The 115,189-nt window shown below is 43.5% G+C and overlaps 1 protein-coding gene across 4 annotated transcripts; it reads left to right on the forward strand.

Moving 5' to 3' along the window:
- The first annotated feature begins 29,935 nt into the window (after window positions 1-29,935).
- gria1a (glutamate receptor, ionotropic, AMPA 1a) lies at window positions 29,936-96,315 on the forward strand. 4 transcript variants are annotated; one of them, XM_076103820.1, is made up of 17 exons: window positions 29,936-30,023; window positions 30,221-30,355; window positions 46,565-46,804; window positions 50,584-50,768; window positions 54,330-54,383; window positions 56,418-56,576; window positions 57,124-57,291; window positions 58,250-58,354; window positions 58,935-59,045; window positions 62,962-63,168; window positions 64,295-64,587; window positions 64,657-64,734; window positions 85,146-85,344; window positions 85,610-85,857; window positions 89,048-89,162; window positions 94,009-94,143; window positions 96,148-96,315. In XM_076103820.1, exons 1-17 carry the CDS (start codon window positions 29,936-29,938, stop codon window positions 96,313-96,315), a joined length of 2,688 nt encoding a protein of 895 aa, XP_075959935.1. The 4 variants fall into 4 exon arrangements, with proteins under 4 accessions (XP_075959935.1, XP_075959936.1, XP_075959934.1 ...); XM_076103821.1 differs by lacking the exon at window positions 89,048-89,162 and adding an exon at window positions 89,870-89,984; XM_076103819.1 differs by having other exon boundaries at window positions 64,295-64,734.
- The last annotated feature ends 18,874 nt before the right edge of the window (window positions 96,316-115,189 follow it).

The following is a 115,189-nucleotide window of genomic DNA, read 5'->3' on the forward strand; positions in this document are numbered from 1 at the left end:
ATGTCATACTATTGCTGTGTTTTTGTCATGCACCAATCACAAAGAAAACATACATGTCATGTATGTGCATGTGAAGCCCACCGTTACTCTATATGACAAAGTAAATATAATATAAATAGAATTAAAGCACAATATGGCCTGATCGCGTATGATACATCCATCCAGTGTTGCAGAACTATCAATCAAAGCCTCGACATCAGAAAAGTAATCACATTACTGTACACATTCCTAAGTAATGCATTGGTGCCCTACACCGATTGCTTTTCACTTTTTTTGATTTGTTCAACCATTTACATATCTGGAAAATCATCTCCAGCTCTCTTTGCCTTTCACTGCCCTTCCTTCCTGGTATCCTCTGCACTGCCACTTCTATCTCATGGTGTTTGCTATTTTTCTCCTGTAATCAGACACACAAATTCATCTCTGTCGTCCTCAGACACCACCGAAATCAATTTCCCAGCACTCTCCCATCTTGGAAGGCTGCCGTCAGTGTTTGGCACCTTTGCAGCTTGGGACACACCTGCACGTGCACACGCTCGCTTTCTCTTTCATTCACCCACGCAGTCACTAAGGCACACAGACAAGGCACATAAAAAACACACACACACACACACAGGTCCGCACACACACACACACACACACGCGCACACACACACACACACACACACACACCAGTGATTCACCACATCACTGTTCTCTAATGTCTTACTTGCTTTATCTTTGCAACATCCATTTGTCACCGCTGACAGGTCCTGGCAGCAGCATATATCCATCCTACCTTCATCCTCACTCCTACAGCCCACACTCTGCCTCTCTCAGCCCCCCCCCCTCCACAAGCTCGGTCTCTCTCTGAACTTCGGCGGAAGACCTTGGGATGCTAAACAAATGGTAGTCATGTTGATGCAGGGCCATGTCCTCGGGTGGCGCACCGGCTTTGGCACCAGCCAGCGTGTTCAATCCCAACGCGGGGCTTTGGGTTGAGCTGTTTGCCAGCCAGTTAGTCAGCCAGCCGTGATCAGTTGTGTTGAGGAGAGCATGTGATGCATTAGCAAGGAGGACTCAGCTCTCAGGCTGGCATCTTGTGGAGAATTACTTAGACATGGTGCCATGGCTTGTGTGTGTGTGTGTGTGAGTGCAGTTGATATGCGGCTGTTGAGGACAGTACGTTTTCTAAAGAGCCACATTAGAATAGAAAACCCATTTTTTTTAAATTGGGTTTTCCATTCGCTCTGTCAATAAGCTCTAGATTCAAGCTAAGGATGGTTTCATCGGTCCACCACTTTATATATCTATTTATACAGATAATTATGGTCCCCAGAGGATAAATCCTACTGACTTTGGGGATCATCTGGCTTTTCCTCTGGTGCCATCATGGCATTCGGTTGTTGTTTTGAGTGGAATAGGTTGGCAACTATTGGATGGATCACCCTTATGGGCGGAACGGTACGTGTATCCGTCTCAAAACGTTCAGTCCAGGGCGTTGGGCTCGGTATGCGACCTCCGTTTGGTACGCCCTCTGACCCAGACTGTTTTCAGTTTGTGTCAAACTGCGTGCTGATGTTGTCCAGCTAAAGTTGGGTATATCTGTTGATATGCGTAACGCATGCAAATCAGCACACCTTAAACGTAACATGGAAAACAAGATACCTAGTAAACATTCAGCTCAATGCACCGCTGTGCGGTCTAACAAAGCCTCCAGCATGGCTGTGTACTCTTGTCCCTTGGTTGCGTGTACCTCGGTTATGATGTGGTAAACTTGTAGCCACAATTACTGTGAATATAATAACTCAAGTATACTTTATAATTAAGAGAAGAGAAACCCCTGCTGATCGCATTCCATTTTGCAGCACCTTGACGAATAGCTATGCATCTTAATGAGTATGAAAATCATTTTCTTGAAATTACTCTCAATGTTGAGTTCAAATTAATGGAGCCCATGCGTTGTGTAGATTAAAATATTTCTTAATTAATGCATTGTATTACGTGTTGAATTACCTTATTAGCATAGCTGGTTGGGTGTAATATATTATGTCGATTACACCCATACATTAATTGGTTCGAGGCCCCTTGTTAAATGAGGGTAACGGAGGTGCTTGATCCTGGAGTAAATACTCTTAAGCACAGAGGTAATGTGTGACAGGGTCACTTAGAGGGAGAGGAATACCCAAAAAAGGGCAGATAATGACAGATGTGGAGTTATCTACAGTCCTGACCTTTAGTCCCGCTCTGCCAGATCATCCATCTCTTCCTGGTTTCTTTATCGTTTGCCCAACACTGCCACACACTGTGTATGTGTGTGTGTGTGTGTGTGTGTGTGTGTGTGTGTGTGTGTGTGTGTGTTCGTGCAATTCCTTGTCCAAATCAAATATTAATCTGTAAATCAAAGAAGTAGGTGGGGTTACTGCTCCCACTCCATAAGTCAACATCTTGGACAAATTTAGTTTTTTTTCTTATTCTCTTTTTTTTTATGCCCACCAGCAAAGCATTAACTATCCCACAATGCCCTCAAGTCTTAAATCCGTGTCCAGGTTCACTACCACTTATTGGCTTCTGTGTCTTCTCTTTGTTGATGTATCTCTGACGCTGCCCTTACCTAAAGCTCTTTGCGAGGCCGACTTCGGCTGTTTTGTCTGGTACCGTGCCACGGCCCCTTCAGAGTTGATGAATACGTGGATGCAGCGTTGTAGTTATATTTCTGCCTTGGCTTTGAAAAGCTCCGGGCGTGTGACATTAGAAGTCACTTCGCTGAATCCGTGAGTCTTCAGTGCGTGCTGAATGAAATCTGTCTTGGCTCTTCGATTCTGCTCACAGTCATAATGCTTGTCAACACTGGGGCATTTAACAAAGGGGCCTGGCCTCTGCCTGACAGCAGGAGCAACAACAGGATGGTCTCAAGCCTGTCACAACACACAGCTGGCTCTCTATGCAAATGTAATACATCACTTTTTTGGGGGTGGATGCTGCTGCTTTCGAATCACAGGGTCTGGGTTGTTGAATTGTATTGAATTCTATACCGTAAAAAGAAACAAAACGTAGGCTTGATCTGATGAGGGGAAAGCCACATGCAATGCAAAGCGAGGGCCAATGATTGTGCTGACGTTGATAAATCGTGACGTGTTGAGGCATAAAGGATCATAAATCACATGTGACAGCAGTCACGGCGCGTGGCTAGAAGACATGCAAGCATGACGGCATCCTACAACCTGAGACTTCGTTGTTGGCCAACGTTCTCTTCTTTACTCTGTTTTTTGTGCAAAATCGATCCCGCGACCCCCTCGAGCTTCAAGGCACAGTTCTGCTGGAGTCTCAGAAATGCATTTCTTTTTTATCAGGCAGAAGTGATCCAGCCGTTCACATCCTCATGCGCGTTTTGATTTGCCTTCCTGAATTTGTTTTTTTTCTTCTTTTTCTTCCCTGCCGTCCAGAAGGTGCTGTCTGTCTGCCTTCTTCCGTCTCCCTTATTGTGGAAGATGGAAACAAGCTGCAAACACAGCGAGGACTAATTACTCCCCATTAAGTTGATTCAACGAACTCGTTGACCCCTCAAAAATACAAGAAGTAGCCCGACCCGTTGTTATTATGAAGACTGGTTGAGTTAAGCACTAAGTTGAGGTTTAGGTCGAGGTATGGGGAAACTCAAATCAATGAGGGGAAACAGAATTTGACACAACGCTGTGGCAAAACACCAGCTTTAAATCTACTTAACTCCTAACATGAAGATACCACTCGTATTAGCGTCAGCTGAACCTGGGTCTGTTGATTTTGTTCCCCAGGTGTGACAGTGTAGTTGCTTCACGGCCAGGAGGAACATTAACGTGTAAGTAGAAACAGACATTTTTCAATGGTGACCGTGCCCATGTTTGAGAATAAAAAGGCTCCAACTGGAGACAGTTTGTCAGAATCAAATTCAGTTGTATCTCCATGATACAAATCTATCTGTATGTCAGCCAAGCTCTGTGAACCAAAGCGATCCTAGTATCTCCACGCTTGGCTTGCCTCTCTGGCATTTGAAGTAAGCATATATTTGTCCTTGTTGTTTACGTTTTGCAAGGCAGATATTTTTCTCTCGGCGCAGAGTCTCTTGTGTGCCAGAAGGATAGACTTTCATTGTTCTTAATGTAGCGTATTTACCGTAGAACTCGGGCTGCTGATGCGGTCCGTCCCCCCTCCACGTGTGCTTTAAGATAATGAAAAAAAGGCCCAACCAAACTTCATTCCGGCTCGTGATCCTCTCATCCCCTGTAAAGCTGTCCTCCGGAACAGTGATCAAGATAAGTCTGTCAATTTTACACAGCAACACTCCAGGAGAGCCACAGGGAATACATCTGTATACGGTGTCCAATGCTCTCTCCAAGGATTACGAGCTATGGAAGTAAAGAGATCAATGACTTAAAAAAACCTCACCGTTCATTATCAGGAGTGCTGGGCTCAGCAGTTTTGTACTTTTATAACCAAGAACAGGACACAACAGAGGCGCTTTGAGTTACACTGGATTTATTGATGAAGAAGTAAATAATACAACCAACTTTTGTGGTATGACGAGCAACTTTTGGAGCCCCGTTACAAATTTCTAGGGGTGACCTTGGTGTGAGGCTGACGCTCCAGTATCGTGACCAGTGTCTTTTTAAAGGGCTGCAAATGTTTTTTACTGCCTTAACCTGCGACTGGATATTTTGGTAGAAGCTGCCTCTCTATTCTCAGCCTCTCTGTGCGCGGAATGGGCCTCGTGTGCCTCATTGTCGCGCGGGGCGATAGACGTTCACGGGTAATTTCACACGCTCGTAAAAAAGTTAATCTGCAATGATAATACTGCAAATGGAGTTCAATAATTTGATGTGGCCTGGTAAAATACCTTTTGTCTGCTCAGCCTTTCCCTTCCCTCAGTCTGCCTCTGCTCTGTCTGGCTTTTTTACTGCCCGGCACCCAGTGTAAATTCAGCCGCAGAGACCACTGTCGTGCATGAAATTGCATCAGTCATAGCTTTGCCTTCCTGGCTGCAGCCGCATGCTAATGGAGGCTTTTAGGCAGGGTAACTTTCAGACGGCCCGTTCAGGTCACAGGGTCTGTGGGGTGAGGCCCCTCTCTCAGGGGAGAGCCAGCAACAACCACTGCCCAGGTGTCTTCCAACTTCCATCACCATTACGTTTACTCAGGCTGGGCTGTATGCAGGTTAACTAGGGTATAAGCAGGAGGGAGACCAGGGTCAGGTCAGAAATACGGATGATGTATGGTATTACTCACCATGTGTGGATGGTATTGACTCAATGAAAGCATATTGACTGAGATGAATGGAGGGAAAAAAACTGTACTTTCTTGATGTCCATGATTGTAAAAATGATCCATACAGTTCTAATCCAAACCACCTGCTTGTAATCACATGGATTAAGGAAGAATACAATCGTTTCCTGGAGTGTGTGCTGCTGGCCATGCTTCAAAACGGATGTAATCAGCTTTAGTTGCAATAGATTTCCAAATCTACTTGCACCCATTCAGTTTTTAAATCAGTGATTTATGAATATAGTTTACATTTGTAGAACTCTGAGCCCAAGCTGCTGTGACCGTTGTGAGTTCTAGTGGCTGCGGGCTACTGCTATTTCTCACAATACATGTCTCTCGTGATCTAACTACTGCTATATGCATTAGTATTGACTCAATCTCAACCCCAAAAAAACGTATTTTTATGTGAGAATGTGTACATTGCCTGACAGAAATAAAGCATTTCGGACACACCTGATTCTGTGATGGAGTTCCGCTGCCACTGTATAAGCTGGTTTGGACTTAGCTAATGACCTTTTTAGGGCATTGGAGGCACCAAGTTTTGGTCCGTAGATAAATTATGCACAATGAGTTCCCGACGACGGGTTAATAAATAATCCATTAAGGAATTAGTTGTGACTATCAGGCACAGGCACCAAGTGATGAAGTGAACAGCTCCTGTATTGATTTACCTCCTCAGGACAGCTTGATAAAATCTGAGTCACCTAAGAGAATCAGTCCAACCACCACTAGGTATTAGGGAGCACAGTGGTTCATGTTTAGCACAAGAACTGCACAAGGCAGCAACACATTATGCCTCCTAATGGTCATTGAATTGGATCACCAGCCACAGTCATTATCAGTCCTCTGTGTGTGTGTGTGTGTGTGTGTGTGGGGGGGGGGTCAGCGAGACAAACACAGTGCCGGAGGGATGGAGAGTAGAGGAAGATGTCCACACAGAGCACCCAGTTAATATCAGATTGTCTGTGGTCGCTAAGCAGAACAACGGAGTACAACATTCTGTCTTTCGGCAAACTCAGCCCCCGTCTACATTTTTATTTATAACATATGTCTCACTTCAGCATCATCAGTGATAAGCAGAGATTTATTCTGATTACATCTCAGCTATTCATGTAAATCGGAGGGAGACTGCTCTGCTGTCCGTACGTGATAAATGAACACACTGTGCATCCAAAGCTGCCCTCGAGATAACAATGAAAGGATGCATCATGGGTGATTTTGACTGGCACATTAGATCATTGATTCATACTCGGCTTGAGGAATTGTTTGCATTATCTCGCTGAGTTGTTACCAACCTTATATATTCATTATATAAAGGTGCTGTGTGAGGGATTTGATCCAGCGGTGACGTTGCAGATTGAAACCAATGGAAACTGCTCCAGTGTGCCAAGCGTGTAAGAAGAACTACGGTGGCCGACGTGAGAACGTGAATGGCCCTATCTAGAGCCGGTGTTTGGTTTGTCCGTTCTGGGCTACTGTAGAAACACGACGGAATCGGCCCCGTGAAGAAGACCCGCTCCATATGAAGATATAAAAGGTCTAAGTTATTTAATACGTAACGGTTCTTATTTTAAGGTGATTATAGAATAAAGACAACATGCTTATTAATATCATATTCCATTTATGTCTATAGATAATCTTGAACGCAACACAAAGTTCCTTTAAGAAGATTTTTCTTTAAAACTTTAACAGTTTGGTGATTCTGACATTCAGACATGTTTTCTTGTTTGGGATTTGTTCTTAAGTAAGAACAGAACGCATTTTTTATGTTGTTGTATATCCACTACTAATGCTATTAAAGATGACAGTACCTCCACTTCAGAACTATTTAAAAAAAAAAATTTAGATATATTCTGAGTTCAGTTCACCATCCTCTTTAGCCTTTTGTTTGGGCATTCTCGACTTCATTCTCTGATGTTTTCTCTTTTCAATGTCTGTGTGCACACAGTTTTGCAGTCTCATACGCAGGTCACAAGTCACAAATCTGACGTAGACTTTTCTTAGGACCTTCTTCAAGAACAAATTTAAGAACAAACTTAAAGATGTTGGTGAATGAGGCCCAATAATGTGAGACACTGTCGTTCAATTTGATTCCGACTAAAAGAGCCGCTCTCAGGCTTTAGAGTTTCTTTTTTTTAACACCATAGATTAGCTATTCTTAGATTATAGGATTTATCTGCAAGAAATGGACGGGGACAAAACAAATGGATGAAAGTGGACGATTTCATTAGAAGAAAGGTCAGGGGTTCAACAAAATAATCAGAAGCAGTAACTGTAGAGACGGTGTTACATAGAAGGACAGGCCCTGGACATTTTAAGGCCCTCCCACAAAAAAAACTTTTTTAAAAGCTCGACCACAAAGAGTTGGCAGACTTGTCATCTGTACCTTTTCAACGCTCTCTGCTGTATTGAGGGTGAGCCCTCACGTCTGAGAGTGACTGAATTGTAACCCTTTCAACTGGCCAAATATTGTATGACAGATTTAGATTGGCTATGAGTCAGCTTGCTGTCTTTCTTCCTGAGAGGCTTTCATTGTGGTCGCGTAATAAAAGCTTCTCCAGAGCCCCAGTGTTTTTGGCGCCAGCGTGACTTTGAGTCATGGGTGTGTGACACGGCGGTGAGACGAATAACTCTGGGCTTCGAATGGAAATAATTCAACCATATTGTCTTAAGGCAAACCAGGAGAAGAATGGAGAGGAAAGCATTGGAAATGTTACGTTTAGAATGATTGATGAGGGGGAAGGACAATATGAATTTTACCTCCCTTCGGCTAAAAGCCAGCAGCTTGCAGTAGAAAAGCGGAGCAGCAGGGTTAAGGAGGTGAGAAGTCTCCCATCGTGACAGGAGTGCGGCCATTATCACGCAACAGCCATGGGTATTAAATTGAGTTATTTCTGCCACGTCCAGCTGCCAGCTGGAGATAAGCGCTGTTTGGCTGAACCTGCGAACCTACCAGCATCTCTTGGAGCCAGTCCTCGCCACGTTAATTGATGTATGCGCCTTTAGCACTGTTGCCTCACAGTAGCGCAACAAAAATACTGTAGCCGGGATGAGGATGGATTGGCAGAATTTGATTTCGCGTTCGACTGCGTTATTGTGCTGTAGGGCCAATGCATATGATGAAGCACTGAGCACTCACCTAAAGAATACTGATATAAGAGGAGCACCAAGCTTCCTTTTTTTGCTATTCTTAGAATAGAAGAGATATTATTTTTTCTTTTACCTTAAGAAAATGCATGACATATGTATATTTACTAAGGCAGAAATATGACAGGTCCCAGGTAGGAGGACCGTGTACAGATTATGCACCTGCAGAAATAGGATATTTTAAGAAGATTAAAAGGGGAATCTGTGTTTTTAGACGTTATCCATCTGGGATTTCCATCCTCTCAATAAGACGAAGTACACCATCGTTGGCGTATAAGAATAATAGTGTAAGAATTTACTGTAAAATTACACTCCCATTACATTCACATTCCCTTTTCCAGTCAATACATGCCAAGGAAAAAGCTGTGTTCTCCATACACAACATCGAAACTACAGCATCAATGCTTTGCATTGTCAGATTAACAGAGACATCAGATGTTGGATGGCAGATTAATTGGATTTTCTAAAATTTGAATCAAACACCTTTCTAATCCTAATCCTATCGACTAAAACCTAAATTATAAATCTTTAAATGATAAATTACAGTTCAGACAAGTTTTTCCCCAAATTGTTTCTGTCATACATCCCTCTGAAAGCTGAAAATAAAATGCCCCTGCACCCCCACATATCCATTTAACAGCAAGGGGAATAATAAAACAAAACAATAAGGGGGAACAAGTAACAAAATCCGTCCATCTCTAAATCTTGCTAGCATCAGAGCACTCGTTTCTTTATTGTTCCCAAATGAATCAGGCTCCCACCTCTTTTTTCACAGCAGATATTTTTATTAATAGCAATAACATTAACAATGTTTCTATTGCAGCTCCAATGCAATGCAGCAATGTTTAAGTCATTAGTTACACCTGCGTTTAACAAGTTTAAATGTCTTCACACATTTCGCCCCCTGGACATGTGTGCCCCGCTTGGAATTGCACTGTTTCAATCTTTGTTTCCCGCTATATAACAAGCCAATTACAGCCCCACAGGCTCCAACCTTCAACTGGATCCAGTAAATACAGTACATCCTGTTTTGGCCGTGTTTCCTTCCTTTAATTTGGTATTACTGTCATGCCCCCAATTCTCGCAGGGCCAGTGGCCCATAGCGAGCAATTTTGACTGACTCAACCCTGACACTTTACAGACATGGATCCTCTGAAGACTCACCACGCTGAGGTCATATGAGTACTACGGGTTGTTGCTAATGCAGATGACAGGCAGACTACCAATTGGAAGATGGGGAGCTGCAGTAGAATCATTCATTAATATGCATTAAGTATATGAGAATGAGCGTTTTAATTGCAATGACGATAGTGATGATGATGATGATTTAATTTATGCCTATAACATACATATAACATAAATTATCTCATGGTAACACAGTAAAAATCAATTTATTTAAATCAATCATCCCAGCCTCGGATTCTGACCTCCAACTAATGAAAAAGTACCCTGGGGCTCGTATTTCTTCAAAGGATGTGCTGCTTTCTTAAAAATGTAATGAAGTATTTATCCTTTCTGTCCTGATTGGTGTTCCTTGAGTTGTGTTGCACTTGATTTTTAAATAGCTTCTTGTTTAAAGACTACGCTCATTGGGTTTTAACCTTCACTCGCTGTTGTCAGGCTGAGAAGAAACACATCAAAGAAACAGTTTTGTTTTTAATTTCTATCACATTAACCACCCTGTTGATTGGCTCTGTAAAACCAATTACAGCCATGGCCTCAAACGCCATTAACCGTTTCATGCTCAGCTCAAACAAACGGACTGGTGAGGAGTAAATACAGTTGATATGGAAAGTGATTGAGTCTCACACATTGTGTGTTTATATGTATTTGAACTGATTTTTCACCTCAAGATGGAGTTAGGAAGAATGTAAGGGTCTGCCTTATGATAGGTTCTTGTAAAAACAGACTAAGCGAAGTCAAGATTGAGGATTTGCTGAGGAGCAGGCACAGCTACAAGGTCAGCTAGCGAGGCGAGTCCGCTGTAGAACAGGGGGATTAGGAGCTGATGATTTGACCCTAATGATCCCCAGGTCTGTGTGGTAAGAGCTTCAGCGCAAGGACCATTAAACACGCTCATGGCCTGTCATCAAAAACACTACAAGCTTCTCCAATAAAGTCTAGCCCACAGGCCTGTTTCCCCATCTTCCTCTGCATTCGCGTAATATGCTGATAAAAGGCTGTTAGTGTTGCGAAGCACTCTCTTGACCTTGATAAGGCAACCAGCCATGATGAGGGTCTCGGGGGAATTCATACATCGGCTTATCTAAACAGCTGGCTGCCAGTTTACACACAGAGAAAGAAGGAGGTGAAGAGAGAAAGGAAGACAAGATGGGGAAAGATGGAAAAGGAGAGATGGGAAAAAAAGGAAGAACGTAGGGAGACGGCACATGTGTGTGTTGGAAACAGGTGCTCAGCAACTAAACCTGTATCTTTGAAAGAGGCTCCCCTGCCCCTCAGAGAATGATGAGATTCCTGTTCTCTGGATGATTGTACATAACAAATAACTGCCTCTGAGGAATGAACACACTTTGATTTGCCCAAGCCGAATAAACTTCACACCACAGACATTGATCATTACAAGAATAAACAGGGTGTGCCACTGACCTTTTCTCTTCAAGAACAAGACCACAGAACCGACAGAGAAGCGTACGGGAACATCTATTCTCTCCTTCCACCACTTCTGGAAGCCGTCCTTCAAATTCAGAAGGATTACCACCATAGGTGACCATCTAAAAAATCAAAGCCCTCTCCTTGTCATGATCTGAAATGCGTAATGGGCTTTCGTTCTCTGACAACACTCTCTAGTATTGGGGGGGATTGACCAGGACGACCAGTAGCAGCTGACTCTTTGCCCTGGGAGCAGAGATTATGGTAAAGAGCCTTTGAATACTGCTCTGCCTTTTGATGGGGACCACAATGATGCACCTCCATCAGGGAGGTCTGAATGAATGCCAACAGTTAATGTTACCACCAGGACTTCGGGGTCACTCTAATAGCCGATGTGGCTAATGTGCAAAAATACCCGGCAGCACCACAGGATGAGCTGCCAACATCCGATCGCTGAGGTGCATAACAATCAGAGAAGTTAATAAGTTGGATCCCAAATCCTCCTGCTATGTTCTCACAAAGCAACTCAACTTTTTGCCTCAACTTTTTTCTGTGCTCCAGTGAAGCGTGTCACTCGTAGCGAGGACATCAGTCCCTAAGTCTGCAGAATGTGGCTCATTCTTTTAACCTGGCCATGATAAAGAAGGCATTCAGTTGGAAGAAGACAGGCATTACCTCACGGATGCTACAGTGTCTCGAGCACTGTGTTCATACACTTTGACGGCAAGGCACTAGGGAGTAGCCAAACAGTAAATTGCTTTACTCACTGAAAGGTAAAGAGGAGGAGATTTGCTGGGCCTGGGAACCACTGACACATGATAAAAGTGTATCTTTGGAAACCAGTCAGTCAGCTGTGAAATATTTGTGAAAGGCCAGCATTCTGTGGGTCAAATCCAAGTATGCGTCCTGTCTCCTATTTTTTGGGGTACCAGAAAATGAGCAGAATAGTGACTGCTGTTTTCCTCTTATTCCAGTTCAGTAATCAGCAACTTGTCTTTCAAAGAAACTGCACCAACTTCCTCTTGAAAGGACACATGGCGCCCCAGAAAGCAAACTTTGGGAATCCCCGAAAACAGAGTGCCAGGATGCAGACGAACAAGGCTGGAAAGCTCTCATGTTTCCTCCTTCGTCATCAGTCCCAGTGGCTGAGATGAAAACAAAGAGGCTGGAATTAAATGAAGAGCTCCTGTACAGTGTCCCCCTCATGCTAGACTGCCCAAGGGAAGGGAGGGCTGCAAGAATAAGGGATTTGCTTCCGCTTCTATGATGCTCAATTCTTTCAACACTCCCCATGAAGGCATGAATGAAAGGACCTGAGGAACCGAGCCCCCTGGGGGGAGAGCGGAAGTCCCTATGGCTTTCCCCTTTCAAGCCACAACATGCACTGTTCGGGAACTGGTTGTTCATTTGAACAAGGACCGAACGCTCGACTGAACTATCTTCAGACAATGCTTTCACTGAAAATTCCTGCCTTTGATGTGCACTTAATGTACTAAGCCAGCAAAGAAAAATAGTTAGATGATTGCTATTAAGGAATTCATAATCCAGCTAAGTATCGGCCTCATTACTCTCTGTTAACCAACAAACAATTTAGAGAGCCATGCATATTTCATTGGGTCCGAATCTTAAGCCATAGAGCTGCAAAGGCAGGATACAAATACAATTACTGTTTACCCAAAAACCACCAAAGGTCCTTTTCACCTGCTGAGACCACAACCCACTAGGAGACCATAAGAAAAAAATATATCACATAGCGAGACACTACCTTATCATTGCCAATACATTTGGTAATATGTCTACAATAGTGTACAATACTGCAATTTGCCTACCGCCCGGCATTTTACACCACACTAGGCATATTCATTTGAGAAAAAAAAAATGCTTCAGGGCTTTGTGTGGAATTATTATAATTACACTGACATCACTCACCATGAATATATCACTTCGGGAGAAAAATAAGAGTAAGAGTGTACTGTATGCGGCTTACGCAAATGTGGGAAATATTTGACATTCTTGTTGCAAAAACAAGAATAAAAAAAAAATGCTAGTGGAGAATAAATGTTTCTCTTTGTTTTCTTCCCCTGTTTTTTTTTTATCAATCATACCCAAATGACTAAACTTTCATCCGTCACTTTAGGGGGCGGCTGCATAACAACAAATTCTTGTGGCAGAGGAATGAAAGAAACACATAACAGAATGAGCTTGCAGAGAAGCAATAGCACAAGAATCCATAACATCTGCTCTTACAAACCCACTATAATAACACCTCCAGACTATTATCACGTAACGCACAATGAGGCAAAACTGTTTTATTGCGGCGGCACTGTTATTTTGTAGCTTCAAGATATAACCAATGAGAGATTCCTAGAGACACAACTGAAAGTACGTTGCTGTGCTGTACACAAGCAGCTGAACAGAGAAGTCATCTTTTCGTCAGCCAAGGGGGTTCTGCCTCACGACTTGTGTGTGTTCGTATCACACACACACACACACACACACACACACGCACACGTGCAGTATGTTTGTGCACATGCTTGCAAATGCATATTCATTCTTTTTATTCCTGTTTGTTATTGTCTCGTGTGACAGCGAGTTATGCATTCAATACTTCCATGTGTGCGAGATGGAAATGCGTCGCCTTTATCCCACTCTCTGCTCTCATATCTACTCCACGCGTGTTCTCTGAGGCCCAGTGAGCTCATCCCTCTGCAGAGTGCTCATCCAAAACCATACATGTAGCACTATTGCCAACCCCCAAGAGAAAAGGTGAGGAAACATCCCCCCTCAGCAGCTTAAAAGAGAACTGCAGTTTCCATAGGAACAGATCTAAAAGCAATTAGATGTGACGCGCAGAATGAGGCTTGATGAGCCATCATTCAGGAATGGCCCCTCGAAATTCCATCTGAGACGCGCCAAATCCTCTCTACGACTCCCCCCCCCCCTCCCCCCCCCCCCCTCTCATTTCCGTCTCTTCATTGCTTGTGTTCCTTCTGTCTCTCATTTCCTCCTCTTCACCAGATGATAGTTTAAAGCAGGCTCTCTTCAATGAATCTCATCTTTACATCATGAGGGCCCTATTAATCTTCTGATCAGCCAGCGTGTCTGAAGCGGAGATCGATGGCACAGTCTCGCTCTCTGAAAAATAAGAATGGGACGGTGTGAGGATGAGCCGGGGAGGCGAACAGGAGGATGAGTTCAGGGGAGATTGGGAAGTATGGGGAAGGCATTAGGGAGAAAATAAAAAAAAAGAAGATGGGTGGGGGGCCGAGGACACAGACCATTTTCAACAACGAGGAGGACAGAGAAAGAGGTCGGACAGATGGGGAGAGGAAGAGGAGGAAGAGGGAGATGTAGCGATCGGTGACCCTGCCTTGGGGCTGTAGTCCACGCTCCATTAAGGCTAATTTGCATAATGTTCCTCCTAGCCTCATTAAAGATGAGCAGAGGTGCTAGCAACATTCTGCCAGGTGATACATGTGATGGCATCTCCTGCTCCTTTCCCTTAACACCCCCCCCCCCCCTCCTCCCCTCCATTCCATCTCCGCCCTCTCCATCTTTGCTCCTCAGCCCTCCCACCCTCCTCCTGTCCGACCTCTGCCTATCAAAAAAACACATAAGAGAGATAAAGGGAACATCTGACAGTCTGCATCTCACTCCACCTCTCATCCATCATACATAAATGCTTCCCTCCATCGCCGAGCTGCCCCCCCCTCTACTCATTTGTTGGTGTATGTTCTGCCTCCCTTCCTCTCCCCTCCGGCGTATCTCTGCTTGCTCTGGGCTAAAGAATGACTGCACGTCAGCAGCAGTTTAGCAAAGTACACATCGTTCCAGGAAGAAATTAATGGATTTGATCTCTATTTTTGGCTCCTCCTTCTTCCTATTAAAATGAACGTAGAGTGACAACAGCTCTGGTGTAAAAGGCCACTAGCAAATAGATAGCATGTGGGAAAAACTAAATATTGGCCACCAAATGTGAGCACCAAAGCAATACAAATCAATGGACCCCAGGGGGAGAAATTCAAAATCACATCAAATACCATCCATTCCCTTCCTTCATCTGCCTTAGTCTCTTGACTTAGAGAATAATGCCTGCTTGTGGCAATCAATAGATTTCCTCACAACTAATGTCACTCCGTGTTCTGCTCTCTCCCACACACCTACTCACTTGTTGAGAGGCTAGATAGCGCAGCACAGATTTTTTTTCTCATTTTCCGCTCACACACTTCATTTGTTTTTACATCTTTGTACTTCTCTCCAGCTCTGGTCCCTTTTTCACTCCCCCCCCCCCTCCCTCTGTGTCTTTCTGCCTCCCTCTCTGCCTCTGACAGCTGTTGTTGCTTTGCTGTGTTTGCAGCCTACGCCTTATCTGGGCATGAATTCATTTAGCTGCCATTAGATGCCTCTCCACAGACCCTACCCAGAGCTTGTCTAAAGGAGGGAACCCATTTAAACGGCATAATTCATAACACAGAGAGCAGCCGTACAGATGGAGGAGCTATGTGCTTTAATGCTGTCAACAGACAAATAGCATGGTCATTACCATCCATATCAATGCATGGGGGAAAAAAGTAGATGCTCCAGTGTTATCATTTACATAGGATATGTTACAGTAAGCGCTACGTTTTTGACATCAAAGTATTCCCCCAGCAAAACGACACATTCCGTGGGATTTAATGCTGAAATGTAGGGTCTTATTTTGGTCCCACTGCCTACGTATGCAAATTCTGCTCAACTTTTAAACCTTTTATCCAACTTCCCTAGATTTTCTGGCTCTCATGCTTGCCATCAGCATATTTCAGCAGTCACCTATCCAGCTTTGTGTACCATATGTTCTGAAATCGGCATCCCTGTTCTCAGCCTTTTTTCTCCCTATTTTTTCCTTCCTTTCAACATATTACTTGATGCACTGGAGAACTGGGTGGGACTTTCTGGCACAGTGGCAAACTGGTTTGAATTTGTGTCGATGGGTGATTACACGTCAGACTATACACAAATGAATTAGGCCTTGGTTACACTTGGTCTTTTCAATGTGACTTTTGGGATCGGTGCGCCACAACAAAACTCAGCTGTGTCCGTGTGCCAGCACTTGACGCTTCAATGCGACCTGCCTGATCGGATAGTGATCGGATGTATTTAGAGCAGAACGGCTGTAAAATGTTGGATTAACACATTTCATTTCCTATAAATTCTTCACATTAAAAGTCCCCTGATATTTTGTTATTCAAAAGCTTTTATTTTGAAGCAACAATATAAGGAAATGTTAGGGTTTTCATCAGCAGTAACTTAACTGGAGATGTGCTACAGCCCCTCCCCTTTTGCTCTCGCTCGGATGAGGAACTGCCATGTGGGGGGGGGGGGGGGGGTGATGATGCAATATTTTTGATAAATTGTCTAGATTGTGCCCACATGCTGTCTACACCTCACAGAGATGCGAGCCACACCGCGTCGGCATGTGGGTCTAGCTGATCGGATCCCAGTGCAAGAAAGCTCCGATCTCGGAGCGTAAAGACTTGACGGTTAATGTGTCCTGGCATGATCGGAAGACAGAAATTACATTAAAAAGAAAAGTGTAACCACGGCCTTAGTGGAGTTCCCCAAGGCTCCATTCTCGGGCCTCTTCTGTTTAATATACTCCTACTTGCTCAGTTTATGTCTTACACAACACACAGATTTACATACACATCAGTGACTACAGGTCTGTGTAGGTGTACAAATCAGAGATTGGATGTCACATCCAATTCAACAGACAATTGCTCTGTGTAGTCATGAAATAAGATCTAAAATGCAATAGCCCCATTAGGAACATTACAAAATCCACCTACTGCCAAGAACAAATCAAGAAGTAAAGGACTTATAAAGCATTTAGAAAGCCTGTCCATGCGTTTCTTTTCAGCAGGTTCGGCGACTGTAACGCTCTCTTCACAGGTCGATCAGACAGCTGCAGTTCTGAGTCAGAACGCTGCTGCTAAGAGTCCTCACTAGGACCAGGAGAGTGGATCCATCGCTCCAGTTCTCAGGTTTTTACACTGCTTTCCAATTTGTCAAATACTACTAATGGTTTAAAAAACACAGAAAATGATGGCCCAGAGTCAAAAGTCAAACCAGAGACACATTAAGTCTTTTGTGCACCACATATCTGGAACAAACTGGAGGTCTGCTGCAACTCTTTCAATAAAGACTTCAGACTCTTCTGTTTGCCACTACACGTTAGTTTAATTAAGTTTTAGGCTATTTATTCATGTCTCACACTGCATTTTTCTATCATGTCTTAATGCATTTTATGTATGATGTAATCACTTTGAATAGCCTTGTTGATGAAAGGTGCTATACAAATAAACTGGCCTTGCCCCGCCTTGCCTTTGTCCTTGCTCTACTGCATCAGTTGTGCGACCATTAATAGTATGGTCGCTTCCTCTTCAAGCCAAGTCATCAGATAGCTTTGTCACCTCCGCTCAGCTCCGATAATGTGTCTTCATATCATCTCTCTCATACAGGTCCACTCATACATATTAATTGGAAATCAAATTGAAGAAGCTTCTCCATCCCCCTGCTCTTTTGCCGAGGTATTAATGGAAAGTCATTAACCTGTTAACGACCGTACTGTAATGTTCAATTAACTGACATTATACATGCATTTTTTCAATTAGAGTTGCAGGGTTCATACATCACAGCAAAGCACGAAATGAGACGCCTCAAACGTGCAAAAAATGCAGATGATGTTAATGGTACGTTTATAGACTATTCTTTTTTCTTTCTCAGAGTGTTTGTCTGTATGCGAGAGTGTGGGATGTATTAGTCTAGTGCTTCCCCAAACCAAACACTAGACTTTTACTTCCTGCAGGGAGGAAGAAAATGAAGCCATTCTCCGCTGAGATTTGGCCCGAGTTGCAGTTGTCATCGCTTCAAACTGCTAGGTCATTACTGCACCACAAGCAGCTAGGCTTAATGTCTTCTGACTTAACACTAATGACTGTCTCCGCATCTGCCCCAGCGGGGACGTGCGCCGGCCGAGAACACTATGAAAAGTCACTCTAACTGTTATTCGCAACAATTAAGGCGGCAATTCTCATTTCATCAGCTTTGTTAAAGTATTTCCACGAGGATGTTTGGGGTTTTTCATGTGGCCATTAACAAAAGAAATGATGTCCTAATAGAGGAGGGGAGACGAGAGGAGAGGAAAAGTGTGAAAGAAGAAGACGTAAAACGAGAGGAGGAGACGGGACTTCTCTAACTCCTCTCTCCGTTTCCTTCCTTTCTTCCCGGCACCTCCTTCCCACCCTTCCATCTTTATCGCTCCTCTCCCTTTCTCTTTCACCCCCCCTCCCACACAAACACACACACACACACACACACACACACACACACACACACACACACACTCTATGAACTGCGTTGGATAACCCATGCATATTTAACATAGCTGCATCTTCAAAGCTATGAACTTATTCATTAGCATTTAGAGTGCTAATGAAAGCACGCAGAGTGCTAGCACCCTCGCTGTTTCCCTCTCGTCCCGACTCTCATCCAACCACACGCCAACCGCTGCACATCGAGCTCACTACAACACTTCTACCCCCAACCTGTCCGGGCCGCCACGGTCTTCCTATCTCTTCCCCTCTTTTTAGTGTATTGAGCACAAAATTAAATTACAACAACGCATTTAACACTTAAAACAGAGATATGTGCGGGAGAGGCAGCAGAACCCCACAGGGTTTTCTTTCTCTTCACCACTTCCACCCAAGGTTGCTTTATTCATCCTCCTTTTCTTCATTCTTCCTTGTTCTAGCCTGACTGGATGGGGGAAGGTGGGGATGCACCGAGTTCCCAGGGGTCATGAAGGTGTGTTTTTTCATTCCTTCACATGCCCTCATTCTCTCTCTTTGCCTCTTCCTCGCTGCAATCACTCCCTCTTAGCCTCTCGCTACACTCGCACAATAGACAGGAAGCGACTGGATGCTCAGCTAATTGGACAGGAAACAATGTCTTCCTCTCCCATTCAGGAGGTGAACGAAGGGGGAAGAGCGTGCTTCTTTTTCTCGCAGCGTTCCTCTTCCCAGCCTGGGGCCTCAGTTTGGGTCTGTCCCCTCGCAGTCTCTCTCTCGCCCTGCCACCTTTCTGAAGAGAGAAGCTTTTGATGCCGAGGCTACATACGAGCGCTCCAAACGGGGGTGGATCTCTACGCCGTACAGAGCTACAGATCCATCGCTCTCCCACACAAATACGCAGGGGCCCATGCAGGTAGCCTGATTGACAGAGCGCAAGAGAGTGACAGAGAGAAGCAATAAGGGAGAAACTGGAGGGAGGGATGAAGCAGGAAGGGAGAAAGACAGACGCTGGAGATAGTGAGTGTTTTGGAGGAAAGGGGGGGGGGGGGGGGGTCTGGAATGAGAGAGGTAATCTGCAGAGGAACAGATTGGCTTCCCATCCCTCCTTCCCTGTCCTTCAAAGCGAAGCACAAATTCAGCAGTCTGAGACACACATGCTCTCTCTCCCACACACACACACACACACACACACACACACATTGGCATCCACACACAATAGAAAAATAACATCCACATGGTGAACACTTAAGTATGGAGCTCTTGCTGTGAGTGTGCATAGGCGAATTTTACTTTGGACTAACGGCAACCGAAGGTAATCCGATTCCATCACACTCATGAACAGGTAGGCTACACGCTGCTCTACCACCCTCAAAGGCCCATTTGCCGCTTTCCGTGTTTTGCCGCTAAGACACTTGGGGTGACCAGGGAATGGGTTTGGCGACTTGAAAGATATGGGTCAATAAAACACAAGGGACATTTTAGCTCAATGGGAAATTGATTTTCTCGGCAGCCAGAAACGTGCTTTGACCTTCTCAAACCTTCACGGGCCCTTTTCCCGTGACTTTATGAGGAATGAGCTACATCTCATGTCCCTTGCTTGTTCCAAACAAGTCCTCCCTGCTGCCGCCGTGGCCCTTCAGCATTTCACAGCACATTAGTTAATATTATGGACTCATCCCCTCATGGAAGAGCTTGAATGGCTTCACTTAAAACCGTTGGAATCTGTGTGAGAAGCCACAGACTCAGAATATTATACCTGGAGAATGTTTTGTAGGTAACATGTTAGTGTGCTATTTTAGATACTAAATACTTTTATTCATTGTCTTGTCGAGACTTAGATCAACACCCCTCATATATGTCTGTCGAAGTTACAATGCTTAAGATTTTTATGAGCTCAATCCCCTTTTTTGATATTATGAATGACAATTGACCCTTCGCTAAGTACCGCCCCTTGGACACAGACTGGCCTATCATAGCGTAGCCTCAACTAGTGAAGGGTCAATTGCCATTTAGTGTATTCAAATTCAACAATGGCCTCTCTATATAATTGCTTTCATTGTTAGTGGCAGACTCCACCGATCCATGTGCTGGACTTAAATTAACTTCACAAGAAACAATGCAGCATTATTTATGCGTTACTGCAAATGCAAATTAAACATTGAGTTTGGTTGGCTGCACTGTAAACAGGCACAGTTGCTCTTCTGTTGTGCTGCTGATAAAGTAGGAGTGTTTTCTGTTGCATCAAACCACACTTGCTGTTACAAACCAGTAACCATGGATTTTAAGGATGCCTTCTTCATATTCTTGTGTTTCGTCTATTTGCATGTACTTTCGGGCCTTGGCCCCCTGCCGATAGCTGTGGCTGGTTTTCGGTTTGTCCATATGTGTGTCCGTGGGTCCGCCTGCTCTAATCTCATGAGCACGATATCTCAGGGGCGCCTGGAGGAATTTCTTTAAACGTCCACCTGGACTCAAGAATGAACTGATTAGATTTGGGCGGTCAAGATCACTGTGACCTCTAGTTCAAACCGTTCTCGTGATATCTCGGGGAACGCCTTGATGTAATTTCATCAAATTTGGCACCAACGCACCAACTGATTATAGTAGATTATTTTTGGTGGTCAAAGACCAAGTGCTGACCTTTTTGGACAAACATGGATGTAAACTGCAACCACGAGGCGGTCATTCTAGTGGGGCTGTCACGCACATACTTCCTAATCAACGGTGGGCAGTCCATCAGTATTACTCACACTTGTTTGCTCTGCACAGCTCCAGCCGACCCAACCGGCAGACCGCAATATATCAGGCTCACCGCTGAATCATAACTCCATACTAACCGCGGGACACCTGGGGGGATGCTGTTTTGAGAGTTGCTGTAATAAGTTCTGTCGTGTGATCAAAGCAGAGAGATGAGCGCTGCAGAGGAGAGGCTTCACGGACGGGCATCAAGCGTTTGGGATTTTTTTCCATGTTGTTTGACCAGGGGTAACGATGAAGTGTTTACTCTGCTTACTAGCAATGTGTGTTGTGAATGGGCAAGAGTGTTGTTTGAGAGAGTTCCTGCTTAAATGTCTCATGTTCTGCTGCTTTCATTGGCTGCGCCATCTCTCTCTCTCTCTCTCTCTCTCTCTCTCTCTCTCTCTCTCTCTCCTTTTGCCTCTTCTTCCAGAGCTTTTCACTTCTCACTGACCTTTTCCACCTCTGCTTCTCTTCCTCCACTTTCTCTGCAAGTATCGAGTCAGTCAGACTGCATCAGGCGGCGATCGAGGTCATTAGAGCTGCTGATTTAACGAGCTCATAGCATCCCGTGCAGCTGCGGCAGTAAAGGTTTGCGACGCTGACGCACACACACACACACACACACACACATACGTGTCTAAATTGATTGGGCCAGCGCTGATTTCCCTGGGCGAATATGTGATACGTGGTTGCTTTCATGGGAAGGAGCTGTCAACTCCATCGCCTGCAATGTATACTGCAACACATGAGCCATGATATTGGACGTGTGTGTGTGTGTGTGTGTGTGTGTGTGTGTGTGTGTGTGTGTGTATGTGTCGGTGTGTGGGTGTATAAGAAGGAGAGAGGAATAAAGAGGCACAGTGGTTACTCAGACCAGCCTCAGAGGTTTCAGAGGGATTTCATGATTCGAAAATTAATTACTTTGCATCCAAATTTTTTGTCATCCTTTTATTATTTTTTACATGAAGATTTCTGAGGCCACTAATACCTGCTGTGTGTAATAATTAGAGTCCACTGTCTAAAATAATAATGCATTTCAACCCCTTACCTCTGGCTGAAAACTACCATTAACGTACGCAACTCCCACTTTTAGTTTAAAAAGTGTTCTTCTGAATGCACTTCAACAGTTAACTCTGGTCAGTAAGATTGACAGCTCCAGGACCCCTTAAACCGTCCCTGTAAGCGTGTCTGATCTCATTTGGGCTGACCCTGTTCGAGGCGCACTACGTTAATTTGTTTTGATTGATCCTAAATGCTTGTTAGCGGAGGCAGATAATTCACACAGATACGGCCGGGCTTGATATATTCAAAATGATTAGATAGTGAGACAGTTGTCTGACGTATCAATTAACGCCCCACAAAGTTACTGTCGTTTTAGCGCACATTCACCTGAAATGCCATCATTGAGCAGTGTGCAATAAACAAATTTAAAGAAAGTGATTCTGTACTCGAGCAAATAACTTTTCCCCTTATTGTTTACTGCATCCTCTTTACAAAGCAGATGGTGGAGGGACTAAACAGCTTTATGTAAATAGCAAGACGTCTTTATCCTCTTCAGTAAAGCAATTAAGAATACACAAGCGACCTCAGATGTTTGTTGTAATTAAACCAAGTTGTCATAATTACTGCTACCATACAGTAAATGCTTTAATTTCAACTGATGTATGCATAACTTGCAATAGTTGTCATACATAGTCTGTTACAGGGGTCACTTCACCAGGTCAAACTCAGACAATGACGGTCTCTCCTTAATAGTTTGTGACGTGCGCGCCCACTGAAGATTCACAAGTTCCTAATCGGTCTTTTTCACTGAGGACATTTAGACATGTCACAGTAGGAAAAAGCACAGGTGTAAATAATACAATTAGTGAGCTGCTTTCAGTTTCAGGGTCCTTGTGTTGTGCATGCTGGCTGGATGTCACACTGTCATGGCTCACTGGGACACTTGAACAGAACGGAGACATTGTTAATGTTATTAGTAACACCTGTGCTTTTACTGCAATGACAAGTCTAAATGTGTCTCCTTGAAGGATTGTCAGAATAAAAAAAAAAACATTTTGAGGTACTGATATTTTACTTGAGTATTTCCTTTTTTAATGACATTTCCAGTTTGCAGGATTCTCCAGAAATATGTACTCATTGACAGATGTAGTTTTAAAATATCAACTGTGCTTATAGAGTGAAACACCCTCAAGTATATAAAGTTAATGACTTAGCACTTCCTGGATGAGCTACAACATAACAAAAAAAGAATGCTTCCTAATAAATTAATAATTCATCAATGTGAGCAGTTTCAATAAAATCTTAAATAAAGGATCAATGTTAAATTGTGGCATTCACGTTTATGTGAATATTTTTCCCCCACTGTTAAAACAAATGTTTCATAATGTGCCAACAGGTGTTATAACAAAATCTCTCTCTTTTTCCTCCAATTATTTGACCTTATTTGAACTTTAATGAGTTTAATTTCCAGCTGTGAGGGCGTGTGGCTGGTATTGTAACCGCTATGAGTCTATTTGTGCTATTGCGGCAGAATGTTGTCCTAGAGACATACCTACTGTAGCGGGAACTACCACAGAAGAGGTTTTGAGTACTTTGCCAGGTGTTAATATTTCTGTCAGATGTTGTCAACAAGAAGGCATCACAACAAGATGCAGTCGCGAAACTTTACCTGTGGTCGAGATCATAATAAAGGCTGAGTTCGACGATGAGTGTGGTCTGAGCAAAGGCTCCAGAAGTAGAGGGGGTAGGCACTGGTGAAGGAGCCATTGGCCCCCCACACGCCCACTTTACGCCCCTGGCCTGGTTTGGCGTCGCAGCAGACGTGATCCCACCGTAAGAACTAACTATTATTTACAATAGCATGATCTTATGTTACTTCAGACATGATTGCTTATGTTTTCTTCCAGTATAGGGTTTCAAAGGTTTTTGAGTCAACATAAAACATATAAATGAATATTAGTGCCTGTTAACAAAAAGCAACCTTTTAGCAACTCTATTTTTCATCCGAGCTTCTTTACAAGAAAACAAATCCGTATCAGATTAAGTTACTCCCCATATGGGTTCCTGTAGCTTGATTTATTTCACTGTGTTGTTATTGCACAGTCAATGATAAACATCAGGCCAGTGAGCCATATAGCAACAGTAAAATAGCAGCTGTAAACTGATACAGATCCTTTGGTTTTTTTCTACACTGAATCACCACGTCATCAGAGCTCACAGTAAGTTCCTTTCAATCAAGATTTGGAGACGGTCTAATGAATTCACAATCATGTCACAAAAAAAAAAAAAAATGTACATTTGAAATGTGGCTGATTTATCATTTGGTTCCCTGTCACGTGTTGTCAGGCAGCCCAAGCTATGAGTTTCCACTTCGTCGTCCTTCCCCTCGCGTGTGCGCAGCTATACAATGGGTACAAAAGCCCCCCGAGTGCGTTCCTATTGTACGGCTCTATGTCCTCTATGAGTTCACAGGTATTCACAATATTTCCATTTCACTAGAGGGGATTAATCAGGCCATTATAATTTGTTCCCTGAAATTTGTCATGTCTGTGTGCGCCGATGCCCGATGTTCTGGAACCGCACAAGCATCGACTCCATCAATCAGTATTACCACGGTAACGTTGTGAGAGCTTCACTTCCCCCGCCGCCAGTGGAGGGGAAAGGCAATTATGCAGGTAGCATATGAGGGAGAGGGAGGCAGAGCCAGAGAGAGAGAGAGAGAGGGAGGCAGAGCCAGAGAGAGGGAGGCAGAGCGAGAGAGAGAGAGAGAGAGAGAGAGAGAGGGAGAGAGAGAGAGAGAGAACACCTAAATAGCGATAAAGGGATAGACGGGAGGAGAGCGTGTTTATTCCCCACACTACTAATGGTTTTCTTTACTATTACTATGTCTGTTTGATGATTGGCATTATCTGATCGACTGTGCTCTCCGTGCACAAACAGCCTCCTTTGGGTGTATGACGCTGAATGATACAACTATTAATTGTGACCATCTGCAGTGCCTTTCCACAATTTGGTAACTGAAAACTGCCAGTGTTTTTCCATGGTGCAGCTCACTGAGTACAATCCAATACTGCCAACCGTTTTGAACAATTTTACTCGTCCCTCAGGCATCGACTATTTTCATCCTAATTCTCTAGAGTTTAAATATGAAACAAACTAAAAAAAAAAGCAAACACTCTCCATTTTTCCTTTTTTTTGTCTGTCCTCCTGTCTGTAAGTGGATTTATGAAATTAAAATGACAATTAATTACATTAAATTGATTTTTTGTATGTTCAAAATTACTTAGAATCCTCAACTTTTGTCGGTATTTTCAAAAGTCCCAATCTTCTACTTCTAAAAGATACGCACCTCTTTCGGCAGACCTGCTAAATCAATTATAGAGGAGGCTAATGTCACATGTCAATAACTCATCCCAATTAAGGCGCGGAGCAGAAAACAGGCGTGCACTCATAGTCCAGGCATTTCTGCTCCTATCGATTCTGTGCTAATGCCAGGCATTTGTCCAAGGCCGGTGTACGTCCAGTGTCTGTCAGTCAGCCAACAAGTGCTGTAATTAAGTGTGCAGATAAAGCAAGTAACAAGCCCAAACTGTCACAATCCGTTACTGATTTCTACGTGGGGCATGAGATTGATCTCTTCTGCACAACTGGGGGATCACATTAAGAGAGATGGGAGGACAATTCTCACACTGTCTAGCGCTTTATGAATTGGGTTTTGCTGTGCTTATTAGTGAAGGATGGGAAACAATAGCACGCTCAATTGGTGTAGTCTGCCCTTTCTTTTGATACAGTTTAGTGTTCCAGAAGGCAAATGGACTGGAAAGTCTCATAGGATTGGTAACAAATCTTGGTTTATCTTTCTTTCTTTACATCGTGTACGCTGCTAAGAGGTCTGACTAGATCACCAGAATAAAAAAACTCAGGCCTGTTTTATTGTGTTTGCCAAAAAAATTATTTGAAACCAATTTGAAACCAAAAACAACTACTGTTACTGATAAACTAGCCTCACAGTGTCAACAAAGCAGGGATGTGTTACTGTAGTTATCTGTTTTGATAACAAATACAGAACATATTCATTGATTGACTGATTTGCCACATAATGATTAACGGACCTTGTGTAATGTTAGGGTTTCTTCAGACAGTAAATCATTTAAATTACAGTACCTTGATTGCTTTTTGGCCACTGCGGAGCAGACAAAACCCAAAGCAAGCTGAAAAATACACAACCACCACCATACCACTAGCCTGTGACGTTGTTGTGGCTAACACGTTAGCGAACATTTGGCTACTTTTGCATCAGGCAGACACAAAGCAACATTAGCATTAATTTAAAGGCATGTTTGTGGCCACCTGACAACTGTATGTCTTGCTGACCCTTGCTCGGTTTTGCTGCTGGAGAAAACATGCAAAACATACAAAACATGTAGCTCTTTAGCTAACGTTAGCTAAATGTTTATCATGTTCACCAGCCAACTTGCTAATTCTGTGTGCTTGTTTGGTGCTGGGCATGTAGCTTACAGTTGGTTTATGATAACTTGTTTATTGTAATTAGCAGCCTTTTGGGTTTGATGAAAACAGTGAGACTGAAAAATAATGTGGGGACTGTTAAACCACAACAATTAGCTCAACAAAGGCTTTGTAGAGCTACAGTGTTTGGTAATGATACTCTGTTTTAAGCACTGTAAGGTAGAGTGGTTTCATACAAACATATTGATTCATTCAGGTTAAGTAGGTAATGTATCCCACCAAATATGACTAAATTGTTGTGATATGAATATTGGACCATATCCACCACCATCCTATACTGCACCTGTTTTATTCTTAATGTCAATGGTTCCTGTTGTCCCTCGAGAGCTATGGCAGGTTGACATTCTATTTTACTCCACATCTACTTTTCGGCCTGTTTGACATATTTAGTTCCTTTGTCACCTCTGCAACATGTTTTTTGTTTTTTTTAAGTTTTGCCTCCAGGAGTATGATGTACTTAAGTACTTGACAACACAAGTGCGGTGGCTCAATTATAGGAGTAACACGCTGGGGACTTTTTTTTTCTTTTTTTCTCCTCACTCAAACTAGAGTGGAACCAGCACATTTTGATGGATTAACCTCATTATACTCTTCACATAGACTTCTATAAAAAACCCTCAGACAGACACTCATGATCCATGCTGGAGATGTCTTTAGGGACAAAAAGACGGCGTATTTCCGTCTTTCTGTTACATAGTGTCTGATGGTGAGGATACTTTCAACCTGGAACAACAAGCTCTGTGATTGTTATTCCTCTACTTAGCGCCGTAAAATATTTAGCCATCGTTACCAAGCTATTCTAAGCTGTCTTTGCATTCATCAGGAGGTTAAAAAAAGATTGCATGGCACTCATTACAGATGGGGCACTGCAGGCAAACACACACACACAAGGTACGCCCAAACACTCAAGTATGCGATATGAAACAGGCTGGTAAAATATGCGTAAATCAAATGTGGTCTTGCACACAGAGTATAAAATGCAAAAAAAATGAAAAGACTGAAGGGGTTGTAATGAAAGCCAGCCCAACCATTTATGTTTGAGCTAACTCCAAATCATGTTGAACAAAGAAGAAGAAAATTGATCATTCTGCCTGTATTTAGAGGACTTCCATCATTCATAGATTAGATAACCTTTTACTTCTTGCATTTCTCTTGCTCAAGTGTGTAAAGTGCTTCGGCTACAGTCATAGTTTAAAAAAAAGAAATGATCAGAAATGTTTCTTCTTAATTGGAAACACTGGAAATCTAGTTCACCATAAGATTCTAATCTTCTGAATTTCATTTTCAGGAAGAAATGGGGAAATGGAGTTTAACTTAAAACAAAGAATCGCACCTTGGTCTGATAAGTCAGCTAATGCCTAATCCTAATTGTGTCAAAGGCCGGATTTACCACTTCAAATTCTAAACAAGCACCGGGGCATCACATCATGGTGTGGTTTGCAGCCAATCTCATTTGAACATAGCGAGTGTTGATTCGTTGTTCAGTGTGTACAAAAGCACGGGGGCTTGCACCTTTGCTTTAGGAAATAATTGTCTAGCTGTCTGTAAATACATGGTTTAAATCATAACTCTGCTTATCAGCTACTCGCCAGTCCTGCACTGTGTGAGGGAGGGGGAGGGGGGAGGGGGGGGGGGGGGGGGCTGGGGGGGCAGCAAAAGTCCTCTTTTCACATTCAGAATTCTAAAATTTTATTTCAAATCGAGCCAGTTTATAGAGTAAATCCTGGCAATATTAAGCCCATTATCCAGAGTTTACATCCCCATTCTAAAACTTCTAAAAATTGTGCTTCCAGCTCCAGTGATATCAAAGTGCAGTAATCCCTGGTGGAGATGCAGCCATCCATTTGTTGTTGTTTTCTTTGTTTTTAATCCTGTTTAAAAACTGGAAAATCATTGTTGGTCTTTTTTACTACTGACTGCATCATCTGATCTCATCTAAACTACAGTACACAAACATTCAAATGGTGCACAGTAACCTGTCACTCACCAGCAACGTCATTTGGATGTAAATAATTGCAGTAAGTCTCCCTTGATGCTACGCCACATTAAAACAGTTCTATTAATAATGAAAGACATTTTGTGTTTTTATTGACTTGTTGCACATGTTTTTCAATGCAACAGCATGCCAACGATGACTTCAGAGATTAGACTTGGTTCTCTTTGCAGTTGGAGGTAAAAATTGAGGTTCAAAGTTCAGTTCAGTTGGAAACGGCATGTGAAAAAATTATCTCACCAGAAGCTGCCTGGAGCTTTCGGACTTATCACATGAGCTTCATCAGCAGATGGAGATGGACCAGTTGTCATGGAATTGTCTGTGCCAAAAAAAATAAAAAATTCCACTGAGCACTTTAAGAATTTCCCGTCCATTTATAAGTGAGGTTCAAAGTTTGTTCTTGACACTGGAAACATCTAAAAAAAAAAAGATCATAATGGAATGATTTACATTACAACAACTTTTCCCTGCTGCTCTAGTTGTACCACTTGTTTTAGTTACCGGGTTTTAAATGGGTTTGAATCTTGTATTCGTTAAATGTCTATTTTCACCAAATACATGCAGATATTTAAAAACACGTACATTTACCTACATGTGTTCCTTATCCTTGAAATCCCTTCTGGGTAATTGTGTCACTGTTCGGAAAATCAAGATGCAGAATATAAGAAAAAAGTGAGTGTCAAATTGAGTGTCAAAGTGTTATTTTGTGTTTTTTTTCTCTGTAGACGGGAAGACAGACATCCTTCATTAAGGTGAGATAACAACACTTGCTTTTTGTGTTTTTTCGACTCCGTTCTACCTTTGTTGCATTGACACTTATATCCAGACCTTTAGATAAAGAACCGAAATGTCCCCGCAAACAAGAAACAAGTGAACGAAAACACATTGAAATTGTTTTTTTTAGCTCAACACCATGTCAAGGCGGGTATATATTTTTTGCAGTGCGGCTAATGCTGAAGTCATTCTCCGTCTCGTACAACAGCAGCCAAGGACGAGGGAGCATCAGCAGAGAGACGGAGAGAGAGAGAGAGAGAGAGAGAGAGAGAGAGAGAGAGAGAGAGAGAGAGAGAGAGAGAGAGAGAGAGAGAGAGAGAGAGAGAGAGAGAGAGAGAGAGAGAGAGAGAGAGAGAGGTGTGCCTCCTCTCGCCATTGCGATCACTGTCTCGGTGCTGAGTCGATGTCGGTGTGCGCGCTGCTCTTCTAAACAGGGGGCGACAGGAGAAGCGAAGGGTGGGGGGGATTTAACTTCACACACGGACAGACCTATGCTTGGATTTCGGCTCTTTTCGCCTTCGCCAATGCAAAAGGAAATATGCAGCGAAGCCTCAGCATTCTCTACACCAGTTTACTGGGGATGTGCTTGGGATCCAGCTCAAGTTTTCCAAGTAACATCAACATAGGTGAGAATGGCGCACCAGACCTTTTGTCTCGGCACTGACTCCTCTCTGTCAAGTTGATCTCATGTCTCTCTTTTTTATTATATATATATATATATATATATATATATATATATATATATACGTGTGTATTTTTGTTCCTTCCCGATTTGGAGTCCAGTGTGTCCAACATTAACTCTTGCTTCTTTGCTGCTCAACAGGAGGATTGTTCCCAATCGAATCTCACGAATATGAGGTTTTTCGTTTCGCCCTCTCTCACCACCAGGACATCCCCAAACTGGTGCCGCAGGTGGATATGGTCAAGATGGGGAATAGCTTCTCCATGACATATGCCTGTAAGTAGCCTATTTAAATCTCACTGGAAGAAGCAGGTCAGCCTATATATCTGCCGGCGATCTGTTTTCTTTTTCCATCCCCCTCCATCTGTTAATCGACTTCGTAAAGAGCACTGAAGAACTCCACGGGTATAAAAACCCGCGCAGGTTATAACCGCATATAATATCAATATTTTAAAGACTCGCGTGTGTTAGTAGGTTATCTTAGTAAACTGTTGCGTGGGACCAAGAAGGACTTATTGTCTCCGCTTTCCTCTCTGCCTGATTGCAGCGTTATTTTTCGCCTCGGGAGGGTGGGGGTGGGGGGGGGGGTTGAAAACCAAACCTCTGCAGCAGAGATATAACATCAGGTTTTTTTTGCAGCTATGTGAATATGCAAACGTCTGCCGCTGTTCGCTGTGCGCCTTTTTCTTTGCTGTAAAACCGAGATAGAAAACAAAGATCGACGAAGCGAACAAAGAGAGGAGGGAAACACGACTCTAAGTGCATCTCTAAGTAGCGACGTAACGCAATCCGATTATCTTTTTTCCGACAGAGCACACATTAATAAACCCGCCCTCCCCAAAACCGTAACAAAGACATGCGCATACGCACGCTCAATACATAATTGAACTTTTAGGACTTTAGGACTACCTTCCTCACCTCAATGATTGTTATTAATGGAGCCTTTTGTTTTTTTAACCAACAGAGCTGAGAGTATCTTTAATTAGTTTATGTGAGGAAAAAGTGTTGCTTTTTAAATTAAGGTAATAATATGCTGTCAACAAGGAAGTAAAAAAAAAAAAAAAAATCATTACTCTTGAGTCTTTGGTCAGAGCATTCTCCTGTGGGTGATACTCTGTGCCATTACACCAGCCAAAGAATATACCTCCGTGTCTCAGCCAGACAAAAGCAATGCCAGTCTAACTACTTTCTGCTTTGTTAACCCTGCACTTATCCCGTCTTTGTATTCTGACAAGATTTCGTCGCCCTTCAGGCTTTTCAGCCGTGTTTTTCTCATTCCATCCTCGACTCCTCTGAATTTGCCTGTGGCTCACTCACACTCACTGTCGTGAAGTCGCACACTTCCAGCAGATATACCCTTTGACAACTGTGCCTTCCTGACTCTCTGCCAGGTGTGTGCCTCAGTGACAGACATTTGATTACTTCTTTCAGACAATGATTTTTAGCATTTCCACTTTGTAACGTGTCTGGAATACATATATATATATATATATATATATATAAAGGTAATTTACTTCATTTCCACTGGGTTGGATCCAGTCGCAGATATCAGTCGTAGCTCACAGAATGAACAGAGCAGTGGGAAAAAAAACATGATGCAGTTTCATAAAGACCCAAAATACATTCACAAGGACACTCTGACTCAGAGTGAGGGGAAGTCATGGGAACAAACTCTATTACCTTTGCATTTTCCGGTTCGGTACGTCTGTCGTATAGTTACAGACGTCTGGTCGGCGACGAGGCATTAAATAGTTTTCTTCTGTCACAACACCAGTCACCAAACTCCACCTATTGTTATATGCAAAAAAAACAATCAGCAAAGCTTTACGCCAAGACTATTCAACCTTAACAATAAGCAAATCCTCAAAATGGCAAAGTAAACATTATCAGCAGCAAATTAATTGAAAGCTGAATACTTTTATAATCAGCGATTGAAAATATGAAATTTATTATCATTATTTTAACACAAAACATGATGTTTTGTCTCACCTTAACCCAGTAGTCTTGTTGCCTAAATCGAACCATTCGTGTCACAACGTTAACCACGTGGCTTTGTGCGTTTCTGCAAGCGCGATACGAGGCTGATATGAAACAGATTAATGAATTGTGTTTTTTGGTCCAGAAACGTTGACGATCAACGTATCCCGTACAACGTATTATGCCAACAATTTCTGCCGTCTGGGTTGGGACACCCCAGAAAGTGGATTGCTTGAGTTTGGCATTATAGGCGTTGCCGGCCACTCCTCAGGTGGCTGCTGGAGAAACTTGGGCCGGAACGGAAAGTCTTGCAGTGAGTTCCGCGGGGTTGTTCTTTCTATTCATATAGTGCCAATCCTCATGAATCGTCAACTCGGCCGACAGGGCGCCAATACAGGATCACACCTTTCTAGCAGAGCTGCTGCTGGAACCCTAGATCTTCATGCGAGTGCGGTGGTGACAGTGGGGCAGAGCTCATAAGATAACTTGTCTGTTGGATAATGCCGATGCGAGTCGAGTGCGGACTCATAGAAGGCCATGATTGATCCAAAGGTCAGCGCAGGTTGATCTGACATCTGCAGGAAGACGGCTGATGACGGACGGGTTGTTGTTTGCCCGCTGCTGTAGTTTGAAGCCAATGGCCAGGAGATAGCAAAGCTTCACCATCAAGGCTTTGGCCCCCTCTTCTGAACCACAATAAAGAACTTTTCCATCGACTCATAACAATCATCGCCTGATTGGCTGCGGTCTCAGACGTGCATCTTCCGTGCCTATGTCGCACAACATGGCCTGCAGGTTGTCCCAAATTGGACCCTCAGGGGCAGATCCTATAGTCCACTGCAGTGTGCATAGCTGTGGCTTTGGGGCCGGAACCTGTGTCGGGTTTACCTCCGGCTCTGTTGTTGTTCGAACCCTTTAGCTGCTCATCAGCCTTGCTTGCTTGTCTTGAGTTGCTTCATCTTTTGCTCCATTTCTCTAAATGCCTTAAGGACTGCCCTGCTGTTAGACGCAGTTCCATAATCTTTCCCCTCATTTCCTTGCTGCTCCTTTACTTAAAAATATACTACATTTGTATGTGACTATACAAGTCATCTCTGTCGCTGTTCAGCTGTCGTACGGCGTCACGGTGATTCTCATGATGTCAAGACGGTATCCCACTGATCCACCCCTGGGTGGACGGAGGGCTCAAATTTTGGCTGATGGGTTGCGCTGGAAACTGAAGGGTCTTCATTACCTCATTCACAAGCTTCACAGCGCAGAGTGTGTAAGCTGGTGGGTGACAAAGCTATAAACCAGGAATATTCTGCCATAAGTAAATGAGCAAATCTCCATATCTTGGCTGGATATACATTATCAGCAGCAAATTAATCGACAAAGCAAAATTTTGAGATTAAAATATAAGACAGGCTATTAACAGCAATGGAAAATGTGAAATATTAAAATTGAATAAATGCATAATTTGCTCGCTCTAAACAGATCACTATGTTCTTATTTAGGCTGATATACTACTACTGGGAGGAACATTATGCTAAACATTGTTAGCCTTCCAAAAACAGATAATTTAGCATCGAGTTACTAATAGAAAGGTTTAGCCCTTACAAATAGCCGCATGCGCAACAGCAACGCCTAAGAGTCACAGAAATGCTCCAACCTGATTGGTTGACTGATGGGCAGTTATTAAGAGCGACAGAGGCCATGATTATGATTATAAATAAAGCATGTACAACAGCATTCATGCAGATCTATAGATATTCGGTTGTGGCTGCTGCCGAATGTTGAACACTATCACAAAAAGGAATTTTTATCTTGTCTGTCAGATTAAAGGGAAGATACCCCGAGACTTTACACACATTGCACATTATTTCGTACAATTATCCTACATGTTCATAAAAACAGACTTCACGAAGTCCATCCTGTCCAGAGTGGCTTTGTAGTACAGTATGTGTAATTTTGCAGAGATGCATCACGCCTATCACTGCAGTGCATGGGGACGATGGTGGGCTGTGGAACAAGCGTGTCAGAAAGATTCGCAGTGGAGGGAGACGGCAAAAATGAAAGTGACACCTCTTCCTGCTCTGTGTCACTCGTCCTGAAAGAGTTTTCAGATGCGGAGGCTATAGGGACGCGTTTGTAAGGAGAAAAAAAAGAAGGGCTCCGGGGCCTGCTTATAATGAGTCAGATGAGAAAAGCAGCCTATTCCTGGGTTTATATTTAGTGTGTAGGAGTGTATATGTACGTCTGTATATGTGTACCATTATGGCATCTGTGTGGGATGTTCTCGAGTGAGTGACGGTTCGCGTGTGCGAGTGTGGGAACGTGCCCGGGGCTCTCGGGGTCCACAAGCGTGAAAAGCAGCGGGTGAATGGGCCCTTGTGCACGGTGATGAATGGAGCTCCGGATGAGGGTGATGCTCATCAGTTGGCTCTTATGACTAGCCACTTCCTCCAGAAGAAAGCCCTACCAACACACACGCACACACGCACACACTCGCTGGCACCTGCCTAGAGACTAGGAGAACATGGGGCCGGAGGTTGGATGGAGCAGGGCAAAGGTGAACGAGAAAACAAAGATGAGAGAGAGGAAAACATAAAAGAGACATTAAATGTTAATGGCGAAGTGATCCGTTTTATTTCCCGCCTGAGGAGTCATCGGGGGAAGTAATGACGATGGCAACACTGTCGGCATAATGTGAGACAGGATACTGGAGCTAATTTGCATTTCTTCTGTCTCCTTTCTTCCGCTCACATACACAAACCAAGTAAAAAAAAAAAAAAAAAAAGGTAGAACACCTGTATTTTTAGCTTTTTATTATTATGGATCGCGGCTCTTTTTCTACATGTGCCTTTGTGTTCACATTCTGAGTGAAAGTGCTCGCTGGACTGGCTCATTTTACATGTTTCCAGTGGTTAAAAATAACAGCCAGGGATGCTGTGTGTACATGGAGAATATTAGTCACTGTTCCCCTCAGTTAGATATGACATTACCATAATCTGCTATTGACTTGGTTTGTAATAAGGACGTCACTGAAACGCTATAGCTTCATGTCAAATCCCCTGCAGGCTCACGCCTATATGCTCTACTTTTCTTCTTTGATGTCCTCCATGTGTGCGGTGAGATTTAGGCTAAGCTTTGGCTATTTCTGGTTTGAAGTTCTGTGTGCAGGATATTGCACCTGCAAACAAAAATTGAACATTTCAGACTGTGGGATTTTGAAATAGCTCTACATTTAGCTTCATGGGTTACTAACTAGTTTTTTTTTTTTTGGATTTTGTGTCCGGTTCAGCCGTCCTGGTAATAAACCATTCATTAAGATTAATTAGTGGTCATGGAACAGACAATTTGGGTTGTCACTGCGATGTTGGCAGCAGTATTTCTCGGGGTCTCTGAGGGTCGGTTAAAGAGGACTGGAAGAAGATCTATGAGGCAGCCATGATCAATGAACTGAGCACAGCACAGATGCCGGCCCAGCCGATCGATACGGCACAGATGAGGGGGTGTGTGTGTGTTGGGGGGGCTTGCTTCCCTTCGGGCAGACCTAGAGGACAGATATGAATAACTGTTGGGTGATGGGGTGAATCTATGTAACAGAGAGAGTGTACAGGTAGAGGTCAAGTACAGGGATGGTCAAACGTTGATGGTAAATCAAGACTATAATATCAGTGATGTCAGTGATACTCACTGTCTGATAGCTAACTTGTCATGGCACTAGATGGTAAAACTGGATGGCTGCGAGTGTTGCTTTAAGATCCCAAAGAGTTGAGTCTAATACTGCAATGTTCTACACAACTATGGGCACTTGTAGTTTTATCCATTGCTCTTATCAGTAATAATAATATCATTGTATTTACCAGTTTGATTGCTAATTGAATTAAGGAACGCTGCGTCATCCCTAAAGAGAAGTCCGGCATGAGCAGTCAGACAGCCATGCTAGTTTTAAATACACCCCTCGGTTAACAAAACCAATTTAAAAAGAAGAAATGAAGGAACATTGTAAAATTCATTAAAATCAAACAGGCTTTTTGGCCCTTTTTTTTGGCATGTGACCCCTTAAAACAAAGCAGTGTCTGTGATTTATCACTGCTTCTCTCTGTTGGTAGGTTACGACCAGGTCAACCAAAGAGGGATATTTTGTTCTGCTCTATTCAAATTGTGTACAGGCCTGAAGAGCTCAAGTTATCCAGTAAATCAAAGCCAAAATGGAGTTCGTCTACTTTAACATTCACCTGGCTTTTTTAATTTTCCTCATCAGGGTAGTTTCTTGCTCTGACTACTAAATAGAAAAACGTATGCGAGCATGTGAGACTGCTTTGTGAAGTTCTGTGGTCACACACTCGCACACACACAATCGCTAACAAGAGACTGGAGCTGTAGCAGATGCATTTAATGTATTATTCAATGCAGCACATCCAATACTATCGCTTCATGGAGATATACGCATTAATATGTAATAATAACTCAGCAGGGGAGAAGAGACAATTGAGCTGCACTTATTATGTTCTGCACTGTAGTGCTGAACATTTCTCAGCTCTCTATAGGACCTTCCATGAGAACCTAAAAAAAGAAATGTTTGTCTCCTGGAGGCCGTATTTCTTTCACCTCTACGGGGGCAAACAACACCCCAGAAAGGAGAGTCTTAGCTGGGATGGAAGTGTTAAGAAGAAGAGGGCAGGGGGCTGGAGGTTAAGCTGCAATTTCAGAACCGGTGGCTGGTGTCACTGAGGCGCTGGGGTGTTGTATTTATTGTGTAGCTACTGTGTCAGTCAGTGAGGTACAGCTGTGCGGTGACTTGACTTCAACAGTGCTTGCATGTTCGGAGGGATTACCGAGTGTTCAATGCGTTATTGGAAAAGGCGGACGAGAAGCAGATCACCGCTCCCTCCTGACTGTTCGGGACATGACAGTTATTTGTCGAGGAGAAAGTGAAGAGAATGGGGTAGGGGGGAAAAAAAACAAAAGAAACGGATGGTTGTTCTCTTGGGCTAGAGTCTGGCAGGTGCTGGTTTGATGAATGAGAAGGCTTGGACTTTTTTCTTTTTCTTTTTGCTCCGGAGCGCCAGAGATAGAGAATGGCCCGTAGCAATCAATGTAGATCAGCCAAGACTGCTCCCCAAGCAGCTGAGTGATGGAGTGTGGAGCAGAACGGGGCCAGAGATTGTTTTGGTGATGTTGTGTGAGGGAAGGTGCATGGGGTGAGGGGGAGGAGACGAATGGTTGGAAAGGAGAAATCAAGCGACCTGTCATTTAATCTCCTCATCCGCTGAATGACCTCTTTCTGAGAACCGCCCCCAACGGCCATTTAGCGCCCTGAGGTTTGAGAATTCTTTTGTGTTGAAAAGACACCAGTCTTCCTCACACATACGCTTCTAGCTCAGCACATCAACGCACACACACTATACCGACGACTGTATTTCTATTTGTTCTCCTCATTGTCTTCCTAAGCCTGCTCCGAGTCCTTCTCTGTATTCATACCAGCTCACCAAGTATTTAAAACAAATCTGTCGTCTCTGGAGGTAATGGCAGCTGGGACGTGGAGGTCTGAGCTCAGACGTGTGGGGCTGGCAATTAGAAAACAATGTGTTCCGGCGATGACGACGAGGATTTGTGCTGCGGGGTGGAGGGACGAGCGCCGGATGGCGGCAGCTGTCATGTTTCTGCGGCAAAGACAGGAGCGCGTTCCTCTTTTGTCACACGGCACATCTCGGGAGCTTCTGTGTACTTTTAACAAGGAACAAAGCCTACAAGCGTATTAAACGCTGTGACATAGTGTAGCTGCTCTTACGGTGACAGCACAAGGCAGCTCGCCTTGTACTTAACAACGTCCTCGCCATGACACCAGACCTGCAACAGTTGCTGAAAGTTGGGGAATCAAACGCATTATGAGAGCACAACACGACAATGTATACCGTGGGGCAATATGAATTTGTCTACTACCACAGATTTGATAACTGTTTTATGCCCTTATATCTGTTAAACAGTTGAGCCTAATGTTACACATCAGTGAGTTAGACTAATGCAAGATGATATTGGATTTCTGCTGCATATAATTGACCACTCTCTAAGTCCCGCCGCTGGAACACAGACTGGCCAATTATAGAGTCCGTAGAGTCTAATGCAATCGTTTCGGATTTGTTTCATTTCCAGGCTGTTTCATTGTGGATCTGTAGCTCGTCGTGTTTAAACGTTGTCCAATAGTGACACTCGGAGAAGTTAGAAGGGTATAAACGTTTCTAAAATGTTACGTTTCTACATTAAAAACCATGTGGAGCTAACATTAGCAGAGTATGTTAGCACATCATTAGCCAGCTTTTGCACTCCTACTGAAGGTAAGCTGAAGGTATGCACATGCTGCTTTCACTTTTGAATGATCGTAACAGTGAATAAAGGATTTAAATTCATCGTCTTCAGCGCGACCTCCAGGTGAAAAAAAGACAGCACCCTTCAAATGTTTTCGATATTGCACCAGCGACAAGCCCCATGCACATCATCTCAGCACGAGGAGGAATGCAAAGACTGACTGGCCTGGCATGCCTGGTTACAGTTGCTAGGCTGTGATTGTACATTTGCTGTTTGGGGGGGGGGGGGGGGGGGGGAGGGTTTTAGCAAACTGTTACATCACTATGATGAACTACCTTTTGTCAAATGTTTTTTTCACTGTATTAACCAAAATATACTCCTGTCTGGTCGTTGTAGCCTTAAACAGCTTCTCCAGTGATTGACATTGAATTGACAACAATCATCAATTTTTAATTTCAGTCATTTATCAAACAAAAGTGACTGTTAGCGTCTCAAATGAAAGAATGCACCGCCTGTCTTTGAAGACGTCACCTAGGGGAATTGTCTGGGAAATTATCATATACAGTATATCTCTATATTTTGGATTAACTGATTAATCACAGAAGTAATCAACAGATTATCAGCAATCACTGCCTAGTTAGTTGTTATAAAGCCATGAATGCAGCGTTTCTGCTTGTACTCAGATTCTTTTCTTAACACCTCATTTCCCACTGGCTCTGCAGGAATTTGTTGAAGATACTTTTTTTTAATTTATAAAGCAGTTCCTAAGGAATTAGCATGCAGGCTGTGTGTTTGCCTCTTCCTGCTCCACGTATCCACCTTCATCACTTCTGTCAGAGAAGGTGTGTGAGCGGGACCGTCCCTCTGCACCTGTCGACACTGATACGCAGATGGGGAGATAATTGCGAGGGGATGATTGTTAAGGAGATAATTGGAGTTTCCATACCCCCTGACAGGAGTTGGTCTGCGCTATGGGCTTCTGACCCGCTGCCCAGGTAAGCATTTATTCTGCAGGCGGCAGGGCTCTGCAGCAAGCCAGATTGAAAACGTGTCGAGAAACAGCGAGGAGGAGAGACAATGGCCTCGCGTGAAAGGGTTAGAGAGTGAGACACAGGAAGAGAGAGAGAGAGAGAGATGTGTTCGGAGCTGAGGGGAGTGCTCTCACACCCTCGATTACCCATTTAATGAGGCGATGCGCTGCCATTGTTTTATTGCTTAGAGGAAATAGGAGAAATCTAGATTTCGCTGTGTGGCCCCTGTTTCCCCACTGCTAGGCTGGCATCTGTTCCTTTTGTTCGCAGCAGTCCCTCTATCATCTCTTCTCTCACAGACACTAATGCTTCTGTTTCTGGTCCTCTGCGGCTTTGCCTCATGTCCGCCCCTCACCTACATTTTCAAGACACGCTTGCTTTTTGGCTCATCCCTATTAACCTTCCATTACCCCCGTTTCGACTAATGTAATCTCTCAGGAGAATTCGACGCTTCTCGCCATTAATCTAAGATCTGTTTGGCTGGTCAGCCGCTCTGATCACTGCTATTCCCAGCGGTGGAAGCTTTAGAGTATAGAGTCTTCCTGTCTGCCATCTTTCTCTATTTTCTTTTTTTCTGTCTTCAAGTCGACTCCTCATTTTGTCCTTTTCCTCTTTATTCTCTCTTTCTTTCCCCCCCCCCCCCACATGCACCAGTAACAACAGTGACATAAACACTATTTTATTGCTCTTGCACAGGCAGTAAATCTCCCTTAAGCTTGAGGAGTTAATGCTGTTTATACCGGGGAATAGGAGCGCACCTCTCTGGAGCGCAACACTCCATGGGGCATACGGATAATTTGATACTCTCGGGAGGCAGAAAGGCAGTGAGGCAAAGCCCGCCTCCACCTAAAAAAAACCTCTAAAACCCGTTTTGCATGTCTTGACTTGGTATTACAGAGTATGCATGGGTGAATTAATCTCTTTGCAGTCGCCTACATTGACACGTTATCATGGAATGACTCATTTTCAGAATGGATTGCAAGTCGTTTGTAGGAGATCCAGGAGAAAACTGTCCCCGCGGTGAAACCCTCCTACTCAGTCATGTCTGGAGACATTCATGCAGATCCACATCGGTCCTGCGTTTCCTCCGGGTCTCCGTCCTCTGAATAGACACAGATTTATTGCACTGTGTAGGGCTGAGCAATTAATTGCATTGAAATTGACATTGCGATGTTATGGAATGCAATTTAAAAAATGCAAAAAGCTGCGATTAATACAAGAAATATTTTCTTTTTATGCTACACAATCCAACCAACCAGAGGGTCTTAACGCTGCCCTCCGCCACATGTGACATTTTCGAATGAGAGTAGAAGAAAACAACACGCAAGCTTTGATGCAATCCACATGTTTGTATTTGATTGTTATAAGAGTAGCATAGCTCCTTTTGGGAAAAACAGTTCAGCGTGTAGCGAGTGTGTCGTCGAGCGAGAGAGAGAGAGAGAGTGTGAAACTGGCAGTAAATTGGTAGCAAATGTACAGTGTAGGTTTCAGTTTGTCTATGAAGAAAAGCTGCAGCTCCTCGATGCCCAATTAAAGCTTCCCAACACAGTCTCCCCCCCCTGTGCTTCCCGACCACGGTCTGGAAGCTGAAGCTGGAAAAGTTATGTGCCCTTTAGTTTGTGTGATTTGTTACAGTGACTGACTGGAGATCAGTAAGATTCATATATATTTTTCATGTATTATAAAGTCCACAACAGGCCTGTTTGTTGTTATTTTTTCAGATTTTAGTGAAGTAAAGTAAGTTTAAGTACGATATTAAATTGCAATAGCAATATTGGTCTAAAAATAAATTTGATTATCTTCCCATTTCCTGTATGAGTCATTCTGTGTTGGAGGGCTCACGGAGGAGGCCAACCCCACCCGTCACCTGAGGGATTCTTCACAAGCACAAGCTGTGTGAGAGACGCTCTCTTGTCAAAACCAGTGGGGCTTTTTTTCTTTTTTTTTCTGGTTGAGGCGGGTGCAGGTAGCTAATGCATATGTGCCCGCGTGTGAATCGGATATATCCACTTCCTTGGCCCTGTCTCTCATTAACGTAGCTGATTAGCTCTCCGGAAGATGGATGGGACCAGCGGGACCACAACATGCTCTCTGTTTTTATTACACACATCATGTGACAGTTATTAGCCATGGGTGGCTGAGTGGAGGATGATTGTGTGCGTCTTCCAGTGTCTTGTGTCAGATGTGTTTATCTCCCCTCAAAGTGCTCCGTGGTTGATTGAGCGACCATTCACCCTTGTGGAGGTGGTGTCTATTACTGCCTGATGTGACGGCAACCTCCTTGCTCCTGCCTGAACGGATACCTTCAACTAAATATGGAAAAGATCGTAAAGCGTACCTCGTGAATGTGAGTTTTAACCAGCCAAGTAAAAGAACTGTAGGCCAGCCAAACTGAACACCTGTTTTCGTACCTTCACTGTTTTTTAAAAACCGTATATACAATTATTTTGGCGGGGCATGTTATGGCTGTCCTAGAAAGCTAACAGTTCACAGATGACAGGAAATTAGGGCAAATGATATGCAGCAAAGGTGCCCAACCAGACACCTTCTGGTTCACAGTCAGCACCATAACCCTTAAGCCCCAAACCTGCAGTGGTAATATAAGCACCTCTTGTTTGGCAGCACATGGACTTCATGCTGAAATCCTTTTGTGCTACAAGATTTGTGATAAAACGTTCTACGTCACGGTGCACTTCAATCCAATACAATTCATTAACAAAATGATGTTTTCACCTCATGAAACACAGCTGAAACAATTGATTAAATTGATTGAGCATACTAATATCTGCTACTTAGCACTGAGCACAGCTGAGGCTGATGGTAATGCCATTAGTTTTGCACGTATTTGGTCTCTACACAGTGCCATGGCAATGATAGTTGTTGAGATTCAGTGTTGGACCGACCGACAGACCTGCATTGCCATCCCTAGACGTTGTTCGCTAATATGGCGAAACAACTCAATTCTATGAACTCTCTGCTTCTTCCCTCTCAGATGTGAGGATTTGCTTTTATGTCACCGTGATTACATCTCTGGGTTTTGGACTGTTGATCGGAAAATAACAAGACTTTTGAAGCTGTTGCCTTGGGGTGTGGAGATTGTGACATACTGACTAAATATTAATTCAATAATAAAACAATTATTAGTTTATATATGCTGATGATGAAAAATAATAGATACTGTAGTTGCAGCCCTATGATAGAGTGTCCTTGCCCCATTTTGCGAACAGATTTGACCTCCTCGGGCATCAGTCTGAAATCTGTGGCGTAAAGGTGACATTGGATGGAAAACATAAACCCGGGTGTAGTAATAGGATTGGGACTCACTGAATGAAGGTGGTGTGTGACTCAACGAGTCAGTCTGGCAGGGTTATGGTAAGACGGAGGAAAGTTGGGCTGGATTCAGCTGCTCACTCTTCTTTTGTCATCGGTGGGGGCACGTTTTCTTTGTCTTTCACAGTACAAAATAGACAGAATACAGAATGGTATATAGTCGATCTGTAGATAATTAATTGGATTGTCTTATTTTGTAGAGTCCCCTGACATGTCAGTCCTAAGTAGTGAGGCTCTTTTAAAAAAAAAAGAAAAGTACCTTTACGGATGGCTGAACAGGAACCCTCCAATCAGTATGTTCTCTGCAGCTGAACGCAGCTTCCTGCTGTGAGATTCCGTCTGTACTGCTGACCTTAATGTTGCACAGGATAATGGGCATGCAAGTCCCAGGGGGAGGAAATAGCAGAAGCCCTGTGTTCCTTCAGTGTTTGTTTGTGGAGGCGTATAATGTATACAACGTCCTTATCAGAATTTGTGGTTTGCATGCGGTCACCGTGAGTCCAGATTACATGCTTTAACTGAGGCAACGCGCTCCACCGACATTCCTCATATTGATTCTCGCAAACCCGGTTGCGGCTTCCCCTAAAAATGAATTTGAGAAATGGTTTTGCACCCGGTACATTTCAATCCAGCTGTATTGATTTCTTTTGACATATCAAGCAATGCAGAGCTATTGAAAAAAGAACCACACACACACACACACACACACACACACACACACACACACACACACACACACACACACACACACACACACAGACAAAGGAGCTGCTCCTCAATTCCACAGTCCTGTACTGTACACAGGTTAGTGTGTGCAGCTCCAGTCGAGCAGCTGGGAGGCGGGTACCATGCACAAAGGCACCTTGACACCTTTGACTGACGCAATTAGCTGTCAAAAAGGATCCTGTGTTTACATGGTTCCCATTAAAATGGCCTCACTTTGATATCAGGATCATTTATTTACTTATAGATTGGGTCAAATAAGGTTCAGGCTGTAATCTAACCCTTCGTAAGTTAATTAGAATGCATTGTTATTTCAAATACGTATATTTTTGAAGCTCCATTATAAATGCCGCCATCAATTCAAAGTCAGACTTTTATGTTTTAAGAGTGAACCAGCAATGGTCCAGTAGTTCTATGTCAATTTATACTGGGCTATACACATTCACGGGCAGAAGGACGGATGCAGCGTTGCCCGCCACCCTCCCACCCCACCGCCACCCACCCCATCACCCTCCCCTCCATCCACAACTTGAGATGCAGGAACGACTGTCACTAACACGCCCTCTTTGTGCAGCACGTCTGTCATTTGATATTTGGCTCATGCTAAGCAGAGGAACAGCTGCTGGGCACAGGAAACAGAGAACGGGGAAGACAGTGGCTGCGTGAGTTGTTTCTGACAGCTCCTCCTGTTGTGCGAGTATCAGTCCCTCTGGGATTTGAGTTTTTTCCCCTCTTCTCCTCCTGCGGCTCAAAACTCTTTGACCACGGCAAATGCAAATCAACTTATTGTTCATTCATAGGAAAAGTTTAGGATGGGTGAAAATATAACATCAGAAGACAGATCCAGTGAGCTTTCCCTGCATCATCTGTATGCGTATGCTGTAAACTAAACTGTGCTGCTGTGGAAATGTGCTGCAAATCTTCCATTATTTGAGGAAATTATCTGGGAGGGGTTTTGCAAAAAAGCCAAGTCAGTTTTGCAAATTTGCTAATTCCTTGACGGGGGACCTAATTATGACAAAATGTCCAAACACTCACAATCCCTGCCAGAGACACAGACCGTTGCCCGGGCAACCTCAGTTCTGCCGCCATGGCAGCTGTAACTGTGGCGCGGAGACACGGAGTGCCAGGGCGGACAGGTGTTGCCGGGGTCTTCGGGATCACTATCGGGTCTCTCAGCCCTGCCTCCAATGTCGCCGCACATGTGGAGCGCCGCTAACAAGCCGCTCGCAAAGGCAAACGCACTCAGCGCGCCCCGCTCCTCTGTGCTGCTACCAGCACCAGACCCGAGACCGCTGAGTTACACTAATGTTCTGTGTCATGCTCTTGTCGAATTAGACGAGCACATGCTTCTCTTGCCAGCTCAGAGCAGGAGGTCCATGCCACATGGCTGCGTGGTTTTTTTTCTCTTTTTTTTTTTTGTCGGACACACATACTTGTAGGTATGAGAAATGACTCGTATTCATTGAGACATGGTAACCTGCTGCAGGGCAGAGTAATGGGACGCTGCACAAAAAGTCAAACAAGCTCTCATTACCTTTCATCCAGGCAGAGAACATGGAGGCCACCGCTGAAATTGGTCCTGGACATTTGTAAGGGGAAATATAATGTGTTCTGGTGGAAAGCAATAGTTGAGAGTGTGTCTGTTTAACAGCGACGGCGTGTGCGGACCGTGAAGGAAAGATAGTTCTGTTACTGAGTCAGTGTGGCGAGGCTCAAAATGTCTATTTCAGGGCTCGCTTTAAGTAGGGTGAGTCACCAGGCTTTCGGAGCACTAGAAACTGCATGTATGTGTGTGTGTGTGTGTGTGCGCACATGTATTTCTATGTGATATGGCTGACTTTCATCCCTCTCCCTCTATCTCCGTCACACACACACACACACACACACACACACACAGCCACGTGCCTGCCCGGCGGGTGCAGGTCTGTGACGGGTTAGGCGTTTTGGGTACGGGCCATCCTCTCTCTGTCTTGCCCTCAGCTCCTAGCAGCGAGCTGGCCCTCGCGCAGGGACAGGCAGCGACTTCAATCTGTTTGGTAAATACTGAGATAAGTAAGGCCCCCCCACCCATCGCTGCGGCGGAAAATAGCCCGGGCCAGACCTGCGAGAGCTGAAAGCGAATGAGAGGCGAGACCTTCCAAAGAGATGACTAAAAAACATAAATTGGCTATGTGGGTGTGAAGGAAGGGTGTGACGGAAGTCAGGGTACAATGGGAGACAATGGGAGACAGAGAAATGGAGAGAGTGAGGGAGAAAAGCAAATGAGGGATGCAAACCGCCTCCTGCTGCCAGTAAAATGCCAATGGAACCCTGGGGATGCATTGATTAACCTCTCTACTCCTAATCTGCCTTCAGCCTCTGCACCTCTCACTGAAGGCAAACACACCGACTGGTGGTACACAGATGGACAAACTGGCCAGCTCTGCATAAACACGTCACACAGTAGTTGAATCGAGGCTGTTGGAGCTGTTTTCCACTGAGGATAAGGCACTCTGCGATGACAAATTGTTACCAATGATGGATACCTCTTTTCAGATTTGGGGATAGATCGGTGGGTTGCTTCTTTTTACACATTTGGGCATTCAGGTGATACAATGAGAAACGAAAGCACAACGAAAACGTCCGCTCTACCTAGAACTCAATATAGTTCAATTCAGTTTAGCTAGATTCAGTTCAGATCATTCAACAATACATTTATTAATTAATTGATTAGTTATGTTGATCTCATTAGCATAACAAAAATACATCATAATCCAAGGGGATGTCTTCAATTTGCTTTTTCTGTTTTAACAAAAATCGAAATATCAATCCACTGTATGACGGGGGAAAGCAGCAAATGTTCTCGTTGGAGGTGCTGGGATCGACCGTCTCATTGACTATTTGAACCAGTAGGACATCATTTAAAGTACTGTACAATGATTAAAAGACTACATACCAGGATAAACATTGTATTGCATTATGCAGAGTGTGAATTGGTCTACGCAGTTCAATCCACTGTATGAAGCTGAAATGTTGCGGTGCAACTCTTACAATTCTCATAACATTTTCATTTTGGTTTACTATAACTGCCCTACGAACTTTCTCTAATATCCTCTCTGACTGTTTTCTTTTTTTCCCTCTCTGGCAGTTTGCTCCCAGTTCTCCAAAGGTGTGTATGCCATCATCGGCCTGTACGACAGGAAGACGGTCAACATGCTCATGTCCTTCTGCGGGGCGCTGCATGTCTGCTTCGTCACGCCGTCCTTCCCCATCGAGACGGCCAACCAGTTTGTCATCCAGCTGAGGCCCGAGGTCCAGGACGCTCTGGTGGGAGTGATCAAGCACTACGGATGGACCAAGTTTGTCTACATGTACAGTTCTGACTCAGGTAGGAAACCTGGAACTCTAACTATATATATATATATATATATATATATATATATGGCATAATCATTTTATGTAGATTGTTCTCTAAAATATTTCATTTGAAGGTTTTCAATTGTTATCAATTAGAAACACATACTTCATCATCCTCGTTCATGTTTGAATGCCAACATATTTAAACGCTTAAAAACCATTTAAAAAACCTGTTTAAGTACAGTCGCATGAAGACGGTAAGAGGCAGAAACCAGTCATTGAACCAACCGCCATTAGTCGTCTTCATATTGCCATGGCGACAGCAATGGGGTCAATCGTAGCCATTGTGCAGCAATGAGCAGCAATCAGAAGATCTTTTTCAGAACCGCCGTCTTTGTGCGGACGGAGAACAGTGACAAAAAACATTGACCCGCACCGGCTAGCAGATAAATCACACAATGGAACAAAAGATGAAGCTCTTCATTGAGCGGTCCTCAGCAGTTACGCGTGTTGCAACAGTCCCTTTGTCAGAAAAGAAAAAGCAGCATGAATAATGCTGTAGCCAACAATTTAAACATCTTGGTAACAGTCCTGCATAAATACAGCAGCGCACCTCCTTCTCTTTCTACCCCTCTCTAGCCAATCAGCTGTAGCCTTCCCATAATGCCGGGCCATCTGTCCCAGGTGCTGTGGGTTTTGGAGCGAGACTGTGAAGGGTGTGTTTTTGTGTTAGCGTGCCCAAAGGCGTGCACGCTTTTATGTACGTGTGCCCATTTTGTGCACATGCAAATTATTGCAACGTTTATCTGCACTTGTGTGAGAGACATAAGCAGCATTAAGTCAGCTTTAACAGACGGATGCCATGGTGTCACTCTGCAGAGCACACTGTTAGGCGGTGACAGAGGAGATTTCACAGCGGTCTCTAGCCCTATTGATTCGTGATGGCCGTAGCGCCACACATGTGCCACAGATTTGTTTTATTTTTATTATCTTCCGTGACCCCTTCATTACCAACTCGCAAACTGTTGGGTAGTAGATGTGTGTGCAGTGTCACTCCTGTGTGATTGAGTGGTGGGATGGAGCAGGTGGAATCCATATCAGTAGTCCTCTGTTGCCTGGATACTACGCTGTAGTCACCCTTCCTACAGGGTTATTTTAAGCCTTTAAGAAAAAAAAATGATGTGTGTGTGCTTTTTCCAAATATTCTATCTTTTTTAAGGACTGTTAGGTGATATTGCCTATAAAAAGGTCAAAGTTCTCCAGTCTAATATATTTTATAGAAGATATGTATTTATGCTTCCGATTTTTTCAGTGTTTTTCTCCATTGTCTGAAGTGTACACTGACATACAAGTACACCATACACAGTGTTGTGTGTTTATTTGAACCAGTGTGGGGGTTTCTGTCCCAACTTCCAAGGGGCTTGGAGACGGGAAAAAAAGAGGTCAAAACCCTTTTAGTATATTGAACAATTTTTCCCCCACTTTTTTTTCTATTAACATTTGTCTTGCTGCCTTTTCGCGCAGCATCAGCTAATAACAGTGCCTCTCCTTTTTTATTTTCAAAAGCCAAGAAAGGAAAAACAAATTTGATAGCCCATTAAACCTATCATAAACAATATTCAGGAAATGGTTTCCCCAAAGTGTTATTTTCTCTACTCTCGATTGCCTGGTGCCCAGGTCTCTGTGTATTGCCTCTGGCCAGAGGGATGCTTATGACAGCCAGATTCTATTATGATATTATTCTCTTCCAGGATGCCTTCAGAGGACCATTTTTACCTTGGCCAGTCTCACGAGCCTCCCTGTCAGGCTGGCTCTGATTTATAGGGGTGCATAACCCAAATGGCTACATTTGCAAAGGCGAGAGGATATTCAATGCAAACGCAGTGAGACTAAAAAGGGACGAAAGCAGGGAAGGAAGGAAGAATAGATGGGAGATAAGAAAAGATAAAGAAATGTAATACTCCAGCCACACTGATAACATTGAAGGAAAGTTGACTCCAGGTTTCTCTGTAATACCACAAAACATCCTCCACACGAGAGAAAATTAATAATACACCTATTGTAGCTCGTCTTCCTCAAGCGCCGGAACCTAATCTACATAATGCCAGACCAGATTAACAAACAAATGAAAAGATCAAATGAACCGCTTTAGTGGGACCGAGCTTCCTCCACAAACTGCCGGGTCAGATTATGTTGCATGTTGCTGTCCATGGTGCTGAAACCAGGACTCGACTCCATTCAAAGACCCAGTCTCCTCAGCACCCACTGGCCTTATTCGCGGCCATGATTAACCGCCCGCCCCCCCCCCCCCCGGTGTCGCCGTGCCTATCATCAGTTTCACAGCTGCTACTGAATCCGTCGGCACCGAGAACGGCGATTATTCATGAGCCAACGTGAATGGATAGAGACACCGTGACAGGTGCCATACGTCACCATGTACATGTTTACAAGTCATCTTTCTGGGGGTGTCTAATTTATATACCTGTACTGTATTGTGGTCATATGTGGAGGCGCAAACAGCATCCATCTTTTCCTTTCTTAATGACCAGGTGTCAAACAGGCAGCAGGAATTGCCTGGAGAGCAGCTGGCATGCATTTTAATAATGCCAGGCAATCATCCTGTGACTATGCCTTTCTCATTCTTCTTTTGACAGGTCTGTGCTGCTGTTGTTGTAGATAAGCCATATTTACATTTGCTCAATATGCATAAAAAAATGTCTGTATGAACATGAACAAACACACGTGGAGGATATGCAAAACACATTATGTATAGGCCCATGCTGGCTCCAGCAGTGTTTGCCAGCTCCGTGGAGGAAAAGCAAATACAGCTACATCGTGTATTAGTTTACATTTTCTAAATTTCGTAATTGCTATAATTCATTCCGGTAATGTCTGCCCGTCTGCTGCGGGTGAAATTACTTTATTTACTCTGTGGAACAACTGTGGCTGCCAGCTCGAGAGGAATCTGATTGGTCTACCGCCAGCAGCAACGGAGTACAACAGTGAGTCAGATTGTAAATCAGAGCTCAAGATCAATGTGTTCTCTAATCGCCTTTTATTTCCTGTCCTAGCATGAGCCCTTAGCTCATTGGCTGCTCTACCTCTGCCTCCATGGTGCTCAAGTGTCTCCGAGGCGCAGTGGCGACGGTGTAATTGAGTAACGGCACCTGTAATTGGTGCTCCGAGGACGTAAAGCTGGCTGTGAGTGTGTCGTCGGCGATGATACACGGGCTGATTATTTGTTAGTGTGGAAGTGGCGATTATTTAGCCCCGCGCTGTACGCACTGGAAAAGCACACCTGTACGTGTCAGAGTGCTTAATAGGCTGTCTCACTCGTTATCCTTTATCACTGAAGCTACAGGGGAGGTTCTGATGGATAAGCTTATCAAGAGCACTTTGGTTTGCTGCACAGCTTCTGTTTCTTTCCCAAATTGTTTTTAATTTATCTCTCAGCTCATAACATAGCTGCACACACACTCATTGGTCCCTGCCGCTGTTGGACTGTTGAATAACATTATGTCATCTGTGTGAATTGTTAGTGTGCTGATTGGTGGGATTGTATTACTGCTGGATGTACAACAAACTGCCCCTCTGGGATAAAAAAAAAAGAAAAGACTACCTTACTTCACATTATCTTACACTGTATAAGATTAACTTGAACATGAATGACGTCGCCTAATAAAGCACAGACAGGTATGGATCGCTCTCAGTAGGCATTCATCACTTCATTCAGCTTGAACGTCTTTGCAGAACGTTTCCCGAAAATGCCCAAACACTTACGGTTTCCCCCTTCTCCACTCTTCTGTCTAGGCCTGTCAGTGCTGCAGAAGGTTCTGGACACAGCAGCGGAGCAGAACTGGCTGGTGACCTCGGTCAACGTGGAGACCATGACGGATGCCTCCTTCTTGAAAGTGTTCCAGGATTTGGACAAGAGGAAGGAGGGCCAGATCATTGTCGATTGTGAGACTGAGAGGCTCACTGGCATCCTCAAAAAGGTAAAGAGCTGCTCTCTGTTTTCGCAGTGAGAGGGGATTATGTAATTATGTTGCAATAGCATAATGCAATTTCAGCTGAAAGGCCTCATAACACAGTGAAACCATAGCAGTGTATGTTATGTACTCAAGTAGGCATTTTACATGATCAGTCAGTTTTAAAGGACCTATACAGAAAATGTGTATATATATTTATATATACTGTATGTATATATATGTATATATGTATGTATTTTTATATATATATATATTATAATCAGATGAGCAAAGGACAGAGGCAGGAAGAGAAAGGAGGGGATATTAATAGAGGGGGTTGGTTGGTGGTCTGCCGTGTTGTTTAGCATCAAGGACGGAGGAGATAAATAACACAGCATTGGCATTTGGAGTCGTCAGTTCTTCTGTGATAGGATCGTCACTTACTCACCTATGCGCGGTCGAAAGGAAAAGGATCTTGGCATCACAATTGACTGTTCATCATTAAACCTCTCCCCCGAACAGAGATTGCCCAATCGCAGCTTAACTAGGCACAGCAGGTCTGTCAAGAGTTTTACTCAACATTTGAACAGTTTGTACGGTGGTTTCTTTTTTTATAGCATTTCCAAAATCAAAAACATGACAGCAGAAGTGTAAAAATTGCATTAAACAGTGTTTGTCGGCTCTCATGTAAGCCGCAATCATTAGCATGTCTGGCTAACTAGCTTACTGCCTACAATAGTAAACGAGCATTACTTCCAACTATTTCGCTACATGAGTTTGTGAGGTTACAGGTTACATTTTTTTCTTTTTAAAGCCCAGTTTGTGCACAATCTGGGCTACAGCTGATGAAATGTGCTTGGGACAGTTGGCCTTCCAGCTAACAACCAAAAAGCCTGTATTTATCTCCCTCTGTCTGCAATCAGTTACCCATTGTTTAAATGCAGTAAATCTGCTAGTTTGATTACAGACCTTTGTCATAGCAGGAAAATCACAGGTGTATTTAATAATGACGTCTGCTCGTTCCAGGGCTCTGGTATTGTGCATGCTGGCTCGCTGTCATGGCTTATCGTTAACAAAATTGGTTTCACCTGCGCTTTTCCTGCTATGACAAGTCAAAGTGTCTGCTGAGAACAAGGTGCTGCAAATGGCACATTTGACGTGCATGAAAGCTAGCCACCATTAATACATACAGGCAGTTGTATCCCCAGAAATATATGACACATTCGTCATATTTGCATTGTTTTGCTTGTTGATGTCACTTGTATGATTTATGACTTTTCAGTCCGATTTTATTAGCTTTTCTTCTGTTTCAGTACATTGTTGTTTATAAGAAGAAAAAAACATCGCACACACATGCACTTTGATGATGTTCGTAACACACAAACACACACAGTCCCCGTCTAGATGTGTAGTCTGTGGCTGCTCTGTGTGACTGTTATTGATGGCCCGGTGTCTACAGTTAAGGTTATTGTATCAGTTCTCACCAGTTTACAGGAGCTGAGCCTGAGAAGTTCTCCATTCAGATGGCCACCATCAATCACCCACATCTGCTTCCTGCCTCCACACTGCCCCGTCTGTGCATCCAAACAATGGCGAACACACACACACACACACACACCACTGCCTATTTTGCCCTTTAAACTCCCTCCTGTGTTCATCCCGTTCATCTCATATAGCACACAGATTCTCCTGCGTTAATGTCACTGACAGATTCCTGAGGGCGACTTCTCACATAAACTGAATGTTGATGTATTCTCCTTAGGGAACATTTATCCTGACAGAAGAGCTTCCGCGAAAATGTTTCCGAGAGATGGAAAAAATGACCCGTTCTCTCGGGGTCGAACCGTGAGCGACTCTTCAAATCTGCATGTATAATTAAAAAGCTACTCGCATTAAAACCATTTCCATTTGACGGTGGACTGTGGCAGTAATGCGTGCTTTCCCCCTCAGTGTCTAGCTTATTGGTGTCAGCGCTGGTGTGTGTCTCTCCTCCTTCCCTTCAGTGTTTTCCTCGCCTGGGACTTGGCCGCGGGGCCTGCCTTGTGCCGGGGTCACTATTAATAACAAATGCCACCTTCTGTCATGACCTACAGCATCATCAGACACACATAACACACAAACAAATGAGTGCACTTCCCCCGAAGTATTCGCGAGGGAGAATGCTCGCAGAGAGGGAGAGGAGTGAAAAATGTGTGAGGTCATGCGTGGTGCCTGAGCAGAGACAGGGGAATGGACCTCTTATCCGCTGGCCTAAGGCTATTAATTGGATGGTGCATGGCTTTGAATAAGCGCTGCCCACTCGGCCTTATTTCATGTGACGGCCCAGTATGCTGTGATGACACACACATTTGTTGTACAGTACAGCAGTTGCTTTCATCTATTTATTTACTTTTGTCTATCTCGGCTCCACATCTACATTTAAGCGTCAGTCAAACTGCTGTCCAATGTGCCCATTTCTTTTACAAAAGAAACCAGATCTGGCGCTACTCTACACACCACCTCCCACCGCGATGTTCAAACTGCCCTGACCCTCGGTGCGCTCGGCTGACCTGTGACGCCTGCAGTCAGAGAGTTACAGCGGCGCAGGTGGAAGAGAGGTGCAGGCGTGGGAGAGGGTCTTGTGCACAGTTCAGCACTTGATGATGTTGTTGTTAGATCACGTTGGAGTTCTAGGAATATTGTACGTTATTTAAATATAAGATCAGAGATCAAATAAGAGCTCTCAGGGGAACACTATTGAAAACAGATGATGAGTAGGAGGAGAATAGAAAAAGATAACGTACAGTGCGCAGTATTATATTGACAAATTGTTGACTGATTTTACGACACGTAAAAGCCTCGAGGATGGGAAGCATGATACGTTACGCGCAGTTTACTTTCAGTAAAGGGTGTTCATTTAATTTTTTATTCAATTTCCTCCCATTTTAAGTCATTTTACTCCCCCCCCCCCCCCTTTTTATTCATTCATTTGTTTATTTTGTAATAATAACTATAATTCCTTGCTTTTTAAATGGCCAGCTCGGCTTTTATTCGTGGTTACACATCATAATTATCAGTGAATTAATTAATTCAGTTGCTTTTGTATTCATATGAATAGTATCAGTGGTGGGTTTGTGTGTGATAGATAATATGTTTTTCGTGGAAGCGGGTATCTGGCCAAAAGCAAAAAATGTTGGAGAGGAGAGGAGGAAAGTAAAGGAGATGGGAGGGGAGAGAGCATTTCTTTCATTCGTAGCTGTTTTATAACTGAATCCTTAAGCTACTTTGATGCATTTTACTATATGGAGTCTTTTGGTATGTTGAAGTTTTAATCATTTATTAAAGCTGCTCTTTGTAGTCATCTTCTATTTTATTCAATGTTTAGCATTTAGTCCATTTGCTCTGATGTATTGTGAACCTACACTCTTGTCTGTCGTCCACAAGGTCAGGTACTGTGCACTCTACCACGTATGCTGCTGAGACACTGTCAAAACCTCTCTCTCAGTTGTACACACACACACACACACACACACACACACACACACCAACCGTCTGTTTTTGTATCACAGGCCTTTTATTTTCTTTATCTCCTCTGACCTTGTCTTCCAGATTGTTGAACAAGGCAAGAATGCAAAGAGCTACCACTACATCCTGGCTAACCTGGTAAGGAGTCGTCATTATATCTGCATTTTTTAAATCTTTTCCCATTTCTTTGACATTTTCCACATACTTGTCGACATACTTTCACGCCTCGATTAATTAATTTGCATCGCTATTAAATGCGGCTTCGAACAGGATTCCAGGCTTTCAGTGTTTTATTGCCAGTTTTTATAGACTTGCATGGGCCGAATGATTTAGCCTAAAAACTGCCTGTTTTTTTTTTTATGTCTTCTGCCTTCTCCATCCCAGTCTCCTCCACAGCTACTTCGTTCTTTCACTGGATCGTCAAACCTGCAGACATAACGGCCGCACAGTAGTAGACTCACAGTAAAAGCACGAGCGAGAAACGTGTCACGACGGTCAGAAATCCTTCAGGCGGCGAATGTATGCAAGCTTATATCCATTAGCTCCCTTTTGTCTGCTGCCATTTTCACAGTGCAAATGGTGTGTAGACCCCGTCAGCCTCCGCCAGACTTGCTAAATGCAACCAAATGAAGAGAAAATTGACATCAACTGAAGCTGTAATATGGTAATACGCATTAATATGCAGCTGCTGGCTTGAGCAATTTCTCAGTGCTGCAGTTTTAGATTGGCTCAATCTCTCTTGTCTGGCCAGTTTGCCAGATTTAATTTCGAATGATAAGGCTCAGACGGTAATAACAGCTGATACACAAAGTGGCCACAGTCTTTTATAATGGGCCCATTGAAAGGTTTGTGCAAAAATTACATTTTCTGTGTCATTGCACCATTTCAGAATTTAACTTATTTACCTACTTGTGTGTACGTCTGCAGCTCTGTGTGTGTGTGTGTGTGTGTGTGTGTGTGTGTGTGTGTGTGTGTGTGTGTGTGTGTGTGTGTGTGTGTGTGTGTGTGTGTGTGTGTGTGTGTGTGTGTGTGTGTGTGTGTGTGTGTGTGTGTGTGTGTGTGTGTGTGTGTGTGTGTGTGTCTGAAAAGAACGGTTTGATAGAGTGATAGAGAAAAGAAGCAAGGGTTTGAGTGGTTAAAATGTAAAATATGTCAGAAATACCCCGCGCCATGTTCAGTGCTGGCAAAGGCTAGTTTCTATAGTAACCTCTTCAGCTCACTGCGCCACATTAGCTCACACATGGAGCAGAAAAGAAAGACACTAGTCTGTCTGCTCAACTGAGAAATATGGACACCCGCAAAACACACTCAGGTACATTAGGTAGACCGAAGAGAGAGGAGTTTGAGCTTGCCTTCGTTTTGTACCTGCCGCCCTGTCGACCCTCCCCGAAACCGTCTTCACTGCACGGATGTGAAGAGAGAAAGTAAACAAGCGAATGTTTGAGACAGACATGTGGCCAAGAGAGAGCCCGAAGCTCAAAATGACATGAAAGAAATAACATCAGAGCGGAGAAGAAAGGGAAAGGATAGAAATCGTAGCCTGGCGAGCAGGACAGACACCGGAGAGACACCTTTTCTTTTCATCAGTCAAAACTTTGCTCTCAAATCTTAGAGAAATTGTGTCTACTCCCACCCGGTCCCACTCGTCTGCCTCCTCTTTACCCCACGCTGACAGGCGGCCTGCTCAGATACCGAATCTGCCTCTCTGCCATTCTCCGGCTATGAAAAACTGCCTTCTAACATAATAGTCAGGGGAGAAAATACATGTAGGAGATACCTTTACAGTAAATCACGTCTTTCTCCATTGTGTTTTCGGAAAAGGCAGGGATGAGGTATGCTCAATTGAAGGACCTCTCTAAGTGACGAAAAGAAGGATCGCTGCGCTTTGTGTTTTTTTTAGATTGAATATTCAAACGTCGTATTTGGCAAATTTTGACAGCCCAGTAACAATTGATTTCTTTTAAGGTTTGTTTGGAACCACTGGTACTAGTGAACCCTCAGATGTTCTATTGTCACTGCAGCAAGTACGGTTCAATGTCCAATGCCAGGAGTTTAATTCAATTCCTTTGAGGACTCTGCTAATCATGCGTCGTGCACGATGATGAAATCGTAATTATCTTGTTCACCTTCATCTCTCAGTTCCCCTCTCCTCCTGTCCACTTCCTGTCTCAGGGCTTCCTGGACATCGACCTGACAGACCTGAGGAAGGGTGGGGCGAACATCACCGGCTTCCAGCTCGTCAACAACTCTGAGCCCGGCATCAGCCGCGTCGTGCAGCAGTGGATGGAGTTTGACAACAAAGACTCCAAAGTGCCCAAGAGTGGACTCAAAGTACTGCTTTGCTCTCTGATCTCTCCTCCTTTTCTTCTTTTATTTTTCTCTTCTATCTTTGAAGCGTTAATACAAGAAGTCGTGAGGCACGTTGAGATGTTAAGATATCAGGTTTTAAGTAGCGGCCAAGAAGGTTGTTTTATTTCCTCTGTCAGTTAGTTAGTTTGTGACTGTCAGCAGCATATCGCAACAAGCTATGAAAGGATTTCTATTGAATTTGCCTGACAGATAACCCGTGATCCTATCAGAGTTAAGTGATTCAGAGCTGGGATTTCTGCTATGAAATGATTATTGATTTGTAATAACAACCAGTTGAGATAGAGGATCGATGCCAAATCCAAACATATTTGTTTTTACAAGGTCAAGAAGTAAACCTTAAATCATAGTATTAGAAATGATGTCTTTAGGTGTGAACGCAAAGCTAGTGGAGATTTATGAAATTCTGATTTATTTTTTATCGCTGCCTTGCCTTTCCTCGGCCGAGACCTTTATCAGTTTTTATCGCTTGTGTTTGCTTCGGTTTGAATGGTCTGCTCTCTCTTTACAGTACACTGGCGCGCTAACGTATGACGGGGTGAAAGTCATGTCCATGGCCTTTCAGAATTTAAGGAAGCAGAGGATAGACATCTCTCGCAGGGGCAATGCTGGAGAGTGTCTTGCCAACCCACCAGCTCCCTGGGGGCAGGGCATAGACATCCAGAGAGCCCTGCAGCAGGTCTGTGTGCATACACGGGGGCATGCTAATGTGTGCACATACATAGACCCTCACACACACACACACACACGCACGTGGAAATTCTTGAGTGGCACATTGGCTAACGGCTCCTGAGTTGGGGCTGGCTGAACAAATTAGGTCTCATTCTGTCGTGTAAAGTTCACATTAAGGCGAAGGAGAGCTCTGCAGTATCAAATGTGACATCACGGCTGGTAAACAAAACCTGCAGGCAATAACACTCAGCCATGATCATCATGGAATATGACAGTAGCAATTGAGTTTAGAAACATAATATTTGGCAATGGAAATAGAAATGTTGGGCTGCCCTTGAGACTTCACATTGTCTCATGGAGACACTCGTGCATGCGACAGCAAGTGTATTTCGAGGAAGGGACATTATTCCATATCTGAAATGCAGTTTCCAATTAACAACACAAAGAAATATGTTATCTATTTACTCTAGGAGATCATTTACATAAGGTGTGGAGGTATTATTACAAATGCCCTTTGGGTGTGAGGGCGTACATGTGATTGCATGTGAGTGTGTGAGTGTGCGTGCAGCCCGAGGCTCTGTCTGCAGAATGACTGTGCAGCGGCCTGCTCGGTGTCAATCTAGCCATCTGCCTGCGCGTGGACTGTAGATCGAAGCCGCTTTCGCTCAATTAACTCCGTCACACAGCCAAGACAAACACACTGCACTGTACACATACACGCACACACCGTCTGTCATTCACTTCCGCAGGGACCAGGCACTGTGGACCATTTACAAATGAATACTATGCAAACGCACGCGAGCCACGATGAACATGCATCGCGTGTCGGCGGGACGCGCTAATGCCCGCTGCCAGGGCAGACAAGAAGTGCGGACTGCATGAATGTCATGCATCACCGCAGAACATTATTGACCCATCAGCCGAGCCTGAGAATGACTTATTCAATGTCTGCGTCTCCATTACAGGTCCGTATAGATGGATTGACTGGTCACATTCAGTTCAACGAGAAAGGCCGCCGAACCAACTACACTGTCAGCGTCATGGAACTGGCCCCCTCTGGACCAAAGAAGGTAAGCCTGTAGCCTGAGGATGCTGTTTATAAACTGTGCCTGCAAGTTTGTCAGTGGAATAATTTAAGTACAAGAAAGGTCTGGATCCACATTTATCAAACGTGTAAGAATTACTCTCCAGAAAGCAAAAAACGTAGGAGTAAAAGAGTTCTTCACTGACTGATATAAAGGCGTATTTATCAAGCGGCTTATTCCTATTTACATGAAGTGAAGAGTAACATATTAGAATAATCACATTTTAATTCCATGTACGCTTTGAGCAGAAAGAAGACGATCACAAACAAGGACGTTTCCTGACCTTTTAAAAATTCCTCACATTTTACTTATTTATTTATTCAAAAAAATAAAGGAAATAAAGTAGCAATTACCATGTCAAATCAGCGACAATGTAATCTAATGCAAACAGTGGCTGAAACTACTCTATCCATACACACATGACAGTAATGCCTCCTCTTACACATTATTCATACTCACCTCTGTTTCAAATGTCGTGAGATATTTAGATGAATTACTTTTATTCACTCAAGTCCAAAATGCCACTTCAAGCGTATTTGACACTGTGACATTCTCCCCGCCTTAGGTTGGCTACTGGAACGAAGATGAGAAGTATGTGACGACTGCCAGCTTCGTGAGAGGCAGCAACGAGACGTTCGGCCTGCAGAACAGAACTTACATCGTCACCACTATCTTGGTGAGTACAACAGACAGGATGACGGATTTCGGGGAGAAGGGGCTGGTGAGACACGGGCGAGAGACGGAGACGGGGGGAAAAAGGCAGAGTAACAGTTTTCATTTTCTTTTATGACAGAGTTCCTGAAAGTTCAGGACCCTGACAGAATTCAGCAGACATTTGTGATTCTATCTCCCTCCCTCCCGTCCCATGCCAACTCTATTCCGCTAACTTCTCTGTCTGACTCGTGCCTGCTCAGAATCACAATCGCAATCACTTCATTTTTGGCAAATACAACACGCATACAGAATTTCTTCCTGACAACACAGACTAACCGCCTCGCGCAGTTCCATTGTACATGTTTACGATACGTTTAAAAGAGAGCACAAGGACAACACAACCTCACATTGAATGGACACAAAGTATGCTGGTAGTTAGTATATACTGTATACAGTTTTAAATAGCACGGGAGAACCCTCATGCCTGAGGCTGTGAAGTGTTAGCCTGCCCTCCATTTCTTTGTCTCCCTATGTTATTCATTCATTCAAGACATGGCCATGTTGCGTTCAGCGTCCTGGCCTACATCACGGAGACGGAGGTCTTGTGAGTGAGGTTGTATTTGAGAATAGGGCGGCAGCGATTCAATCTGACCAGCTCTCATGATGACATTTTATCAAAAGAAAGCGTCATAGCTTCTCAGGGTCTGCATCATGTTAAAAATGTAATATCAGAGAAGACTCCATGTCTGTGGAAGCCTGGGGCCCAGCACTGGTTCTTTTTGTAGTCCTGGTTTTCAAGTGGAAATGTCTTTTATCTCTGCCACCATCTTATTATGCTGGACTTATTCCATGCATGGATGAAATGTGTTAAAAAAAACAACAACTAAAAAAAACACTTTACTGATTTTTTTTAAATTCTGCAACAGCCTTCAGGTCCAGCAGGGCAATGTGTGTGCAATGTGTGTTCTCCACTGTGAGGGTTAATGGGGTAAAGGATTTCAACTGTGTGCTTCCCTTAAGAGAAACTCACTGCGCTCCAGATAAAGGCTCGGGGAAGGTGATGGAGCTGAGAGACGATGTAGAATAATAGAGAGGGGAAAAAAAAACCACTTCAATCTGTGCAATCTTTTTTAGAGGCAAGCTTTGAGTCAGGGACATTGTGACATCAGCAGGAAACAGCTGAACACAACAATGTACAGTGACATTACCAATGTGAGTCATCTGCTCACGCTGCCTTCATGTCATAGCATACGGACCGTAAATACAAGCACCCGAGTGGGGAAAACACATCAGCCTCCTCCTTGTGTTTAAGAAATGGGGAGTTTTTGACGACAACTTTATTTCCCAATTTTGGGGAAAATTTTGCTCAGTTGTCAACAATTGGATGCAAAAATGTCTGCAATAGTGGGTAGATAAACAGCAGCATTGACACTATTACAATCAATTCATCTAATAATACAGGAGCTACATGGCTTACACAGTTCCTTTTTTTTACCAGATTTAACGCTATAAGAAAGGGGAAAGAGAAATATGTTACGCAAATAAAAACAATTTAGGCTACTGTTACATAATAATTTGAATAATGCATTAATACTGAAATAAATAATGAAATATTTAGCTTAAAGTAATAGATAAATGGGTCAAGACATAGATATGGATAAATGGTTGAACTAGCCTCTGCCACAGTATTCCGTATTCCAACAAACCTTAACATTAACAGTTCAATTGTGTGTTCAATGTAATAATAGAATTCAAATGAATTCAAATGAATACAACATTTGGAAAACGACAGGTGGTGTCGATGAAGCGGTACTTCACAGTACTGTGGAGGTACGTTAGCCAAAAAAAAAAAGGTTGGAAGCTGGTTTGGAGCATCGGGTACACTCTGCAAAACTTAACATGTAGTCTATTGGCATCTATTTAAAAAGAAAACATCCTAATTTAAACCCGAAGGTTGCAGTCTCCCAAGAGGACGGACCTAAAATAAGCCTCGCTGACATAATCTCCTATCAGTGTCCCCTTTTCTTGGAAGATAAATTGGTCCTCTGTCTTGGAACCTAAGAGAAGAGATAAGGTGCGAACAGTTATTGGGCAGCAGGCGAGCTTTTACATGGTTTAACTTTTGTGCTCGCTCATTCGCTGCTTGAGGGAGCGTGTTGTTTTTGCCAATGTGAAGGTGACACTTTGTGCTTTCCCACATCCCTACAGTCCCAGCCTGTGAACACAGACCAGGCCGGGGTTAACGGGAGATCTGGAGGAGTGAAGCAGAGCATGTTTAATGGAGGACCGGAGTTTGGTGTCTTCACGATCGTGGCTTTACACTAAAACCAGGCTCTGACTGCAACTTTACAATTCAGTGTTTGCATGCGAGGCAATGGTTGTTATTGGCATACTGGCTGTGTGCAGCTATTAGAGTAAAGACAGTTATTTATATAGGCTTTCAGTAAGAAATGGTATCGTGAAAGAGCAATTAATGTAATGTTAGAAATTCCCTCGAGGTCTGTTTAAATTGGTCTCAGGGGAATGAAATAAGTTTATTTTTAACAATTTTGCCGATGGCAGAACAACCCAAACATACCCATTCCCATGCATGTTTTATTTTCGTGTGTGTTTGCATTTGAGCACATTTGTGTGTTTGAAATGCGTTCTGTGTGTCTGTATTATATATAACGTGGCTAAGTGACAGACAATCTCAGTGGAACTGTTCGATGTCAATGAGACTGAGTCCTGGAGGACCTTCTGTATGCCGTGTCATGCCTCAATGTGTGCGCGTGTGTGTGTGTGTGTGTGTGTGTGTGTGAGGGGGGGGGGGGGGGGGTGTCTATGTCTGTGACCGCAAGTGCATAACACTTTCTCACACCGTCTCCCTGGGGTGCCGTTTCCTCCACCAGCGGGCCAGGGGTTTCCATGTGTGACAATGATTACGTCCACTTCAGCCATAAAAAGCAGGAGAACCCAGATAACTGTAACACACAGAGGAACCCCCCCTCCCCCCTCACCCACCCCCCCACATCTCCAGACCCTGATTAAATATGATGGCAGGATTTGCTCCGCTCAGCACAGCCTTAGCTAAAAACAGGCACACGTAAAACAACTTGAGGGAATTGAGGCCCTCCAACTGCTGGTGGACAGCTCAGACCGAGTTGACTGGAATTCTATATGAAATGCATTTTTCTGAAAGTGAAGTGGGGTCAGCTGTAACATCTCAGGACACCCAATCAGTGTGAGATGTAGTCATGTCGGAGCGATATAACAAGAAGAACAGCTTGGCCCTGGAGCAGAGGTCAGCGATGTCCATCTACATGGCTCAAACACACACACACACACACACACACACACACACACACCCATGCAGACACATACTTCTCTCTCTCAGATCCGCTGTCTTCTCAGCCTTTAATAACCCTGTCCAATTCCTGCGCTTCCTCATGACCTGCTTCATGCTACCAACATTCCTTTCAAAGCTGTCCTAATGATAATACTCCGGCACCTTTTACAGTTGAATTACATACCATACCTTTAAGGAACAAAGCCAAAATAATACCGGGTAATTTCATGTAATTATCTGTTCTTTTGAACCTTTCACAGAGAGCTCTTATTTTCCCAAAGCCTCAGTTTTGAGCAAGAAGATAACTGATGTACTGAAGCATCAAATACAACCATAACACCGCTTCCCAAATTTTGAAATATTTATATAAAACTTAACTAGATGCTAAAGCTTTATTATCACCCATAATGCTGTTGTCTCTGACTTAATTAGCTTAAAAATATGTCCAGCTGTAAAAGCTATGCTAGTCACAATAGCTTGTGTCAAGAAATGACGCACATCAGTGCACATCTTGTCAGCAAAATGTTTAATTATTTCAGAAACGGTTCAGTGACATCTGGTGTGATTGAGTTGAAGTTGATGATTGTACGGTTGCCCTTGCACCCAACAGGAGTCTCCGTATGTGATGCTGAAGAAGAACCACGAGCAGCTTGTGGGAAATGACAAGTACGAGGGCTACATAGTCGAGCTGGCTGCAGAGATAGCCAAACATGTGAGCTACCAGTACAAACTGAAGGTTGTCTCAGACGGTAAATATGGAGCCAAAGATCCGGAGATCAAGATGTGGAACGGCATGGTGGGAGAACTGGTGTATGGGGTGAGTGGACAAAACGTTTTGTTGGATTATTAAATTATTATTATTAAACGGACTTGCATTTCGATAGCGCCCTTTCTAGTCTTACGACCACTGAAAGCGCCTTACACTACATTTCGACATGCACCCGTTGTGTGTCTGCCATACAAGGTGCAACCTACCCATTAGGATCCAAACTAATGCTCATTCTCACACACACACACACACTTAGGAAGCAATTTGTGGTTCATTGTCTTTCCTACACTACAACATGCCCTCTGGAGGAGACTGGGATCGGACCGCTGATCTTCCAATTAGTGGACAATCAGCTCTACCTCCTGAGTTACAGCAGGCAGCTATTAATCACCATTTAAAGCTGAAAAATAGATATAGACCAGTTAAACACGCCAAAACCAATACATTAATGTGAAGATTCATTCTAGCTTTATTTTAGTAGTCTGCCTCCATCTTTTTGCATTATCTAAAGAGAGAACACGTCACCCAGTCGAAACACTGAAAAAAACAACGTTTTACCTTGTATTTCAGTCGATGTCCATCGATTTACGATGCCACATGATGTATCAGCCATAGATGTCATGAATGATTCAGGTTCTGTTTGTTCGATGGCCCCTAGTTAAAGGGAGGTGGTGGTGGGGTTCAGACAGTTCATAAAACCGAGTTTAGTTTAAAAAAAAGATGAAATAAAATAGAGGGAGATAAAAAGTAGACCTACAGTATGAAGATGTGGAAGTATATTTCATCAATCATGGTATGCTAATATGAAATTTGCTTTGAAGGCACAAATATTACATAACCAATTCAACGTTACTTCTAGTATAAACCACGGCCACTTCTGGTCCTCTACCCGAATAAAGAGAGAGATTTAGTTGGTTGAACAGATAATGCCATCTCAATACACCTCTATTAGCATGCTAATATTTGCGAATTAGCACCAAAGAGAAAATATAGCTGAGGCCCACTGAACGAACGCCGTTCCTAAAGCTATGCTGCTAGCTAGTAGTAGTGGCACAACAGGTGTTTTCATAAAGACAATCCTGTGCTTTTCCCATTCACAAACACACATTGTAGAACATAAAAGACAGATTAATGCTGCTTAATAACTGCCTCTGTGTGCCCCCCCCCCCTCCAGAAAGCAGACGTGGCCGTGGCTCCTCTGACCATCACCCTAGTTCGTGAAGAAGTGATCGACTTCTCAAAGCCCTTCATGTCCCTGGGCATCTCCATTATGATCAAGAAACCCACCAAATCCAAGCCCGGCGTGTTTTCATTCCTGGACCCGCTGGCTTACGAGATCTGGATGTGCATCGTGTTCGCCTACATTGGCGTCAGCGTCGTCCTGTTCCTCGTCAGTCGATTCAGCCCGTATGAGTGGCACGCCGAGGACTACGAGGAGGGAGGCGAGCCGCAGACTCCCACCCAAGCGTCGGCCTCCAATGGGGTGCAACAGGGCCAGACGCAACAGAACACCAACCAGCAGAGTCTTGAGCAGAGCAATGAGTTTGGCATTTTCAACTCCCTTTGGTTCTCGCTGGGGGCCTTCATGCAGCAGGGCTGCGACATCTCACCACGGTAAGAAACTCAGGCCGCAAATTCTGATGCGTTGCCTCCACGGCGCTTTGAGTCCCTGCTTTTGTTTGCTGGCGCACAAAGAGACACTAAGCGCCACCTACGTACAATATATTTCTCTCTGCCACGCCAACGCTGTGACGCACTCTGTTGCTTTATGTTCAACTCAGTTGGGCTTTGTTTATTGAGATTCTGTTCTTCTGCCAGTCACTTGTCATACAGAGCGGCGATAAAAGTTTGATGGAGAGCAGCAGAGGGAGTTTATGATCAGGTCATGTTGTGCTTTCATTATCCTGTTCCCAGATACTTCCCGTGGTGCTGTAAACATGCCATGAACTGCTAGGACTATACAAACTTGTTGTGGGTAGCTCCCCAAGGTTTTCAAAATGTCTTCTCCGTCAGTCTATCGCACTGCGTATCGAAACTGTGGGTGAAGGTACGTGTTATACCCTTTAGAGGTTGTTATTAAGGATCCCAGTGTGAGTATTGAGTGGTATGTGTCGGCTTCCTCTCAAGTGCTCTCATGAGCTACGGTACGAAACCATTCTCAAAAGGTCACCAATTAAAAATCTCATTAAGTGTCTGAAATTAGAGATACTGAGGTCGACTCTCTGAGCTTTCCAGAGGGACCAGCAGGAGGAGATGAGATAATGTCAGTGTCATCGCTGGTAGCTCTGAACCAGCAGAGACAGGTTAGGTCACGGATAGACACAGAGCTTCTTGTCTCTTTAAACTTTAAACTACATCCATTATGTATAGGTGCAATGTGGTGGTGCACGTATGCATAATACATCTGTACCATGGGGAATTTTTTAAGCGGGCTTGGATGATCTGCTTTTCTGAGATATCCGTCTCTAGGATTTCTGTCTCCGCCAAGAAACAATGGAGGTAAATGGAATTTGTTTTTGTGGTGCTGACAAGATTGAAAATTATTTTTAATAATTCAGTAGCCACGTCTGTGTCCAGAAACAATGCGCGGTTACCCTGAATAACAACAGACAAGCTTTATATCTATTCTAATGAAATAGTCTTTATGAAGAAAGTTAAAAAAGTAGTTCCAATGAAAACTCTTCACAGTAACAGCTTCTCTATGTCATTTTTCAACGCTGCGAGCGCCACATGTGAAGTATCGTTCGCCTCTATTTTTATCCGGGAATAACTCCGAGATGGATATCTGGAAGCCTGAGCAAGTAAAATCAGAAATATCTGCATGGTTAGATACCATTAGAGGAAGGTTTTCTTGTATTTTGGGTGTCCCTTTCTCTGCATCTTCCAAGCTGATCAGTGACCGACAACCGTGAGATGTGTTGTGTCGCGGGGCGCCCTGCTCTGACTGTGATTTATTTATGTAGAGAGGCGTTACTGAGAAATAGCTGCAGTGCTCAGTCGACCCTCTCTGATTGAGCGGCTGAAGGTTAAAGAAATTACGGCAATGTGTAACGGTCCATTCTCATCTTGACTGCCATCTCGTGACATTTACAAAATGTATTTCCACGTGGCTCTTACCTTCCGCAAATATCAAAAGGGAAGAAAATATCCGCACCTCCGGGCCTTGTGAGCTGCAGGTGCTCAGCAGTACATGATGTAGGTACCCGGGTCCCTACTCACACGGGCCCTCACCTGACATTTACCCATTTTCTGCCCGGAGACTCCGCTGTTGCTCCGTGCAGGATGCAGCCCATTGTCTGAGCGTTCTTTTCTTACAGCCAGCAAATGCATCTTCAATAACTATTGATTTCCTTGTGCGCCCCAGAGAGAGAGAGAGAGAGAGAGAGAGAGAGAGAGAGAGAGAGAGAGAGAGAGAGAGAGAGAGAGAGAGAGAGAGAGAGAGAGAGAGAGAGAGAGAGAGAGAGAGAGAATGTGACCAGGCATCCGCAAATTGTCCGTTCCCTGCGGTCTCTTTTTGTGTTCTCTTCTCGTGTGTATTTATGCATATCGCTCTGTATGTGTGCTTGACCACACATGGGTTCACGCATATTTGCACAGCATTTGCATTTACTTTGCTTGGGGGGGGGGGGAGAGCAAGCTCTATTGATTCAAGACGTTTTACTGATTGTTCATGAGGACAAAACTGATTGTTTCGTCGTTCTTCTGCCGATGCCGCCTTTGACTGCAAATTTACCAGATGTGAGACATATTGTATCTCATCTCCGCCTGTAAAAAAAAAAAACTGAAACAACACTATTGGCCTGAAGTTCCATTTACCTACTGATGAAGAGAGAAGGGACATAGTAGCAGCAATACAATTGTTGCGTTGGGTTTTGTTTGCCTGGTTGCAGGAACAATTCGGTGCTTTTGTATGTTCTCTTTGAAATAGGTTTCAGGTAGAACAGAAGATTTCCTTTGTGTCATCGGGGAGGGTGACAGCTTTAGGGACTCCTATCCTCCAAGGACTTGAATCAAATGTCTTCCGTTCCTTACAGTGTCCTTCCAAGGTGACTCTGACTGTCCCTTTTCCGTGTCTTGGGAGTCAGTATGGCAGCATTAAAAAAAGAAAAAGAAAAAGCGTTTACAATGTGCAGCAGTCCACGGTGTCTGGTTGGTGTCTTGAAAAACCAACACAGTGAATGTTTCACCCCACTGAATGCTGCCCTGAAGGAAACATCTTCCCCTTGAATATTTGGGTGACCTAGTTGCTCTAGTTAGCACAGCCCGTATTCACACGCGGAGGTGCGTGTTGATGTGTCTCCTGAAGCGTTATGAGCTCCTGCTGGATTTAAAAGGACATGTAATGCTGTTGCGTGTGTTTTGTCAGATCAAAGCAATGGTACTTGTAACCCTCACATATTCTGTTGTCGGGGTTTCACATGAACTCGGGGTACCATTGAATTTTGGCTATTGGGATTTGAGAGTTTTTTTATATCCAGAGAGGCTTTTGTGAGAACATATTTCTTCTTGTATGCATGTGAGCGTGTGCTCATTTCTTTAGATTTAATTTTAGCCGTAACTAATTTCACCTTTGTTTATGCACTTTAAAAAAAAATCCATTTCCAAGTTAGTAATTAGCTGTATCACTATGGTATCAGGTGTGTTTTAATAATGCCTAGTTCTATGTATTTGTTGGTTATTTCTTGTCTTTGATGTCTTTAATTTATTGGATTGTTATTTTACTGTGAACTCAAAGAAAGAAACACAAAACAATAAATAGGATTGCGTTTCTTTACACAGTAACAATAGATTCTTAGAAAAGAAGAAGTATCTTGTGGAAGAAGTATTCAGAATATTAAGTAAAAGCAGCAATGCCACTCAATAAAAAATCAAGTCCTGTATCCAAAATTGTACCTCGGTAAAAGTACAGAAGTATTAGCAAATAATCTACTTGGGTATCCAAAGTACAAGTACTCATAATGCAGAATTATAGATTACTATAACATGATTTATGATTGATTAATGTTTAAGCAGTAGCTGGTCACGTTAGTTGATCATATGTGTTGATGAAAAGTATCAGCTTTCTAATAAATGTATTTGAGTAAAAAGAACAATATTTCCCTCTGAAATGTAATGAGGAAGAAGTATAAACATCTCAAACTTCAGTCTTTGGATAAACAGTTACTTTTCTGTGAAACCCCAACGTGTATCTGTTCGTTGATGCTGATGGTGACCGGGTAGGATAGGTAGCATCTGTAGACTATGTTAAACTAAACAATAGGTGAGGTGACTTTCTGTGTCTGTGTGCTGTGTTCATTAACAGCAGCAGCTGGTTAGCTCGTTGTTGTGGTTCCAGCTAATAGGAGCTAGCTGGCTAAATTTGCTAGCACTTGTCGAGCTTCCTGAGAGGCTGCGGGCACGTGATTGGCTAAAAGATGAGGGGCCCGTGTCTTATGAGCCGTTATGAAATAAAAAACAATACAAAAAGTATCACTTTTGAATAAAACGTGACATCATAAAAAACAAAAACAAATCTAAAATGTTATAATTACGTAACACATTATCGGTCCATTTAGATATTTATACTCACTTCTCATCTGATTATTGATTTCATATCTATTTCCTTTCTTTATGAATACTTTGTGCCTCAATACCTTTAACCACTGATCATCTATTATTGTGGTATTGTAATAAAATATTGACCAACAAAAACATGAAAAATACATTCTGCCTGCTCTGAATCTGCTGACATTTCTGAGCAGGTGCTTGTAAACCCTCCCGTCGCTGAGCCTTTGTCACTGATAGGTGAGAACAGAATGTACTGGAGGTGCATTCAGCTCGGAGGTATAGCAGCTCAAAGGGCCTCGCTCCTAACGCTTCTCCATTTAATCAGAGACAAAAGGCCAAGGAACAACACTGACGATCCACTCTGTCCTGGATTAATCAGCAGGCGTGTTTAATTTCCCTGTCTGCCTGTATCCGTGTGTGTGTGTGTGCGTGTGTGTGTGTGTGTGAGCTAGTTCTATTAAAAGCAAGCACTTATTGCATTTTCTTTGTCTGCTGCTGCTTCACAGTATCTGCTTGGACCGGTCTGAAGGTATCTCAAGGTTCCTTGGCAGCTCTGTGTGTGTGTGTGTGTGTGTGTGTGTGTGTGTGTGTGTGTGTGTGTGTGTGTGTGTGTGTGTGTGTGTGTGTGTGTGTGTGTGTGTGTGTGTGTGTGTGTGTGTGTGTGTGTGTGTGTGTGTGTGTGTGTGCGTGCGTGCGTGTGCTCATTTAATGTGTGTGTCTGTGTGTACATGCTTGTAGGCATGGATTACACATTGATGAGACGCATTAATGTGTACAGTACTTAAGTGTGTGTGTATTAGCCCCCCCTTGCTCCCCCTGCTATTTATTCTCTGTGAGACCTTGTTTACTGTGCTCTTTCTAAATGTCAGCACTGTCAGTCAGGCCCTCCCATAAGCCCCAGTCCGTGCTGCCGGGCCCTCCTTTTGTTTATCTCTGTCGACAGGTGGACTCTGAGAATGATCCCCCCCCCCCCCCCTTCTATCATTCCTTTCCTCTCGTCTGCTCTGCTTTCCATCCTTCCATCCTCTCTCTGCCTCTTCCAGTTAAGAATTGATCATTGGTGGCACGCAGTATGTGCTTTTGTTTGACTGTAGGCAGCGATCGTTTCATGCAAATTCTTTTCCAAACTCTGAAAACAGTTGAAAAGTATACTGGTGGAATGCTTTCACCGTGAAGCCGCTGCAGGACAAAGGGTGGCGTAAATCCAGGTGTGGTAAACATTGCAAGTGAGGAATTTACTGTCATACAGCACCAACAAATCCAAGGCACGAGGGAGCAAATGAGAAAACAGCTTCCTTTGTGTAAGCAGCAGTATAGACGTTCATCAGGACCTGTATCGTACTCCACCTTGTGGATTGTCAACTCATCTCTCCAGCTTTCATGTGTGACGCTTGCTGGGTGAGAGCTGTTGGCAGGAGGAGAACTTGACTAAAAGGGCGTTGGGTCACGATGTTCCTCCCGTGGATGTGTTTTGAGATGTTTCTGTCTGTGTCTGATGTGTGTGTGTGTGTGTGTGTGTGTGTGTGTGTGTGTGCGTCAAGGTGTGTGTATGTGTGTCTGTGTGTGTGTCTGATGTCCCCGTGAAGCAGCCTCCTCTCCTCAGCGCCTGTGTTGCTCTCGTTACACGATTGTAGACTGAAATAAATCAGCTTTGTTACTCACACCCCTGCCTGCCACAACAGCAATTTCTCAGCCGGGCGGTCAGAATCATTCAATAATGGATCGAGTACATGGTGTGTTGTTGTAACCCGGAGAGGGTCAGTATTTCTCAAACAACAAGCATGGTGATGCTTGTTGTTTATTGTTTGTCAACATTGGCTTTCTCAACGGCTCCTGCTTGCTGCTGCAATAGTTGACAATTATGATAATTGAACTTAATAAAGAAGACATCAGAATGTTCACGGTGGGAGCGTATCTGTCTCAACCAAGTTTCCAATCCTCTTCAACTTGATATTCATCGTGCGCCCAAAGGGCATGGAAACCGGTGGCTGGCTGAATAGTGTCAAATCTAAAAAAATGTTGACTTGTAAGACACTGCTGGTACTATTGTAATCCATTTTATTTTTGCACATCTCTCTTGTTGATGCTGTATGCGGTTTTGTGTTTATTTCAGGATGCTCACCTTGTTGCACAGCAGATGTTTCTCTTCCTTTTACATAGCACACTGTACTTTACATACCTCTGTACATCACGATCCATGCATCTGTACTGCAGCCAAACCCTGCTTTACAAAGTTATAAATGTCGTGTTGTCAGGTTTGTTGTGTGATCAAATGTAAACGGCTGTTCAGTTGCTCATCAAGCCCTCTGGGAGGCGCCAAGACAATTTTGTTGTGATCAAGGGAATTATTGATATTATTGTATAATCTATCACTTTGCGTTGTTGTCGTTATTGCACCGTGTTACAAGCCAGGGAGTTACATAACTGTAGTGTTAGTGAGTTGCTGTCAAAGCAGTTGGGGGGGGAAGACTTGATAGGAGGGGATGATTTATTCATAAAGAGATGGTTCAGCTTAGTTCACGGCATCGCTTATGTTTTATTTATCTGGAGATTGCATGAAGGCAACTTTTGATCATACATGCATGCGTGCTCGCTAGCAGAAACTAGCGAGACACACACACGTAGTACAGCCCCAGAGGATCTCACTGGGGTATCACACTTTGTACACAGACAAAGACACCACCATGCACTCAGAGGCGCACACTCCGTCACATCTGCATTAAAAGACACGGTCACACAGAGGCACACGTGTTTCCAGCGGCAGAGAAGGTGTTTGCTGTAATCAACCTGTGTCCGCGTATGAACGTCTTCCCCTGCAACCATGAATTATACACCAGGCCTGAGAGGCCACATGGGAAATCTACCTGGACCAACGTAAACTATTGCCAATAGTTTGTGTGCTGTGATGCTTAGAGGCTGATCAGTCAGCTCTGTGTTTGCTACCCTGTGAATTGCAAGGAGCCCTAACGAGAGCTTTCACTCCGCCAGAGCAATTCCATCCCACTATAGGGGTGGTTGCCCTTATAGAGAGAAAGACAGGCAGAGGGAGGGAGGAGGAGGGAGATGACTAAAGTCTCTCTCAGCTCAGCGCTACTGTTTGGAGTGCAGAGTGTGCTGCCATGGCAACCGTAAAGAGACACAGATTTTGTCTTCTTTTTGTCAGAGCGGTGCAGCTTCAAGTGGTCCGTGAAACCGCAGTTGAGGGCACATGCATGTCATCTCTTTGTGTTCATATACATACAAATGAAATGCATTGTGAGTCCTTTTGACATGCGTGTTGATGGTATTGATTTGCAGTGAACAGTTGTGATGCATCTGTGTTTGGAGTCCTGTTTTCTGGCTGGAGTGACTAAGGCTGCGCGTGGGCGCATTGGAGCGAGCTGCTCGCACAGCTCGCCAGCGCTGACTTATCTCAGTTTACATGAGACTGAGACCGCATCCATGATATCACTCAGCGACCGCGTGTCCAGCCGCGGATACGGTGATTACAGCCATATCTCAATCGTATCGATTCTTCTTACATCGACGCTCGAAGCGGCGTGGGGGCTAAATCGTTGTGTTTTCTTTAATGCACCACCCCTCAAGCGAGCCGCTCTGTATGTTGCGACGCAGCACTTAACTCTGTTGCTTCTTAATAGGAACAAACATGCATTCAACAATTACATAGCATTTGAATGATAATGCCTTTTGTCAAATTTTTCCATTGCGTACTTGAATGTGAATAATTACCAGCTTTTGGTGAGGTTGCTGCAGGCTGGTAACAACATTATCATAATATTCTCTTTTTAACTCAATGGCATGGTAATTCTGACCTTTAGAGGGAGGGAGAGAGAGAGGGGGGTAGAGAGAGAGAGACGTTTTAATAAATCATTTTTTTTTTTTGCTCCCTGCTTAAAGCTTGCATGTTGGTTTGGCCTTGAAGATGAAAGCCCTCTGAAAATATACAATCTGACAATCGCGCGGCTATCAAAACAAGCGCAACCAAGCAAACACAAATCAGAAGTAAACCAACTACTTTGCAGCAACACTGGCCATACCACATTATCATCCCCTTAGAGCAGGGGTCGGGAACCTTTTTGACTCAGAGAGCCATGAAAGCAAAATATTTGGAAATTTATTTCAGTGAGAGCCATATAATATATTTTAAGACTGAATTCAACTAAATGTGAGTATAATAAGCCTCTGAATTTATTGTTTTTAATAATGTTGTTGTAATACTCACAATTAATGCGACTTCTGCGACTTCTGCCGCTTTACATTCGACCGTTTCATCGATGCAATTTTGTCATTGCAAATTAAGCACACCGCAGAACCTGCTCTCTCCACAAAGGCAAATTCTTCAGTCCATTCGTCCTGAAATGTACGATACTCCTCATCCTTTTTTCTTTTCGCCATCTTCTTCGTCGAAGGGTTAGCTTTGAGCTAACGACCGAGAACACTGAGTCAAAAGGGGGCGTTTACCTGTTTACCCAGCAACGGCCAACGTCAGCTATTATCATCCAATAAAAATAATGGACAATTGCTCCTGCAGCCAACTGCAGCCCTGAACAGGACATGAGCAGTGGAAAATCGATGGATGGATTAAAACAAGTGATAATATTTTATGTTTTATCTGAAAAGCCGAAATCTGCGAGCCAGATGCAATCATCAAAAGAGCCACACCTGGCTCGCGAGCCATAGGTTCCCGACCCCTGCCTTAGAGCATCATTTAGCAATATCCAGACAGAGAGAGGCCGCATTTAGTGGTGGAAAGACACTGTAAGCGTCAGATAACTGTATTTTCCAAAAGTGTCTTGTTGTCTGGGGCCCGGTGTGCACTAAAAGCATCGTGTGTTGCACATCAAACCAATTTGGCGTGTCTGCTCAGAGCTTAGTTCAATTTTGAAGTCGCAGCGGAGGACCAGAATTGCCCTTTTGTGTGTGGTTTCAAGAACCGCGGTGACCTATATGCCAGCAGAGTTACATAAAAAGGTAATCTCGTTCATAAATACTTTATTGTGGTTAATTATCCAGACATGCCCACATTATTATGCATGTTTTTATCGGGCTGTTTTTTCGCTGAGGAGGCTCTGGGGAATCGAGAGCTTAATAAAACTTTTAGCAACTCATAACATTTACAAGCAGCTCAGGCATAGTTGAGGAAATGCTAATTAACAGAAGCCCTGCGATACAAGTCAGCAAATTGAAAGGGATGTTGAACTATTAGCATGCAGCTGAGATGTATGGGCAAAATTAAGAGTACAATAACTCGTGTTTTTGATGATACACATTAGCTCCAAATCACGTGCAGTGTGCAGAAAAAAAATCATGAGACACGTTGCAGTAATTTCTTCAGACATGATGAAGCAGCAGCCTAACATTCTCTCTCAACAAAAACAAATTACGTAATCCTAATGGTTTGCCTCAATTATGAAATTATCACAGCCTTTACAGATTCACAAAGAATGCATAGCGGCTGCCGATAGCACCGTGAACTTCATGGTCCGATTCACAAAAGATAGCACAAACCATATTTTGCAGCTGAGTGCAATTTCCATCCATCCATCCATTTTCCTCCGCTTATCCGGGGTCGGGTCGCGGTGGCAGCAGGCCAAGCAGGCTGACCCAGACCTCCCTCTCACCGGCAACATGTTCCAGCTCATTCTGGGGGATCCCGAGGCGTTCCCAGGCCAGCTGGGAGATGTAATGTTCTGTTCTGGGTCTTCCCCAGGGTCTCTTCCCAGTTGGACGTGCCTGGAAAACCTCCAGTGGGAGGCGTCCAGGAGGCATCCTAATTAGATGCCCGAACCACCTCAGCTGACTCCTTTCGACGCGAAGGAGTAGCGGCTCGACTCCAAGCTCCCTCCTGATAACCGAGCTCCTGACCCTATCTCTAAGGCTGAGCCCGGCCACCCTACGGAGGAAGCTCATTTCGGCCGCTTGTAGCCACGACCTTGTCCTTTCGGTCACGACCCAGAGTTCGTGACCATAGGTGAGGGTAGGAACGTAGACCGAGTGGTAAATTGAGAGCTTTGCCTTCCGGCTCAGCTCCCTCTTCACCAAGACGGTCCCGTGCAGCGCCTGCTTTACTGCTGCAGCCGCACCGATCCGCCTGTCGATCTCCCGCTCCATCTTACCCTCACTCGTGAACAAGACCCCGAGATACTTAAACTCCTTCGCTTGAGGTAGGCACTCCGTCCCCACCTGGAGGGAGCAATCCACCGGTTTCCGGCAGAGAACCATGGCCTCAGATTTGGAGGTGCTAACTCTCATCCCCGCCACTTCACACTCGGCTGCAAACCGCCCCAGTGAATGCTGGAGGTCATGATCCGAGGAGGCTAACAGGACCACATCATCTGCAAACAGCAGAGAGGCGATCCCGAGACCCCCGAACCTGACGTTCTCCGCCCCGAGGCTGCGCCTAGATATCCTGTCCGTGAAAGTCACGAACAGGACCGGTGACAAAGGGCAGCCCTGGCGGAGGCCAACACCCACCGGGAACGTGTCTGACTTATTACCGAGAATGTGGACACAGCTCCTACTGCAGTCGTACAGAGACCGGATCGCCCGTTGTAACGGGTCCGGCACCCCATACTCCCGCAGCACCCCCCACAAGAACCCCCGAGGGACCCGGTCGAAAGCCTTCTCCAAGTCCACAAAGCACATGTAGACTGGTTGGGCAAACTCCCAGAACCCCTCCAGTAGTCTTGCGAGGGTAAAGAGATGGTCCACTGTTCCACGGCCGGGACGGAATCCGCACTGCTCCTCTTGAATCCGAGGTTTCGACAAGCGGTCGGAGCCTCCTTTCCAGCACCCTGGCATAAGCCTTCTCCGGGAGGCTGAGTAGTGTGATACCCCGGTGATTCGAGCACACTCTCCGGTCCCCCTTTTTGAAGATGGGAACCACCACCCCGGTCTGCCATTCCATGGGCACTGATCCCGACCCCCATGCGACATTGAAGAGGCGTGTCAGCCAGGACAGCCCAACTATGTCCAGCGCTTTCAGCATCTCAGGGCGGATCTCATCCACGCCAGGCGCCTTGCCACCAAGGAGCTTTTTAACTACCTCAGCGACCTCTGCCAGGGATATGGGTGAGCCTCCCCCTAGGTCCTCAGGCGCTGCCTCCTCTGCAGAGGACAGGTTGGTCGGGTTTAGGAGTTCCTCAAAGTGCTCTTTCCACCGCCCGATGATGTCCCCCGTCCGGGTTAGCAGTCCCCCCCCCCCCCCCCCCCTGCTGAGAACAGCCTGGGGTAAGCCCTGCTTTCCCTTCCTGAGCCGTCGGATGGTTTGCCAGAACCTCCTTGAGGCCAACCGAAAGTCCTTCTCCATGGCCTCCCCGAACTCCTCCCATGCCCGAGTTTTAGCATTCGCGACCACCGCAGCTGCAGCCCTTCTGGCCTGCCGGTACCTGTCAGCTGCTTCAGGAGACCCCTGGGCCAACCAGGCCTTGAAGGTCTCCTTCTTCAGCTTGACGGCTTCCCTCACCTCCGGTGTCCACCACCGGGTTCTCGGGTTGCCGCCACGACAGGCACCAATGACCTTCCGGCCACAGCTCCTAGCGGCCGCGTCCACAATAGAGCCTTTGAACATGGTCCATTCGGATTCCGTGTCCCCAACCTCCCTCGGGATGTGTGAGAAGTTCTTCCGGAGGTGGGAGTTAAAGACCTCCCGGACAGGGTCCTCCGCCAGATGGTCCCAGTTCACCCTCACTACATGTTTGGGCTTGCCGGGTCTTTCCAACCGGTTCCCCTGCCATCTGATCCAACTCACCACCAGGTGGTGATCAGTTGACAGCTCTGCTCCTCTCTTCACCCGAGTGTCCAAGACATACGGCCGCAAATCAAATGATACGATTACAAAGTCGATCATTGATCTCCGGCCTAAGGTGTTCTGGTACCAGGTACACTTATAACATAGTGTTCGTTATGGCCAAACCGTGGCAAGCACAGAAGTTCAATTTCGGAGTGCAATTTCCTCTGATTGCAATTACCTACTGTATGTGGCAAAGTATAAATGTTGCCTTTGTGCCTATAACTCAGTATGCAGAACAATGGCAGAGAGGAGACAGCATGACTCCCAGCTAACCTAAAAATGGATCAAAGAGCTGGAGCGTTGATGGAGTTGAGGGGGGACCGATGAATAAGCTCTAAGCTACCAAACTAGCTACGGCTAACAAGCTAGTCTATTGCTAGCGGGCTAACGTTGAACCTGTGGACTTGTTGCTCCTGGTTGCCGGTTGGTTCGAGTGCTAACATTTTCTCCTCTTGCTTTTTATCTCACGCCCAGAATCCATAGTCAATTGTAGCTCCGGTGTCCTTTGCGTCTCTTTTTTTCTTGGCGGTTTAAAATTTGTTGACACCCTTGATGATTAGCTACAGTTAAAAAGGGGTATTTTTCAATCAGATAGCACTTTCAAAAACACATCCCAACCTATGGGATGATGCTTAGATTTATGAATGGATGTTAAATGTTTCATCATATCCATCATGTGGGAGCCCTCAACACTGGAATCCCCGTACACACATTCACTGGCCTTGTTCCAGCCACTCGCTTCTTTTGAGGCTTACGCATTATATATTTTTCTGAAAACAAGGATTAACTTTGCTGAGTCCTTCGTTAAAGATGACATTTTCTTCCTCTTGCCTTGTATCCTGTTCCTCCATCAGGTGCCCCAGACACCTGAAGGAAAGGTCAGGGAAATGGATCATTTCTCTTGTTTCAACTTCCTTTTGTTTGAAGATTAAGGTATCTTTGTAGGAGCAGGTTGTATTTTTTATTTATTTTTCCTTTTTGATTCAGAATCTCTGTCACTTTTTCATCTACACCATTTTATGTTTTTAAAAAAATATATTTTCAGAACTTCCTAGTGAGGTTAAGTCAGCTAAAAACATGACGCTCATATTTCTGGTGTCCATCCTGTGTAAATATTTTTACAATTACAGGATGGTCATTAGCTTTAAAGAATAATGTTGTCCAGAATCACCAAGTGTGATTTTCCAGATGGAAATAGATGATGATCTTCAAAGGAAGCAGGCAGTCCTTTGTAACAATTTATTCTTTTATTCATTATTTTGTAATCCAGCACATATGGTTTGAAAGGAAGGATAAGGCCATACAAAATCCATCACATACTCAAAGTTTTCTAGTACTTGCTTTACAAAATAAGTTTTCCCACTAAACTGGGCCCAACCATCAGACAAGAAAAAGGTCCACGGAGCCCAGGATAATTAGGTTCTTGTATTTCACCAAAGGATACAGTGCGACAGTGTAGTGAGAGTCGCCTTTTGTCATACACCACTTTGAATGTTTTCTGAACTCATTTGTTTTTCAGAAAGATCCCCTTTTTAAAACTTAGGCTGACCCAATGAATGTTTTGTATTCACAATTACTGTACCTCAGATATGTGTACCTCAGATTTACAGTACACACCCTAGCTCCGTACAATGAGGCTGAGGCTACATTGATGATTTGGAATGTTGCTGTAACCTTTTTTACGAATGGTCACGAACAAATTAACATCGATAAATGATTAAATGTTTAATTCGGTAGCAGTGCGACTGACTTTGGTAAGGGGTCTAAAATTTGTTTGGCTTTATGGACGTCATTGAAGGAGACATCCTCTTAATCAGTCTCACCTGCTGTAATTTGAATTTTACACGCTTTTCATCCGTGAGATTTTTACGCATTAAATGAGGCAATTTAATAGCAAAACACTTCTTACCAAAAGTGAACTTTGGTTGGCAAGATATTTAGCAGTCATTTAAACGTTTTTTTTCCAATATTCAACACAGCCTCGAGGGTTTCGGACAAGTTGATTAACCAATTCTAAAGGACCGTCTGTTGCAATGGAGTCGATCCAAGAGGTTCTGAAAACTTGAATCGTCAGCGATTAATATATGGAAAAGGGTGTTATTTTTAACCTTTGACCTCTCAAGTCCATCTGAATTACATCCCCGCGCCGTGCGTGTGAAAACGCTCTTTCTGTCATATTACTTATTTGTGTGCTGACGTCTGCCTCAGCATAACCTTCAGAGCGAGGGAAGTTCTCCTGTATCAGCACCATTAGAAGAAGAGCGCTTTGTGACATTCGGATCTTGTTGCGAGGAACCTGTCTAGTTTAGACCTTGACCTACAACCTAAAAGTTCAGTTTCTAAAGACTGATCTAATTGTGAGGCGTGCGGTTCTTGTGGAATTCTCTCCAAGAGTGTTCACAGCTCGGATCTACATTTTGTGAGAGCCCCAGTTGTTTCCAAAAGTTCAGTGTCTAAAGCCCGATTTTAAATCAGAAATTGCATTTAATAGTGAGGTAGGCAGTTCTTGTACCGATAAATCGTCGTTATCCATACTCTCTCATAGTGCACATGGGAGGGAGAGAAAGAGAGAGAGAGAAAGAAAGAAAGAAAGAGACAAAGTAAATTTCAATACAACATTGTGAGTAAATTCAGTAAAATAATAGTACAATTAAAAAAACTCACTGTGCCTTAAAAAGATCTGATCCTATGGGAGGTAAAGGATGTAAAGGATGATGAAGAGGAGGACCGTGAAGACGGTCCTCCTCTTCATCATCCTTTACATGAAGGAAATCCCCTCGAGGTCTCGAAAGCAACGAGGGAGGCTCCTGGTCTTCGGCCCCCCCATAGACGGGGGTGTCCAAGTCAAATTTGTTGTCAGAAATAATAAAACATTCTTAAATGAATAAACTTATTAAAATATGAATATAACATATAACCTTCCTTCAGAAATTGTATTAAAAAAAAGACTAAAATAAGACCTTACCAGCCATGGCTTGTCTTTCCTCTAACAGATCAACCAATTTGATGTAGGAGCGCTCAACATGCCTTATTTATTGCAGAGAAAAACAGAGAAAACCAACTTTTCTCAGCATTAGTTCTTTTCTTTTGAGAAGAATGTCTCAGAGGGATGCTTTTTTTTGGAGATGCTTGTAATCGGGGGATGCGGCATATTCACAATGCATATGAAAAAACTGAGGGGCCCTGGACATCGTCAAAGACCTGCGTGAACCATATGATCTTAATGAAAGAAGAATTGACTGCAAGACAATGCCGGTATAGAGGCCCAGAAAGGCAGATTTTTAGTTTGAGGTTCAGTCAGAGCTACTTTTTAGAACATTTTTACAATTGCCTGTATATACTATGAAGCATTTAGTGGCCAGTTAGCCGACTGCGACAGTCCCACTCAGGGAGCGACGCTGAGTCAGCCAGATTGCTGATGGAACCATAAGAGATTTTGTCTCTGCTGGTTTAATCTTCTATCTTATTGCCACGTGGTACATCAGCATACATTTAACCATTGCTGGCGGATACTATATGGCATTTAGTGACAGTTTACTGACAGAGTGGGAGAGATCGTGGGAAAGGGGTGTGGTTGAAATTGAACCGGAATCAGGGAGTTAAGGTGCATTCCACCCTCTGTGGGTTTCTTTTTGTCTTGAAACCCTTTTTTGAATTCGCTCCTCGCTGTGCACACATATTCTAAAGATGACTCTGATGAATGGTGGGTAGCCCTTGACTTTTTGACTAACTATTCTTATTGTGAAGATATAACTGATATGCCCAGCAATGCAGAATAACAAAATGTACTTAGACACTTGTTTATTTGGCTGAACCGCCACAGAAGGTCTTTGTGTGAGGGCACATAAAGATACACACAGTCTCACTTTGTCTGCTGTGATCTTGGTGTGTTGATTAGTGGATGCTCTCTGATGTGGTCTTGATATAAATAACGCTCCGTTTTTTAAATTTGTTTTTTTTATTCATATCTCAGGCATCATTCTCACATCGTTCTTCTCACGTGAGCTGTGGTTGCTAGGACATTTCCTGCCACAGCAGCGGCCAATTAGTCAGCACTTACGCACGAACACCTAAGACGCTGAATGCACTGCGTCTATATGTGTGTGTGTGTATGCCTATCTGTCTTTCTGCTTCTATGGATGCTTTTCTTTGTGCTTGCAGGCTCCACTTTGCCAGCCTGTCACTCTCATTCTGTCTTTTCTATCTCGTCCATCCAGTCGAGATATCGGGGGTGGCTGTGCCCAGTCGTTAAGAACGCACAGCTGTCTGGCTAATTTTTAAGAAGCGGAAAAAAAAAAAAGCAGTGTAGCAGAAAACTCCTTTTCCGTCCCTGATTTGTCTTAGAATCACTTTATAATTGGAGACCATTTTCTTTCTCATTTAAACCTCTGTAATTCCTAATCCATTGTAATGTGGCTATTACTGGCTCATTTTTTACACTTGCTAAAGTCGTTAGTCATTGCTAATTACCATATCGAATAGAGGAGGCCAGCCGGGGGAATTCTAATGAGAGAGTTTAGTGCCTCTCAAGCAGTTGTGGGTGGAGATCATATAGCAGAGGATGAAGATCCGGATCTGACATGCTGTAGAGAGAGAGAGATGGTCCAATTCGTTTTGCTGCCCATCGTAGCAAATGAAGGAGAGGTGGACTCTCATACATGTGAGCTCATGACCATGCACTACTCATAGTGGCAGTAATACTGTTCGTATACAACATGCTCACACACTCTTTGCTAGGGTTGGATTTGGATTCCAAGTAGGGGAGAAAAACCTGGAATCATTAAAGCTGCTGTAATAAGCATTTAACAACTGATCAAATGACGTGTGGACGTGAAAGCGCTCACACGCTCTGACAGCCCAGCAGATAATAATCTCCTGACTCTGCAGTTTCCCTCAGCTCTACACTGCTTCATCGTCTGTCAGCTCATTCCACACCCGTTTTCTTCCATAGCACCAATTTCAATGATTCACTGTTGTAGACGCCCCCTCATACTGTGAAAATCTCACTCGTTCTACTAAGAGAACAGGGGTTACATAAGTAACTTTAAGCTTTCAGCAAACCGTACTTCACTACTTTCTTAGCACCAAAACGGCCGGCAGTCAGAGTTAGCGGCAAGCTGGTGAACACAGAGGAGCGTTTAGCATCAGCCAGAAGAGGAGTGACACTTCCACGGTGACTCCTTTGCTGTTGCGTTTGCTGGATGTTTGCTAACACTTGCTAATGCCTTGATAATATGTCAACGTACGATAGTTAAATGTCTGCTATGTAAACCTAAATGGTGTAGTGTTCTTTGAAAGCTTTCAAATTTGCTACGTAGATTTGGATTACAATTTTTGAAAATGCTATCAAGCCCAAACCTTACTATAAACTTATTTTTCTTAATCCATTACTTTTTGATGAATCATTCAGAGCCAATAGTGAAGTCTTTTAATGTTTTTATGAGGTGCATACGCTGCGTTTTTTGCATTCCTGTGTACATCACTGCTGTGGAGCCATAGTGCTGGGGCTGCTCCCATTACCGTTCCTTTTCTTCGTAGTGCAATAAAAAGAGCCGAGTGAATAATTGATTAATCATTGCCTTAACAAGACTATGAAATTACAGTGCTTGGAAAGATTTGCCTCACTTTTAATAAGACAGCTTAGTTAATGTTTTACCCTGGCACCAAGGTTGGCTGCCGTGCAATAATGTATGAGGAGGACGCTCAGAGGAAGCGAGTTCAAAAGGAGACAAACAGAGACAAACAGGTCTGTGTTTGCCAGTCGCTCTGCTCAGCTGGGGAGGAGGACTGCTGCAGGAGAGCCAACACACACACACACACACACACACACACACACACACACACACACACATCTCTTTTTCTCTCAGTCACAGTAAATGGTGACCTGGTTGTTCACTTGCACAGACAAACTCACACATTGTCTTCAGGAAGAAAGTGAATGCGTGTTTGTGTGTGTGTGTGTGTGTGTGTGTGTGTGTGTGTGTGAGTGGGTGAGTGTGTGTGTGTGTGTGTGTGTGTGTGTGTGTGTGTGTGTGTGTGTGTGTGTGTGTGTTTGTCTGCATGCATACTTGAATGCATCAGTGTCAGTGCCAAAGTGTAGGCCATTGTTCAAACAAGCTCCTGTCAGCCCCCGACCCCCTTCCAGGCACATGAGGAGACAGACAGGGAGCACAGTGGACACGTCGGCTGGATGGAGGGGAAAGGAAAAAAGAAGGGAGATGAAGAGAGGAGAAGACAGAGCGAGGGAATGAAAGAAAAGAAAAGGACGATTCAAGGAGAAGGATTCGACAGCTGTTTACTGCCATCTCTGGAGGCCAGCAGCAGTCAAAGCTAAAGAGTTTGTCAGCCTCTGGTGGTACTATCCAGTTTACTTTTCATCTCTGCCATTTCTCTCTCTCTCTCTCTCTCTTTTCCTCTTCTCCCTTTCTCTCTCTTTCATTTGTGTTGCTGTTTTATCCGAACACACTCCCCCCCCCTCCCCAATCTTAGGGTAGTCCTTTCTTTGGAAGCTTCTTCAGGTAACATACGCATGTGATTTCCCAAAAAAAAAGACAAGAAGCAATCAGGACAGATAGGCCCAGAGGCCTCACTGTCACTTCTGTCACTGTCGCTGTGATATTGTTTCAGGCGAGATGAACAATAGCTTTTCTCTGATGTTAAGAAAATTGAGAGGGAAGTCTTTTTGTCATGATTTCATTCTTTTTTACTTTTCATATTCAAGCAAAAATGCTAAATCACAAATGATTGGAGCTCAAATACGACAATTTGCTGCTGTTCTTTGTCACCTGTGATAGTGAACTGAAATGTTGGGGGTTTTGGAGTGCAAAACTGCAAAACAATCGGTAGATGTCCCCTTTGATTTATAATCAACCATTTTCATTTCTTTCTAACATTTTATGGACAAATGAACTGAGATCACGATCTGCAGATTAATTGATAAAGAAAACAGTAGTTAGGTGCAGCTCTTACTGTGATCATTGTGTTTTAGATAGTATTGATCTTTTTAACCCATAGTAAATAATAACATCATGTAATGAAACTTTGCTGTTTTTGATCTTTTACGTAATCCTGACAAAATGTTCTTGAAACGTTCTGATATTTATACACTTGATCCATCCTTTGACATTTAAATTCCCCACTGGATGACGTGTACCCACTGGTTCAACCTTTGGCCCTGTATTTGAATGGTATCAGTAGTTATTTGATTATCCTTCCATATGTAGTTTCTTTTGACATCTATAAATGTGAAGCTGTTGTTTACAGTTTGAAAGATGGGAAACATTAACATAGAACTTTATTCACGCCTCGGCAAATTGTTGTGCAAAGTAGGAAAGAGTGCAAATATAAGTAGTCGTAGTGCAGAACTCCGGATGGGTTTTTGTTTACAATTGTTGCTTCTCATTGACCTTAATTTGTTCTGATGAGGTGCTGCTGGCTCTCTGTGATTGGTGGGTTTTTCATGAGCTATGTTTACATAATTATACCAGGACTTTACCTGAAGAAGGTCTGGGGACCAAGATGTTGTGATGTCATGAGTTTTACTGCTGTATATATACAGAGCTGAAACAGAGAGTTTTGACGCAGGAGAATCGGTAGATTGTTTGCTGCAATACTAAATACGCACTGAGCAATCAGAAAAAGCATGTTGCATTTCCCTCTGCACAAAAACAAAAAACTCAACCTTACCCAACCCCTTTTGCACAGTGATCAGTGAACAAGTCAAAACACACACACACACACACACACACACACACACACACACACACACACACACACACACACACAGACACCCTGCAGACAGCTCTGCACTCTCCCAACTGATTTTCAAAGGCTCTGCATCCATTCTCTGTTTGCTCTGCGCTCGCTCCCTGACTGCTCTTTCATCATCCGCCCGTCATCTGAAAAGCATCTTAAATGATTATGTTTTAGCTTCTCCCCTTCTTTTTCTTTTTTTTTTTGAATACTTAATCTCGCCTTCATGTTCACGCTCCATTTGGCTTGATGGGCACAAAGGTGAATCATGAAAGCCTTTTTTTTTGTTTCAGATTTGTGTCATTTTCATTGCGTAAGCTCCGCCGCTCTGCGCCTCGGCGCTTGTCAGGGGACCTGATATGTAACGCAACATGATTTCTGCTGTTGGAGCTGGCTTCTCTTGAGGTGGAGAGAAAGAGAGAGAGAGAGAGAGAGAGAGAGAGAGAGAGAGAGAGAGAGACAGACATGGATTTGACTCAGGGGATTTTGCTCTCAAATCATCCAGTTTTTTTTGTTGTTTGTTATTTTGAAAGTGCAATTAGAGCAATGGCTAAGTGTTCTCCTCCGCATATTAATCCCCAACAATCAATGTGCGTGGTTCCACGAAAGATATTGGCAACTTTCTTGAAGTGAGATTAATTTGGCAGGCGGGAAGCTGAGTGGGCCTTTGTGGAACTGGTTATCTTTCCTCAGCACATTGGTCTAAGCTCTCCGAGCCTGGTGGAATGACGAGTGCAGTGGGAGCATGAAGCAATGTAGGTCGTTTGGATGGTGTGAACATCGCACATCGCACGTTTTTTTTTTGATTGCTTTTCTTGATTGTGTCAGAAGAAATGCGCTCTCCCAGTCAGCGCATTAACATGTAATTGATTCTCGATTGTCTCCCGTGTACCCATTTGTTGACCAGCCTAAGATCCTCTCCTTCTGTTTTCAGCTCTCTGTCCGGCCGCATTGTTGGAGGCGTCTGGTGGTTCTTCACCCTCATCATCATCTCATCCTATACTGCCAACTTGGCTGCCTTCCTGACGGTGGAGAGGATGGTGTCTCCTATAGAGAGTGCTGAGGATTTGGCCAAGCAGACGGAGATCGCCTATGGAACACTGGATGCCGGCTCCACCAAAGAATTCTTCAGCGTGAGAGACAAAGAATCGAACATTCATTCAAACGATCGATCAACGCTTTATGCAACATTCAACAGTATGCGTGCATCATTTCCTGTTGAATCCTGTTGAGAGCTCCTCCTGTGAACAACATCTAGAATTAATTTCATGAAAATTGAACACAACAACAACTTTAACACGGCATCAAACTGAATAAAAACAGCGAATAAAGTATTCACACTGACGCCGTCTCTTTCTCTCTCTTTCCATCTCGATCGTTGACAATTCCGCCCGTCAGAGGTCGAAGATCGCCGTGTTCGAGAAGATGTGGTCCTACATGAAGGCGGCCGACCCGTCCGTGTTTGTCAAGACCACGGACGAGGGCGTGATGAGAGTCAGGAAGTCCAAGGGCAAGTATGCCTACCTGTTGGAGTCCACAATGAACGAGTACATAGAGCAGAGGAAACCGTGCGATACTATGAAGGTGGGAGGAAACCTGGACTCTAAAGGTTATGGCATCGCCACGCCCAAGGGCTCCCCCCTCAGGTAAACTCCTGCCACTGCGGCGTAGCTGGATAAAAGCCTCCAAGCGCTTTTATTGGAGCTTGTGCATGAGCGTCATCTCTGCCGCCTTTTCATTTGTCCATCGAGCTCAGTTCTTTCAGCGTGAATCATTTATTTATGCCTTTTTCTTTCTCATATTAATACAACATGTGTGTATTAGCATTCTGTTCTGCATACTTTCAATGCATTCTAATCAGACAGAATGCATTGGCATCCATTTCACAGTACTTGATTTAACTATTCCTTTCTTTTGCACACTGTCACAAAGTCATTTACAACTTCATCATGCCTACGTGAACCACTACAAACACTTTGTTTCGTGTTATACATATACATACATATATATATATATATATGTATGTGTATGTGTATGTATGCAGCTAGCTGACTTGTGAGCACTAGCAGAAGTGTAAAGTAGTCCTCTTTAAGCAACACTTGTTTTTTTCCCCTGCTGCTCTCTGATTACAATCTGAACCTCCTTCATGAGCATTTGTGGTGGCTGGTTTCGCGTCTGCTTTGAAACTTAAGCATCCTCTCAAACGCACAGAAACGCTCATAAAAAAAACCCGCAAATGTACCTCTCACCACCCAACAGGGCCCTTGAAAGCAGGATTACAGCTTAAAGGATCACATCCCGTATGGCTACTTTGCCACTTCCGCCAAAGGCTCACACCTTGAATGAATGTGAAGTTAGCAGAGTTGAATTGATATTTGCCACGTTCAATGTGATAACCGATGTAATGAACGATAATTCATACTGGATGTGCTTTTCTGCCATCGACCAGCAGCTGTCTTTTCATATCGCATTAACACCCTTAATCAACTTCACATTCATAATTTTTCCTCGAGACTGCGGAGAGAGGGCAGGATCTGGTAGCGTCTGAAAGCTTTTAATCCATCTCTAATAGGCCTCATTTGTTTTAATGAGAGGAGCCATATGGGGAGATTTCATTCAATCTCGCCGTGGATTCGTTCGGGGTTCCATCTTGGTCGACAGCCAAAGGTCAGAAGACGCTGACAAGAAATGTCCCGTATGTCTTACTCAGAGGCTCCATTTATGTTACAAATTACATTTCCCACAGCACGTAAGTGCTGTGTGACAAGACACCTGGCTGAAATGAATCAGCTCCCAAGTCATGTAGTCAGATTGGTCCAAGCCTGCAACATACAGTAGCAATGGGATGCAGTGTTGAACTGCTGAGGATGGCCCCATTTCCTCTCTCTCTCTCTCTCTCTCTCTCTCTCTCTCTCTCTCTCTCTCTCTCTCTCTCTCTCTCTCTCTCGTTGTGATACTTATTAACAGAGTGATGTGTGTTATTCTCTGGCCATTCACAGATGTCTGATACCGAGTTTCATCAACAGATAACATTCGGGACTGGAAGTGTTGTAGTAAAGAAAGGGAATTTTGAGTGATTGAAATTTGTTTCGTGGTTGAAGTAGAAATTGGAATATTTGCACTGCTCACATGGTTTCAGACATCAGTGAGTGTCCAGTGAATTCAAAGAGTTGCGTTCAATCATACCTGCAATGCATTGTTAATGCATCGATTTGATACCTGTGCTCTGTTGTTTTTTTTTGCCTTGTTCCCATGTTCTAACTGCGGACAGACACACCACCAAGTTAATATTTTCTAATACATTTACGGAGTTCTTTCTGTGAGATTGCTGCTGATGCCTACATATTCAGGCCATACAAACAGCACAGATGTTACTCTGTCCATGCAATGTTTCCTAGCGGCTAACAGACAAAAGGTGCAGAGAAAGCTCTTAAGAAAACAACATCATGTATTTTTTTTAGCTTACAGTAGCTAACTCGGAATGACACTGTAAGCACAGTAAAAGCTGTTATTGTGCTTAACAATAGAGAGTGACAGCAGCACCTTAACATATATATTATATATATATGTTCTAGTTTTCATATTGCAGTGCAGGCCTAATTGAAAGTAGCGCTTTGAAAGAATAATTATACTAAAATGACATAACTCTTAATTTTACAGGATGTCTTCAAACTACACTCTGTGATCAGTCTGTGAAATGTTCTGCATATATTCTCCCTGCTTCATTTCTGACATGTATGACGTCCAGCCACCGCCATGCCTGCCTGACTGTTTGCCCCATCCCACCTAACAGACAGTACAGTAGCCTCCCCGACATCTGCTCACCTCGACCCGACCGACCAAACTAACCAATGACCTGCAGGTCACCATGTCCACACACTTTTGACTTCTTTCTCTCTGCCCGCTCCCACTGGGCTGAGAAAGAAATCAGAGGTTTTACCAGCTCCCAAGGGATGCCTGTGTTCCCTACAGCTGTGTTGTGCGCTCAGGTTTGGGGGGAAAAGACTCTTCCGCGTCGGCTGGTGAGAAAGGCAGTATATCACCAAAGTAAATGATCACTTTACGAAAGAATTGACACTGATTTGGGGGGGGGACAATCTGTCATCTTCGCTTCCTTTATGCAAATTCTGATTGCAGACTGTGCCTTTCTGTGACTCGTGGGTGGGGAGAGTCTTTGTCCACAGCCAGTCAGCTATAGGAAACACACACACACACAGTGTGTGAGAGAGAGAGAGAGCCAGCCTTGGGGAGATGCTTTGGATGAGCTGGTTCATATAGATCCGTGGTCAGGACTCTGTCTATAGTTGGTCTCACAGTTTCCTTTCTATTTGTCTATTTGAGAAGTAGACTTGTGGAATCCAACCTGACAGTTAAAACATTGAAAGCCTATGTCTGCATTTGTCTCCGCTGATACTTCTAAATGAATCAACACAGGCTTCTACTCACCATGACGCAGTTATGGGCTGAATATTGATAGGTTAGTTACCATAGCAATCTGTATGCTGGCGCCACTGAAAGGAGATTACCATCTGTAGACAGACTTCCACATCCAATGCATCTCCATTTCTAGTGTCAGCTCTGCCTCCTTCTGAGGCCCCTGCTTGGTAAAACCTGACTCTACTGCTGTATGGGCGCTCGGCATTTCAGCCCCACTGCAGATACACATTTAACACGCCCATCTAAAACCAGCACTCCTGCTTCATATCAGTAGCTACATGCAGGAGTTTCTAATATTAAGTCAATGTTTTCATAATCACCACCACCATGCGACCAATCTCTTTATATCTGTCCCATAGAGTGTCTCCTAATGGTTATCGTTTTGACGTTATTTCCAAGAAACCCAGTAAACCTGGCAGTGTTAAAACTGAACGAGCAGGGCCTCTTGGACAAATTGAAAAACAAGTGGTGGTACGACAAGGGAGAGTGCGGCAGCGGGGGCGGGGACTCCAAGGTCAGAGCCAGTTTGATAAACGCTGCGGGTAACCCACCACCACTGGGCGTGGAGGGTTGTGGGAAAGGGGGGGTAACCGGCAGACCCACGCCGCACTACCACTCTAGCAACACTTAATGCCTCTGCGCTGTGGCGAAGGGCAAAGCAACAGTGCCAAGGGGAGGGGGGTGATTATAGCCTATTTGGCAGGCGCTAGCTGAATTTGAAAAACCGCAGAGGGGGGAAATTTGTATCATCCACCCTGCACAAACAAAATGAACGTGGATGATTTAAAATTGATCAGTGTCTTAAACCAGCTGCATCCCCGGTGCTCAATAATGCTTTAGGAGCCCCTGCAGGCTTTGGGATTTGTTCACTTTTACTTGTTAACTTTGTCCAAGTACACCTTACATTTTGACAAACCGTGTTGCAGAAGTGAGGGTAAGCAGTGTGCCGGTTACCCAGAGTGATATAGTAATACACATCTACTGCCTTTAGGGGAGCAAGCCAACTAAGATAGATGGAGTATTAATGCATATCACTTTGTTTCTAATGATGTTTATGCTGTATATGTATGTGTGTGTGTGTGCGTGGTGTGTGTGAAAAATGGTTTAAAGCGAGCTCAAGCATTAACGTGTGTATGTATTTGCTGCTCTGTGTCTCTGAATGAATAACATAAAATAACATGGTATAATATGTTATTTATGTTATTTCCTTATGGTTGGAAGAATCCCAGTAAACCTAGCGGTGTTGAAACTCAATGAGCAAGCCTTCTTAGACAAACTGAAAAACAAATGGTGGTACGATAAAGGGGAGTGTGGCAGCAAGGACTCCGGAAGAAAGGTCAGTCTCCAACCCAAACCTGTCACCTCACAGCACCCCCCCCCCCCCCCAGCACAACCCTGCCCTGATCCTAGACCAGCTCCCAAGTCCAGACCTCAGCCTCCATTACACTGAGCAGTACTCCCCATGTGGTTTTAGGAGTACCACTGTAGTGGCCCGAACATAAGACCCTTTTCGCAACACGTCTTTTTAGGATAGAAGGATTTTAAAGATGAAAATGTAGGCAGACACAGCATGTTTAGCGTATTTAAAATGTATTGCACATTAAAATAAAGATGGCAAAAATAGTCTACAGTCAATATTTTCAGTCACGTTACTCAGGTAGCAATATACACTTTCAGATGAATTTGTTCATTCTTTGAAAATTATGGAAAATGAATGCATCAATCCACTGAAACAAATAATTTGATCAAATCACTTTGGCCGCAGCTTTTGAATTGCTTACTTTCTGCTGCTGTTAGCAACTCCTACTGCAGAGAATGAATGCTATAAATCATCAGTTTGCACTTTTTTTATTCCTGCCCATCAAATCCATTTCTGTCACATTAACATGAGGCAGCAGTACACTTTTATAGGTTAAGAGAGCCTGTGTACCTTTTAGCTAAACAGCAGCCACTGTGACCGGTGCCAATTAAAGGACCGTTGTGAATGCTGGAGCATATCGTCTAACAGTAGTAGCAATAGAGCAGGGTTATAAAATCAGCAAACTGACTCCGTAATATCAATGTCACGGCGATATCTGTCTGGGGTTTGCTAACATGAGCTAACATTAGCCGTGAAAAGCTAAAAACATTGTCTTATATCCGGGCCAGTACTCTGGTGGTGCTCTTGTGTCTATTTCTCCCCACTGACTTTGTGTTTTGAGATTTAATGTTCATTACCAGCATGTAATTAAACATTGTGTGGTGGATTAGTTAGGATTGTTACAATGTTTTTAAAAAAAAAATATATATATATATAGACAATAAAGTCACCGTGTATTCCACTTCCAAAAATAGATTTCCGAAACACACACAGATCAAGTGTCATGATAGCCTTGAGTTTGTACTGTAGTTGGAATATGAATCAGTCTAAAAGCAATTTGCAAATCCTTCCCAAGGAGACTTAGAAAAAGGAACACGAGGCAGACAGATGATGACATTAGGCCATTGGACTTTGCTGAACCCCCCTCAAACACGTTGAGCCGCAACCTCTGCATCCTGGCTCTTATAATAATCCTGACCCCAAACGCTCTCACTGCAGAGTGTGTGCATGTGTGGATGCAAACCCCTGTCAGTCTGCTATAGATCGACCCCCAGTCACACCAACTGAAAAGCTTTTGCTCTTTAGCTCAGGTATCTCTGTATGCGTTTGTCAGCTGGCCTTCCGATCCTGTTGCTACAGCACTAGGAGTGTCAAACCATGTGTCGTGATGGGCTGAGTGTCCGGGGGAACGCTGCGCTTTTAACTTAGCTGCAGACTCAAAGCAAGCAGGTCCATTTAAAGAGAGATCTACTAGAATGCACTGCCGTTGGTCAGTCAGGAACATCTATCGTAAATATTGACGTGTTGAGGAACATAACTTGACTTTAAAGGGAATCAATTGACAGTCTGGGAAATATGCTGATTCGCTTTCATGCAGAAGGTTTGAAGATGCTGTACGCTAACTATGTAGCTAGAGCCAGCACCTACGGGTGACAGTGCCCTCCATCTCCTCTAACTCTCAACAAGGAGCGAATAAGCTGCTCTTTTAATATTTGGGCCCCGCTTACAACCTGAGTATGTGGTGCTTTTTATTTGCAGCAATTTTCTCATCTGCTTGAAAATCTCCCAAGCTCCCTAAAACAATTACAACTTTACTACTCCAAACAGTTATTAGCTGTGTGAAGGGCTACGACACTTCATTAGTGGCTTTTTTCCATTGGTTGGTTTTAATGGGTTTTGACACACACACACAAACACACACACACACACACACAGAGAGAGCTTATATATTCCAAAACATTTAGGATTTGGCCTCTAGGTCCAACACGAGGAAGCTTTGTGAATAAAGCTCCAGGGGATAAATGTAAATTCAGCCAATGAGACGGAAATGGTTTTAGAAATCACCTGGTCTTGACCGTGTTTGATGCAAAAACCTGCGAACTTCTCAGTCCTCCATAGCACATAGTTTGACACACGTTCCATGTAATAAAAACCTAATTTACATGAAATAATGCTACTAAATGACAGGGTGTATCTCAATAATGTTTGGCCAAAATGCAAACTAAATGTATTCAAATACAAATTTCCCCTTGGGGTTAAAGACAATTTATTTAAATGAAAAGACTAAACAAAAGCCTTAATGTGGCGGTAAAGTAGAGACATAATAAACGGTAAACCATCCTTACAGAACAATAGCTTGCCACGTGCTATTAATCTCCTCAAGTGACACAAAGGTATCCCCCAAACAGATTCACATGAAACAGCATCCTCATTAGCCGCCGATTGTGCCACGAGAGCACTTCACGTTGACTGATTTAAGTCTTAATGATCCCATTTAATTACACACTATAAATAGGCATACATGTAAGTAAGTGTGATTGAGGTAGAGAATAACGACCGATGATGTGGAGCAATGTCAAACTAAAAGACTTGTTTGTGCTGTTGCTGCATGAATGCATGTGTTGTGGGGTGTTAACATACTTTACCTGTACCTCTCCCTTCACACAATGTGATTTTGAGAAAACAGCCATGTGTACGGGTTGACTTCAGAGGTTAATATATAGGCTTTGTTTGTAATGTGAAATGTATAATTAAGTCACAGAGACTCTAGATCAGTATCTTTTTCCACTACCTCGGGCCTGTCTCACAAAGTGAATCAGTCAGGCGTTTACATATTCCTCAATGATATGGCTGACGTTTGAATATGCTAAGTAGCCTGGAACAGGGAAATAAATTGGTTTCGCTTATGAAGAAAAATAAAAAATAAAACCAGAACATGGAACTATTTTATTAATGTTGCTTGAGTTGATGTGGAGAGTAACGCTGCAGGAGTATGATTTGTTAAATAAAAAAATACCGACTTGATAAAAGCCTGTGACAGAAATGTAGCTTGAATAAATCACTGGGAGCTCATTTTCAGTGTGACATTCTCCCTCTCTTTTTTTTTTTTTTAAATTAAAAAGGCTGATTGCCGCTCATTGAGAATACTTTTTAAGAGTATTATTTATATGACAGTGTCATCATGAAGTCGCCTCATATTCTCTGTTCCTGCAATGATGGAACATAAATCTGACATTTAACCAAAGAATTTCAGTGCAAAATGATCTGCAGCAGTAGATTTTATGATAAGCTACTACTTACTCTACTTACTGCATTTTTAAAGCCCTGTTTTATAGCCAGAGAGGAACACTGACTACACTATACATCTTAAATATATATCTGATGTAACAAATGATCTTCGGAGCAAAGAAGCAAAGTCATTGTGACGTTGAGTTTTTATAGAGTTCCTCTGTGCTCTCTCTCTCTCTCTCGTTTTTAACGTGACTGCAGTATTTTGTCCCTCCTTGGATCCTGTAGGGATGTTGCTAGCCCCGCCTCCAGCTATTGTTGTCAAACTGAAAAGCCAGAGTTGCATCCAAAGTTATCCAGCTAACATATTAAATCCTACTTTGTGAGACAGGCCTCAAAATCGTTTTATTGTTGATGTTTAATGTTTGTGTGGCGTTATGTGTGTGTGTGTGTGTCTTGTCCTCTGGTCTTTTCTATATGTGTTCTTTACTTATTTTTTGTGTGCCTAATTAGTCAGGGTCATCTGTATACTCTGTGTGTGTGTGTGTGTGTGTGTGTGTGTGTGTGTGTGTGTGTGTGTGTGTGTGTGTGTGTTTGAAGTTGAGTCCTTCGACTCGTTTTCCCGTTCGTGAACCTAAAGTGTGTCTACATGTGTGCGAATCAGTGTGTCTGTCTTCAGTTTTCGGTCCTACGTGTTAGAAGCTGTAGAGTATGTCTCGCCTCCTCTATCGCTCCTCACTGCTCGGCTCTTGCCCCCCCCCTCCCTTTCCAGGACAAGACGAGCGCTCTGAGCCTCAGCAATGTGGCGGGAGTCTTCTACATCCTGATCGGCGGCCTGGGCCTGGCCATGCTGGTGGCGCTGGTGGAGTTCTGCTACAAGTCGAGGACCGAGTCGCGCCGAATGAAGGTGTCCACCGCGCGAGCCGCTGCCGCCTCAGCCGCTCAGGCCTTTCACTGCTCAGCCTTAGACAGTGGTGCTAGCGCCCCCTACACAGAGCTGCAGAGCTACGGCCTGTACGCCAACAACACTGTTAAGATATAAGGGCAGAGCACAGCCACGGGGTAGGAAAACGCTGCGATTCAAACCATGATGATGATGATGATGATGATGATGATGATGATGATGATGATGATGACATCCGCCTCCTCACCCTCCCGCCCATCTAACCGTGATCACAGTAGGGCCTTTCACGGCTTCCACCGCAGTGCAAACGCTGTCCTGTGCCTCTCTCTACCTCTGCAGCTACCTCGCTCAGTCTTCACGTCACTGATCTCCTGCAGTGTTGTTGAATCACTTGATTCTAAAATTGCCCTCATGCCTGTTCCTTCACCATCTAAAGTCGACATTTTTTAACTCTAGTAGCTGATATGGCAACAAGACTAACAAGTCGTTTTTCTTGCGTTAGCAACGCAGGGTTGCATATAGCATCTTTAGTGTTTACCTTTCGATGGCAGCCCTTTACGCTGTATTATATTGACTATATGTTGATATAAATCATTTGTATCAGTCACTTTTAATGGTAGATAATATAAAATCCAAACTCAGTAGTTAAATACACATTACACTTTTTTCTTATTTCAGTTTACAAAGATGCTCCCTGTCGTTAAATCCCGTTACTACACTCGTTAAGCACACATTCACAAATGAAGGCATTCCACTTTGCAGCACAGGTATGAAGGCAATTTGAATTACAGTGGTCCATCTATCTACCTCTGTCGCTCTGAGCAGATCTCTCCCCTGCTCCCCTCTCCCTCTTTTTTTGCTGACTGTCTCGCAAACGCAGGGCCCATTGTAGTGAACATCCTTTATCTGTATACCATAAGGCAGGCCTCGTGCGGCTCACATGTGTTCCATCTCTGCTTTACCCTCGAAAACAGTTTTAACTGTTGTATGTGCACAAATCTGTAGTAAGGACCTGTTGCTTGTAGCGCTCCCTCCTCCGACAGCATGTCGGAGCTGTTAGTCATCGGCTTTCGTGGATCAATTTGCAACAAACAACCTTTGATTCATTCTTCAACATCAAAGCCTCTCGCTGATGCACCCTTTGTGTAAACAGCAAAAAAGAAAAAAAAAAGAAGGAAATAAAGCGAAGCAGGGACAAGACGAGGAGGGATCTTCGACGTTGAATCTCCTGTGTTTTAATCAGCCCACGAAGTGGCACCTGATCAGTATGCTGAGGAGGTTGGCGAGCAGCCTATTAGTGCAGCGGTGCCTTTATGCCGTGTGACTTGAAAGAAACAACAACGCCGTTCCAATTAGAGGCCGGTCTAATTCCAATCCCCACGCAGCACTCGCCGGTCGCTCCACATCTCTCACGCGCTTTGCCCAATTTAATCAGCTATAGAATCGGGGACGCAGGCAGACACCAGAGAGGCACATACACACATCATTACGTCGCCTTTTATCGAGCCCAGTGGCTTTTTTTTTTTGCGCTAGACTGGAGAATGGAGCTATTAAACCAAGGAGTGAAGCGTCCGCTCCCTTCTTACTGCCCACACTTCACTCCGCTCCTCCTGTTACAAAGTAGAACATTGATGCACATCGGGCCAGCACCATGGTTTACCACCCGCGAATATCACTCAGGCCCAGATAAAGAGAGTGAAAACGAGCACCCTTTGACTCCTAACAGCTCATTCTGCTCCCGGTTTTCTTGGCGTGCCAGCACCACATTCAGATAGGGACACAAACAGCTGCGTATGCGCATATAGTCATGTAATAAAGAAAGAGAAACTGCATAACTTATCTTTACTCTCCTACAGTAGAGCTGAAAGACCTATTTCAAGCACATGATTCTTTGCGCTGCTAGCTCTAACTGTTTCTCCGCTCTGATGAGGACATAATGCATGCATGTGTGCAAGGCTAAAACCCGGTGTGTCGACTAATTGTAACCCCTTTGTTTGTTTCTGACAGCAATCCATCAACGACGCCATGCGCTGCTCCACCCTGACCAGGATGAGTGGCAACGGGAGCGGCGGAGAGAACGGGCGAATCCTCGCCCACGACTTCCCCAAGACCGTTCAAACGCTGCCCTGCATGAGCCACACCGCCAGCATGGGACTGGGTGCCTCCGGCATGTGATCGTCACGTGACTGTGCTGGCGGCGGGGAATAAGCAGGGTGGGGCAGAAGAAGAGCACAAGACTCTTAATGACCTCAAAAATCATGGCCGTCTGGTTTGACCCATCCACCCCGACCGGCTGTCAACGCGCCCGACAAGACTCAACCTACTGCCAAAATGCACTCTCGAACCGCTCCGTACAAACTAACGGACAAGACTCGCGACGTTTTTTTTTATACGTGGATGTTTGAAAAAGAAATATAGGGAGAAAAAAAAAAAAAAAAGAAGTGTGCTGCAATAAAGAAGCCGTCAACGGGGAGTGTTTTTGAATTTTTTTTTTTTTACGGTGTTCATTTGTGTGAAAAAAAGAAAAAAAAAGAACTTTATTCTTCAGTGTGACGCCTGCGCTGTGCCATTTCGACGGAGCTGTTGACGTTAGTCTGCGTGTGCAATATCTTCACCTCCACCGCTGACCTTGTACTACCTAGAGATGCTTTCTGACGGCTGATCATCTTTGCACAGGTGTGGCGGAGGAGGACAAACACTTGTGACTGCTGCGATATTGTGTTGGGACACTCCCCGTTCACTCACATTTACACGGCATTTTGGAAGGACCAATTGCTCTGTGTGGCATAGCCCGTTTTTTTTTATGATAAAGTATTATGATTCACACTGTAACAGTCAAAAGTCGTTTGATTTGGAAGGTCAGCGCCTGTTTAAATCAGCGGTTGACCGGGCTACAAAAAAAAACATGCATCCGCTGCTACACCTCATTTAACACATCATGCCTCGTTTTTTGCGCCATATGACCATTCTCACAAATGCACACAGATACACTTATTGCTACTGGGTCATGTGTTTGACCAACGGTTTGACTACTTAATGATCAGAAAAACAGTCAGAGGGCGGATTGAGGAATGAGAAAGGTTACAGAATAGAGAGGAAAAACACACTGACGCATTCTTCTGTGGCTACGTACTGAGTGACCATACACTGTATTCTACTGTTGTGACATTCATAGCATATCCATTGATATACTGGGGGGTCTATTTTGCAGCGCACGTTAAAGAAGAAAGATTGGCAAATTCAGATATAATCTGGAGAAAATATTGCTCAAACTATTGTTGGGTGTGTTGCTGCATATCCCGCCCCCTCCTGTGCTGTATTTTCACCTGCATTCCGTTTTAATGAAATGGACAGTGCAACTATTCACTCCCAATTTAGTGAGCTCCCCTGCAAGATCGTGCGTGGCCTGAAAAAAGGAAAGTTGGCCTCCTCTGGCGATTGGAACACTTGCCGTGACTGACGGATCCACAGTTAACTTTACCTGTGTTTATCGGAAGTCAAGGTTACTGCTCGGCTGTGGAGCGCTCCCTTTCAGATCAAGTCAAGTAAACAGAAATCAGAGTGGCGGGCCCCCGAACGGCAGAGGGCAGAGGTGGACACAGGGCAGACAGCCTGGGTTTGACATGCAGGCCTTCAAAGAAAAGTCCCACCTGAAAACATTTCAATACTCGCAACACAAAATGACTATTGGTGATGTACTTTGCATTTCTTTAGTGGTTTATTTTAATATTCCCATGGGTGACTGACCATTGACAACAGCAGAAAACAGACTTCAGGTCATGTTGTGATTTAGAATGAAAGGACAGGAAAAGAATACGGCTGACATGATTTTATATATATATATATATATATATATATTTCCCTTATTATCGGAGACTGCCAATGAAAGGACGTGACAACAATACGTTGGTTGTCGTCCTAATGAATATATCATGTTTTTGTGGGGATTTAATACTTTGTTATCTCCCAACCCTGTCTGTGACACTCACCCTAAGCCCATTGATTCCTGGAGAAGACGTACATAATTATTTAAAAACAGTTCATAATGATATCAAAGAGAACCAGTAACAGTTTTGCACTATGCATCACAGTAAAAGGTACATTCTATGTCTTCTTCCAACACGAGCATCTTTGCCTCTCACCTCTCACGTTCCCTCTCTCTCCGCCTACACAAATATTCCACTGCAGAGACAGTTCAGCCGCTTGATCACCTGTGTGAACAGAAATCATGTAGGGTATTGAAAATCACCAGCTTACGTCCAAGCAGATGAAGCAGGTTGAGGGGGGAAATTACCAATTGCAGTAATTCATCACAGCAGAAGCACTGAAATGCACTGAACATCATCATCATCATTATCATCATCACCATCATCATCACACTAAGAGTCCAACAGTGTCCAAAGGTGTGATTTTATTTTAAGGTGACTTGAAGGTTGTTGCTTGAAATGAGATTTTCAGTGCTGCCGAGTGCCAGAGGTCAGCTTTAGATTATGTACCGCACAGTCTCGTTGACCTCTGGTTTCACAGCAGAGGCCGAGCGCCTGTACAAAGGCTGCACTATTTTTCTTCTCCTCTGAGTTTCTGCTTTAAAGAATACGGTACCAAATCTGGTACCAAATCTGATACATCACCAAAATTGGCAGTCAGAGTTTACTGAAATCATACATATCTCCACCTATTGTGTATATAAAAAGGCTTTTCTCTTCCCGTAGTGAAAATATTTGTTCCGCTCCCCCACCATGCCTCAGTGTACCTGAATTAGTTGCCTACCGCGTGAGTACTTTTCCTTTCTTCCCTCATCTATGCGTCTTCTTTTGCTGATGTTGTATTAATTAGAACAAGGCACAGCTCTCTTCAGTGAAGGCTTTACCTTCAGACAGATGTTTTATATGCCATAACAGATTTGTAAAAAAAAAAAAAAAAGAAGAAGATAAAAAAAGACACTCAATGTTTGTATTATAAAGGAGAGTTGGGGTGCCGGGAAAGTGTTACACTTTGAAGAGTGTAAAAAATAAAACACTCACACACTGGTGTTGAATAATCTGTAGACGCTAATGTTGTTTAAAGAGTTTATTTCATCTTAATTTCGTTTTGCAATTTCAAAAAGGATTTCCTGTTGTTGTTTTTTAAGTGCTTGAGATTTAACACCATTTGAGTATTTCTTTGTGGTTTTCCTTTTTCACAGTATTTTACTACTGGAATCGAATCAACAGTTTGTTTACCGGAAACATCATTATTGTTGTTTTTTGTAGACTATGGAAAGGGTGTTACTGAGTTTCAAAATTAAAACGATGGTCAATAAAAAAAAAAAAAAAGTAAATGAATACAACTATTAGGATTCAGTCTTTTGAGAAACAATCTTTTTTTTTTCTAACCAAAGTGTCCTGGAAGGAAGTCATCATGCTTTTGTAACAGAATAAAGATATAAACTATTTATTTCTCCGGTTTTATTTCCACAGGAGTCACATATGCAGTGCAGTGATCCAAAAGTAATCTGTCTTATTTATTTTACCAGGAAGTCTTATTGAGATTCAGACATCTTTTTTTAAACCAGGTCAAGATAGCAGCCGTACAAAAAATCACATGTAACAAATACAACATGGAATACAAACAATCACAATACAACAGAAGAACAGCTGTTTAACACAGTTGCCTCTCAATTAAAACAACCACAGTCCTCCATCACCACATTCTCAAGAACAAAACATTTAAAAAGACGCATCGCATGACAATTATAAAGAACCAACTTGTGTAGACTTCAATGGTCCTCGTGAGGGTCATGCATATTGGAAAGTACAGACTTTTACACGCATTCCACTCAGACTAATTTGCATCATTATGCAAACATAATTTCCATAAAAGCAGGTAGATAGACTTGCATAGTCAATATAACTACAAGAAGAAAACAGAGCAGAACACTCAGCAGATTATTGCAGAATATGTTTTTTTTCTAGCAAAGAGCGATGTCTTATGTGGCGAGAGAGAGAAAGAGGATGATGACATGCAACAAGCGTCCTCTGCCGTGTTCAAATCTGGTGCATTTCCGTTTGTGAACACTGGTCGCGTGGTTGAAAAGTGTTTGTCGGAGCCATCCACCTCCCCTTCAGCCCACCATAAGTGGTCTTTCTCAACATTAAATACTACGTCACTAGCTCTGACCGTTGCATAGTCCTGTGGATGCGTTTAATTCGTGTGTCCGCCACGAAAAAAAGAATCCTAATTGACTTTCCATTGACATTGTTTTTGTGACATAGAAAAAACCCGGACAATTTGTTTCTCTGTCCATGAAACCAAATAATTGCATTGCGTGACTATTTCACAACCTGCCGTGACACTGGGCTGGTCTGCCACTTAATTCAGCAGTCATTTTAGGTTTTGACTAAGACACATCGTAGGCTTTTTCTCCTACAAACTTGATCAGACCTTCCCCATAATGCTCTCCCTCCAATGTCACCGCCAGGCAGGAGTTGAGGCTACTTTGGGGGATTTAACTTAAACCTAAATTAATTATTTTTTTCCCACTTTGAAGCAGTGCAACAAGTTGTAAAGCACTGATGTATTATCACAGTTGATTTGGCGAACCAGTTGCCTTGACATGGAGCAAAAATAGCAGTCGTTTAGAGTCCAATATTAGGCTTTTGGTCCCCACCAACTCCTGTGGGAAATATCTGTCTCTTTAACTGCTAAATGCTAACAACTGCCTTCTTTGTCTGAAAACAACAGTGGAAAGTGAGGGTTAAAACGAAACGTACATCACTCGGAAGAAACATGTCATGCAACAGTAATTTCTCATATTGTTCAGCCTGGAAGGGGGAATTATTCCTGTTGTGATAAAGATACAAATATAGAATGTGTGGCGTATTGCTTTGTGTGTGTGTGTGTGTGTGGGTGGGTTACATAGAGATAGCAGGGTGTCATGCTGTGTCACACCCCATGATTAGTGACATCAACAACCGGAGAGGCCCCGCTCTTTCTCCCCCTGACAACCCAAGGCCTGCTGTATAATTATCATCTCTATCTTTCTCACCCAGTTCTGAAGTGTCAAGATGAAACAAGGTGTTTGAAGAGACTTATACACTTACTTTAAATGTGATTCCAGCACCATTTATTCACATCACATCAGACATATATAGTACTGTCCTCACTACATGTCTAGATTTGAATTTCCAGTGACTGCCCACTGGATTTCTGGAGTCCCTGGCACTCTGAGCGTGCACCTCAGATGAAATTAAACTTGGGAGAATGAAACCACGTCCCCAGGTTTTAAGTAATCAGTCCTTATCTAAAATGAAATCTGGACGCGTCACCTGTGCTGGATCATTTGAAGACCATTAAATCACATCCTAAAGTTACAATGTCCTTTGAAAGTGTATTGTCTTCAGTGTTACAATTAAAAATGAGGATGCTCAGGAAAACACCTGCAGGTGCACCAATGATGATGAAGGCAGCAGATACAGTATGTAGGAGTGAATAGGAAATCTTGATGAGAAAACAGAAATGCAAACAAAGAGGCGGAAAGTACAAGGAGAGATCTTGTTCCAAGCTGGAGAGTCATCGAAAGTGATGGTTAATTGTGTCCAGGTGCAGATTCTCTCTTTGATAAGCAGCAGCGTCATACAGTGGACACACACACACACACACTAGTAATAAGCATATTCCCTAACAGGGACAGTTGATGAGCGAATAGGACGGTTTCCAATAGACCCAGACAAATGTTCTTGTTTTCGCATCTGCTGCAGACAGACATTTCTGCCAGCTGAAAGGACACTAGCAGATCCCATCAGCTGTAGCTGGCTAGCTACTTAAGCTAACGTTAGCGAAATGAGTCGGTAATATTTCCGGCTGACTCAGTTTGAAACGAGTCCCTTGGCTACATACGTACATGAAACCGTGTTAAACGACTGAGGCTAAAGCGGCATGTCCTTGGCAAAATGATTCATGTAGACATGGAAATACATTAATGTTCTTGTAGTGTAGCGTAGCGCTAGTGTTAGTTATAGCCTATATGAAAAATTGTTAGGATGTCATTCTAACGTAACTGGCTGCTTAACTTACACAGCCTACTTGGACAAGCAGACCTGAGGTCAGGGGCGTCGTTGAAGCCCCCCTCAAATGTTCTTCAGCCCCCCCAAATAATTTGGCATTATTGGCTTTAAAAAAAAAAAAAGAAGAAAAACAATATATATATTTTTTTTGGTGATGTCATTAAATTAAACTATTGTTTCTCACATGGACAAGTTATTTATAACTCTAACATGCTACATCTGTGCGTGCGTTCTGGTTTGTATGTTTTCTCCCCCTTCAAATTACAATCCAACAGCCTATCATACTGAACGATATAAAGTTGACACTGTCAGGTCCATTCTCCATCCATTGTGTGCGGTCCCTTTAAGAATTAGGATTTGGGAGTGACGCGGATATTCTTTATTTGAGAAAAGTTCATATTTGTGTTGTCAAATTTCACTATGACCCTCAAATTATGTCTCTTGTGTTATCATATACTGAATGCAAGCAAAACTACAGAGCAAAATCACACTCTTTCTGATTGAACCAATCTATGAACTGTCTGAAACAATGGATATCCACGGCCCCAAATGGGCCCCAAAAAAAATTGCCGGTTTTGCTGGATTGTAAATTTGCCACTTAGTGGATGTGTTATTATGGGGCTTTTTTTTAATGTAAGCTGTGAGCGAACTTATCTCAGTTACATGACATGCTAACATTTGTAGCTTACATTAGAGCAGATAAACACACAGTTTGATGAATGTCTTGTTTGTTGTTCTGGATTTTTTGGGGGATTGGAAAGGCTTAAAAAAAAGATACCACCCTCCAAACTCTTTCTTCATACTATTGTTCTTTCTGCAGACCTGACACACACTTCAGCACGTGGAGGAATCCAGAGCTTGACAGGTCTGCTGTGCCTAGTTACGCTTGCTAAACTATGATTGGACCATTGCTGCTGCAGCGAACGGTCAATTTCACCAGTAGCCATGCTTCTTTCTTTTCTTTTTTTTTGCAAAGTGGTACCTCTATAAGATAATACAACAATATTCATTTTTAGGATGTAGTGAGCATACAAATAGATACCTGGGACTGTGATTGAGTTGCACAGGGATGTTTTTATATAATGCCGCAGTCAACTTCAATGTCGACACATCATGTTTTTGGTATTCCAGGAACCTTTGACCTTGGAGAAGTTATCCTGCGGTTGTGTGTGTGTCTGTTACCAGATGTCAGGCTTGTGAGAATATTTTATAATTTTGGTTGATTTTACTTCAGTTAAAAATATTGTTTGTGTACGTCACGTTGGGGCTTACTATTGATTTTTGCTGTGGGCGTTTTGTTTTATAAAGGAGGTCCAATCCCAAACTATCTTTTTTCTCTTCCTTTGCATTTCAATAACACTGTTTTGAAGAGAGGAGGTCTAACTTTGTAGCAGTGTCTCCTGGCATGTGAGCCACGTTCTTCCCAAAATAGAGGAGGAAAGGAAATCAATAGTGGGGAAGATGCTGCTGCGAGCTTGTGTTGGGGGGGGGGGGGGGTAAACTGCCTCAGTCTGTAGCAAAAGGGCAGAGTCACACATATCCTCATGGATGTTCCTCATTACTTTTATCTTGGAAGTCACTTGTAATTCAACTGTCTCTCTCTCTTTCTGTCCACACTTGTCCCTGTTCCCTCCGTGTGTGCTGCGTGCACCCACAATCAGCTGTAGGCAGTGGCTGCACACATTTCTGCGTTGGAGTTTTCCTTCACGCACATATACATGAGCAACGACATATGTAGGCACAGAAATGGACATGGGTGCCCATAAGCCCGAGCACACACTCTCCGCCCACGGAGATGCTGCAAGACTGAGTTCAATGGCATGTAGCACCTCTCGTCTCTCATCCATCCAGCCCTCGGGCGGTTTCCCTCGGTCAGCGAGACTCGTACTCACAGCAGGATGAGATCTGAACACAGTATCTAACGGCACATTAGCGATACACGGAAATTGCCTCAGGACAGTCTTAGTGCTCGCTTGATTTACAAACACATATACACACATACTTCTTGACTGTTCTTGATTGGCCAAATCATTCACCTGACTTCAGTCTGACTGAACATGCGTGATTCATTAGCTACAGTATGTTACATACTGGCTTTAAGTTGTGTATTTCAGTCCCCTATAAGTGAAGGGTGTGGATAAAAAGAGCCACACTGTTAATCTGATATGGATGTAAAAAGCTTTAAATCAAGCTAAAGGTCTCTCAAACTAAAACCCCATTTTCATTGTTTCAATTTAAATTAACTGTGCTGCAGTGCAGAGCCAACACTACCGAAGAAAGACTCCCCTTCTGTCCACACATACAGGTGGATAGACACGGATACTACACTGGCCTGAGGCAGGACACTAAATTAAATATTGCTTCAGCACTTCAGTGGTCAGTACACACATCAAGGCTCACAGTTTGAAGCTTCACGTATCCCATTAGCTGCTGATTTATAACTCATAATGTGGTTCCATTGCTCGGTAAATGAAAACGTATGAGAATATGATGAGTTATCGTCCAGTTGGAGCTTTATGGGTCCTCCCGCGTCTCTGTGGTGTTGAGGGTCACCCAGGGACCCACTGAAAGGGACAGTCAATCACGGGACAGAGCCTGTTAGTCCGATGCTCTTGAGATTAACTGTCCCGCGTTTGAAATATGTGCTCTCTCATTGTTGGGGGACCAGAAAAGTTGCTCCGCTGCCAGACCTCCCGAAGTTTAGGGAAAACCCGGCGCCCAGAACCCAACTTCTCTTCCTCCGTTTGCCATCTGTCCATCTCGGTGGACGGAGGCAGGCGACGGCCTTGAGGGGAAGATGGATGGGGGTAGTGAGCGGGCGCTGGATTCAGAAAGAGCGGGAGAGCGAGTGAGGGGGAGATGTATGGCAGCCCACATTGCCTCGGACAGAATGACAGATGAGGGGATTATGGAACAGGGCTTCTCTCCACAGTGATCAAAGTTGGGGAGGCTCCCTGCACAACCCAGGTAGACTCCCAGCCAATCACTCTGGTGGATAGGGTCAAAATCCAAGCAGCAGGAAATACCCTCCATTTCAATGTAATATTTCACTCAATAGGCCAGAATTCCCAATTTAAATCTCTTCATTGCAAAGCAATGCTTCAGCTGTCATTTCCATTATTGTGTTGAAAAGGAACAATAGGAGACGTTTTTCATTCTACCAGCGCACGGTGGTGTATTTGCTGGGAGCTGTGAGTGGGCAATCGCTTCAGTTTAAGCGGACAGCTTTTTGTTTTTGTTCTCATTCTCGATGCCAGAGTTCACTTAAAAGACACTCGCATCACTATAGAAACATTATTAACTCTAAATTTCAGCCCTCTCCTTCAGTACCCAATGCATATTTAGCAGGCACACAAATCAAATGTGCCAAGGCAGCCGCATTACCTAAAATGCCTCACTGCAGTAATGACGCATTCAGACTAATGCATTTATCTGCAGTTGGGCGTGAGTGTCCGCGGGGATGAGTGCATGTGCAGGTGTGCATGTGCAGGTGTGTATGCATCTGTGTGAGAAGGGTGCAGGTGTGATTGTGATTTTGGTAAACCCACGGTGTGAAGTAAACCCTGAATAATGGATTCAGCCCCAGTAAGAGTAATCAGTGAACCCTGAGCTCAGCCTATTGAAGTTTAATAACATTCTGAATGTCAGAACACATGACAGCAGAGAAACATAATCCCCTCTCCCTGTAGAGAGAGAGAGAGGCCACAAACTACCTCGCCCCCTCTCTTTCTATCCGTCTCCCACCTCTCTCCCTCTCCCTCGCTCTCGCTCTCTGTCGCAAACTGTACACACACACATCAACACTGGTAAAGCCTTTCAGATTAGCTGGCGTGATTTAAACAGCGTTTAGAGAGCAGTCAATAAGCGAGAGTTCCAGTTGAGCAGAATTCACATATCCCTATCCCCTGCAGGGGTGGAATCAAAGTAACACAACGCCCTCTGTGGCGTCTTTGTGTTTTGGGCTGTGTGACTGTGTGGCCTGTATCAATGTTAAACACCTTTCCTCTGTGAAATCACGACTTGTTTATAACCGAAACCTTGAAAGCCCTGTCAGGTTTCTGCTCAGGTGTTAATGGGACAACGATATTAATGAGAAGTCATGATTCTCTGTGAGGGTACATGGTGAGATCAGATGTTACACCTCTTGATCGCTCACTCACACACACACAAGGTAATCACTTAATAATATTCACACATTTAATCCCACACAAGCTTTTCACATTAGGTGGTGACATGATGTTTTTTTTTTTAAGGATTTGGGATTATTGATGAATAATTAAGCAGCGGTCTAACTGTTTTTTAGGTTTTCTTTCATTTTGTTTTTCCATTCGTGCTCACACAAGAGTACAACATCACTGTACTTTCAATTTATCATTGTCATTAACCTAATTTCCAGTAGCTCACAGCTGTATTCAGCTTAAAAGCGCTCATAAACCCACTCAACACTAAACCTGACCGGTCCAAATGGCAGAAAGACAAAGTTAGCAACTAGCTCCTGAACATAATGGACATAGTGAAGCATTTAGCAGCTAAAGAGCTGTACATTTTTCTCAGGTGTTGATGGAGAGCAAAACCGAGCTGCAGGAGAGTGAATATTGGATTTATATTCATCAGGTGGCTGAAACACGACTACAAATCATGCTAACGGTGCTCCCCATTAGCTGGACGTGTAAAAAAAATAGATTTTGTGCTCGCAATTGGCCATATCAATATCAATTTTGCTTTTATAGCTTGTTTCTGCTGCCTCCAAGTGGCCCAAAAAACCCACTTACTGCAAGTTTGTTGCCATGCGTGTCCCTTGAGCAATATCAGAAGCTGATATCCCTCCAGGGGATCAACTCTTCAATCCTTCTGGTACAGTACACACAAAGTACACAGCCAAGTATATGAACAACGCCGTTGTGTCACAGTCTAAGCGTATCACAAGTCTTAATGTCACATTAACATGTGACATTTACAGGTAACCTACGTATATTGATAAGCGCCGTGATATTCCTCCCTCTGATGCTGGTGATTTCCATAATGAAATGCCAGAAGTTGATTGTTGACATTAAATAGGGAACATGTAAATAAAGTTACACAAGAAGACAGAACGCAGGAATACTGAAATCGTGGCGGCTAATGATGCCGCTGTATTTGAATGCCTCATTAGCATGAGTTTGCATTAATTCAGTACTTGAATGCCTCTTTATCTCCCTCCATCTCATCCTCTCTCTCTCTCTCTCTCTCTCTCTCTCTCTCACTGACTGACTGTGCTCTCTCGCATCTGTCTCATCTTCTCCCCACACCATCACGTTTTCTCACTGTCCCCTTTCTAATCTGTAAAACCGCACATTCGGCTCGGCACAGAGAGTGATGAGAGGAAATGTCACATTCCACCGCGAGCAGGAGACCATCACGCTGGAATGTCAATTGGCCGACTGGTGTCAGGGTGGAGGGATGGAGGGATGGACGGATGGTGGGATGAATGGGCGGAGGAGTGGAGGATGACAGGAGCGGCCCTGTTCCATTGTGTGTTTTTTAAAGACATGGCGTTTTTTGATGATTATTCTAATCCCGCCGAGGACCTCTCAGCCCGAACTCGGTGCCTTATCTCCCCTCCGCAGTCATTCTCTCATTAAAACACAATCACAGGCCACCAACTCTAATAAACCTTCAACTTCCCCTTTGAAAGAGGGTAAGGGAGGGAAGGTGGTGGTGAAAATGCAGATTACCGTAGGTCTGTCTGCCAGTCCCTCTGTACGTGACATGGGGAACAGGAATGCTGTTTCTAATCACTTCTAGTGCAAAAAGGCCATTTGAAAATCATTGGATTTGGAGGTTGTTTTTCTTAATCCATGTTGAAAAAGGTCTGTCTTTAATAAAGGCTATGGGGATTATAGAGTGCCGAGTGGGATTTAGGCGGTATGCACCTTGATTGTTTTTGGTAGCCTTGAAGAAGTGACTTGGAACACATTTCTGAAGTCTTGGGGCAAGTTGTCCAAAGTTAAAATCAAGCCAAGCACTGGCAGGCATGCAGCCTGCAATCCTTTTTGACTACCATATCCCACCTTCTCTAGCAGTGACATACACACAGACACACACACACACACACACACACACACACACACACACACACACACACACACACGCAGACACACACACACACACACACACACACACACGCAGACACAGACCCCAGACAGCATTTTAAACCCTCTTTAATCGTGAGCTCAAGTGAATATTTCAACCCCTGCAGCTTGGCTTAGATTCAAACATGGTGCAGTGAAGTGGGCCATGTTTGTCGCCTCCCTCCCAACTTTTGGGGATATCTTATGTGTGTATGTACTCGGACGAAACAATAAAGAAAATGTACAGACATTGTGTTTCTCTAACGGATCTAAATTTACACACATAGCAGCAACTAACCAGAGAATAGCTCAACTAATCAGCCCAAAGTCCAGTCGAGAAGTCAAATCTATAACTGTCATATTGTGATTAATCCAGATAAACAAAAGTTAGCCAGCATGGGAAAAGAAATGTCATGTATTACTGTAAAATGATACTTGGTGTGATATCGTCTCTGAGATAAACGCTGCGCGGTGTAAGAAGTATTCAGATCCAAGTTAAGTACAAGTAACTCAAAATTGCCACATTGCAGTAGTATTGTAATCAAAAGCGTTGCCTGGATGTGGTCCCAGTAAGGCACATCAAAGTATATAGAAAGTTTAGCTCGGAGTTGCAAAGTACTTCTGCTGGACAAAAAAGAAAAAAGACATGATAAACAAAACTATTGTTCCTGAGCCGTGATGATTATGCAAATGTGACTAACGATTCAGCATAACCGCAGTAACAAGCGCTTCTTTTTCATCTCCGCTGATGACAGTGACAGGAGTGCGAGATGGTAAATTAGTAAAACATCTGGAGTTCGGACAACATCTGCTTCTTGAAAGGTTCGCACACTGCCGATGTGTAGCTTGTGTCTGACTGATACTGGACCTCCGCAATGCAGCAACCACTTTTTAAACATTTTCCACCAGCTTTTATTACCTTCTCCCCCTCCAGCCCTTTTCTCCTCCTCCTCCTCCTCATCCTCCTCCTTCTGAAATCAACAAGGCCACTAATCACCATGCCACAATTATATCTGACAGAAAATTGCAAATCAATAAAGACTTTCTGCCCTTTACAACATGCTGATGATCTAAGTGTGGATCTCTTAGAGATCATTTTGTACTTCAACATCTGTAACTTTGTAGTGATATCTATCTCCAGGTCCAGGTCCTCTACACAGCCACAACCACTAAGGGGGTGAGCCACTTTGGGTTTCATCCCTTCAAGTAAACTATGAGTGAGCTCTTGCAGTGCTGTTGTTTCTAAAAGTCATTTAGCTTTGTCCCTCAGGCCATAGCTTCCTGTTCGCGTGTCAGAGAATCACCACTGTGCACTTTGCGTACAGACACAGCTTAGAGATGTAAGGAGAGGAATTTATGGAAATAATATGCATTAAAAAAGATGAGAGAGGAGTCAAAGTCAGAGCAGGCAGCTGTCATTGGTAGTGATTCAGAGGTCCATAAGGCCTCTCACTTTGTTCCTAAATTATTCATGCAATCTGTCAATGCTGCTGTCTAGGCAGACTCCTCTCCCCATGTGTTCAATGATGACAGAAATCCTGTGCTATGTTCACTGCTATCTTCTGCAAATCCCTCACAGGAGGCGCACACAGCGCACTCGCAAAGCTCCAGCACATGTTCTTGTGTGTGAGTGTACATGTAAGAGTGTATACTCTACTCCCACTCATGTAGGATATGATATGTATGTATGGCTACGTGCATGCTTGAATGTCTCTCGTTGTGTTTTTATCCATAGCTTTAGAATCATTTTGTGTCTTTATTATGCGCTTTAAAGTCTTTGTGAGTGTTGTCATATCTCCCTGTAAGTGTTCCCTCATGCAAAACAGATACAAAACACACATTTGCAAATGAATGTTCAGACACAAATGTGCACACACACACACACACACACACACACACACACACACACACACACACACACACACCATGCTTACAACCACACAGAATGTGTTTTCCTCTTTCTCTCTCATCCCAGTGAGAAGTAGCTTTGCTGCAGTTCCACTTCTCTTTGTGGCAGACTATAAAAGACAAGAAATTCCTCAGATGTTGGAAACCATGTATTATTGAAACTCTCCCTCAAAATAGCCTGCTAAAGTCCCTTAGTGATAACACTAGTGATATATATATATATATATATATATATATATATATAGAGAGAGAGAGAGAGAGAGAGAGAGAGAAAGAGCAAAACTACAGGAGAAACTTCCTGTAATGAACTTTCACACTGAGTGCTGTGGTCACTTGTCAGGACGTGTAGATCTAATGAAGTATAACTTTGTGCCTGCTGTGTTTGTGAGTGGGACCACGCGGCTCAAACTGGGACAGATACGACTGTGTGTCACGGTGATCCAGGCCACTGTCACTCAGCATTAGGACGGATTGGTCTCATCTATCAACCACATTTCTTTAAATATTTGTATTTTTATGTCGACTCTTAAGTCTTAAAAACTTTACATAAACTCACCAACTTAATAAAGTGTTTTTGGCTTCACAATGCATGCGGCATTTTCTGCATTCCAAACAAATAATGATAAATGAGTCTTCTCATTCACTAAGTGCCTATTTATGAAACGGGAGCAGTGTTTGTTTCTGATGTCAAGAGGATATAGGCTGAATACACACGCTCGCATGCGCACACTGATGGATATATACAGATGTAGAGACAGACGGTAATGTATTTGCATGCACTCACACACACCACTGAATATTGTCCCTGAGTATACACAGGATGTCTGCGTCCAACAGTGATCTAATTAAGAAATGCCCAGTGAGCAGCTTATCAATGTAATGGTAACCAAGGCCGACCGCCTCGCCTCCATGGCAACCAGACATCAAAATCTGAGAAGGTTCCTGTGCTCGGTGACGCCGAGCTGCAGTTAGTCACTGTGCTGGTGGTGTCTATAAATCATGTTTCAGGTGGAATAAAACACTTATTTTATGTCTTTCTTTCATCCACGTCACATCTGACTTTTCACTGCTCTCTGTTAATGTATATGTATATATATATATATATATCCTTTGTTACAGGGCATACTGTAGTGATATGACTCAAAAATTGAACCTTAAATATGATCTCATCCATGCACAGGGGCGGGGTTTTGACTTCCAAGGTAAGGGGGTAGCTCACCCAGTAGCTAGTAAGAATTTTGGGTGGCATCTGTTTGATTTGGTGAAACCAAATTATATCGGATGATTGGGACCGAAACTATTTTAGCAATAATACTCTAATATAGAGTCAGGGCCATAAGTATTTGGACTATGACACAATTTTTCTAATTTTGCTTATTAACACAAGTCCAATGGATTTGAAACTAATCAGTCAATATGTGGTTGAAGTGTAGACTTTCAGCTTTAATTCAATGGATAAAACAAACAAAAAATCACAATAACCGTTTAGGAATTACAACCATTTTTACACAGTCACTCACATTTTCAGAGGCTCAAAAGTAATTGGACAATTGTCTGACAAACGGTTTCATGGCCAGATGTGCCCTGTTCTGTCACTATTTCATGACCAATTATGCTGACAATAGGTTTCAATATGCAGTTGGTAGCTGGTCCTTGGAACTCTCAGCATGTGGACCAAAAAGGTGTCAATGCAAGTGAAGGAGGCCATTATTAGGTTAAAATAATTGGTGTACCTTGGTGAAGAAAAACCCCTTCATATACATCTACTGAAGTCAAGAATACTCTGGAGGAGGTAGGCGTGCCATTGTTAAAGTCTACAATCAAGACACGCCTTCATGAATCTAGATACAGAGGGTTTACGACAAGGTGCAAACCTCTGGTTACACTGAAGAACAGGAAGGCCCGATTAGACTTTGCCAGAAAACATCTGAAAAAGCCGGACCAGTTTCGGAAAAATATTCTTTGGACAGATGAAACCAAGAATAACTTGTACCAGAATGATGGGAAGAGAAAAGTATGAAGAAGGAAAGGAACGGCTCATGATCCGAAACAAACCACATCATCTGTCTAACATGGTGGAGGCAGTGTTATGACATGGGCATGTATGGCTGCCAATGGAACTGGGTCACTGGTGTTTATTGATGATGTCACAGCTGATAGAAGCAGCAGGATGAAAACTGAAGGCAGAAAGACCCACAAACAAGCAGCAGCTGAAGGAGGCTGCAGTAAAAGGTCTGGCAAAGCATCTCAAAGGAGGGAAACTCAGCATTTAGTGATGTCTATGGGTGCCAGACTTCAGGCAGTCATTGACGGCAAACGATTTTCCTCCAAGTATTAAAAATAATGATTATATCCACAATTATGTTAGTTTGTCCAATTACTTTTCAGCCTCTGGAAATGGGGATGACTGTGTAAAAATGGCTGTATTTCCTAAACGGTTAATGTGATTTTTTTTGTTTTATCCATTGAATTAAAGCTGAAATTCTACATTTCGATCACATATTGACTGATTAGTTTCAAATCCATTAGACTTGTGTTAATAAGCAAAATTAGAAAAATTGTGTCACAGTCCGAATACTTATGGCCCTGACTGTATCTCACCTGGCACGTGGCCACATAGTGTTTGCAGTGCAATGTGTCTCAAGGATAAAACAGGAGAAGCTCCTTTTGCTAAACACGAAGTTGGAAACGAGGCTAGGATGATGATCTCCTTCATAATTAAGCAGAATAACTGACCAGTCTGACGTGTGTAGAGGTATGTATGGTTATACTGTAGCAGCATGGTGTTTGCAGGCATTTCTTTATTTAATGAAGGTGTAAACAAAGTGAACAAAGCGTAACGGCACCGCGCTCTGACGCGGCACTTCTCACGGACAGCGGAATTATCAACATATAAATCCTCCATCAAGTCCGTCTAACATTCGATCGTGTGGTCAATAATGGTAGATATGTGTCATACGTGCGCTCCGGCCCGAAACAAATCGCACAATACCCTTTGGTAGTCCGCTGTTTGGCCGGCAGCGGGCGCTTACAGAAAGCTGATCAGAATTAGGTTATAACTCTCTCGCTGCGTGTCGATGTTTTACAGGGCCAAGCCAACCAATCAGATATTAGTAAAACATGCTTTTTCGATGTAGCATTTGTGTTAGTCGAATTAACAAGGGCAAAATAAAATACTCTATTTTGACCCCAAACATAGAGTATTTGACGATAGGGCGGGTGGAGCATTACAAATATGTATGGATCAAAACGTCACTTGTGGATGTGCTAATATATTGAACTTAAGAGTCAAAGTGCGCGGACCTTTATCTATGTTTTCTATGTGGAAAAGAGGCAGGAGTGTGGAATATGTTGTGAAACAGATGCAGTAAACAATCAAAAGAGTGGAACGTCGGCTATTGGAAGGGAGATTTAAAATTTCTGTTGAGAAAACATTACGCTTTTCTTTACAAGAACGAAAATTGGAACAGAGGTCACAATGTATTCATATCGCAAACAGCTGAAAAGGATAGACTCTTTCAATTTTTAGGAATGTAGTTTGATGCTATAGGCTCACCTGGAATGTATAGGCCTATTGATCAAATGGAAAATGAATGTAAAAAGGCTTTAAATGTGATGAGATGCTTGGTGGGAACAGAGTGAGGATCTGACAGGTCTGCGTTCAAGGTTTGATAAGATCAGTTCTAGATTATGACTGTATAATCGGTCGGCGTCAAAACCTTGTTGGGAAAACTGGATGCAATACAAGCACAAGCATTATGGATATGTCGTGGGGCTTTTAAAACAACATCTGGACCTGCATTGCCGGTAGAAATAGGGGAAATGCCATTTGAGTTGAAAAGAATGCAGATCATAATGACATATTGGGTCAATTTACAAGGACATAACAACCATTCGACAATAAGTGCGATTGAGCCATGCCGAGAACATGATAAAAGGCCAACTAAGAGCTTTGGTTGGGTTGTTAAGAAGACGGCTAGTGAATTGGGTTTACTGGATAAGAGTTATTCTAACTGTTGTTCTGCCAGCTATTCCTCCTTGGTTACTGCCACAGCCAGAAATTGATCTCGGCCTCCATGAGCTGATAAGAGATGAATGTGGGGGAAACTGTAAGCTCTTGAAGTCATACATCAGAAGGAATTACTATAATTATTTACAGATTCATACAGATGGATCTAAAGACCCGTAGATTGGTAGAACAGCATGCAGCAGCAGCATGTTATGCCAGAATTCAATGTTGAGTGTGGAAAGAGACTCGGTGATGATGATTTATCTGTGTTTGCATGTGAGCTGATGACCGTGGTTATTGCCTTACAATGGGTAGAGGACGTCTGGCCAGAGAGAGTGGTAATTGCATCAGATTCATGTGCAGTATTAATGAGTTTGAAATTGTGCCACTCCAGGAGTAGAGAGGATTTATTGTATGAAATACTACAATCACTATTCAGAATCCATCAAATGTGGTCGTCTGTTCATTTTGTGTGGGTCCCTGTTGATGGGAATGAGAAGGCGGATAAAGCAGCAAAAGGGCGTTGAAGAGTGGAAGAAATAACATTAATGTAAATATAAGTCAGAAGATAAAGTGGACAAATCAAAAAGATATATGGCAGAATGAATGGAATAAAGGGAGTAAAGGAAGATATCTTTAAAAAAAAATGAACTATTGGGACAGAGGATCTAGTGGACGAAATAGGAAAATAGAGAGTATTACAATAAGGAATGGTCATACTGGTCTTAACAGTTCCCTCTGTGTTACTGGAAAGCATAATAATGGAAAGTGTGAATTTTGTGAAGAAGAAGAAACTGTGGACCATGTTTCATTGTTCTGTCAGAAGCACGATTTAGCGAGAGAAGTTTAAAAAAAATGGACTAAAACAGATTAGACAATAAAGTGTCATAAAGAAAGGTTCTCGTGACAAATGTTGGAAACTTCTTCTAGAGTATTTAGGCTCAACGACACTAATGAATAGACTATGAGAAAAGTGT

Source organism: Anarhichas minor, unplaced genomic scaffold, assembly GCF_050575085.1.
Source record: "Anarhichas minor isolate MPS153535 unplaced genomic scaffold, ASM5057508v1 ptg000028l, whole genome shotgun sequence".
In the NCBI taxonomy this organism is placed as follows: Eukaryota; Metazoa; Chordata; class Actinopteri; order Perciformes; family Anarhichadidae; genus Anarhichas; species Anarhichas minor.

Excerpts from the sequence above, each read along its gene's own strand:
- gria1a (XM_076103819.1), top strand. The coding sequence starts at position 29,936 with ATGCAGCGAAGCCTCAGCATTCTCTACACCAGTTTACTGGGGATGTGC. Across the intron at positions 30,356-46,564 it reads CTTCTCCATGACATATGCCT|TTTGCTCCCAGTTCTCCAAA; the intron begins GTAAGTAGCCTA and ends CCTCTCTGGCAG. Across the intron at positions 63,169-64,294 it reads TGGGAGAACTGGTGTATGGG|AAAGCAGACGTGGCCGTGGC; the intron begins GTGAGTGGACAA and ends CCCCCCCTCCAG.